Source organism: Equus asinus, chromosome 2 (genome assembly GCF_041296235.1).
Source record: "Equus asinus isolate D_3611 breed Donkey chromosome 2, EquAss-T2T_v2, whole genome shotgun sequence".
NCBI classification, from domain to species: Eukaryota; Metazoa; Chordata; class Mammalia; order Perissodactyla; family Equidae; genus Equus; species Equus asinus.
In genome coordinates, this window is record NC_091791.1 from 82,925,892 (window position 1) to 83,070,070 (window position 144,179).

General features: G+C 46.3%; 6 long non-coding RNA genes across 10 annotated transcripts; 4 read left to right on the plus strand and 2 right to left on the minus strand.

Moving 5' to 3' along the window:
- Positions 1-5,241: 5,241 nt before the first annotated feature.
- On the minus strand, positions 5,242-82,670 carry LOC139041329 (uncharacterized). 3 transcript variants are annotated; one of them, XR_011496266.1, is made up of 3 exons: positions 79,208-82,670; positions 70,156-70,334; positions 5,242-6,437 (listed from the first exon to the last, which is right to left on the minus strand). It is a non-coding gene; the product is annotated as an uncharacterized lncRNA (long non-coding RNA). The 3 variants fall into 3 exon arrangements; XR_011496264.1 differs by lacking the exon at positions 5,242-6,437 and adding an exon at positions 18,081-18,212 and having other exon boundaries at positions 79,208-82,666; XR_011496265.1 differs by lacking the exon at positions 5,242-6,437 and adding an exon at positions 54,930-55,057.
- On the plus strand, positions 23,587-33,785 carry LOC139041327 (uncharacterized). 2 transcript variants are annotated; one of them, XR_011496261.1, is made up of 4 exons: positions 23,587-24,247; positions 26,730-26,804; positions 27,894-27,989; positions 29,682-33,785. It is a non-coding gene; the product is annotated as an uncharacterized lncRNA (long non-coding RNA). The 2 variants fall into 2 exon arrangements; XR_011496260.1 differs by having other exon boundaries at positions 24,246-24,341.
- Positions 33,890-49,128, plus strand: LOC139041330 (uncharacterized). The gene is made up of 3 exons (XR_011496267.1): positions 33,890-39,922; positions 48,457-48,647; positions 49,006-49,128. It is a non-coding gene; the product is annotated as an uncharacterized lncRNA (long non-coding RNA).
- LOC139041328 (uncharacterized) lies at positions 70,358-78,291 on the plus strand. Of its 2 annotated transcripts, none has more exons than XR_011496262.1 (3): positions 70,358-75,188; positions 75,474-75,557; positions 76,904-78,291. It is a non-coding gene; the product is annotated as an uncharacterized lncRNA (long non-coding RNA). The 2 variants fall into 2 exon arrangements; XR_011496263.1 differs by lacking the exon at positions 76,904-78,291 and adding an exon at positions 75,805-76,544.
- Positions 82,671-94,557: 11,887 nt separating the features above from the next.
- LOC139046223 (uncharacterized) lies at positions 94,558-99,953 on the plus strand. Its single transcript, XR_011505983.1, has 3 exons — positions 94,558-94,807; positions 96,168-96,232; positions 98,743-99,953. It is a non-coding gene; the product is annotated as an uncharacterized lncRNA (long non-coding RNA).
- A 32,709-nt stretch (positions 99,954-132,662) lies between these two features.
- Positions 132,663-136,984, minus strand: LOC123280894 (uncharacterized). Its single transcript, XR_011496270.1, has 4 exons — positions 136,850-136,984; positions 135,898-136,028; positions 133,978-134,083; positions 132,663-133,522 (listed from the first exon to the last, which is right to left on the minus strand). It is a non-coding gene; the product is annotated as an uncharacterized lncRNA (long non-coding RNA).
- Between the last annotated feature and the right edge of the window lie 7,195 nt (positions 136,985-144,179).

Below are 144,179 nucleotides of genomic sequence, written 5' to 3' on the forward strand. Positions count from 1 at the left end.
TTGGTTAATGACAGTGAGGCCTGGATGGGACCCTGAAGGCCGTCTTGGAACAGCTTCCCAAGGGGCACCCACGAGCCCACAAGCTGGGTGTACTGCTCTGTGATGGGGCAGAAACCCCTGTGCAGCACAGGCACAGCCAGTCCCTCCCTCCTGGTCCATCAGCAAGTGCTGTCAATCCAGCTCCGCTATTCATCTGACTGTGCCCTCTCCCCCTTACAAGTGCCACTACCCAAGGGCAGGTCCCTGTGGCATCTCTCCTTCCCTGCACTTGGCCATCTCTAATCTGCTCTCTACATAGCAGCAGCAGTGATGTCTTAGAGGAAGAAGGAGAAGAAAGAGAAGGACGAGGAGGAGGAGGAGAAGAGGAGGTTATGTTAGGTCATCCCTCCCCATTCTTCATTAAAACCCTTCAATAGCCCTGCCTTGTACTTAGAATAAAATCCAAACGTGGAGTAAATCTCTGCATGACCAGACTCTGCCCCACCTCCAGCTCCCTATTCTCCATGTCCCTCTATGCTCACACCACTCCTGCAATGCTTGTCTTCTTTCAGTTCCTTGAACACTGGCCAACCTCCTTGCTGCCACAGGACCTTTGTACATACTCTGCCTGCTGCCAGGAATATTTGTTTCCTGAATCTTCTCAAGGCTCCTTCATTTCCTTTAGGTCTCAGCCTGACTGTCCCCTTCTCAGGGGGAAGACAGTTCTTAGCTGATGGAGCCCCTGGAGGGCTAGCAAGAGGCTTTGCACATACAGGGCCAGTTATAATCAAGCAGTTTGGGATTTCTGGGTGAAAGGGGCCATGTGGGTTCAAAATGTTCCTGTTAAACTTGTCAAGGTGGTAAACCTTACAATACTGCTTCAAAGTTCTTTTTTGGTGACTATGCAGTTCTGTGTCCATTAGGGCTTGGAAGGCAGCAACCAAGGCTGCCAGTGAACAAGGGCCAGTGCCAGGCTACGGGTGCGCCAGCGCCCTGCTTGGGCCTGGCCTGCAGTAGGCGCATACTCACGGTGGCTCTACTCTTGTCCTAAAGCTCCTGCTGGCCTCTGGTTTGTTACTGGAACCAGCACGGATGATTCACTTTAAATAGATCCCAAGCAAACCTCACCATTTGTTTTTCTTGAAATGGTCTTGAGAGGTGCTTTCCAAGAAACAAGGCAAAAAATGAATTCACAGTGGTGATTTGGAGCCTGTCTGGAGCAGGCGGCCTGAGCCGAGGGGGAGTCGACCGTGCCTTCCCAACAGCAAAAACTTTCCTTGCTGCCTGGTGTGTGCGACCGCGAGGAAACGAGCCACAGCCTGGGAACCAGGAGTGCTTTGCAGCTTCTCCAGTGGGGTCTTCAGTGAGGGCTTAGGGGAGCTCACGGGGTGGGGGATAAGGGGGAGGGGGTGTTTGTTTCCTGGGGCAGCTGTAACAAATCACCGGAAACTGGGGAGCTCAAAGCAACAGAAATGTATTCCTGCATAGTTCTGGAGGCTGGCAGTTTGACATTAACGTGTCACAGGGCCACGGTCCTTCCATAAACTCTAGGAGAGGGTCCTTCTTCGCCTCTTCCAGCTTCTGGAGCTGGCTGGAATCCTTGGCACTCCTCGGCTTGCAGCCCCATCACTCCAGTCTCTGCCTTTGTCGACACATGGCTTTCCTCCTTCTATCTCAGTGTCTAAGTCTCACTCTCTTCATAGAGACACCAGACACTGGGTTTAGGGCCCACTCCAGCCCCATAGGACCTCATCTCAACTTCATTACGTCGGCAAAGACCCCATTTCCAAGCAGAGTCACATTCACAGGTACTGGGATTAGGGCTTCAAGACATCTTTTTTGGGGGACACAATTCAACCCACAACAGGAGGGGTCCCGTTGCTCCTATGCAGATAGTCACATCACACGTGCATTTCACAAACATGCTGAACTGATGAGAAAACATCACCTCCAATCGGAGTTGCTGTGATGTCAAAGAATAGGACACATAATTTACAAAAACATCTTGAGGTTTGGAGTAAAAGACTGCTGCAATTTAGGAAGCCTCCTTCGTTCAAATATTCCCAAATACATGTTACATAGGTCACTGTGGTAGGGTTAATAATGGGCCCCCAAAGATGTCCATGTCCCCGGAACCTGTGAATATGTTACTTTACATGGTAAAAGGGACTTTGCAGATGTAATTAAGGATTCTGAAATGAGGAGATTATCCTGGATTATCTGAGTGGGTCCAGTGTCATCACAGAGTCCTTATAAAAGGGAGGCAGGAGGGTCAGAGTCAGAGGAGATCTGACAATGGAAACAGAGGTCAGAGACTGAGGGTTTGAAGATGCTACACTGCTGGCTTGGAAGATGGAAGAAGGGGTAAGGAGCCAAGGAGTGTGGGCAGCCTTGAGAAACTGGAGAAAGACAAGGAAACACATTCTCCCCTCAGAGCCTCCAGTGGGAACCAGCCCTGGTGACACCTTGATCTTAGCCCAGTGAGACTGATATTTCACTTCTGACAAATGAACTGATCTTGTTTTAAAACACTAAATTGGTGGTAATTTGCTCTCACATAATAAGCTCTCAATTTGTTCATCCTGCAAATAGTTATTAAGTATCTTTCACATGCAACATACTATTCTAGATGTTAGTCAGTAGAAACAATAGACAGATGGATAGTTTGTTACATTAATACAAGACACTGATCTGGGCTATGTGGCTGTATTAGCTTCCTATTGCTACTATGACAAATTGAGAGCTTATTACATACTTGGTAGTAGGCTAGATTCTTTGGATACACCACTGCCCTCATCTCTATGAGTACAGAGGAGAATTGCATAGTAAACAAATAATTTTACAAATAAAGTGTACAGTCATTTGTCGCCTAATGATGGGGATTTGTTCTGACAAATGCATCATAATGTGATTTCATCATTGTGTGAACATTGTAGAGTGTACTGAAGAGGAATAAAATTGCCACCCCAAAATGTGTCTCCTTAACACGAGGATTATTTTAGGCTGATTATTTTAAAGAAACAAAAGACTCAAAAAGTTTTTCTTGTTACCTCCTCCTTAACAGCCTAAAAGAATTCAGATTAAAAAAATCTGTCTCAGGAAGTGAGCTCTCACCTTACGCAACATGAACTAGATGATAGACAGGGAGGAACCTGGAGATGCCTGTTTGTTGTCCTCCCCTGTTCTTCTGTTTCTGTGGCCAAACACTTGTTTCCCAAACATTTGCTCCTTTCCACCTGCCTGTGAATTGCCGTCCTTCCCTTTGAAGTCCTTGACTCTCCCCACCCCCAACGTCTTCTTTTGTCTTTAGCTGAGGATGGTATTTAAGATGAGGGCTTCAGCCATTTTGGCGAGTTACTCAGTTTTCCTGGGTTTCTCCTATATATACACATTATTAAACTTCTGTTTTTCTCCTGTTAATCTGTCTCATGTGAATTTAATTCCTAGGCCAGCCAGAAAAACCTAGGAGGGTAGAGGAAAATTTCTTCCACCCCTACCGTACTTACACAAATCTTGATGGTATAGCCTACTACACACCTAGGCTATATGGTACCAATCTTAAGGGACCACAGTTGTATATGCAGTCTGTCGTTGACCAAAACATCGTTATGCAGCACACAGCTATACATAGTTCATGTGATGAGTGCTATGACAGAAAACTCCAGGGAATGATGACAGAGGAGAGCAAGGGGGACCTAACTTAGATTCTGGAGTCAGGCAAAGCCATCAGGGAATACACAGCTGAAATGAGGACTGGACATACCTTCTCTCATTTCCAGTTTCAAAGACAGAAACTTTCTCCGCACAAGGAGGGGACCTGATTTGAGCTCTCGTAGTGTCCACCATTTTTTAATGGTCTGAGGTTCTCATTTATTCATGGAAAAACTGTAGTGTAGGCTAAGCCTGGCTCCGAGCTGGAGGTGGTGACGGATTGTCATCTTTGTTCTGCTGTTAATGCATTAAGTGCCCTTTGGTGAATCTCCTGCCCTCCCGCACGCCATTTGCTCTCCAGCTGGTGAACGATGATCTCACCGTGCTCCTCGGGGATGAAGGGAAATGAGGAGGGCAGGAGAAGGGGGCACCACTGCCCTCTTTCCACAGCCTTCATGGGGACGCGGGCCGTGCCGTGTGCTCGCTCCCGGGGCTGCTGGTGCTTCCTGAAGCAGAGCTGGAGCCAAGGGGTAGGTTAAGGTTCGCTGGGCACCTCTGTGCCAGGGAAGGGAACAGGAGCTGGGAAGGCGACACTCAACAAAGCAGAATCCTCGCACCTGAGCAGTTGGTGACATGTGGGAGAGCCAAATGCAAGCACTCAGAATACACAACAGGAGTGTTATAATAGAGGATGAAGGGAGGCACGAGGAGCTCTGCCTGCGGAGTTCCAGGGAACACAGAGGAGGTCTGGAAGGATGCTGGCTTTGGTACATGAAGTTGGGGGCACATTCCGGGCCTGGGCAGCAAGGGTGAAGGTTCCTCACACTTCAGGGTCCTGTATGGTTGGGGACACAGCTTCCTGCCTCCTCCCTTTTCTCCTCACATCAACAAGGGCAGGAGCTACCGTTTGCACTTTCCATGTGCCCGGCTGTGTGTTAGAAGCCCGACACACAACATCTCCTCCATCCTCGCAACAACACCATCACATGATTATCATCACTCCCATCTTTTCAGATGAGTCTCAGAGAGGTGCAATAACTCATCCGACCTCACACAGCCCAGACCTGAGTGCAGTCTACTTACGTTTAAACCCGGGCTCATACCACCGTGTTGATGGTGGATTTGTGGGAAAGGCGCAGGCCAAGATTCCTCCTTCTGCCGCCACCCAACATGTGCACACCTGCTGTTTTCTGGAGGTGCGTTTCCTGGCTCAGAAGGGAGCCAAGCCCTGGTGAGTTCAGGACGTGCCCCAGATGCAATTTTGTGCCCTGGGGTCACAGGACATAGACTGTACATCCTGGGATGGTCTGCCATTTTAGGGGGCACCCAGGAAAGTTTCTGAGGTTAAGCCGGCCCCTGCTGACCACAGGGAGCTCTCCCGCTTCCACTGCTGCAGAGGAGGGTTTGTCGTGGAGCCAGATGCACTCTCTCTGGATGTGCTCCTTGAAGCCTCCTTTGGGAGGAAAACCACTTGAGCGTGGCAAGCAGGAGGGCCTGGGTTGCCAGAATATTCTGCAGGCTGCCACTTGCCACCTGCCAACCAGAAACCCTGCACTCCCCCTTCCCGTCCCGCCCCCCCTCCCCCCCCCAGCTCAGTCTTATCAAGCGGAATCTTGTAGGAACTGCTGGTACCTCAGCAACTGTGCCGTGCGGAAAACACCCTAGTCAAACAAAGGCTTTCCAGAGCTTTCCTGTAGAGGGAAGAGTTAGCCCCCGGCTACAGCCTCACACAGCACTTCTTGCTCAATTTACATGGGAGCCAAACGCCCTCCTACTGGAGGCCCTCCCACATCCTTTGGGTGAATCATTCCCCCAGGGCACCCATTTGAGGGAAGACCTGGGCCCCACAGGTGAAATGGCAGCTGAGAAGTGAAGGGGTGGAGGTATGCTTTGGAGCAGGGCCAAGGAATGTGGGGGTGGGCCCCACCCCAGCCTGTACTTCTCCATCACCCTGAGCAACCTCCTTCTGGCACCAGGCAGGAAGTTCCCCTGAGGAGGCTGAGAGGAAGACAGTTGTGTTCAGGAAGGGCCAGAGTGCACGGGTGCACTTCCCAATCAACTAGGGAGGTGAGGCCCAACCAGGAGTTTCCCTGGCCTTTGCTTAAGATTAGTTGGGTTTCTAGGTTGGCCTGGAGAGGCCCATATGGCCTCTTTCCTTGTGGCCCTTCATTCCGTCGTGGGCCAGCTTACCTCAGTGTAGCACTGTGGTCAATGTGATGAAGCCCTGAGGTGGAGACACTCAACTCTTAGCACCATGAAAAATCCTCAAGAGTTTGTGTTCCTAATGCTGCTGGCACTACAGGGTTAGCATATCTGACATCAGGATGTACCAGTGTGTGCTCATTTTTTGTTGTATTTATGATTGTCTGGAATCTAGAGCATATTCTGTGTGCGTGAGGGTGGAGGTGTTGGGCAGGCAACAGACTTCCCCTAGAACTTCCTAGAACTCACTATATACTCTGACATCAGGTGTCTATCAGTTCACCACCCCCCCCCTCCCCCACCGTGCAGGACGATGAGCTCCATGAGGAGAGGAGCAAAGTCTTGTTTTCCTTTGGATCTTCAGCTTCCAAGATACTGTAAGTATCAACGCACATTGTTGACTGCAGGATGGATGAATTATAGTCAAGTTGTTGAACAGAGTGGTGTGGGGGGCTCCACACTTGGGTCCCATCCCGTGGCAGGAAGAGTACATTGGTAATGATAATCAATCTGGAGCTCAACCGGGTCAAGAGGGCTTTGAGATCTACTAGAGGATCTTGATGTGCTGGGTTAGAGTTGTGCATTTCAGGTGGCTCCATTTTCATCTGAAATAGCAATAACAACAGCGATGAATTACCACATGTCAGGCCCTGCGCTGGCTATTTCATGCACTATTTCTAATCTTCATAAGGACGTTGTGGGGGGTGGGAATTATCATCTTCATTTCACAGATGTGGAAATTGACACTCAGAGAGATTAGGTGTCCTGCTCAAGGCTAAAAGTGGTGGAGCCATTCATTCAATTCATTTATTCATCCAGTATTTACTGTGTGCCCACATACGTCAGGGTCCAAGCACCATTGCAGACACTGAGAGAATAGCAGGGAACAAACCAGACAAGAATTCCTGCTCTCATGGAGCTTCAGCTTTAGTGGAGAGAAACAGAACAGCAAACACAATAATCAACAGAAGATACTGTAAGTGAGAGGTCAGTCAGTACTAAGGAGAAAAACAATATAGAGAAGAGGGAGGGGAGGGCTGGTAGGGAGTGTGAAGCAGCTGCTGCAATTCTGGGCGGCAAGGAAGCCCTCACCAAGAGTGTGATATCTGAATACAGACCTGGAAGAGGCGGGAGAACCCGCAGAGAGCCCAGGGAAGAGGGTCCCAGACAGAGGGAACTGCGAATTCCAAGGCCCTGAGGCAGGAGCGTGCCCAGCGTGTTCTAGAAATAGCAAGGCCAGTGCTGCTTGCTGTGGGGAAGGGGTGGGTCGGGGGAGATGAGATAAAGTCAGAGTAAGGGTGTGTATGTGGGGGGCAGATCACAAGGGGCGCCGATCATGCTATCCTGAGGATCTTACTGTCACTCTGAGGGAGAGAGGAGCCATGAGAGGATTTTGAGCAGAGAAGGGACATGATCTGATTTAGGTCTTAGCAGCATCTTTCTGGTTGCTAGGCTGAGAACAAACTGAGGGGACAAGGATGGAGGCAGGGAGACTGGTTAGGAGGCTCCTGAAATAACCCCGGTGGGGGGGGGGGGGCTTGGATCAGGGCAGTAGCAGCGTCGAGTTCCGTATATATCGTGAAAATAAAGCCAACGGGATCTGCTGACAGGTTGCGTGTGAGGTGTTAGAGAAAGAGTTGTCCTGAGCAACTGGGAAAATGATGTTGCCTTTCCGATGGGGACTGTTGGGGGAAGCCATATTTGGAGAGCAAATCAGGAGTTCTGTTTGGACATGTTACGCTGGAGATGCCAATCAGACATTCAAGTGGAAACGACAGCACATAGTTGGATCTCCGAGTCTGGAGCTGAGGGGAGAGATCTGGGCAGGAGATAGGACTTTGCCATCATCAGTGTGAGCAAGGTACTCAAAATCATGACATGGGATGAGATCACTGAAGCAGGAGGAAAACCAGGCAGGTGTGCTACAGCCAAGTGAAGGAGGAGGAGGAGGAGGGAGAGGAAGCGTTTTGGGAGGAGGGAGTAACTAGCTGGGTCAACTGCTTCTAGGAGATCACATAACATGAGGACTGAGATTCAGCCCCGCTCCTCGCAGCCCAAAGCTTCTGCGCACTGCTCGCTCCCTCAGTACTTGACTTGACGGATGACAGAGGCTGAAAAACTCCTTGCCCCAGGCCACAGTCTATTTACTCAGCATTCAGTTTCACTCGACCACTCCAGCGCAGCCCACCCACCACCGTGCTCCCTTCAAGTCTCCAACAGGTGTGCTTCCCTCCCCGCAGCAGGTGGGTTCTTGAAAATGGAATGGCAAAGGAATTATTCTAGAGTGTATTATATTGCGATTGCTCTAGAGGACCTCGCTATTTAAAGGAAGATGATTGCGAACCTCCTTCTTTTTAAGAGAGTTGTCACCATCTAATTTCTGTTTTATAAATTAGGGTTTACAGACAGTGAGTGGATATACCTGCCCTGGGGTTCGACCTATATTAGGAAATCACTGTGCAGCACACCAAATGGTACTGGAGAAGAAATCCCAAAATAAACTGGCCTGAACAAGAGGTGGGTTCAGTGGAAGTGATGGACAGGAGGAGGGAATCCGGGCCAGCCTTGGCTATAGATTGGCCATGTGATCTTAGGTCAATCACCCTACGGATGACCCTTAGGTCATTCTCACTACGCTTGCCTCACAGAGGAAGGACCAAGTTCAGATGTTGTAAAAGCATTTTGTAAAGTGGAAAATCTGCGTGTAAATGCTGTTGAGTGCTTAGCACAGTGCCTGGAACATAGTAGGGTGCAGTAATTGGAAGCTAGTCTCAGTTATTACTGTGCATTTTATATAAAAATATAAAAAGTGAGGTAAATCTGAAATGCGTTGGGGACTGAGTGGGGGCACGGTGAGCGCATTCTCTGAGTCTGGGCTTGTCCTCCATCAGAGTGACTTGCTGTTGGTCCAGCTCCTGTTCTACAGAGGCTTAGGTTTGCTGTGTACGATGCCTACAAATATGAGTTTCTCCCTTGCCTACCAGCGGAGCTCCAATTAGGGTTTCTACTTCACTGCACCTTTCATCCAAGGATGCTAAGGGAATTTACCGCTACACCAGTGACACAAAGAATTCATCCAGCATCAACATTGCCCATCATCATTAGCATCATTGTGGCCATTAGGACATGTTGGCAAGGCAATGATTGGCACCACTGATGGGCAGCACCATTAGCCTTCTAAGTGATTTTTCATACTGGACAGTTCTGGAACAAAAAGCATCAGCCCCTGAGGAACTCATTTCATCAGATCTACCTCAGGCTGCCCCTCCTTCATCCCCGGGTAGCTGTGGCAGCCATGAGGGTACCAGTGTGTGGGGTGATGCCTGGCTCAGAAAGAAATATGGATGAAGTCCCTGGATATTCTTGATTCAAGATTACTGCTTGTGCCCATATCCATTCTCACCTTCTTCCACCATAACTGAGAGTGTGGCTGGGCACATGGCTGTCTAGTTAAAGACTACATTTGCTAGTATCCCTTACAGCACGGCAGGGTCATATGACTAATTTTTGTAAGCAGAGTTTGTGCTAAAGTGGGGGGGTGCAATTTTGGGGCCTTTAAGGGGAGAGGTTTGTGCCTATCGTTCTTCTTCCTTTTTCCTCCCTCCTACTCATTGGAATGTGAATTTAGTGGTGAACTATCTTGGACTAAATAGATGAGGGCAATGGACTCGAAATGACAGAGCAATAAGATGGAAGGCATCTGGGTCTTGACATAAAAGCCCTAGATAGCTTACACGTAAACTGATAAAGGAGAGAGAAATAAAGTTCTATCTTATATAAACCCTATTATTTTGAGGTTCTATTAGAACTGAGGAAACTACATTCCAACTAATACTTTCTTTAGGCTCTTCGACTGACTTAGTAGATTATAGGTCGCATGAGGACAGAGAACATGGTTTGCTCACCACTGAGTCATTAGGGCTGCACATAATATGTGCTCAATAAATATTTGTTGAAAGTATGAATGAGTTACTGTTTTACTCTGGCATCCTGACTTCTGCTTTCCAAAGAGTGGCTGGCTCTTGACCCATTGCTTACTTGGACTATGATGGCCTCTGTCATGGGCCAAGTACGGAATGTCCCCAGGAAATTAAAAATGCGGGGAAGAGAGTTCCTGTCCAGCTGAAGGACGCTTTGGGAATGTGAGCCTCAAATCAGGCTAGAAGATGTCATCTTCCTATCTGCTGAATAAAAGACTCACATGACTTCCCAGCTCCATGGAGATGATGCCTTCATCCATATATAGTTGATAGTCAGAGAATTCCAGCAGAGGTGCGAGGTCCATCAGTTAGACCTGGAGCTATGAGGATAAAAGAATCCACTAGGACCTTATGGATTTTTCAGATCAATGACTCTCCTGGGGAACGACAATCCAGAGTTCTGGCCTATCTTGGCCTCCTATGCTTTTTGATGCACTGAATGAGAGTGTCCACCAATTGCCTGCCCTGCAGCATCTCCTTGCCTTGAGCCTTTACTCTTAACTGGGGTAGCCCATGAACACTGGCGACATACCCTGATTCCTGAATTGCTGGAACCATGAGTAACCTTTCTAGTCTCTACAGATTAACCCAGTCTGTGCCGATAGCCCTTAACTTCTCATCTTAGGACCATGGGACCCATGTGATCTGCATGAATCCTGCCTCCCCTCCATGAGACACTTCATCTGTCAGATCTCAGCTCCCATGTCACTTCCTCACATTATCTGACTATTCAAGTCTGGAAAAGTCCTTCAAAGTGCTCCCCAGCACTCTTGCTAATAGACAGTGAAATCCAAGTGACCGTATCTGTGTCTTGGTCACTTGTCTTGGTGTCTGGCTCCTTGGGATTTCTCACTAAATATTTGTTGAGTGAAGGAGGAGATGAGTAAGCGAATGGCTCTTCTTGCCTAGCATGACCTTAACTCTAGCCTTGTTGCTTAGCCAAGCCATGGCCTTGAGCCCCAGAAAGGTTCCCGGCCCTTATTCTTGGTAAAAATACTTTTAGACTCCCTGCCCTAAATCCATACCCTCATGGCCATCATAGCTACCCAAAGTTTTCGTGCTGGCAAATCCCTTCTCCTAGCGTATTGCCATTTTGGTGCAATTGCTGGCACAGCCTGCCTATTCCTAGGTACATGTCATTTCTACGTGAGGAGTCTAAGAGGGAGCATATTATGAGGATGAGAGTAAGGCCAGATCATGGTGATCTGAACAGATGTGAATCTCTGGGTGTGTGACATCTGCCTCTGGCATAGACAAATGAGAGATGATGATGATGATGATGATGATGAATTTTTTAGGAAGATTAGCCCTGAGCTAACATCTGCCATCAGTCCTCCTCCTTTTGCTGAGGAAGACTGGTCCTGAACTAACATCTGTGCCCATCTTCTTCTGCTTTATATGTGGGATGCCACCACAGCATGGCTTGATAAGCAGCGAGTAGGTCTGCACCTGGGATCCAAACCAGCAAACCCCAGGCCACTATCCAAACAGTTATGCCACCGGGCTGGCCTGAGAGATGATTATTTTTTGATTAAACTTTTCATTTTGGGTTAATTGTAGATTCACATGCATTTGTAAGAAATACTTCAGAGAGATCTGTGTAACTTTTACTGTTTCCCCCAGTGGTAACATCTCTAAAACTAGGGTACAATATCACAATCAAGATGTCGATACAGATATGGTCAAGATATGGGACATCCATCACTACAAAGGTCTCTCATGTTGGTCTTTTATAGCCACATCCACTTCTTTTTACTTCCCCCACCCTTAACTCCTGACAATTGCTAATCCAATCTCCATTTCTATAATTTTGTCATTTCAAGTATTTTATATAGGGGCCGGCCCGGTGGTGCAGCAGTTAAGTTCACACATTCCACTTCGGCGGCCCTGGGTTCACCAGTTCGGATCCCAGGTGTGGACATGGCTCTGTTTGGCACCCATGCTGAGGCAGGTATCCCACATATAAAAAAAAAAGTAGAGGAAGACGGGCATGGATGTTAGCTCAGGGCCAGTCTTCTTCAGCAAAAAGAGGAGGATTGGCAGCAGATATTAGCTCAGGACTAACCTTCCTCAGAAAAAGAAAAAAGAAAAAAAAGAGTTTTAGTGGGGCCTGCCCAGTGGCGCAGCAGTTAATTTTGCACATTCTGCTTCGGCAGCCTGGGGTTCACTAGTTCGGGTCCTGGGTGTGGACATGGCACCGTTTGGCAAGCCATGCTGTGGTAGGCATCCCACATATAAAGTAGAAGAAGATGGGCAGGGATGTTAGCTTAGGGCCAGTCTTCCTAAGCAAAAAGAGGAGGATGGGCAGCAGATGTTAGCTCAGGGCTAATCTTCCTCAAAAAAAAAAAAAAAGAATTTTATGTAAATTGAATCATACAGTGTGTAACCTTAACTTTTTCCAATCAGTATAATTATTTGGAGATTCATCCAGGTTGTTGCCTGTATCGATAGTTTGTTCCCTTTTATTGCTGAGTAGTATTCCGTGGTATGGAGGTTCCAGTTTGTTTAACCACTCACCTGTTGATGGACACCTGGACTGTTTCCAGTTTGGGGTTATTACGAATAAAGCTGCTATAAACATTCATGTACAGGTTTTTTGTGTGAACATAAGTTTTCATTTTTCTGAGGTAAATTCCCGGGAGTACATTGCTGAGTCATATGGTAGTTGCATGTTTAGTTTTATAAGAAACTATCAAACTGTTTTCCAGAGTGACTATACCATTTTAAATTCCCATTAGAAATGTATGAGTGATCCCGTTTCTCTGCATCCTTGCCAGCATTTGGTGTTGTCACTGTTTGTTACTTTAGCCCTTCTGGTAGGAATGTAGTGATATCTTAATGTGGTTTTAATTTGTATTTTCCTAATGGCCCACAATTTTGAAAATCCTTTTATGTGCTTATGAGATATGAAATGTTTTTCATATTTCTTGAGAAACATTGTCTAATTGATTTTTTTTTACCATTGAGTTTTAAGAGTTCTGTATATATTCTAGATACAAGTCCTTTATCAAGTAGACGGTTTGCAAATATTTTCTCCCAGCTTGTAGTGTAACTTCTCATCCGCTTAATAGGATCTTTTACAGAGCAAAAGTTTTTAATTTAATAAAGTCCAATGTATCAATTTTTCCTTTCGCTGATTGTGCTTTTGGTATCAAGTCTAAGGACTCTTTGCCTAGCCCAAGATCTCAAGTACTTTCTCTCTCTTTTCTCTTCTATAACTTTTATAGTTTTATGTATAAATTCATGACACATTTTGAATTAATTTTTGTAAAAGTTGTGAGACTTTAGATTGAGGTTCTTTTTTTTTTCACCTATGGATATCACTCTCTCAGGACCACTTGTTGAAAAGGCAATCTTTCCTCCATTGAATTGCTTTTGCACTTTTATTCAAAATCAATTAGACGTATTTGTGTGGATCTATTTCTGGATTCACTGTTCTTTTCCATTGATCTATGTGTCTATCCCTTCACTAATACCACACAGCCCTGATTACGGTAGCTTTACGATCAATCTCAAAATTGGGTAGACTGGTTCCTCCTACTTCATTATTCCTTTTCAAAATCATTTTAGCTATTCTAATTTCTTTGTCATTCCATATAAACTTTGTAGTAATCTTGTCTATATGTAAAAAGAACTTGTTGAGATTTTGATAGGAACTGAGTTAACCTGTATATGAATTTGAGGAGAATTGACATTTTTACTGTGTTGAACCTTACTGTGTGCAATCCATGAATATGGTATATCTCTCTGGTTATTTAGATCTTTGTTTTTTTCATCAGCCTTTTAAGCATACAAGTTTCCTAATGAATGAGTGTTGAATTTTGTCAAATTTGGGGGAGGACAGTAATTCTTTGGTTATTCCAAACTCCTTAGTGAAATCAGTCAGTCAATGGGCATGCTATTTATTGAGCACCCACTGTATGTTCAGTGCTGTGCTAGGCCCTGCAAGACATATAGGAGCTTAAAAATTGACCCATGCCTTCAATCACTAAGGGGACACAATTTCCATTCCACAACTTAGCATATACTGTCAGTCTGCAGAGGATCCAAGATAAAGGAGGCCAGTAATGACATGGCCAGAGGTGGCACTTAGACTGGCCTCTTGGAATGAGTACAACATAGATATACAAGAGAGAAAGTAGGAGAGAGAACTGGAGAAATCTAAGTGACCCAAAATTCTATTTTCTAACAAGGACGATGGTAAGTCAATAATTAGCAGGATACAGCTAACTTTTGATTTATGGAGATGGATTATCTCTGTTCTGTGGATTATCCCTTACAAATGCTTAATCCTGGACTGCCTCCCTTTCCTCATCCAGTGGACCATTTGGGCTTTCTTTCCTGCCATCAGTCAGCATGTTCAGGGAATGCAAACAACTATTACTACTAGCTAAAGAGAAACAAAATTAGGAGGGCAATCTGTTGTCCCTAAATTGTATCATCTATTCCAGACTAAATATGAGTGATATTTGTATTATCTTTCATTTGTAGACATCCACACCACTTCTCCTCCTCTTAAGGATAAACAAGAATCTGTGTGACCATCATATACACATCACGTTTATTAAGCTATCCCTCTAACAAGTTAGCTAAACTCTTGGGGACTAAGAGTAATGCTCAGAGATCATGGACTCCATGACATCTGGTTCTTTGGACCCTTCCATATTTTTATGTGTTTGCTCTAACATAAAGTAATAATGTAATAGTGCTCTCAATGGCAAAATTGAAAATCCTGGCACATTACCCACAGGTCATGCTTTGGGTTGTCTTTCTACAGACTTGATGGATTTGCATGGATCTGGTCCTTCTATCTCACTTTGTCCTGCTGTTGGCCAGTGGCTCATCTTTGAGGCAGATGGCCAGGGTTAAGGGTGGAATCTGAGGCCATGAGGCAGAGCAAAATTAACTGCTCCCTTCACATGGGGATTGAACCCCTGACCTTCACCTCATTAGCACAGTACTCCAACACAGCAACTGCTAACCTCAATTTTACAGCACCCCAGGGTGTTTCCATTTATCTCAAGAGGGAGCTGCAGAATTCCCCAAACAAAATTAATTTTAATTCACTTTAATTTAAACATTAAAGATGGGCTATGCGGCAATTCTTCGTAGCAGTGGAGGAGGATGGCTGATGTTAAAAAATCCAGCCGCCACAATGTGCTGCTACCCAACTGCCCTGAAACACCCTCTCTAACCCACTGAGCCAAGCGGTTTGGGAAGGAAGGAGTCTGTATGTAAGTAGCAGACATGGAAGGCTTTTAAATTATGGGGAAAAACAGCCCAGCCCCACCAGACATCTGCATTTCATAGGGTCTGTTTCATGTGGTCAGCTGGGCGCACTCTAACTTTGCTCAGGCCCAATGGGCACGGTTTAGCTCTGGTCCAGCCAGGCCCTCCCTTTTTCTTCCTGGGGACTGTGATGCTTTGCACAGTCTTAGGAATTTGCTGCAGGAACCATTTGAGATTTATTAAGATAATAAATTGGGCTTTGTTGCCAGGGCTTTTTCCTGGGTCAATACACAAGATTTATCACCTCCACACCAGCCCAGGGAGCATGCAGCTCAAAGGGTTCCGGTGCACTCTGGCCACCAGCTTATTTTGGAGGGAAGCAGGGTCACAGCAGGACCTTTGCAGGGGAGGCCAGCAGCCAAGTGTAACGCAGGGGAAGGAACAGGAGGAATCAGTTATTTAATGAACGTCTTCAACACTCTTCACTGTAGTTTACTGATAACAGCCACATACATTTATTGTAGGATAGTAAGTATAGTTCCTTACACTGGTAGTGCACTTTATAATTGATAAAGGACTTTCACATACATTATCTCATTTGTTCTCTACAGCACCTGTCAAGAATTACTATCTTCATTTTATTGATGAGCAAACAGACTCAGAAAAATTAAGTGACTTGCCCAAGGTCACACAGCCAGTAAATCGTGGCTGCGATACCAACTCCCATGACTTCTCACACCCTGTGCCCTCCTCATGATACAGCTATCTCAGTTTATCATCAACATCCATTTGCTTCTGGCAAGGAAGGGTCTAGTATCTCCATTTTACGGAACAACAAATTGACACAAAGATGAAATTAAACTTTTTGGCTTCTGCCTCTCTTTTTCTGGTGGCATTATATCCCTTTCTTGTCGAAGGGCAAGGAATTCTTTTGCAGACTGATTTCTGCTCTCAGAGTCTGGAATCTCCACTGTTATCGCCAGTGCCATGATAACCACTTGGTTCCAATATGCCCTCTGCATCCGATGAGGACTTAGACCGGCTACTTCCGGGTAGGAAGGAGGTCAGCTGTGAGCAGTTCCTTCACATCTACTTCAAACTGCTCTTTCAACTCCATGGTCTCAAGCAGTTGCTGGCCAAACACTCTTCTTCCCAGTCCTTCAAGGATGGGCATTTTGGTCTATATATTTTTGCAGTCACATTCTGTGAAATTCTTCTAACACAGTGAGCTCAGAGCAGACTTTCCCAATTGGGCCTTTAGTCACACCCTTTCCCCCAAAATGACTAACTTCCCCAAGGCCCATTCCAGATGCCTGGCCACCCTGTGCCTCTCCACGTGGAAGACAGCTTGGCCTCTTCTGAACACTTCTATGTTCATTACCCAGGCTTTGATTGGAACTTACTGGAAGCTATCGTTTTTTAGCTGCCAGTATCTATATCCTCCTCCTAGGTTGAAGGAATTCACTGTGGGGCACAGAGCAGCTGGAGCAAGAGCATATGACACAGCATGGCCAAACCTGCATGAGTGAGAGATGACCCCACTAGGATGCAAGCTCCAGGAGGGCAGAGAATTCTGTCTTTTTGGTTCATGCCTGAATCCCCAGTTCCAGAACAGTGCCTGCCTCCTACTAAATTATTTATTCAGTGAATGAACTAATGATGCAGAGATGACGAGATTAGAACTGAGAGTGGCCAGCTGTGGTGGAGGCAGCCCAGCAATCACTCTGTGTCCATTGGTGGCATAAGGTTATTTCTGCTTCCTGACTCCCTGGGTTTACACCTATTTACTAAGCCTGGTCCTCTAGCCTTCCCAATAATTCCATTTTCTGCTTAAATTATCCAGAGTTGGTTTCTAAGGCATGCAACCAAGAAAGCTGACTGATATAAATGGGATAGGGTGGATTAACCATGTATGTATGTTTTATGGGCTAACTTAGACCATAAACTTCTGAAGGCTGTGGAAGGTACCATATCTCGTTGCATTTTTCATAACATCTAGAATGACGCCTTGCATGTAGTGAGTGCTCAAGGCGTGTTTACAATGGTGTTGAGGATGATCTCCTATTGCTTTAAAGGCCAGGCATCCAAGACACTGGTGCTCGGAGGCCTGTCCTCTGTATGTGTGCATGCATACACACTTACACACACACACACACACACACATTCTCCTTTGTGAGGCACCATTTGCAAGAGGCCATTTGGGTAATGCAGTAGGACCACTGAAACCGGAAGAAATTCAAGGCCATGGGCCAGCTACACCATGGAAACCCCACACCCAGCCAAACGTTCTCATTGGCAAACCAAACCCAAAAGCTGTCACCAAATTCTGCTCCCTGACAGTCCCAGCCCGACAATGCACTGAGAGACAAAAGAATAGAAACCCAAGTGAAGATCGCCCACGTGTCTTTTCGGGCAACAGCACATTGCACAGAGGGTCAGCACAGACACTGGTGGAGAGGAACATTCTCCTGGCAGAACTCCATCTCCAAATTAGGCACCACTTCAGAGGCTCTCAGCCTCATACCTTATGGGATTTATGTTTTTAAAGATCCAACATTTGTTCTTAATTATTCTTAATAAAAGTCTTTCTTAATGTAGCACCACTCATTCATGCACTCACTCATCTATTCATTCATTCAATTAAACCTTTGTCATCCAGGCTCCTGGCCTTTTCCCTGGCCCCATTTGACGATAAAACTCTGGAAAGTAGGTAAACCATTTCACCTGTGCAGAGTAAAGATGAAGAAACCCAATTAGACGGAGATTTCTCCCATGGCTGATTAATATGGAACTCGAACTAAGACTCAGACATTCTAACTCCTAATTCTGAGCAGTAGCCCCTGAATAAATGATTACTGAGAAATAGTGACTAGAAAAAGTACTCTTACCTGACATTTTGTGGTGTTTTGGGGCAAAGTTAGTGATAGTGTTTGTGACTCTCAAAATACTGTTTTGGAATTTTGTAGTGATTTTACAGGATGGCTTTGGGTTACCCGATTGTGTCACCAATCATCCCAAAATTCTCGAAAGAAATCCGTTTTATTCAGAGTTACACATTATGTCATTTAGCCAGATCCCCCCAGGTAGGGGTGTGAAGCTGGGGTGGACAGCATTGTCTCAGCATCATGGGAATGCAGGTAGGGTCCACGGCTCCAAATTGAGGCTCAGGGTCTGAAGAAAAGAAAGAGCTAGATAACTTGGGGTGGACAGAGGTTGGAACAACCACAGGAGAGCTTGTTGAATAGAAAAAGAGAAACTTGGATAAAAATTTTAAAAGGGAAGGGATGCCAAGTGGGAGGAGTTGCCAGAGGTTTCTGGGAATTTGAAGGAACCACCAGTTTGGAGGATGGTTTTCCCCATTTGAGTGATTATCAGAACCACCCGGGTTTTTTTTTTTTAAACTACAGATTCCTAGGCCTCCCTCTTTAAAGATTCTATTCCGTGAGTCTGGGCTCAGGCCCAGGAATCTGTATTTTTAGCAGCACCCCAGGTGATTGTTATAATCTGGAAAGATTTGGGCAAACTCTGGGTTTGAAGATGCTGCCTCTCAAAGTGAAGACGTAGCTTGCGAAGTTGGCCTAAGAGAGGGACTCTGCGTCAAAAAGGCAGGAATGAAAACGGCAACATTTAAGAAAAGGTGAATTGGCAAAAAGTTGTAGTCCATATTTAATGATTTCCCATGACTTTCAGAAAAGAGCTGAGTCCGCAGACCCCCGCTGGCATCCAGGATGAGTGGAGTCCGTGTGCTCCTTGGGATGCATCACAACATGCACATTATCACCAAGGGGCTCCATTGCGCCATTCCATAAGAACTCGCTGTCACCCAAGCTCCCAGGCTGGAATTTCCTTGGACACCCTCCCTCTTTCATGAAAGCCTCAGCTTTAGGACTTCCTCTGATCAGATGACCTCATTTCCCTTCTCTGGGCCTCCTGAAGGCCTGGCTCTGGCACTCCATGGGGAGGCTAGAGGCCTGGACTGTCTGGGACAACAGAAGCTTAATCTCCACCCCCATTCTAATCACACCCCCAAGCAGCTGATCTTTCTGTGAGGGTGAGGACCTGGGGCCTGTGAACAGTTTGGGGCTGGAATCCCAGGAGGCCTTGAAAAATCCCGGGTTTGCTGCTGACTGGTGTGCCCAGGAAAGGACTGGCTGCTGTTGCAGGCAGCCACCCAGGATGGTCCCAGAAGTAAACAGTGAAATGGCTGAGATCCTCAATAGTGATAACAAAGCAGCTACTGTTGATTAGGCTCGCCCTGTGCCGTTCTTTTCATGAGCATTATTTCATTCATATCTCAGAATAATCCTCTGAGGTAGTTATTATTATACCCATTTTACAGAGGAGGACAGAAACTTAATGTGGTTGAGTAACTTGCCCCTGTCTCACAGACAGCAAGTAAATAAATTTTCTAGGATTGGAGTATAATGTCCATAAAGAAAGCTGTAGTGTGCTGCCTAACGGATTATCACAAATGTACACACATCTGTGCAACCATCACCTTAAGGCGAGAATATTACCAGCACCAGAGAAATCCCTTCATGGTCTCTCCAATAATCACCTCTTCCCTGATGGTAATCATTTTTGTCACCAAAGATTAGATTGCTTGTTGTGAATTTTATAAAAATGGAATCGTACATGGGTCAGCCCTGGTGGCCTCACGGTTAAGTTCAGTGCACTCTGCTTCGGCGGCCCTGGTTCAGTTCCTGGGCGCACATCTACACCCCTCTGTTAGTGGTCATGCTGTACTGGCGGCCCACATACTAAAAAACAGAGGAAGATTGGCATGGATGTTAGCTCAGGGTGAGTCTTCCTCAGCAACAACAAAAAAAGGAATTGTACGTTATGCTTTCTTTTATCTGGCTTTTTTTCCCCACTCAGTTTTTTTGTCTGTCAGACTGAGCTAATGGTATTAAGGATACAAGTAGCTTTTTCATTTTTAGTGCTGTAAAAATTTCCACAGTATGGATATACCACAATTTATTTATACATTTATCTGCTGCTGGTCATTTGGGTAGATTTTAATTTGGTGCTTTTACAAATAATACTGCTTGGAATGTCTTTCAGTGTATACATTTTTGGGTGGTATACACCAAGGAATGAAATTGCTGGGTCATAGCGTACACATACACTCAGGTTTAGTAGATACTGCTGAAGAGTTTTGCAAAGTGGCTATACCAATTCATACTCCCAGGAAATAGTTATGAGAGTCTGGGCAGATCCACATCCTCAGCAACACCTGATGTCGTTGGTCTTTTTTATTTTTGCCATTCTGGTGAATGTATTTTAGTTTGCATTTCCCTGATGACTAATGAAATTGAGCACTTTTTCAAATGTTGTTGGTCATTTGGATATCTCTTGGCCTGTTTGGATCTTTTGTCCATCTTTCTATTGAATTGACTGTCTTTCTTCGTGATATATAGGAGTTCTTTATGTTTTCTGGATATGAGTCCTGTGTCGGTTATTTGGATTGCAAATATCTTCTTCTCTGTGGCTTCCCTTCTCTTAACGTTATTATTTTTTTTATGAACAGAAGGTACAAATTTTAATGTAGTTCAGTTTATCAATGTTTTCTTTTTGGATTCTGCTTTTTGTTTCTGTTATATAAAAATACTGTTGACTCATTTATTGGTAATTTTTATCTAACCACCTTGCTTGATTTACTTATTAATTCCGATAGTTTTTCTATACATTAGTTTTTATTTTCTACATATGCAATCATGTAGTGTGTAGATAATGTCAGTTTTGCTTCTTTCTTTTCAATTCTTAAAATTTTATTTCTTTGTCTTGCTTTATTGCAAAGGCTAAGACCTCCAGAACGATAATGAATAGAAGAGGAGACAGGGAAAATCCTTCTTTTAGTCTCAATACTGAAAGAAAGGTATCAATATTTGAACTTTAAGTATAATATTTACTAGAGGTAATTTTATAGATACTCCATCATAGTAAGGTATTCCCTTTCTATTCCTAGTTTCCTAAGAGAGTTCTTTTTTTCCTTTTATTATCACTAGGGATTTAATTTTATCAAATACTTTTTGTGAATTCATTGAGTTGATTGATGATTTTCTTCTTTATTCTGTTTCTGTGGTAGACTACATTGATTGATTTTTGACTCTTGAGACAATCTTGCATTCCTGGAATAAACGCCACCTTGGTTGTGATATATTATCTTTTTTATGTTGTGATGTACATCCTATTTATAGAGGCCTGGACTGTATCCTGTTTGATAATATTGTGTTTAGGATTCAGCATCCACGTTAAGGAGGAAGAAACGGCCTGTAATTTTTGTTCCCAGTCAGGTTTTGATATTAAGGTAACATAGTTCTCAAAAATGAGTCGAGAGGTCACTTGCTTTCTATTCTTTGCAAGGGTTTGTGTAGGATTGATGTTATTTCATCCTTAAATATTTGGAAGAATTTGCTGGTGAAGACTTCTGGTCCTGGAGTTATCTTTGCGGCAAGATTTATTCATTATGGATTTCATTTATTTTGATAGATATAAGACCATAAATTGGTTCAAAACAGCCTCTTACCTTATTTAATAGCTGTACGCTATACGATTATGTCTTCTTTTTCATTCCTGATGTTAATTATTTATACCAAATCCTTTTTTAAAGAAATCAGTCTGGTCAGGAGCTTATCAATTTTATTAGTCTTTTTAAAGGACAATTTTTGGCTCAGTTGGTTTGGTTTGTTGTATTATTGTTTCCTACTTTACTGATTCCTGCTGTTTATTATTTCCATCCTGGGATTATCTTAAGGTTTAATTTGCTATTCTTTTACTAAAATCTAAATATGGAAACTTCTTTCATTGCGTCTTTAGCCCTTCTTCTTTTCTAATGACACATTTAAGGCTATAAATTTCTCTTAAGCATGCTTTGGCTGCATCTCATAAGTTTTGATATGTTTTAATTTTATTACCTTTTCATTCAAATATTTTCTAATTTCCATCGTGATTTCTATGTTGACTCATGGGTTGTTTAGAAATGTGTTGCTTCATTTTACGTCACATAAATCCAGTCAAGGACTGAGCTCTTTAAAAATCATTCAGGCTTTCTGCAGGCTGATCTCTTCCTGAATCCACCCTTTTGGGGGGAATCTCAACTGAAAGCTGGAGGTATTTAAGCTCACCTTTCCTCCGTGCTGGACCCTGAATTCCCTTTTTGTCACCCCAGCCCCGTAAGACTCCTGGAAGCCCTGCTCAACTTCTCAGTTTCTCATCTTGTCCATATCCATGTCTTGTCCATATCATTCTGTGTTCTTGGCAGGAAGGTAGTCTGTGGAGAGCCAGTCTTCCGTGACCACCAGGGAAAAAGCCCTGGAGGCAGGATTTACACACAGGTCTGTGCAGCCGGCACCCCAGAGCTGAAGCTGGCTCGTGGCAGGTGGAGCCCTTGGGGTGGGGACAAAATGTGGAGTTCAAAGGAACGTTAAGCCATCCTTGCCACCCAACTCTCTCCTTTGTCTTCTTCATTATTCTTGATCTAGTCCTTTGGATTAAGCATTGCCATTTATCTAACCTCAGTTTTAAAATGTGCTAAACACAAATTTTTTAATTTCTTAGTAAAATTAGTCTTTTGGGATCACTTACTTTCTGATGGTAGTTCACAGCACCTCTGCAACCCCTGCTACCTCTTTCTTAAGGTCTGAAACCAATATGTGGGGCAAACAAAAGCAGAGTGAAACAGTCCTGTAATTCTCTCTCTCCCTCAGTAGACTTGGCTAGTCCCTGAGACGAATCCTCTGCAGGGTTCACAAGGAGCTGTCCTTGAGGTTCTCCCACAGTGGCTTCTTTTCCGTCAATGTGAATGCCATAACTGGCCACATCTCCCTTTTTCCTTTGGCTGCCAGGAAGTCAAGCATGTAGAGCTAAATTTACAGCTCAACTCTAGCAACTACATCAGTGCATAGGGACTCAGCACGACTTTTCCTTCTTAGCTGGACTTCTCCCTCTTATTTCTCTTTTCCCTAGTTCTGGATTTTCTTAATTTTTATATTTTTTTACCATTTTGTTGTCTTTCTCTGTGTGTCTTTATATGAAACTTGAGTTACTTCAATTCTGTCAATCTATATAACCACTTAGAGTTTTTATTTGTGTTTAAAAATTTCCAAGTATGGAGATATTTGAAAGACAACAAAATGGATCCTGGAGAAACAGAGATATGGGTAAATACTGCAATTTCTAGAATTTTTTGCAAAATTGGGTTTTCATGAATCTTTGCCATATGTATTCTGTTGTTTAAGATTTTTCAGAACTTAATATCTATTACTTTATGTGAAAGACTTTTCAAAATTAAAACTGAGAAACAGTGTTCTTTGATTAACCAGGAGCAAAGGTAGATGGACAAATCTGGCTGTACTGTCCTTTGAGCAGGAAAATATGAAGATCAATTTTACAAAGTCATGGACAAATTAAAGAAGTTAAGCGTCGAAAACAGAACTGTAGTAGACCAATATGTAAAAGTAAGTGCGTTTCCTTTTTTTCAAAAAATACATTAATGTAACTAAAAGTACTAATTCATTACATTTTTTTGTACCGTAATATTATGGGTTTCTTTTGATGGTCATGACCATCTATAGAAAGGTCAGAAAAAGAAAAATTTCACTCTCTACTTTTCTTTTCTATCCATTATTATTGTTGTTGCACTTTTGATTATTACTAAAAAATAGGAGTAAGGGAGATGAAATATCTCCTCTGGGGGTCGGTCCACGAGGATGCTAGTGGGCACCTGGTAGATGGTGAAAAAGTATCTGTTAAGCTGAGTTCTGGCATCTTCGTGTCCTTTCCCTGCAACAGACGTCCTCATTTTGCTTTCTCAAGAATAAGCCAGTTCTTTGCAAACCTTTCCTCAGGGCCGATGCTTTTATGTTTCATCTGCCCTGGCCTTTGTTACTGAGTTCAGTCTCCTGCTCAAGTCCCCCACAGGGCCGGGCCAGCACCGGCTCTGTGCTAGCAGCTTTCTGTTTGTGATGTCCCAGCCAAGGAGCTCCAGTCAGCTGCCTGGGCCGCATTCTCAGCCCACCTCCTTCTTACTGTGTGGTCTTAAAGCAGGTCACTTCACCTCTCAGTATCTCTCTCTGTAAAACCTGGATAATACTACTTCCCAAATAAAGACAGGGTTTTCTTTAAGCCCTTTGAGCTCCTCAGAAGGAGTGCACCACAGAAATGCCCATGCTGCAATGGGACGGGCGCTGCCGCCATGTGATCAGGTAATGTGAGATGCGGCTCATTCTGCTTTGTCTGGAATGAATGCGAGCCCTGCCACAAAGCACTGGGAACTCTCGATGACATTGAAACCCCGCGGTAAGCTTGGATTGCCTTACATTCTAATAAAGCACACCAGAAAGGAGCAGTAGTTTTGACTAACCCAGTCCTCACTTAACACTCTCATTTGCTTTCTTCTGCTGAGTACAAGACATGTAAGTAAGCCATGACCCAGTTACAGGTGGAAGCAGCACAACCATCACTTCCAGCCCACTGAGTTGGGGGAAGGGCAGGCTTCTCTGCCACATGCAGAGGACTGCCGAGGAGGAGGCAGGCCCAGACTGGGCAGGGCTGGACCTATCGCTGTGCAGAGAGGGGAAAAATCAATGGCTACCATATACTGAGTTCCTACTAGGTGCAAGAACTATACTAGGTATGTCTTTCTGTTCTACATCCTCAAGACAACTGTATTAAATTCTATTAATATTCTAAAAACAAAAACAAACAAAAAACACCACTAAACTTTATACATTTTTCACCATAATGAAAGCCTACCCCGTTGGATCCACAAGCCTAAGCCCGAAATTTTGGCCTGGGGCCTCCCCACTGATCCGAGGCTTTAAGACCACACAGCTTGGGTCTGCAAACGGCAAAGGGGAGGTCTCCTTTTCTCCTTCTGATCCAGAGCTGGCCCTGCAGCTACATGCAGACTCCTTCCTTATGAGGCCCTGGCCAGGTCTCACTTAACTTGACAAACTTTTACCCAGAACCCTCTGGTCCTAGTTTGACTAATGAAATCAAAATCCCAGTGGGTTCATTCCTCTGGCTGCTGTATCATGGCCAGTCAATGGTAAGGTCTTGGTTGTGTTTTCCTTTGAGTGGGTTAGGAGCTGTGGGTGGGGTGGGGAAGGGGTCTTAGGGAACTCTGGAATCAGAGAAGATGAAGGCAAGTGTCTTTGACCTGGGGTCCTCCAGGCACCTTAAGCCACGTATGTGTCGTGTGCATGGAGAGAAGAGGCTGCGGAATAGATTGCTGAAGGATTTCCCTTGATAAGAGAAGGTGTGTGTGGGGGGGGTGGTCTGTGGAACTGGCTGCTTGGGCCACAGCCTCCAGTGGCCCCCTAGAGGCAGGGGCTTCTGGAGACCCCAGATGAGAAGACTTCTCTGCTCCCTGGCGAGGCATCTATTGTGTTGATTGCTGGGAAACATGCTTTGTTGAACTGACACTTTATTGCTGTGCGTGCGTGCGTGCTTGTGTGTGTACGTGTGCGTGATGTGTTGTTAGGGAAACCATGGAGAGAAGAGAAGCAAAGGCTTTGGATGGGGCTGCACCCCCTCGGAGTCTGGTGCTGAGTGCTGATTTCTTGGCCCTCCGGAAGAGGTTGCCTGTCATCCAGGGGACTGTTGTTCCCAGAAAGCCCTGGGCTGACTTGCTCCTGTGGGAGCTGGTGTTTAGGGAAGGGTGAAAGCAGCTGGTTTATGGTTTATCAAACAAGGTGAGCTGCAGAATCCATCACATCCCAAACATTTCTTGTCAAGCACCCTTTCATCTAGATTTCGAATGCATCTGTTTCAAAAGCAATTCGTTTAAACAGCTTATCCCCCTTACTCCTAACCCACGGGAAGCTGTAACTCACAGGCAGCAAAGAGGACTCTGAGATTTCTTCACCAAGGCTGCTGTGAGGCGGACACTGGGTGATACCGCGCGCCACCCAGGATGTGGTAGACCAGAAGTCAGGAGAGGGGCTGGTGCCCTGCAAGGAACCCCAGTGGGCAGGTATGCAGCTCTGCAATCCACTGACCTGGGTCTCAAGGCGGATAATTTTGCAACTTCTTATTCTTAACTGAGCAGCATTGTTTGTTACTTGGGACAAGTCATTAAAGTGCAGGGACAAGGACTGTGTCCTGTATTATCTTAACATCTCTTAGAATGCTGCGGGGCCTCCCTCAGTCAATGCTTCTTGAATGAGTGCTTGAATGAATGAATGAGCTCATTGTGTTGACCATAGCAAATTTAGTAGTTTCCTGCCAACTCCACAACTTCCAAAAGGAGCCCCTTGGAGGTTCCTTGCAAAGAACTTGGTACTAGGGACATGCTTATAATGTCTCCCGCTATCATCCTAAGTCTTGTCTTCCATTATCCAGACTCTAGGAGTTCTGTGAAAGAGGGAAAAAAACCCCAAAAAAACTCAGGGAAAAAAAACCCCTTGTAGGAAGATTCTGCTGCTGCTAGACATTAGGAAAACCACTGGTCTAATTAATTTGCTATGGCGACTTTTCCATCCATAGGACTGGCGCTGCCTGTGTAGTTCAGTCTGTGAAGGCTCCCTTTCAAGTAGACCAGCTGCTCAGCATTCCGGGCGTACAATGTGGAGGGCAGATGTGGCATCCTCTTGATACACACTTGTTGGTGGGGAGCAAAATCCAATGGCAACCCCCCCCCCCAAAAAAACCCTAACTAACGTCTTCTTTTTTTTAACTTTCCAGATCTGAGTACCCATCTGGAGACTTCATTAGGATCGTAAGACATCTGGGGACCAGCAATGGAAGAAACTCGCTTATGTTGAGTGCCTATTATATGCTTGCATTGTGCTAAGCTCTTTCCCATATGTCATCTCATATAATCCGCCACGAAAACCCTGCCAGAGTGGAATTATTATTTCCATTTTACAAATGAGAAAACAGAAACTCAGAGAGGCAGAGTTACTTGCCCAAGGTCACATAGATGGGAAGTGGTGGTTCCTGAATTTTAATCAAGATGGTGGCATCACAAGGGGTGGTTTGGAAAGCTTTCCATGCAGCCATCGTCTCCAGCAGCCCCCTGCCCTCCAACCCCCTCCCCTCCAAATAAATACACAATCTAAGTCAGGGGACAAAATGAAGCTTCAGTATATGTTCCCTTACCACCTCGGTTTCAATGAGATTGCTGTCTACACAGACATCCTGCAGTCCACACTAAACCAAAATTTGTCTGGCTCCGAAGACCATGTTCTTCCCAACACAATCAGGATGCTTGCTCTCTTAGCCTCCTACCAAGAAGACCTTTGTTTTCTTAAAAACTTTACCCAGAAGAGCCAATCAGTCAGTGTAGGATTCCCCTAATGGAGCCTGGCACCATAGGTTCCAAAATGTCACCAGCCTGCCCGAAGTCACCAGCCCATTAAATGCCCTGCACTTCCCAGGGTACACTGATGCATTGCATCCTGGTGGGTAGGCATCATTGGCATGAAGAAGCATGGGGCTAACGATGTGGATTAGAGTTTCAGTTTACTTTGAAACATCCATTGGCCAAGGTCCAGTTCATTTTGGGTTCCAACTAATTTTTTTCAGCCTCTAAATGTAGAGACCAGGAGCGTTTAGCATGGCTGTCCGGACACAGGCTATTCCCCGAGTGCTACTGTACCCTCCACCCTGGAAGTGAGAAACAGACCGAAGGTTGAGGTCACCCAGGGTCTCATATTCCAGACGGGAATTAGTTTTCAGAGACTAAATGTTCACCAGTGAACATCTTGTCATGGGCCAGCTGGAAAAGATAAAAACAAGCTAAGATTCCAGGAATCCAGAATTGTAAATAGGTATAAGCACCTTCTATCTCTTCCCTCCTTCCCTCAGAAGGTTATACCTAATACTACTAATAATTTACATTCACAGATCTCCTTATAATTGCAAAGCATTTCACACACAGGACTCTGGAGAAGAACTGGAGACCTCAGAATGTTAAGGACTTTACCCAAAGTCACGGGGCTGGTAAGTCATAGCAATGACAGGCTCAGATCTGCAGATTTTGTGCCTCTCTCCATCAGATCCGAAGTCATTTATTTCAGTGCCTGTGTTCTCCCTAAAAGGGCAAAGGGCAAGTGTGACTTTTGATGAGCCTAGGTGGTTTCACTGTCCTGGCAGGTTGCCTTAGCCTGATAAGACCTGGGGCTTCAGAGTTTAGCTCAACACTTTTTCGCAGCTACACAGCCATCCCATGCAGGCACCACCCCTGGTCCCAGGAGTGGACACAGCCTCTAGGGTAGAGGTGTCTTCTTCTGGTGAGCCACATGCCAGGTCATCTGAAGCTGCTTGGTTGGCCACCATGAGATGGAGCTGACGGAGGCAGAGAAGAGAGAGATAGTGTCCGGGCTGAGCGATGATCTCTGTCAGTTTCCGACTGACCAACATCCTCTGGCATCCATCAGGCCAACAGGAGGCTGAGAAGGTGGAAGTCCCGGAGGTGGCATTCCCAGCCAGTAGGAAGCTCCCAGGAGTTGAGTAGGCTGCGTGCTGGATGGGGCAGGGTTCTTCACCCTTTCCCACACTTTGGTCCTGCCCAGGTCAGCTCGGGGGCTGCTGTGAGGCACGGGGGCAGTCAGCCAACTCAGGGCGACTGCAGGCAGCTACCCCCCCCACCATGGACAGAAGCTACCTGGCACCCCAAGGATGTGGGCCCCAATTCCTGCACTTCGTGCTGATGGGCAGATGCCCCTGGAGGGCGGCAGCCCCTCGGGGCCTCTCCCCTGCCTACCCTTTATCCCGGGAGCTCTGCCCAGTAGACAAGCACCCCTTCCTCCTTCAGCCAATGAGCTGCTCTTCTGATTTCAAAATCCTTGACTTCCATTGCCCGACATAGAGTGGGTTCAAATATTAAGTGGATAAATGGACAAATACCTCATGTCACACCCATAAAGTTCTGTGGGGTGGGCATTCTTATCCTTACTTTTCTGGGGATGAGCGATGTGCTCCTGGTCTTGGGGCCTGCAAGTTGCAGAGCTGGGACCCAAAAGAAGGCTTCTGCTTTCTGCACCCTGAGGGGGCCCCTCATCGACCCAGGCATCAGTTCAAGGCATTGTTGGGGTCCGCAAGGACCCAAAGGCGCCCCTGTGTGCACTGCCCCTGAGGAGCCCTTTGCCTCAAGTCAAGATACGCAGCAGATTCTGAGAGGCTGGGAAACAGCCCAGGAATGGTGGGAGTTCCAGGGAATGCTCCCAGTGTCTTCCCTGTGGGTAAACGCGGCCTCTCCTGGTCTGGGCTGCGACACAATGTCACCTGCTGAAGGGGCGACTTGTTGGAGCAGTGGATTGCAGCCCTGGCTGCATGCCAGAGGAAGCCCACTGAGGGGGCCTGGGAAATGCCCCTGGGCCTTTGCTCAGAGCTGCTCCAGGGGTCATAGCCCGGCTCTCAGGAAGTGCCCTGCTCTTTAGAGGGAGGTTTCACTTCCGGCCAGCAGCCCTCCTCAGCGCTGGCTTCCTTTCCCTGCTCCTTGCCAGGCCTTCCCCCAGGTCGTCTCAGAGCCCTCTCAGCCCTGACCATACCTCCTCCTTCACAGCCCCAGGCCCCCTAGCCTTCCAATCCTTCCAGAAACCCCGTCTGTCTGCATCGGGGTCTCCTACACTCTTGGACGTGGGATTGGTAAAATGTGCTCCTTCCTGACGTGGTTTCCTCTTTCATTTGCAGTTGAAAACCGTGACCACGAAAGCCTTCCACAACCCGCTGTAATCGGCACTTGCATAATGGGGCTGGGGACAGCGTTTGGGGGAAACGGGGTGGGGGGGCGGCTGTGTTTTTCCAAGACTTGTGAGATTCATTTTGGTGAAGCAAGAAAGTCTGACCGAGTCCTCTCAGACTTGGAGAGAGGAAGGCGTTTCCCGGGAGGGGGGCCAACTCATAAACCTGCCCTTTCTCCTTCGCCTTGTGCTGCTCACGGCCCTTTCCTCTCTGCCTAAGGGGGAGTTTTGACATCTGTAGATTTCTCTTTCTTTGCTTTGCGAGATGGCCTGTATTTATCCAACTTAGCAATAAGGTTAAACACACAGACCCTGGAGTCGGATCCCGGTGGCATCACTTACTGGCTTTGTGACCTTGGGCACGTTTTCGAACCTGACTCGACTTCCCCATTGTAAAATGTGGGACAAGCATAGTACTTACCTCGTAGGGTTGTTATAAGGGTTAGATGAGCTCATACACAGAAAGCTTTTAAAACAGTGCCCAGCTCCATACTTGCTATTGCTACTGTCTGCTACGCTTCTCTTTCTGGGTCTCCACTTTGCACAATTATTTGTCAACATCTGAGATTGTCAAATTCTCAGTGGCCAGTCAGGCTGATTCCCCTGCGTTGTGTGTGTACTGGGCCTGTCTCCCTTTCTGGAACTGAGCAACACCTCCCCAGTCTGTCCACTACAGAGGTCAATGTAGTACCTTAGCTGCTCCTGGTAGAGAGGCCTTAGGCAGAGACAGAGAACCGAGACCCTCGCAGCCACGTGCGTTTGCGATTGCTCGCAGGAGTGGGTGCCGTCACTTGTCGTTTAGTGCAGGCCCAGATTATGGCTCCCTTCAGCCATCCTGTCGTCTCCTGCCTGGGTGAAAGGTCAGTGTGCTGAGCACCCTCGAGCAGGAAGTGACTTGGTTTCCCATGGGAGACCCAGAGCTCGCCGGCTTCCCCAGCCTCCTAGCCACTGGGTGCCAGCACTGCTGCCGAATCAATCCAGGGAGCTCACTGCCCAGCAAAGCACAACAAACCCTGCAGGCCTGGGTGGCCTGTCCCTTTTGAAAATAACCAAACCTGCATGCGTGTTTGGCCAGGTGATTCAAATGACGTTAGGTAGCCAAAGCAACTGAAATGTGTCAAAAGTGACTCAGTCAACACAGCCGGCTGGTGTTAAGCTATAAAACATGGGGCCAGGTTATGTGCCAGGAGCATTTCATTTCATTCAAGCAGAGTAGGTGGGAAGGACCTCCGGCACATGCCCCCCGGGGCGCCCTGGCGGCAGGCAGTGGCGGCAGCCGGCCTCTCGCGGGTCCCAGCTGTGCCAGAGCTGACCTTCTTCCACGAAGTGGCCGCCCCTCTTCTGGGCACTCCGGCTCTGCACTGTGACTCACTCTGCACTGTCTGGCACACTGCTTCTCCAGTAGCGCGAGGGGACAAGAGAGAGGCTTGAGGAGACACGGATGCCGCAGACACAGTGTGCCATCTCTCAGGACCTGTGTGCCTGGGACACACATGCTGGCCCTGAGGCCACGTGGTGCCCCACTCCTAGACCTAACAGCGCTCTCTTGAGTAATGCTTCACGCTGTCAGTCCATTTGCCCTCTGGACTCTGGGAATTGTGTGAGGAGCATGAGTGGTCAACAAGGCTCCTGGCCTGCAGGGGACCTCCTCATTAAGAAGGCCATTTTGATGATGCTGTTAATGCTAGCTGTAATGATATGAAAAGCAACAGTAATGGTAGCCACCACTGCAGAGGTCCTGTGGAGTACCAGCTGTCGTGCTGTCCTGTTCTAACAGCACAATCGTCTCTTCTCAGCATCCCCGTGATGCAAGGCCTGCCGTTTATCTCCACTTCACAGTTGAGGTAACTGAAGCTCAGCTAAGCTAAGCGCCTTGTCAGAGGTACAAAGTAAGTAAGTAGCTGAGCTGTGATTCAACCCCAGGCCTGTCCGATGCCAGAGAGCATCCTTTCTCCACTACGACAGAAGGCCTCCTCTCCTCTCATGGTGCTCAAGGTTCTGGGGAGAACCAGACAGATTTCTGGGAGAGTCGCAAGAAGGTGACTGTTCTAGTTCCGTAATGGGAGAATCAGCTCCGTCACAGGGACAGGCGTCATGACTCAGATGTCAGAACTAAGGGTTTCCTACAACTTTGACATGAGGGTGCTTCTCCGCTCCTGCTTGCTGCCCTCCTTGGAGAAGAACAATCTTTTCTCCCCCATAGCCACTATTTTTCAAACATCACTTTTAATTTGGGGCACCCTCTCTCTGGGAGATTGCAAAAATTAAATCGTTTTTAAGCAACCAAACAACACTTCTGGGGTTTGTAATAGACTTGTGAAATTTGCGGAACTTGGCGGTTGAGGTTCTCTCAGTCCTGCTTCCCGGGGCCCTGAGGAGCTTTAGGCTGGCTCTTCCTTCTCTCTGGTTTAGAGCTTGTCTTGCCAACTGGGGCCCAGCCATTGCATCTTGAGCTAAGGAGGCTAGGACTTTATAAACAATCAATCAGGAGCTCCGGGAGGCAGCCCCCAATCTGGGCTTCTGGCCCTGCCCCTCCGTCATTGCAGGAAAGTCACACAGGCCTTAGGTGGGTGGGTGGTCCTTGTTTGAGGCCAGCCTTGTTCATTTCCACAGGGCTAGGCTGCTGAGGAGGGCACAAACGGTAGCCAACTTCCCCTTGTAGTGGTTCGCTCTCTGACCTTCCATCTAGTGACTCCAGGGCCCCCTGGAGGGTAGGACCTCACTCCAACTTATGGCGCTCTATTTCCTCTCCTCTGTGAAGTCCCCTCCACTCATGGAAAACAGCAGCAAGACGATTTCCTTGCATCAGCTGTCCCTGGGCTTGTCTTGTCATGGTCTAAGCTGAGCACGAAGGGTGGTTGTGTTTCTGGCTCCTCCAAACTCTTAGCTGGACACTCAGCTTCACAAGCCAGGACTCAGATGGCGTCAAGGCCAGAAGGATGAGCAGAACTGTCTAGTTCACCCTGCCCCGCTTACCTCTTCATAGTAAAGAACCCGGAATCTGGGTCAGAAGGTTGGATGCTAACCCTGTCTCTATCCTGCACCAGCCGTAGATATGTTCTGTACCTTTTCCTCACCTGTGTAGCAAAGCATGTAATAGTATCTACCTCATAGAACTGAAGACACGTGAAGTGCTAAGAACCATGCCTAGCAGACAGTACATGTACATTATAGCAATCACATTATTATAGACGAGAAACTGTGTCATACTCAGGGAGACTAACAGACCCCAAGAATCCCACAGACCGTCACAGAATAATAGCCCCGGAAGATATCCACATCCTGATTCCAGATCCTGGGAAGGTGTTAAATTACATGGTGAAGGGGAATGACGGTTGCAGAAGGAATTAAGGCTGCTAATCAGCTGACGTTAAGATAGGGAGGTCATCCTGGAGTTTCCAAGTGGATTCAGTGTAATCACACGGGTCCTTAAATGTGGAAGGAGGCAGAAGGAGGAGAGTCAGAGAAGATGTGACTCCAGAAGAAAGGCACCGAGAGAGCAACCTTGGTGGAGTAAGGAGACCATGAGCCAAGGACCGTAGGTGACCTCTAAAAGCTGAAAGAGCAAGGACACGCATTCTCCCTAGAGCTTTCAGAAGGAACCCAGCCCTGCCGCCCCTCAATTTTAGCCCAGGAAGACCTGTATCAGACTTCTATCCTACAGAACTGTCAGATGATAAATGTGTGTTGTTTAAGCTGCCAAGTTTGTGATAATTTGTTACAGCAGCATAAGGGGACTAATACACAGAGTTCTCCTTTTTATGTCCCCTGTGCTGCCTCTGTGACTGACCTCAGATGCTTAGAACCCCCCTACAGTCCCGTACAATGCCGTTCTGAGGAGTACACATTTCTTGAGCAACCCTTCCAAGAATATGTGATGTTACCAGCTCTCTGATATCTCTGGAGCTGTTTACTACAAGTCCAGGATTTTCCTCCATCAGCGGATTCTTTAGGTTCTCTTAGGAATGGGAGGCAGCTAGCATTTGTGACAATAGAAGTATTGTGTAATACTTGGGCTGCTTCTGTGGCTTACACAGCTCCCAACCGGGTCAGGGGTCTTACCAGAAGATTGGACTAACAACGCTGAAGGCTGGGCTTCCATTTCCCAAATGACTCCATCTCTTTAAGAAAACTGTCAATAACAATAAAAACATTGGAGCAAAACGGATTCTTGGATGAATCCACTGCCCTCCCATATCACCCGCTGGTAACATCAGAGGCCCATGTTCTAGAAAGACTTCCCTCCCCATAGAGGACGCTGAAGTCTCCCACTGGGTGCTGGGCCATGAGGCCAAGTTGGTTGCCTCCCCCTGGGGGCTGACCGTCTTCAGAGGCTCTGAGCGCCTGGGGAGCCCGCGCAGCCCTCCTTGGGCCTCCTTCCTTTACCAAACAAGGTTAGGACTTACAACTTCTTTCACGGAAACATCTGGCTCATTTCCCTCAAGTCTTTCTTCTTCTTCTTTTTTTTTAATCTTTCATCTAAAGTCATTTCACTTCAGTTCAACTCTGCATCTTTTTTCCCTCTGCATTCTTCTGGCCTTTGGAGACAGCGAAGCAGAAGAGTAAGAACTCATCACCCACAGCTAACGACTTGGGTTAGAAGTGAAAGCGCTGGCAGGGACCTGACTTCTTTATTTCTCTTTGGCCACAGAGCCACAAGGCTGGGTCCCCAGCGGGCCGCCCGAGGACATCTTGTTGCACCATCTGCTTGTCCCCACCACCTCTACCTACCGCGGGGCTCTGGTTGTTGTTGTTGCTGATTTTTTTTTAAAAAATTTGTTGGTTTTATAAATTCGCTAGCTCTGTACTTTTTAGACTCAGCTTGCTAGCAGAAAAGCAAAGCCAGGGCAAGGAGAACAAACAGAGAGGGCTGGCAGAAGACTGGGCCACACGTAGCAAGGCCACTGAGCGCGGGCGGGGAGGGGTGCCGGCCAAGCGCCTCAAGACGCATCTGAAAACTTCTCATGGCCTTAGGGTTTAAAATACCCACACTTCCTGCTCCTCGGAGAGGGTATGCACAGAATGCAAGTGACTCACCAGTGGTGGTTTTCAAATGTGTCTGTCATAAGGAGGTTTCATCAAACGCTCATCCTGTCTCAGATGTTATTTTTTCCACTCTCAGCTATGCCGTGCTGTAAAAGCGGAATGCTTAAAACCAGTGTTTGTTTTGAGTGCAGAAAGTGAAGGACGAATTAATTGAGCTGCAGCAAGTAAAAACCCAACTCTTAAGAAAAAAAACAATGTGTAAACAATGTGGAGATTGAGTTTCAAAGCCCTTGTTTTCAAAAAGTTTAATTATATTTCAACTAAGGCCAAACTGTCAAAACACGGGAGGGTGATCTGCCTGCTTTGAAAATGCATTAGCCTCCTTATGTAAAAGCCCATAATGGATATCAGAGACGAAACCGGAGCTGAGCGCGGAAAGAGGACGGCCTCTCAGAACGGCTCCTGTGGGCGCTTCCCTATCTACCATGTGCGACTCTTCAGATGTCGGTTCGTGAAGTGGGAAATTGGAGAGGAGAACAAAGGGAAGGCACTGAACGAGAGGGGTTAATTAAGACATCAGCCTGGATACGGAACGTGTGGGCCCAGCGCGTGGTTCATCGTCATTTACATAAGAGGAGACCTGGTGGACAGCCTCCCAATCTGAACAGCAGCGTCATAAGTGACAGTAGGCGGCACCTTCTTCCTCCCAAAAAGCTTGTCTGCCACCTGTGCTGCCCTCGGGGCTGAGGGTCCCTGTCTAGGCTGGTTTCTAGGTCACCTCTCTTCTCCCAGACCCGCCACCTCCTCCAGAAAAGGATCCTGGGTGGTTTGCCCTCCTATCTCAGCTCCCATTCCTGCCTCTCCTTTGGTGATCTTCTGGAACTTTCTAGTTCCCAGTGCAGAGATTCTTAATCTTACTCTTTTGATGTCTGAGAGTTCTTTATCTTCCTAAACCATTCTCAGATCAAACTAAACTTGAGCTAAGTGAAAGTTAATGGTGCAAGCCATATACCACACATTTGGTAGGGAGAGGTACGCATCAAAGCAGACCAGGACAGGACAGGCAGACCAGGAATTACTGCTCTAAGATTTGGGTTCCCAAAGGTGGCCACCATCCTTCCTCCTCCTCCTTCTGTCAAGCCACTGGCCTCTGGGCAGGCCAGGTTCATCTAGCAGGCCCTTGGCCTCCACCTATCTCTGTCGTTTTCCCCTTGGATGCTGATGTTTTGAAGCAAGCCCAGGTACCTGCAATGTGGATGCCCTTAGGACTTAAAATCCTCTTTCCTCTTTCTTCTTCTATCTTGTGTCACTAGACAACCGTCATTCTCTTTCTTCCTTCTTCCTGGTTTTGCTGCTCTCCCCCAGATGTGGTACATTCCACGTAACCCACTGTGGGGGAGGGTGGACTTGTTGGTTTATGGTCTGGGACTCTGTTGACCTCAGAAAAGAGTTGCCAGATAAAATACAGGATGCCCGCTTAATGTGAATTTCAGATCAACAACAAATCATTTTTAGCGCAAATATGTCCTAAATGTTACGCTAAAAAAAAAGTATGTCCCATGCAATATTTAGGACATAGTTACACTAAAAAATTGTGTGTTGTTGATCTCAAATTCACATTTAACTGGGCATCCTGTATTTTCATTTGCTAAATCTGGCAGCCCTTCTGGAGCCCCTTGTGTTCTAAATGAATGTGGGCTCCACAAGCCATGTGAGGGAGTGGGTTCTAATCCGGATCAGAGCCTGGTGGGGCTGTGTGCTCCCTGCAAGGCCCCAGTGAGTGCAACCCACTTGTCGAGTCCTCCCTTGTCCTGTTCTGCGTGCGGGGGTGCTGTGTCCACACCTCTGTCGGTCACAGCACTGGAGTTATTAGTCATGGTTCTGGTCCTAAGAGCCTTGTCTGGCTGAGGCCGTGTTTGATCATCTGTGGGCTTGGCATCCAGCAGGTGCTCAGTACGTGCAGGCAGAACTGGTGGCATGGGAAAGAGAAGGTGATACGAGGCTCCACAGGCCATGCCTGGACAGTGGAGCCAGAACTTTGACGACACCCAAATGAGTGTGGAGCCAGTGGAAGCCACCACGCAGCTCACATAATGAGAGCTTTCTCCTTTCTTATTCCAGACAGTTGGAATAAGAAAAAACTTGAAAAAACTCGCTTTTGGGAAGCAGCAGAGGGTGCGGGAAACTCAGAAAGCGGCCGCGAATGGAAAACAGGAAAGGAGCGCCTCTAATTAGAAGCAGCCAGCTCCCGGCCCCATCTGCGGCCCTCGGAATCCAGCTGGGAAGGGAAGGCCGCTCCCTGGCTGGCCGGCCGGCCGGCGCTGTGGGCAGGCAGCCTGGGCAGGCCCCGTGGAGGAGCGCTCGCGGCCCCCTGAAGAGGAGGGTCGGGGTTTTGTCAGGCCCTCTCCGCAAGACGCCTTCACCCTCACACCTCTGCCAGGTTCCTTCCTCCCCACCAGAGCCGACGCTGGGCTCTGAGCGGGGTGCCCAGATGCACTGAGTGTGCCTCAGCTCAGAACTGCACAGAGACACCGTCTGTCTCTTTCATCACAGACCGGAAAGCCCCCTTTCAAGTTCTCCAAGAAATGGTCTCAGCACTAGGCATTTACTGTTGAGCGCCACGGTTGGACTCTGCGTTTCCAAGATATTCGGGTATTAACATATACATTAGAACACAGCCATGTTGTGCGATGGGTCAGCAGTATTGTGTTTATTTTATAGATCCAAGAGAAGGCCCAGAGATGGTGAACAACTGGCTCACAGTCACACAGCAAGTCATTCATTCATATAATATACGAGTGTTAGGTACAATCACGGTATTAGAGAAAGGAAGATGAAAGAGATACTGTTCTTGGTAAAATTGTAAGGAAAGCAGACACATCTCAAACCAACAGGAAGACGGTGGGGAAAGGGACAGGATAGTGGCATGCGAGAAGTATGAATCACACCAAGAGCGGGAGAGAGTAATTTTGCTGGGCAGGGGGGCATGAGGGAGGATGGTGAGCCATGGCACTGAGGTTACAGGCCAAAGCAGGTGTGTCTGGTGCCGCGGTGACGCCTCCGGGTCATGGCTCTGAGACATCAGGCAAATCGTGGTGGTCCAAGGGCCAGCTGGCCTGTGGCCATGTGGTATGGACAGAGGAGCAGAGGGCAAGCAGCAAGGAGGCCCGAGCCTAGTGTGGCCTCTGACATCAGCAAAATTCGGACAGGTCATCTTACCTCTCAGGACCCTCACCTGGGTTTCTCATCTGAAACGGAAGGGGACTGGGTTTGGTGATTTCTGAGATCTCTTTTCATTCTAACATTCCAGAATTCACTGTGAAGCCCCAAGCTCTAGACCACAGACCGCTGCATTGACTCAACCTTTCACCACTTTAGGCTCAGCGTGGGCCGTGGAGACGAGCATTCAATGACTCGTCTGGTATTTCCTGAGTCCCTACTGTGTGCAGGGTTGCCGTGCACATAGAAAACAAGTGCTCTTCTTGGGGCTGCATTCTTGCTGGTCCCTGCACACTCGCTCACCGTCTCTTCTCCTCCCTGAAGTGCGCACGAAAGGATGTCTGGGTGGCTGCAGACAGAGAGCCTCAGCAAGTCCTCGCTTTGATCTCAGCAAAGTTGCTGCAGCTCTGGCGTGCTCAGCTCCTCCTCTGTGCGTGGGAGCCGATTTTGACACAGAACAGCATAAGCACTACGCTGCTGAAGAGATTTTTCCAAAGGCTCAGTCAGGGACTTAGGGCAACACCGGTAGGGACAGGCTCCCCCACCGGACAGTCAACCCCCTGCCTGTGGGCGACAGAAAGTGCACGTGGCACCCAGAATGGGCCCTTTTCATGGGGAGCGCTCAGGGAGGAGTAGTGACCTGGGCTTTGCTACGCTGATGTTTGATGTGAAAGACTCAAAGGAAAATTTAGCCCTTTAGGGAAAAGGCATTCATTAGACCCAGGAGCACAGGAAAGGCCCAGAGGGAGGCAGGGGAGGCCAGTGGCAGTGGTGAGGCTATACTCTCCCAGAGCCTGGGGCTTTCACTTCCTCCTTGGGTGCATTAAAATGCTAGATCACAAGCCAATTCCTCACCATGGGAAGAGATGGCTAGGGGACTACGCATCCCGCTCACCTGGACAGTCCGATCCCCGCTGTTGTCCTGGCGTAACTATGGAGAGCTCCCCCTTTCATCCTCAAAACCGCCTTGTTTGAACAATATATTGTATGATCATCCTTGAAAAACTGAACTAAATAGAAAGCCCAAGTGACTACAATGTTCTGAGACGAATGCCCGGCTTCTGCCATGTGACCAAGCACTGGCCCCCTGGCTGCAGCAGCTTCTTTCCCAGAAGCTCAAAGCGCTCCTCAGTTAGGACCATTTGTCATCAGGTCTTACCACTTCCCAGGGCCAGGTTTACACTCAAGTTTTGGCCCTGCAACAGAGATATTTTCAAACTCAAAATCACCAGGCGGCACTTTGACAGCTGTTTCTGATCCTGCCTCTCCAGTCACTGCCCCCTCCACCCCTCCTCAAGCATCCATCCATTCCGTGCCGTATCTTGTGACCTTAGGGCTCTGAAGAAGGCACTTGATTAGGAAAGTGCTGCGCAGAGCTGTCCTGGAAAAATTGCATTCAAAGGGAGGTCAGCGGGCCCTCAGGAGGCGGCCTGATCTGGTGGAGACGACACGGGACCTAGAGCTCCAGTCCTGCTGCACTGGCTGGATGACTGAAGGTCTGGGTTTCTTGTGAGTTAAATGGGCATAAGGTTGGTGAGAGGACTAAACAAAGAAAAGAGTTGCTAATGGTAAAACTTAAGACATGGCGACGACAGACTAGTTAGCGGCGGAGCTCTTTGTGCGCCTGAGGCCGCCCTAAAGAATTAAAAGTCATCTCTCTGTGCACTCCTGACTCTCTCACGAGATTGGCTCTGATCCCGCAAGTCAAGAGTAACTGAGCACAGGCTCTGGGGATCCCATAGCATCGAATCTGCTCGTGTGTCATGGGAGTAGATTTCAGCACTTTCTGCTGTCCCTCGTCCGCGGAACTGGACTGGCCTGGAGACAGAGATGTGCTAATGCACCTCAGGATGGGACGCACCTTCTTCCCGCAGAATTCTAAGAGTGGTGCCTGGAGCTAGTCCATGCCCTAAGAACACAGCAGCCACCAAAACCTCTCCCTGCCCACAGGGAGCGTGCATGCTGGAAGGAGGGATGGACACACAGGTAATGTGCCACAGTCAGGCAGTGCTGAGTGTGTGAAAGGGAGGGAAGGAGATTAGGAGGCTGGGAGATGGAGCTGCTGTCTTAGATGGGACTGTTGGGGGAGCCCTCTCGGCTGGGGTGGCATTGGAACAAGCCGTGTGATGCTTTTCGAGAAGCACCTTCCAGGGTAAAGGCCCTGAGGCCGGACCTGATGGATGTTTGAGGAAGAGTCAAGGCCAGTGGTGCAGATGTGCGGGTGTGGGCGAGAGTAGCAGGATGGGGGTGCAGATGATGGGCCGTCTCATACGCCACAGTGATGACTTCGGGGGTTTGTGGGGGGTTTCTAATTCTGATGAGAAGCCTTTGGAAGGTTTGATCAAAGAAGTGAAGTAACCTGACTGACGTTTCAGATGGATTCCTCTGGTGGCTGTATGAAGACTAGATGGTAGAAGGGCAAAAGTGAAGACATTTTAGGAGGCAATTGCAAGAGTCAGGGTGAGAGGTAATGGGGGCCCGGCTCCAGTAGGAACAGCAGAGGTGGTGAGAAGCGATTTGGTTCTGGCTGTATTTTAAGGGTAGAGCTTATAGGATTTGCTGTTGAGTTGGACGTGGAGAGTGAGAGAAGAAGGGAGTCATTGATGATGCCAAGGGTTTTAGCCCTGGGTGCATGGAGACTCCATTTCCGGAGAGGGGAGCACTGGGAAGGAATAGGCATGGGGGAAATTAAGACTTTGGTTTTGGGTACTTTGACTTTGAGATGCTAACTAGACACCCAAGTGGGTGTCTATATTTTATAACAGGTATGATATTAAAAATAGTCAACAGTTCCTTAAAAAATTAAACATAGAATTACCATATGACCCAGTAATTCTACTTCTGGGCATACACCCAAAAGAATGGAAAGCAGACTCAAACAGATATTTGTATACACATGTTCATAGCAGCATTATTCACAATAGCCAAGGGGTGGAAACAACCCAAGGGCCCATCAATGGATGAATGGATAAACAAAATGGCAAGATAGACAATGGAATATTATTAAGCCTTAAAAAGGAAGGGAATTATGACATATGTTACTACATGGATGAACCTTGAAGACATTATGCTAAGTGAAATAAGCCAGTCACAGGACAAATATTGTATGATTCCGCTAGTATGAGGCACCTGGAGGAGTCAAATTCAGAGACAGAAAGTAGAACAGTGGTTACCAGGAGCTAGGGAATGGGTAATGGGAAGTTAGTGTTCAATGGGGACAGAGTTTCAGTTTGGGAAGATGAACAAGTTCTGGGGATGGATGTTGGTGATGGTCACACAACAATGTGAATGTACTCAATGCCAATCAACTATACTCTTAAAAATGGTTAAAATGGTAATTTTTATGTTGTGTATATCTCACCACAATAAAAAAGAATGCAACCATCACCGTGGCAGGGTGCTGGCTGATCAGAATGGGCGCTGGCTGTAAAGAGCAGCTCCGACGGCAACAGATGCCCCACCAACGCTAGCCCTGGAGAGCGAGTGCAGAGTTCGATCAGAGGCCTGGGGCCTTGTGCAAACCCAGAGTGACAGGCTGGGCACTGGTCAGATCACCTTGGGAGAGGATGCAGGTAGAGGGGGCCAAAGGGTAAAGGAGGCGCTCCATCCTCTCCGTGACCGAAGCTCAAGAACACGAGGCTCTAAAACAAAGCCGCTGGACGGCAAGTCTGAGACGCCACTCTCCTCCAACTGGACGTCCACAATGAAGCACGTTGATTTCCACACCGTGTGCTGCTGCTTTAGCTAAACACGCAAACTGCGGTTTGCAGTCTCCTCAGTACGGGTGAAGTTATGACCAGCTGTTCTGGTGTTGAAATGGCTTCCAGGGATATTCCTCCCGCCTCTGTGCTGGCTCATGTGGTGTCATCACATGGAGGCACAGGGCCTGAGGTCACATCATAGTATAAATAGATCCTGTGGCCTCCACGTCCAGGACCAGGTCAACAGGGAAGCAGAGGCAGAATTTGCAATGTGTGGAGCCGGAATCTGGTCTGTGGAGAGTTCTTTCCAGTTATCAGATGTGTAAAATTAGAAGGAGAAAATTCTGTTTTCATTGACACCTAGTCAAAAGGGAAGTTCTCTCCTGCCAGGAATATGCCCACTAATGCAGCAAATGCGATTATGAACCTACAGGGCTGACTTACGGAGGCAAGAGGACGCCAGGGGTCCTGTGGCTGATTGAAACACGGTGGCTGTGGAGCCCGCAGAGGATTGTGGTTGTGTGGCGGGTGTGGGTGTGAGGGTCTCTGTGCTGAAACACATCATCCTAACATACAGATATGCTGTATATTTTTTTGTGTGTGTGTACATATATATATATATAATAGTATAAATATGTATGTGTGTGCACTATACAATATATATACATATATTTGCCATATGTATAAATTAGGATATGTGTGTGTGTGTATATTTTATTCCCTTGAAGAAGTCAAGGGAAGCTCAACGGAATTTGGGATTCTTCGGTCAATCCAGGAACAGGAAGGGTTTTCCATGCCCCTGTGAAGGTTTCAGGAACAGTTTGATCTTTCCTAGGCGTCAGGAAGGGACTTACAAGTAAGGGCAAGAGGGAGTCACCCTTGTTGACTGCCCCACTGACAGCCCTTTGCCTGCTCCAAGAAGGTCTGGGGAACAGCGAGAGTGGGAGATGGGAATGGGGTCTGCTCAGAGCTCTGTGAACGGGGTCATGGGAACGAGGAGCAGGCAGCACCCCGAAAACACATCCACTCAAAGCCAGACCTGCTGACACGTTCAAGAGAATTGCACCCACCTGAGGGCTAAAAGTGAGTCAGGAAGCCACAGGAAATGGGGAGGGGCATGTATGCAGGGACACAATCACATCTGAGCTCCAGAATCCAAAACCTCTCCTAGTAGATGGGAGAAGACTGGAATGATTCTGGCTTTCGAAAACTGTAAATCTGCACAAGTGTTGGTTTGGCTGACAGGCTGGAAAATTCTTAGGGTTAAAATTCAAATAAGAATAATAGTATTGGAGTCATGAGTATAGTTTTTATTTAAATTATGCTCCCAGATCTCTGTGAAGTCAATCCAAAACATAATTAATACTGTTTGGGGCTTTTTTTACTACAGAGGATAAGTTTTGATTGCAAGGCTACACACACACACACACACACTCCCCTATGCATGCACACATAATACAATGTGTACACATGTACTTGCCACGAGGAAGTAATGGGAAAGATGAAAGCTATCCCCAAGTTGACCGTAAATGTCGAGTGAAGGAAGCTGGTGGCTGTGCTCCAGGTGTGGGGAGCCTCTGAGCAGGCTGCGCCGCAGTGCCCTGGCCCCAAGGAACATGCAGAGCCCCCAGCCATGCCTCTCCATGGCCTTAGGAACCGGCACGCCTCCTCCTCCCCTGCCTCCAAGTTCCACAGTCAAGCTCCAGCCCTGTAGAGTCCTTCTCTCCCTCCTCTCTCTCTCTTTCTCACCAATCCTCCCAGACCTGAGCCCGCGCTCCTGTTGATTTTGAAAAATGGGTACCCAGCATCTATGCCTGCTTCTCATTTGAAAGGAAGGAAGGCACTTGGGAGAGAAGCCTGCTAAGATCTGGGGTGGTCATGGGATAGAAGCAGGGCTCCAAAAGTGACGTGGATGAGGGAGGGAGAGAGAGAGCATGGCCATGGTCCGAGCGCTGCACGTCATGTCCTCCGGGAGTCCTGGAGAGCTGCAGGCCCCAGGAAGTGAGAGGGGGTTTGCTTTTGGGAGTGATTGCCTTCCATAGGCTTCTCGAGGCCAGCGGCCTCTCTGTCTACACTGCTCTGTCTAGCCCCAGGGAACAGACTTGGCCAGGATTACGTTTCTGATGATGCAAACGCATGCAGCTGGACTGGACTCAGGGCGGAGCCTCAGGGAGGAGGGTGGAGGGGCCCAATGACCCTGGAATATCATCTGGGGCCTTAGTGTCCTGTAGCAGTCTCTCCCTGGGCCTGGGATTCCTACTCTGAGCCTGGACAACCTTTTTCCCTCAGCTCTAGCTCCATCCTTGGCGAGTTTCTGTACATCACCCTCAGCAGATTAGAACCAAAAGTGGGTCACCACCCCACCCCCAGACCAACTCCTCAGGCACCCAATCAATAGCTGAAGAGGGGCCATGGGAGGCGTCCCTGCAGGAGAGCAAGCTCTTAGAACATGACTTGTGGTTAGACGGGTGGTGTTTTTCTCATTCCTCTCGGGATCCGTTTTCAGGACTCATGAGCAGACAGCCTACAGTTAACCTAGTGGGCCCTTAGAAGTGGTGCCTTCACATTTGGCCCTGGCACACTTTTTCTGAAGCTTTTTAAGATGAAAAGCATGGCTTTCGGCCCTGAGGGCCTTTGCAGCTGCCATCCCGCTTCTCCACGCTGGGAAGTCTAGCTTCTCCCAGCTGCATGGGCCGGGCGCCTCTGTGGGCTGACAGCATTTCCAGGATGAGTGAGGGAACACTGAGTCCAGAGGCTTGTAGCACCTTCAAAGTGGGGTCAGAGGCCCTGGATGTCATCTCTCCAGAGGCTTCCCAACTTTTCCTGGCCACAGAATCCTTCCTACCGTGAAATGCAATGAGGAACTCTAGCACCTAAAGCAGATGGAAGGGGAACTGGTCTCCCCGAAGATGGGAGAGGGCCCTCAGAGGTGGAGGGTGAACCCACGCCCAGACACGGCTCCCGAGGTGACTCTGGGGAACCCCAGGGCTCTTTGGAATATGGTTTGCTAAATGCTTATGTCCCTACTGTCGGAGTTCCCCCAAACCAGCTGGAAAGGCCTGCAGGCTCAGTCCATCATTAGAAAGAACCATCTTACTGGTCCAGAGGAGCGTCCAAAAAACCAAACCACCACCACTGCCCCTCCTGTCACAGCTCTTCTCCTAAGGTCACCTTTCAGTCTGCCAGAAGCCTCCCAACCTGGAACTGCCTCACCTGGCCCACCTCCCAAGGTCTTAGCCTCATTCTGCTCCTCGTGGCTGACATGGCAAGTCCCCTCCTCCTGGGTCATCCCAGTCTCCAGGGACCAGCCAAGCACCAGGGTGGCTGTCAGTGTGATATAGAACTTCCCGCTACCAGTGAAGAGGCTGAGGCTAGAGAGCCCCGGATGCTGCTGGAATGAGTGCGAAGCTGTGCCATCCAGCCCAATGAAACCCGTCCAGGGCTGAAGACTGCTACTTTTGAGGCAACTCCTTGCACTGCTGAGTTAATTCGTTGTCCTTCCCCGCAGCGCCTGAGGTCGATGGAGCCTCAGGAGTTACCTTCCAACTCAAAATCGAAATTATTTTAGAAGACAGTTTCATTAAAATTTTTTACCTCTTTACAGCACATGTGTTCCGTCAACAGCTAGATGCACTTAGCACACAGATAGCAATGTTCGTTAGTTATAAAAGGAAGGTGCCAGAGTGTGGTCATGGCTAATCCCCCCCATCCATGATTCACAACATTGCAGCAGTGATTGCAGCATCCAGGGGGTCAAAATTGCCATTGTGGTCCACTGCCCAGAGAAGGAATGGAAATATCAAGGAGGAGAGAAGGAAGGCGAGAGTGTAGGATAAAGACACAGTGCTTTCTGATCACCTGCTGTATGCTGGCATGTTCCACTCCTTTTGTGACCTGTTTGATTCACAAAGCCATTCTGAGGAACCAGATGAGGAGATAGGCACAAAGTGGTAAGTTTCTCAAGGTCACACAGCAGAGCCATGTCCTTCAGGAGTGGCAAAGCGGGGAATGAAGGAGGCAGACAGGAAAGATGGAAGAGCGAGAAAACCTAGAAGCATTTGCTGGAAACATTTCAGGGAGGCCATCTTGCTCCAGTCTGAGGAGCATCATCAAATCCACAGCCCTTCTGGTGAAGAAAGCTGCTGTGATGGGCCGGTTCACGAATGGAGCCGCGTGTGAGGGGCCTGTCCTGCTGAGTGGTTTGAGGTTCTCGACCCTTCGCTGACACCACTAGTTTCCTTTTGCTGTGCGTTTTTGTACCTCTGTGTCTTCCAGGCTCACTCTGCCATGGAAGAGGCTTTCTCTCCTGTTCCTTAGGACTGAAGGCGGGAAAGACATGGAACCTTCCAGAAAATGATATTTTTGTGTACAGTGGAGAGGATGCAAGCAGGAGTTTTGGAATCAGACTCAGTTAAGTCCCGGCTCTGCCACTGACTGGCTGTGTGACTTCAAGCAAGTTACTTAACTTCTCCAAGCTTCAGTTCTCTCAGTTATAAAAGGGGGACCATAACAGTATCTCTCTCATAGGGCTGTTTTAAGGACAAGATGAAATAATACATGTAAAATACTTAGCACCAGCTCTGGCATGAAGTAAATGTTCCATGTCTCTTGGCTTTTGTTATTTTTAGTATGTCCCAATTAAACACTCTTGGTCCAAGGAGCGCCGTGTCAATAAAAGTTTCTAGAAAAGCAGCCCTAGTTTGGGATTATTTGGTCAAACGTGCCAAGTTCTGTTATGGTGAGTGTGAGGCCAGTCTCTATGTAAAGTCAATGAGATGGGGGCAGGGGGAGGGGGGAAAGAGCTGGTTTGAGGAAAGCAGTGGGGCTGGCCCCAAGAGGAATCAGTGCCTAAGTGGCACCATCTACAGGTGCTAAGGGCCCCAATCAGGTAGCCTCACTTGGGGCTCTGTCCTTCTCTTCCTACCAATGGGAGCTTTACTCCCTGCCCAAGACGGTGCCTCAAATTCCATTGAGATACATTTGTTTAGGGTCTCAAAGTGTTTTGGGGGCTTCAAGAAGGTCTGGAAGGAGTGATGCCTTAAGCCATTGTAACTCTCATCAGATAGCCAACATGCAGTTGCCGCCATCCTACAAAACATCTCATCCAGTAGTTGGGGGGTAGGAAAGGGCTGGAGAGAGGGCTGGTCTACAGGCCTATTTAACCAAGAGGGGCATGAATTCTGTCCATCTGCCCACTTTCCCAGAGTTCGCCCCAAAGGTCAGCAATCACCAGGGGAAGATCTCTACAGCCCTCAGCCCTGTGCAGAGGAGCGTCCTCAGTGCACACCTCCCTTTGGTTATGGTTCCCATGTAGAGAAATTATTGTCTACTCAGTGGCTTTCAGGTAGAGAAAGTGTATGCAGTGCGAAGGATGTGAAAATGGAGGGCCTGAAGTTGTGGGTCATGTTTTGTGGTTAATTTCTCCCACATATACAAACAGTGAGCAAATGTTTATAAACAGGAACTCTTCATTTCAGTGATGAAAGCCTCTGATCCTCGCCCACTCTGATTGTTTGCACACATATACACGTGCATGCGCACACTCACACATCCTGTTTTTCTCTCACGTACACAGCTGCGTGGAGCACGGAGCTGGAAAGGTGTTGAGAGTCATTGATCAGCCTCATCTTCCCATCCGCACCAAACTCTCCCTCGTTAAGGCCCATCCACCCAGATGAAGCGCTGGAGAAATAAACTGTTGGGTCGGCCTGTCGTTTAGGTAGAAAATGCCAAGGGAAGCACTGGGAAAGGAGGGTCTCCAGCAGAAGTGAATGGACGGATTGCGGGGTTGGGGTAGGGGCAGTCCCTTATGGGCTCAGCTGCCCTTCTCCACTCCTGGATTTGAGTCCCCTGGGAGGACAGTGGGGCTGGTGCCTGGGTGACACTCACATGAGCAGCGCTGCCCCAAGCTTGCCCAGGCAGTGTCAACCTTGAATTGGGGGAAGCAAAGTGGTTCAAAGTGGGATTTGAGGACTTTTCATTTCTCATCTACATAGAGAGAAACTGCTGCTGAGCATCTTTCTTGTCTTCCTGTCCGAGCCTCTTAGCTTTTCTTGCTTTCCTTTGTCTTTCCCCCTTTCTCTGCGGGAAGGGTAGGCTGGTACTCACCAGACACATCCAAGCGCGTCTCTCTTCCCAAACTAGCTCTGCCCCTCCTGTATCTTTCTCGTATACTTAAGTGGCGTTTTCTTAGGGAACTGCCCAGATTTGCAAACACACTCCATATCCTGGACGCACACATCTTTCTTGGCTACATTACGGCTTTGCGTTCCTGGAGTGTCCGAGACGAGATTTTCCAGAGCGTCTTTGGACCCACACTGTGCTCCTCATTTTTGACCTTTGTCCCCAAGTGTTTTACCTCCAGTGGCTGGGATTTGTATCCTTTTTGCAAATAGGCATCTCTAGCCTAGGAGAATTTGTGGGTTTGTCAAGTGGCTTTGAGTAGTGTCTGTGACTGTCCTGCTACTGGATTTGCAGAAGATAAACAGAAAAGGAAAGAGATCCCTCCTTTATATTAAAAACAAGTAAGATTTTCAATTTCTAATTTAAGACATCTTTCCTCTCTTTGAAAATAAATGTACAACTGTCTTGACAACCCTCCAAGCCAAAAATATATGGTCCCGATGTTTCTCCTCTATTAGGCTCCTTCCCAAAGCAAGGATCCCTAACCTGGAACCAGCGAGCCCTTGAACAGAAGTCAGTGTTTGTGAGTGGGCTGTGTGCATTTCATGTGAATATCAAAGAGCTTCTGGGCTCAACAAAGATGAAGACTCGCTGCCCTGGGTCATCCTTGACACCTTCTCTCTTTTATCCCCCCAGACAATCCATCCACAAAGTTCTCTCCATACAGTGATCCTCAGACTCCGTCTCCTGCTCCGTTTGTCTGTGTGAAACCTGCTCCATCATCTCTCATCCGGAGACACCCAGCCGACTTCCCTGTTCCCAATCTCTCTCCCCGAGGCAGTCCATTCTGCTCATCGCTGCTGGAATGTTGGTGCTCAAACGCCCAGGTCTGTGCAGTTTCTCCACCTCCAACTCCCGACTATGATCTTTCAGGCAATGGCCTCTCTTGCCAGCAATCCCAGCCTACTCGCCACTCCTCTCTCAAACTTCTTATTGAAGTGGAAAGACCAAACTGCCTTGGATTTTAATCCTGGTTCTGCCACACAATAACTGTGTGGCCTTTGACAAATTACTTAACCTCTCTGAGACTTGACTTTTTCATCTGAGAGGGATGACATGTCTCTATCACTGGGTTTTGGATGAGGATCAAATGAGATAGTACATGTGATAAACCTGGCACGTTGCTCACCAATTACTTCAACAATGTTTCTCCCCTTCCATTCCTTCCACACCCCTATCACCCAGTGCTGGGCTTTGCAGAGTGGCCTCTCCGTAAATGCCTTTGCCTGATGATTTCCTATGACTCAGTCAAAGTCACCTGCAGCTGGTTGTCCAAGCTCGTGGATTTGGGGTGAGTACTGGGAGGGTGACCGTGAGGGCACGGGGATCTGAGGGGAGGGAAGCGTTTAAGAGGTGGGGCGGGGCCGACAGTTCATTTAGGAGAGGTACTCTAGGGCGGGGTCCCAGCCTCACCCTCCTTCTGAGCATCTGCTGAGATGACCCAGAAGGCTCCATCTGGACCCTAGAGAGAAGCCCAAGGAAGGTCTAGACAGCAGGCAGTGGGCCCTTCGCATTAATTGTCCAGGCTGATGAGCAGCCTTTTGTCACAGGGTCACTTGAGGTCAGAGTTGTCCCAGACTGTGTCTAGACTGTGTTCAGGTACCTGACCAGGAGAAGGGCCTCTTGATCTCCTCGGTCACCCCATGTCCCCTCGCTTCCCTCCCACTTGGTGTTTTTATTCCTGTTTTGGACCAGAAATAGATATCGTGTTTGCCAGCCAATTTGTGAAAATAACAGAACCATTATCCCCCACAGAGTAACTTCTTAAAACATGAGTCAATTTTTTTCTCTATAAATTGTCTGTTGACAACTTTTCCTGTGTCTGCAAGGTGCTTTGAGCTCCTCAGAAGAAAGATGTTACCTCAACACAAAGTATTATTATTTTTGTTGTTATCGTTATTTCATAACAAGGACCCCTTTAAGATGGCAATAAGAGCGGAAAGCAATTATTTCGTTTGCTTTGGTTACATCTGGGTCTCATGATAGAAGGTGCAATGCCCAGGAAAGGAAGTCACAGGAGGAAAATAAAAGTACAATGTATCTGTGGGTTTTATAGCCTTCGCAGATGTTAATTCGTTAATCCCCCAGGGTTAATTAATCCCCAGGTTAAAGAGATAACTACTGTTGTCCATGGTTTTAAAGACATGGAGAAGTTGGCAGACCTGGAGTTACCAGAAGGAAGAACCCTAACCTGCAGGAGTTATTTGAAACCCCTTAGGGATGTGCCCCAAATGCCCTTTCTGGTCACACAACAGGATCATTGACAGCCGACATAATACACTGGCCATCAGCTGATGGAAAGGCAAGAGTACCCGTGTCCCTTCCAGCCCCTTCTGCAAGGAGGGCCTCCTCCCACACTCTCCTCCCAAAACTCGGACAGTCGTGGTGCCCCTAGACACTTAATAGGCACCTCGTGGTCAAGTTGAGAATGTCACGTGGAAACTACCAGAACTAAACAAGGTAACAGCCGCCCTACTAACCCAGCAGGCACCCATCTCATATGTTGCGAGAAAGCTCACGTCTCCCAAGGTTGGGCTTTGGGTTCTTGGCAGTCATGGATCTCTGTCTGGACCCAGTCCTGCTCCCCCAGGCCTGCCAGAATCTGTGACTGGTGGGCCACCAGGGTCGGTCATTCTTACACAGCGGTGTGGCAGAGAAATGGGCTATCCTGGAAGGACAGCGGGGTTGGGAGCCAGGTGGACCTCGGCTTAAGTCCTGAGTCACCTCTTACGAACTTTGCGATTTGGGGCAAAGTATTTTCCAAGGCTGTTTCCTCATCAGCAGAATGGGAACAACGATATCTTCCCTGTAGGAAAATATTATTGCTAACACACATGTAGCACCAGCCACAGTAGGGGAGGTGGCGGGAGTGGCTCCTGCTGGCAGGTGAGGGCTGACTGTGTGTTCAGTCATGTCAGGTTGGTGCTTAAAACTGGCCATGGCGAGAGTATTTCCTCCACGGAAATCAGCAAATGCTACACAGAGGGCTGATTTTTTTCCTGATAGCTTATCTTTGCCGGGAGCCTGTTTATCGGCACATCACTGCATAGTAGGCAACCAATAAATGTAGCTATTATTAGTAAACTCAGGTAAAGCCCATGTTGATTCAACATGTAGAAATAGAATACATCCATTATATGGAACACAAAATCACTGCTTGTTTTACAAGAAAAGTGAAATCACATCTGCCCCAAATTGATCCCACGGAAAGATGAATGGGTGGCTTCTCTTGGTACATGGAGCTTGTCATTTAGATCTATTGCTTTTGCTTATTGAACTTGGGAACATATTTTGTGTTGCTTCTAGTAACTCTCGTAATTGTTTGGCTTATAAGAATGTGCTGGCTAAAACCCAAACCGACAGGAAAAAAGAGAGTTTTGGAAATAATTTTCACTATTTCCAAGCTGGAGAAACTGCTTGTCAATCAACAAACATCCAACATTGGGCTTGATTCTACAACTGATATAAAAAATATGCAAAATGATTCTCGACTTCATGAAACTCACAGTCTGCACGGGGTTGGGAGGGGGGAGGCACCCATATTTGCAGTAATATAAAAAATAACTTTTGAAATATATAACATGTTACAATATGCTTTTGCACAGAAGAAATCTAGGCACAGGGAAGGGAAGTAAATTTTTTCAGGTTACACAACTAGTCAGAAGCAAAGCTGGTATTGAACTCGGACTGTGGAGCCAAAAGTCCTTCCAGAAATAATTAGGGAACAAGAGACGACATTATATGCTGACACAGAAATGAGCTAAATTTTATATCTAGATACTCAGAGAATGGACAAACTATGACAAGAGCCTAATTATTTGGTCATGGGCAACAAATGCAGGAAGATCAGAAGAACTGAAAGGGCAGGAATCACTGTGGATGAACCATTAATGGGGGAAGCCCTGTGGAAAAATGGCATTTTTCCTGTATCTTCACAGATAGTTACACATTTTCATGCTATTTTGCTAAACAATGAACACAACCGGGTCTACGTGTGTTTGCCCCAGATGCAAACAGCCATCTGAGGAGACTGCCGAAAGAACAAGGTGGAAGGAGGGAGCCCTACAGAGGAGGGGGCAGAACAACAGTCGAGAAGGCCTCCTCTCTGTGTTTGGACAATCCTAAAACATTCGGGAAGAGACGATCAAACCAATATTTTGGTAATATAGACCCAGTCTAGTTTTCTTATTATACACGTCTTTCTTGCTTTTCTCTTTCTTCCCCACCTTCCTCCTTGGTCTAATTTTTTTTTTTTAACTTCGGCAGGCTTATCTGACTGTGTCCAACCCAAACACGACTCCCAATAATAAATATTGGAGCAATGATGGTAAAGCCACTTCTTGGCTGGGGGGAAGCCATACTTCATTTCATACATCATTTACTACTGTGCTAGGCAGCAATGCCACAAAGCCAGGAAAGATTTAGAAAGTTAAGAAGGAAGGGAAAAAAACCTCCGACAACATCACTACTCCATCTCCATTATCTTGTAAAGTTTATTGATGCACAACGAGAGGCAATTTATAATGGTACCCGTGGCTGTTCTGATTTACACAAGGAAGGGCAAAATGGTGCTAAACAGTGTTTCTATAGCATTTTGTATTTGTCACAGGCTTTATTGGAAATGTAGCGATTTCTCTCTGTGACCCAAGTCTGGGTTTTCTAGAGCCCAGTTCTGAGTTGAAAGCAGATATCACACACATATGCCCTGGATGTCCAAGGAGGCCCCCGAGATGATTTGGGGTCTCCATGGCAGAAAAGTCATACAAACTTGCCAATCAGCTTCGGCAGCCGCTATCTGTCTTTGAGCACAAGCAAGCAGGAAAGGAAGAGACCGGGGATCCTGTCGGCAGCAGGAGGAAGGAGATGCAAGGGACAAAAGAGGTGGCTCCTTCTCCCCACTGGATCAGCTATCAGTGATGCTGAAGAGTCCCTGCAAATCTTTCCCACCCCTTCCTCCCCCAGGACATGCATGTTCTCCTAACATCCCCCATCTCCCCCAACTTCACTCCCTCCTCCCCACATCAAGTGTCACAAGTCCATGTTGGTGATCACACCCATGTTGTCCGGGTCCCAGAGTCCTCTCTGTGCAGACTTTCAACCATCTATGGTACAGTTTCCTGACACCCTGCCGCCCGCAGCCCTGCCCCAGCCAGCACGGAGGTCTGAGGTGCGCAAACCAGAGTGTTGGGCATGTGGAGGAGGTACTCCAGACACACGAAAACCTTAACCTCCCCGCTCCTTGCTGAGAGCTTGGTGACCTCAGGAATGGCTAAAGTACTTAGAGTGCCCATGGTTACTTGTCCCAAAGAGGAAAGGGAAAAACCCAGAAGCCAGGAAGGCTGGTCCCTGGGCAGTGCAGTGAGGGTAGTGTGCTGGAGCCAGACCACCGTCACTTCTCCCATGGCCTCTCGGCTCCTGGGGGTGCTTCAGAGCAGGTTCCATGGGTCTGGTCTCCAGGATTCCGCGGGCTTCCTGCCCCTCCCCCACCTCCAACTCTCTCAGGACTGGCCTCAGAGCAGCCAGCAGGCCCACCTGGGCCCCTCCCAGGACCTATTTCAGAAAGGTCGCTTTTATCTCTTTCCTCCAGTAGCTCCTCAGGCTGCCAGGAAGTCTCTGAGCAAATTCTTGTTGTTTGAGTCCCGCATACCTGTGACAGGTGACCTGTCCTAGGGAATCGCTTCCCCTAACTCTTCCTGTGAATTCAGAAGGCAACATTCCTTTCCCACCCCTCCCCTCGGGCCCTGCCCAGTCTAATTGTTCTCCTAGGAGCCAAAAGCACACTGCAGGATCTCTCAGCAGAAGCCTTTGTCTTTGGATGACTTGAGTTTGACACCTGTGTGACCCCTCTGACAGGTTACTCAAGCCCTCCATTTCTCATCTGTAAACTGAGGTAAGAAGACTAGCTATCCAGTGGCGTGCTCGTAAATGTTGAACAACCAGCTCTGGAGAAACCAACCAAACAAAAAGACATTTCTGCTTTTATAGCGTTTGCCAATTTCCACGGTGTCAATACTTCCATGATGGCCAATTTCAAGCTGGTACCACGATGCCAAGGATGCTACCCAGATGTTTGAACTAGGTAATGCGGAGGCAGTGTTTGCAATGTTGAGTGCAGTGCCTGGAACACAGTAGGTGCACTTCCCATAGCTGTGGCGCACACCAGCCGGGGCTCTCAGCTTGCAAGCCTCTTGCCCTTCAGAATGCAGCAAGTGGATCCCCTCTTCTGGGGGAAGCAAATTGCAAATGATTTTTAAGTACTGTGAGGCTCTCTTTTCTGGCTTCTGATAAATTGCTCTGAGCACCTTCCTGGAAATAACCCAGGGCCAGTGCATACGCCTCAGGGTGGTGTTGGAAAGGAAATCCTTGGAAGCATCTGCTGAATCCCACCTTGAGAGCCACACTAGGCTGCCGTGGCCACACCACAGCAGTTGCACCAACACACAACATACAGAACATCATTTTACTTTCAGCTTGTTCCTAATGCGTTTGTTCCTTCCCTAAGCAACAGCCATGCTGCTGGTCACATCCAACAAAGGAACAAAGTCACATTGTTCAAAGCAAACAACTCCAGTATCAGTTGGAACAAATACACAATCACCCTCCCAGACCTCAATCTCCAAACCCAGCTGGACAAGGCAGAGTGAAAAGGCTCAAGGCCACAAGGCAGGAAAACACACCTTTATCTGCTTTCAAAAGGCCTTTATCAAGTGCCGTTTTCATGTGGGTTTGTTCCCCCCTGACTGTTACTAATATCCTTTTAGAAACCTGAAAATAGCATGTCTTTCCTTACTGATGGGTTCTGTTCCAGTGACTTTGATTGATTTATTTTTTCCCTCACCACCCTCTGTGTTTAGAGGAGGACAAAAAAGATTTCTTTCGCTTCTCAGTTCATTCTTTAAGGTCCCTGTAGTAAGACTATCGTTTCACCTTTGTAAACTCAGTCGGCCCATCTGTTGGACTCGATGATTATTTTAGATTCTTCTACCATTAGATAGCCTCTGATTCTGTGAGCAATTACCCCTCTTCCAGCCTCCCGTCCCAAGGCAGCCAGGGCTCCTTAGCAGAAGCATTTACTGTATGGAAATTTACCACCTGCAATTTACTACCGCAGACAGGCGTGCCCCACAGTTCACAGCCTCTGGCTTCTTGATGCTGGGCACTCAGAGAATCTTCTAGAGAACTGCTCCTGTGAGTCATTGGCCAGCTGAGGGTCAGGAACACACAGGATCCAGCCTCCCTGCAAAGGTGGACAGTTGGAGGGACTGAGTACCCCACCAGGTAGCAGAGGTTGGAATGAAAACGAAACTAGGCTGGCCTTTAGCCAGTCCTGAATGTGTAGTGTTGCCTTTTGTACACATTTTTAAAAAAATGACTCTATTTAGAAAAGTTACTGGTTACTTGGCAAGCCCCAAGTTAGGAACTGCTCACAGACGCATGGGAGACTGCTAAGCACAGGAGGACAGGAAAGCATTAGGGAAGCCCGATGAATTAGTCACTAAGGGAGCCAGACCCAGGGAGAGACAACCCTGCCTGGAGGGACAGGAGGGGCAGGTCCTTAAAGACTCCAAGGAAGAGGAGGAATGAACAGGTTTCTCCAGGCACAGAAGAGGGAGGGAGGGAATTTTAGGCAGAGGGAACAGCTTGGGCAAAGCGGCAAAGACGTGAAGTGCCCCCAAACCTGTGTGTGTACGTGGCCCTGGCTTGGCGTGTGTCTACACTTCCTGAACAGAGGGTGAAAGAACTCTTTGTTTTGGGCTAATGTATCTACTAGAAAATTATTGAAGTGCTTTCTGGGGTTCTAGGTCTATGACCAGGGCTGTGGTCAATACAAAAGGAGCATAAGATGTCCCACCAGCTGCACACTCTTCCTTCCCTTTATCATCCTCGAGATTCTTCTCAAATCCCTGCATTAAACACCACGATGGCCTGAAGGGAAGGTGCCTTCCTCCGAAACTTCAATGCAATTATTGTCTATATAATTAAATTCTACTATTAATGATGACTTGCTATGTTTCTCCCATTGTTATTTTGAACTGTTATTTCCATTGTAAAGTACTATTTAGTTCTCTATTCATTTTTAAACCAACTTAATTGCGCTAAATCTACCTACAACAAAACTCATAGAATTAAAGTGTATACAGTTTGATGACACCTCTACGCGTAACCACCACCCCAAGAGGATGAAACATCCCACCACTTCAGAAGGTTCCAGTGCGCCCTTTGCCGCCATCAGTACTCCACCACCCACTCAGAGAGCCCAGACAAACACTGATCAGACATCTAGCATCATAGCTTAGTGTTTCCTCTTCTAGAACAGCATACAAATGGAAGCAAAGGATCTTTTGTGTCTGGTTTCTTTTGCTCAACGTAATTTTTCTGAGACTCATCAATGCTGATTGTATCAGTCTCATCAATTTTTATTGCTGAGTAATGTATCTCACGAATACAATAATTTTCTTTTTCATCCTTTCCCCTATTTGCATACATTTGGGTTGTTTTCTCCATGCGTTTTTTGTCTTGACTTCCTAACTAGCTTGTGAGCTTCAGGACAGGATGTGCCTCACAGACTCTGTCCCCACCCCCTGAAGCACCTTATCCAGGGCCACGTCAGAGTGGATCCTCAAATGTGTTGGTTAATTGAATTATATTCGTGGATGAGATGTGGTCCCTGCCTGTTAAGACCATATAATCTAATCATGGAGGCAGCTACAAACAGAAATCAATGACTCCAAGGCAACACACTGGTCCATTCATTCAGCCACTGTTTAGAGTAAAGAGAAGACAAGCCCGTGAATATCCCAAACATAAGGCAGGAAGTGAAATGTAAAAGAAATTCGGAAGAGGAGCCACAGAAACCCTGAGAGCGATGGGGCGTCTTTGCTGAGAAGCTCAAGGAAATCCTCAAGGAGGAGCAGGTACACAGGCCTCAGACGTTCGGCAGGGTTTGGACCTTGGGAGGTCACCATGGACCAGTCCAACAGGGTCCAACAGGGTCAAAGAGCTGGAAATGCAGGCGTAGAAAAGGGAAGGCATTCCTGGCAGTGGAAGGAAGGTGACCCAAGTCACAGAGGAAGCACTGGGCATGTAGAGAAGCAGCCGGTTGGTAGGTTTGAGCAGAGTGTGGGAAACGGCCGGCGTGACTAGGGGTTGGAAGACAAGACAGGCTTAAATTACAGAATGCCAAGCGAGGAAACCCATGAGCAGGTTCAAACACACGTTACATGCACATCAAACTCTCATGTGATGATTGTGATGCTATTGTAATAATTTAGCACGTACCCTCTGCAAGGCAAAACCCCTCCATCTCTGAATCATTACATCCATGTTACAGGGGAACAACAGAAACTCAGGGCGGGGGGAGTCATTTGACTAGGTCCCACCAAAGGTGAATATCAGAGTCAGGATTCAACCCCAATTTCTGATAACTGTGGTCTCTTTATGTACAGCAGGTGGTAAATGCGTGTGAGGTGTAAATGACCCAGAGTGTAAAGGTCAGACAGAGTCTTTTTTGTGAAAGTCATACAAATAGAGTTTGGTTGTTTGTTTTTAAGGGAGGAAAATGCAGTGAAATTATTATCATCAATAACACTACCTACTTTGAGGACTTTATACTTTTCCAGTGATTTCATCTTCATTATGTCATTAGACCCTCGTGGTAATCCAGACAGTTCGGCAAGTCAGATATTATTACTATTATTATTATTATTATTGTTATTATTACCAGTGTTATTCCAGATTGTTCACGGGAAGAAACCAAGACCCAACGGAGTTAAGAACCTTTCCAAAGGAACTTTAGCTGATCAGCCAGGACTGAAATCTGCATCTCTTGAATGAATTTCTGCAACTAGTTATTGGAAAATTAGAAGGAAGGATTCTACTGGATAGAAGTGTCTAGAAGACCAGTGTTGCCAAACCAAGTCAGCTTGTCTCAAGCTCTCTCCCACTCCATCCCCAGCACACTACTGGCCTATGGGGAATTTGAGAGGGGGCTTAGAATACGTCAAGATAGGGATCCAAGTCAGAGTTTTTACTATGAACACGTGAGTCACATTTTACTTCTGTAACAAAAAGAGGTTGAAGATGTAGATGACTAAGCTTTCTGCCAGTGTAGACATTTGTCCTTCTCTGATCCTCAGGGCCATGGTCAGAAAGGGAGTTGTCTGCACTAAGAGCTGGGAGAGACCCTTAAGTCATTTCTGCAGGGGTGTAGGACTTGCAGCTCTGGGCGTCTGCTGGACCGAGGACTGGCCCTCCACACTGGCCTCCCCACTGCCCACTTGTTCTCCTGGCCTAAAGCTTCTTTCTGCTGCCTGATGTGGCGAGCTCTCAGCCTGGGCTGGGTCCTGAACCGATGGGCCTGGGCGGGCTGTGTCCTGTGACCCGGGGCCTAGCTGGAAACAAAGAGGACTTCAAGAGGGGGTGACCTGGAGGAGTTTACCTGCGTTGTCATTTTGCCTCGGGTGAACAACCAGGAACCAGAGAGAATGAGTAAATGACCAATGTGAGAAACCACTGCCTGTAAAACGGCGTTTCTGAAGAACCATCTGGAGGGGGCAGAGGCTCCCACCCTGGGCGGGGTCTCTCTTCCAGACCCCGCTGCCTAATTTGGAATCTCCCACAAAGTTCGTTTGCTTTTGTGTGCACATGATCTCTAAGACAGTTTGCTAAACTACTGGAAGACATCATCTACTGCTACCTCCGTCTATTCACCACCTGCCTCTTCCTTAATCCGTGACAGCCTGACTTCCATCAGAACAATCACCCAATCTCCCGATACTGGATGCTCCAAATAGAAACAATCGTCCTCCCCACTTTGCATCGTCACGTTCCTCTTGAAACATACACATGTTGTGAAGGGACTCTAGAAATAACTCTTTGCTCAATAAAATTCTCTATGCATGCATTAATTTTTGTCCTTCTCAACAGCAGCCAGGCAGTTAGCAAATAACTACTGCCCTTGGTCATTGCTGGGAGGATAAAGTACTATTCAAAAAGGGGCCAGCTGCTTGATGATTACACCCTCTATGTTGAGGGTGTAGAGAGGCTGGTCTGTCATTGCCCTCTGCCTCATAGGAAGACACTAATAACAATCTTCAGCCATGATAACTGTCTGGCCCATTTTCTCCTGGACCAAGTTTGCATAAGTTCTAAGCCTGAAAGTCAAAGAGAAACAGAATCTTACATATAAACATGACTTTTCCATCACTTGAAAAAAGCATCCTCTCTCTCTCTCGTAAACACAGCAGCTTTGCTTAGAGCAATCTTGAGCTCTGAGCTGTGAAGAATTGCTGTAGGTAGGAAGAAACGTTAGCTCTGGAATTCAATTAACTATCAGCACGGCTGTTGGAGTCAGGATGAGTCACTCCTCTTCAGCAAACGGGCACGGGGGCTGTGAGCCTCCAAAATTAATGGTGATTGATAAGCTGCTGGAGGACCAGGACTCGAAGCCTCCCAGAGCCTTCCCTCACCCACACGCATTTTTACATGAAAATATAATAAAGAGATAGGCAGAGAGAATGTACGAGTACATGGGAGATGCTGTCAAGAATTTGCTGTATCCTCTTCTTTTATATTGTGAAGTTTATTGGATTCTAAGCTACTAAAGAGCAGGGACTGTGTTTTATATTTCTTCTCTCTCAGTTCATGTCCAAATTAATGCTTAAGAGGAGAAGAAAGGATGCTATCTGGTACCCCGAGAGGTAGGTAGTATTTTTAGTGACATCCTCTAGATAAGGGGAAGTAACTTGCTAAGAAGAGAAGGAACTGGAGCTCGGTCCCCAGAAGGGCTGCTGGGAGCACCTGCTCTAACCACTGCCCAGGCCACCTCTTGAGGGGACTTTGTGTCACTTCTCTGTTTAACATGGGAAGTAAACGTGGGCCTGAACAAGGCAAAGGCACGTTTGTCCATTCTGTACGCTATGTGTGTGCAATCTAGACACAATGTACAATCGTTCCTACCACCTGCAGTAGGAAGACACGGCTTCACCCTGTGCCTCGCTCACTTGAAAGGTTCAGGCCACGGCAGACTGGTTTCTTGTGGGTGTCATTTGTTAGTTTCTCCAGCTCCAACATTCATTTTCCAGACCCCTCTGTCCTTCACTTCAATTTTGTATTTGCAGAAATGATTCAAAGAGAAAAGAAATATTTTCATGAAGAAGGATACAAAAACGAACAAAAAACTGGTTGAATTTAAAATTTCTTCAAGATTTGAGGATAAACATTAGAACATGAGAATAAAAATTCAATGTGAATTTGTCCAGGACGCTTAGAAGTGACATGGTGGAAATGTCACATGCTTGTGAGAACCGAGTCAGGGTGGCCAGAGAGGCAGATGGACGACATTCAAGGAGAGAAAAGGATGAAATAAGATACTCTAAACACATGGGAAATACCAGCTATGAAAGCACTGGCCCTTTTAGTCACACATTTTATAAACTTCAGGTGATAAGAGACAACAAGAGTAAGAAGAATGGGCTCAGCTCATATTCTCATTCAAACTAGAGTCTGGCTATCACGGCTAGAAGTTGCCGAAATTTTAGGTTGGGTCCATTCTCTGTTAGAACTCCCCAGTACATCCCTGGATCACTCGCTTTTGCTTTCTTTCCCTTTGTCTTTGCTTTCTCTCCCTGTTCTCCTACAAAACCAAACATACTTGCTCTCCCAGCTTCACAAAGAGAAAATGATTCCAAGAGGAAATCACTTCACAGCAAGTGAGCCCTGGGAAGAATTCAAGACTGAGGAGCCCTTGTAATGAGATTAAGGGGAAAATGCTTTTGTGCATCCAACTCAGCCCCGTCCTCAGTGCTCAAGAGGAGCCAAAACAAACACGGGCATTGTTTTGGGAAGGAAAAGGTTAACAAGCTATGAAAACAAAATTAGAGATATTTCAAACCATGACCCTGAGCAGAGTGAGTAGGATGCAGTCTGCCAGGGCAGCAGCATTCCCCTCCTCGCTGACATTTCTCCTGCAGCGTGGGGGGAGCAGCCAGGGCTATGATGTTCCAAACAGACGATGAGGGAGCCTCACTCTCCATGGCGGACGTGCTGCATCCATTGGGCAGAGGCATGCAAATCTGGGTCCAGGGGAAAAAGACACGCGGCTCCTTGGCCCCTTGTTACAAATGAGCTTAGAAAAAATTCTTTGTGGATCCTGTAGAACTTGGAGCACATGCTTCCGTCCACCCGCTGGCAAAGGCACTAGTCTGCACATGGAAATTCTGAGCTTGTTTCCAGACTTGGGTCTCATAAGGATCCCAAGGACAAGACGTGTGCCTCAGTTTCCTCATTCAGTCACTTAATGTTTATTGTGAACATGCTACGCAGCAGGCTTAGGGCCTCCTGCTGTGGATATAAAGTCGAAAGGTCACATCCTTGTCTTTAAGGGATTCAGTCTGCTGAAGAAACAGGTATGCAGATAGACAGTTATCATTGTAGTATAGGAAGCGTATATATGTAATGCTTATCAAATGCAGCAGTTTTCATTGGTTTCTGAATATGGTAGTAATGTCAGTGGGCGTTTGATATTCAAGTGGAAGGTTTTATGTTTATGTGTGTGTGTGTGTGTGTGTGTGTGTGGTCTGACACTCATCACCCTCCATCAGCAGTGCCCCCTGGTTCTTTAGGAGCCTGCAAACCCACTTCCATGTTCTAAGCTGGCTCACAGTGATGAAGGCTGTCACTCTTCAGTACAGGGAAGCTACTGTGATGATGTGTGTGAAAGGGCCAAGACAAAGTAATAGGAGTGTTTCCTTACCATTCTTCCTCCAAAAAAGATTTCCAGTGCCCCAAGGGCCTGGGCTGTCTTTGTTTATCTCAATGCACACAGACTCCAGCACTTAATCATAAATGCTGTTGGCAATAATGATGAAAGCTTTCATGAAAAGAATCAAGGGCCCAAGAGGAAGAAAGAGATGAGAGTGTCAAGGTGTCTGCAGTGGGTTCCATGACAAGGCACTGAGTTTTCTCCAATAAGGCTTGAGTCTTGCCTGTCGCATTGACATCTCATCTCTGCCTTGCCAAGAAGCACTATTCCTGGCATTTTATATGAACTTTTTGAACTTTGCTCAGATTGAGAGGGTGCCACTTTTCTCAACGTCTCCATGATTATTTTATACTCGAAACTTCACAGCCCTGGCTGGTGACTTCCCAAGATCTGAATGGATGAGATGCATTTCCATACATCAAAAAGTGAAGATATCAAAGGCACGTGGAGCAGCTCAAGCTCACATAGGAAATGCACTGCAGGCGGTGACTTCTCTGAATGGGAGTTAAGACCATGCGATGATGGCCTTGTCCTTCTGCTGAGACTTGCAGTGATGAGCCCAGAAATTTGGTGACACTTTAAAACAAATTTGGTGTGGAGCAGGTAGAAGAACCACTCTGCTGCCCATTCCTTCTTAATTCAGGGGAAGAATTACCAATACTCCACCTTTTGGCCCTCTGATTAACTTCCAGTTAACGATTAGGTCGCAAGAATTTTGTTAACCTAATGTGAAGTTAATCAGGCTTTTTATTTCCAGATCTATACATGAGATTTGAATTCTCTGTTCAGAAAAGTACTCACTTCAAATTCAGTTTATTTCTCAGGCACAAAGTTTCTTTGAATGTATTCAGTCAGTTCCTGATTATCTGAAACAAAAATTACTAATCCTAGACCAGGTTCCTCTCAGGCTTCTGGGTTACTTCCCTCCTGTCTCCCTGCTCACTCAGGTCAGGAATGTCCACTGTACTGACTACTGTGGCACTTACCCCATGAGGCATCTTAAGGGAAACAAGAAGTGGGTATCTGTTTTTGTTCCCCTGATGAGTGAAGCTAACACCTGAAATCTTAAAAGTTATATGTATTTATAGATGTTCTAAAATATTTCCCACATTCAAAGTACACCCAAAGGCCTTCTTGACATCTCTGCAAAGCTAATAGACATCTCAACCTCAACATGTCTAAAACTGAGCTTCTCACCCCCCTAGCCCCCCTTCCACCCACACCTGCTCCACCCACAGCCTTCCCATCTCAGCTGGTTCAGGCCCCAAACCTTGAAGTCATCCTTGACTTCTCTCTTTCTCTTATACTCTATGTCTGGACTGTCAGGAAATCCCACTTACTTCCTCAAAATATATCCAGAATCTGGCCACTGCTCATCAGCTCTGTGGCTGTAACCCTGAGCTACCACCATCTCACCCTGAATTATGGTAGTGGCCTCCAATAGGTGTCCTTGCTTCCATCCTTGACCCCTACACTCTACCCTCAGCACACCAACCAGAGCGATCCTTTGGAAACATAAGGCCAGTAGTGCTACACCTGCTCAGAACCCTGTAGAGGCTTCTGGCCCACCCAGGAATAGCCCAAATCATCACACCTGCCTCCACTGTCTTCCCAGCCTCGTCTCCTACCACCAGCCATAGCAGCCTGCTTCCTATTCCTCCAACAAGCCAGACAGGCTCCCACTGTGGGGCCATTGCCCTACTCCTTCTGTCTGGAACTCTCTCCCTTTGACAGGGCACTGGCTAAGTCTCTCACCGAGTGCTAGCTCTGATCTCACCTGCTCAGTGGGCCCACTCTGACCTCTGTTGAACTTGCTTGCATCACCAGACCCACCTGCCCAGCCCCAGCTCTCCTTGGCCCTCTTGTCCTGCTCTGTCTTCTGTGTTTGTTTGTTTGTTTATATTTCTTTTATTTTTTCCATAGCACTCGCCCTCACCGGCCACGAGGTCCAGGATCTTTATGGATGTATCTCTAGCACCCAAAGCAGTGCCTGCCATAGTAGGTACGCAATAAATACTTGTCAAATGGATCAATGACTCAGGGAGTCAGTGCGTAGTGTTGAAAAAAGCATGGATTTGAAACCAGACAGTTGGTCGAAGTCCTGCCATTACCAGCTATGGGCCCTTGGGCAAATCACTTTAACTTTGTGACCAGTTATATGAAGTCATGACTATAAAGCATCTAAGATAGTGCCTGATGTATCTAAACACCCAATAAATGGTGGTTAGTGGTTATTACTGTTGTATATGCCAGTATCTGCTGTAACAGGGCAATAACCTTCAAGGATAATCTATCTAAGCCCAGCTTCTCAAGTCGGACCATAAACTAAGGACTGGGTGAATGGTCTCTGGCACCTGCCATGCTTCCTTCTTGCCTATCCTCGTTGTTCCTCTGTTTAGCAAGAGGGAGGTGGTGAGAAGGTATGTAATTGCCAAGGCAATAATTTGCTCAGTGACATTGAGCTCCAACCCACACCACGTAAACTGCAGCTCTGCGAGCAGGTCAGAGGCTGGCAGACAGAGGCAGGCTCCTTCTATCTCTCCTTCCCCCTCCGGCTGGTTCAAACTGGCTTCTTCATCATCATTATGACTCTAGGAGGCAGCAAGGGGCAGAAGAATGGCGTGGCTTTTGGAGTCAGACACAATGGGGTCTAATCTCGGCTCTACCACTTGCTCGGTGAGTGGCTTCAGGCTTGTCCTCCTCTGAACCTCACTTTTTCTCATCTGTAAAGTGGGGATAATAGTACCCTCCTCAATGGGATTCACGTGAGAAGTAAATGAAATGCAGGGCGCCTGGCGCTCGCTGGGTGTTCAATATATGATGAACTGATGGCACGAGAGAACAGTCCCACCCATGCGATAACCAGCACTTGCAGCATTTTTTTCAGCAGGAAATTGCTGAGTAATTGAATACCTTCTCATGAAGTAGTGAGGTAACTATCCTTAGAAGTATTCAAGAAGAAATCCGACAGCCACTGAGTAGATTGGATGGCCAGGCTCTCATTTAGGCCTCTTCATGTCTAAGATCTGTGACTACAATGAGGTTGCCCTCGTCTTCCCACCCCTGCCCCCCATAGACTGGACAAGGCTCTTGGCAGTGTGGAAACAGAGCTCCTTGTTCTGAAGGCACAGAACAAAGGAAAGTGCTCAGAGGGCTCACACCAAAGTATAAATGTGATAGACCCGGGGAATTTAGTCGATCCACATTATAGATGCAAAGTTAAATACAGCAATATTGAATATGCAAGTATAATAAAGCATGTTTGGAGAAAACATCCTACAGCCTCCTGCTTTCGGCTTAGAGGGGCACTCTGAATGATGGAAAGATGTAAGTATGGAAAAGAAAATGGGGAAAGTGTCTTCCATTTTGGAAAGTGTGAGAGTTTTGGACCCGCTCCACGACTGCTGAATATGCAGGGGTAGAGCCAGGGGGCAGGGGTAAAAAATGCATCTGTACAAAGAATGCTTCCAGAAATACGGAAAGCCCAGCCCCAAACTCACACTGCTGTTTTTCGTGCTGTTTCCCTGCGATTCTTTGCACCCCCTCCCAAAGTGGTCCATAACCAGAGTGTGTTGCCATGGCAACAGTCTCAGTAGGGGAGCCACTCAGCATTACCCAGTAATTCACATCTGTGCTTGTTTCTCTCCCTCTCTCCCCTCTCCCCTCTCTTTTTATCTGTAAATGGAAAGCAGCTCATGAGTGACGCCACCTTGAAGCTGGCAGTTCCAGGAAGAAGGAAAGAAGAAAATTTCTTTCTGGGGGATATTCCGCCCCCCCCCCCCCCCCAGAGGTCTTTTTTTCCCTCTCCACAGGTCACACTCTCTCACCCAGGGGTGGACGGAGCTGCCTCAGAGAAGCCCACAACTGGGGGTGTGTGAGCCTCCAGAGAAGCCTGGGAACCAGCCATAGCACTTGACCTTTGCTGCTGCAGGAGAGGGTCTTCAAAGGTTAAGGAATGAGCCTGCAGACTTTTACAAGCGCCCTTTGATTCCAGGTGGGTCAGGCAGGTGAACGGAGGCTAGGCGAGGGGAAACCTAGCACTTCTGACCCCCACCGCTGAGCGTCCATCTTTCCTGTAGGCCCCTGACTTCTTCCTCTTCCCTCTCCTCTTGTTCTTTTTTCTTCCTTTCCTTGTTTTTAAATTCTCTCGCTGCCTTCCATTCCAAGGCCCAAAGCAATGGATGACTGAACAGGCCAGGTCAAGGATGGGGCCCGTTCAAAGTTGATTTGAGGAAAGCCAACTGGAGGAGCAATGGTTCTGTCCCTTTGCTCCCACCTCCTGCTCTGCTTTCGCTGAATTCTGTGAAGTCACAAACAACAGTTTGGGGTCAACTCTCTCACCTCTTCCTCACCACTCTTCCTTCCTCTAAGATTAACTATCCATTCATTCTCGTCTGTGCCTAATGGAGCACGATAAGAGAGCACAGCAACTCCGAAAGAGTGGATCCCTGTAGAAAAGTTATTTGTAAATGGCACCAAAATCTGAATAGGATGGGGTTATCATTGGGGTGGCATTTCTTTTAGGGGAATCGCTTGTTGGTATGGTCTAGAGCATGGATTATTTCACTTCTCTGTTTTTTTCTTTCTCTGTTTTTGCTTTTTAAAAAATGGTATTTCTTTATTTCTCAAATAAGCAATCTATTCATATTATCAGGATTTAAAATATTCCAAAGAATTTATTGTGAAATGTCTCCCTCCCACTCCTGTCCCCCGGATACCATTCCCCTTCCAAGAGCCAACCAATATTATCAGTTTGTAACAGAGATAGTTAATGTGTTCACGAGCAAATTCGTATTTTATTTTCTCTTCTCTTTTACTGTTGATTCCTAAAAAGTATGGTTGCAGGATTTAGAAGGTCTTACCCGGTGAACGTACCCTGACCTGTTTTGTATCCAACTTATTTTACTAATGAGGTCTGTACTTTGTTCAAGTATTCGTATATGGACTAAGTAAATAAATTCTTAGGTAATCACAGACCTCCTTTTTTTTTTAATTTTAAGAATCACCTTCCTCCCCCGTCACTTCCCAGAATGACAGAGAAGGGACACAGAGAGACAGGCTGTGTTTGTCCCTTTCTGCCTGGCAAGGAGCAGGTGTTCCAGAATATTTGTCAGATGAAGATGGCAGGAAGGTTGGAAAAACGACAATCAGAAGCCTAGAGCCGGCTCACGTTGGAGAATCAGGATCCGTCTGACAAATTCCACTGGAAAGAGCCCTGGCTGCCTTTCTGGGAGGAGCTGGGGTGCCTTGGGCCTCTCGTCCTCCTTCAGGAAGGAAAGGACAAGCAGGAGAGGAGGACCAGCCGTCTCCAGGCGGCATTTGAGATCAGGGGTGGGGAGGGAGAAGAGAGTCGATCAGACTGCTTATTTGGCTCTAAGTGACTCTGTCCGTATTTCAGTCAAAGCTGCTCAAAATGGCTCATGTGGGCAGACAGGGCCTGAGTCAGCCAGTCAATAACATTCATCGAATGTTCCCTGGGTACAGAGCTGGGAGCTGTGGAACTGGAAACGAGAACTACATGGTTCAGTCCTTCCACTGAGGAGCTGAAAATCTGGGGGAAACAGAAAAGACAGATATGCCTGAAAAAGACCCAAAAGCCTATTAACACACAAATACAGAAACCAGGACAAATGAACACACAGGGTTTGAGACTGACCATGGTCCAGGCCAGGCCTGAGACAAGCTTACTTTCCAGGTTCTCTTCTGGAAAGGGGTGCAAAGACTCTCTGACATATTCCCACCTGTCCATGCTACATGGGCAATCATTTGATGGAGGTGCTGTAAGGGAGATGATTCAGCCTGTGCGGAGATACCCCTGGGATGCAATCTTGCTCTGCACCGCTAGATGCGTTATCTGGACGTGTTTCTAAAGCTCTCTGAAGCTCAATTACTTCTCACCCCATGCTTACAATTGCTGTGAGATCAGAGGATACAAAATGCCTGCCCAGTGCTGGCATAGGGTGGAAACTCAGAGAGTGGCAATATTTATTATTGTCCTAGCAATCATTCTAGAGTCGCACCATCTTGAAATCCATAGGGACAAGCATCTCGCTCTTCTATTGCCTCTCTCTTTAGCGAGTGAGTCTCTTCCCTTCTTCCTAGTCTCACCTCTGAACCCAGTCTGTTGGTTTTTGGTCAGCAGGGCTGCCCACTTGTCAGGCCAGGCCAGATGAGATGTGCCCACGTGGATGGTGTCCAGTGGTGGTACCATCGGGCCAAGTCAAATAGGAAGGTCCTTACTGTACGTTCTGTGCCTGGAGCCACTGGGCTGAGAGACAGCACCAAGAGGAGAAGCCAGGAGACGGAGCCAAAGGTCAGAAGCCAGGAAGAAGCCAGGGTCTGAGTGTGGAGCTGGCCCGGCCAGTGGCGGGTAGGACAGGGGTAGTGGGGAGGACTGAGGACCAGAAAGTCAAGGGATGACTGTGTGGTGCATTCCGGGTTAAGGGAGGGAAGCTGTTGGCGAAGTGTTTCTTCCCTGTGAGATCATTTAAAGATAGAAATGACTAAGGGGTTCTCAATGACTGGGTCTATCTTTGAAGACAACGTTTGATAACTAGGATGAAGCTGTTGTGTCAGTTTTGCTACCATTGCCGTGACGGTCACCCTGTCTGGCCATCATCACCCCTCCCCTGAATTACCACCGCAGCCTCTTAACTTGCCTTTTGGCCTCGCCCCCACAGCCTCATGTCAACTCTGCAGCTCGAGGGGTCCATTTGAAACGTAAGTTGGATCTTATCCCTCTTTACAACCTTCCAATGGCCCCCATCTTCTCAGTGTGAAAGCCTCAGTCCTTACAATGACCTACAAGGCCCTTGGCAAGCTGGACCTGGTCACCACCCCCATATCATCTTCTACTTTCCACTCCCAACCCCTCCAGCCCCAGTGGCCTCCTTGCTGGTCCTCAGACACTCCGGGTGCTCTCCTGCTCAGGGCTGCGCGCTGGCTGCGCCCTTGGTCCTCAATGCTTGTCCCCCAGAGATCCACACAGCTCACTCCTCGCCTCCTCGAAGTCTTTGCTCAATGTCGCCTTTACCAGGAAGCCCAGTCTGACCCCCCTGCTCCCCCTCCCTCCAGCCCAGCGCTCCACCCTCTTCACTCTGCTCCATTTTTTCCCCGTAGTAATTGTCATCTTTTAACAAACTACAGTCATGCGTTGCTTAACGATAGGGATATTTTTCTGAGAAATGTGTTGTTAGGTGATTTTGTTGTGTGGATATCACAGTGCACTTACACACACTTAGATGGTACAGGCTCCTACACACCTAGGCTGTATGGTACCAATCTTACGGGACTGCTGTCCTATATGTGTCCCACCGTTGACGGAAATGACATTATGCAGCGTATAACTGTATTTACTTTTTTAAAAAAAACTGGTTACGCCTTTGTGTGTCTTCTTTTCTAGAACATCAGCTCCATAGGGCAGGGGCTTTGGTTTACTTTGTGCACTGATGTATCTCAGGCACCTAGAACAGTACTTGGCACATAAGAGGCACTTCATAAATATTTGTTGAATGAATGAGTATTATTTTATTGCTATGACTACCACACTGCCATGAAGACATTTTGATTGCCTACAACGTGCCAAACTCTGTGCTGGGAGCTTAAACAAGTTAGTTCACACATAGCACTGTGGGGCAATTATTATCCTGATTTTACATATGAGGAAGCTGAGGCTCAGGGAAATTCAGCCACTTGACCTGGACCACTGAGTTAGAAGGTGGCTAAGATGGGGCCGAAACCCTGGTTGTCCCGGCTTCAGGACCTGTGGTCTTTCCATTAGAACATCTCTGTGTTCCACTGGATTTAGTCAAGCTCTGTGGTAGAAGAGCTCGCAAGGATGGCATGAGGGGGAAGGCACTGCCTGCATCAATGATGGGGTTCCCTCGTGAACCACAAACAAAAAGCATGGGACATTCCCAAGTGTCATGTTGGAGCCCCTCGTGGCAGCAACGGTCCCCGTGGAGGACACTGTCAGCGCCCTTTCCCTCTCCTTTGATGGGATCCCAGAGTGCACTTCCTACCCAGTCGTCCTGCCCCATGTCAGACTCCTCTGTAGACATCTCCTCCACACAACAATCAAAATGGTATCTAACAATTATAAACCAGACCCATCCTGCCCTTCTTAAAGCCCGCTACTGGTTGGTTTCTCTTCCTGTTCAGAACATATATTGAAAGTCCTACAGGCTCCCCACCTGCTCCCCGCTCACTCTTGTTCTTTCGCACACACGCCAGGCTCTCTCCTGCCCGGAGGCCTTGAACCAGCTGTTCTCTCCTCCCGGAATGCTGACCCCCGCCCCAACCTTGCAGAGCTGCCTTCTTCTTCCGTCTAAGCTTAAGGTCACCTCTCCAGAGAGGCCTTCGCTGACTACCCAGGTGCCCTCTGATATCCTGTTCTGGTTTTCTGCAGAACAGTTACCACTGTGCGGTATTTCCTAGTTTCTGTGTGTGGTTATTTCTTGATTCTCGGTCCTGCCCACTACACTGGGGGCTCCGTGGGAACAGGCCCTTCATGTTCTCTGCTGTCTCTCCAAGGCAGGTGGAGGGCCCGGCAGGGGATGGGTGCTGGTTCATACCTGTTAAGTGAAGGATGCCTCCCTACTTGAGGAGCTGCTGCCCCAGGCCCTCTGGGCACAGGGGGAGAGTTGCGGTCCCAGGGAGGTTATCCTTGGTGGCCTGGAGCAGGACAGCATCACGTCCACCATGTCCCGTATCCCAGGGCACAGTCAAAGAAGACAGATTTCCACAAGGAAGCCTGGAAATGGGAGAAAAAGCCTGTGGGATCAGGAACAAGAAAGATGCAAGAACACAGTGGTAGGGACAAGCCAGGGTGAAGAGGAGAGCAAAGTGGGAGGGCCCACGAGGGACATCCCCAACCAGGCCCTGGGCCTGTGCTGCCAGCCTCCTGCACGTGGCTGGGTGGGCTGGTGGCTTAGAGTCCAGGTGAGGGTCCCTTCCTGTCCCAACACCTTCAACACACACATAGCCTCTGCCATCTTAAGAGGCAGAGACGGAATGTTTTTCCATTAGAAATTTGAAATTACCATCTACAGTGCTGTTCTTCTAACTTTGGGATTGTTGATTCTAATTCCCAACTGAGTAAATATTTTTGTGAGTTCTAATGAATCACGTAGACGTACATATATACAAATAGACCAGTTCTTGCGTTTATTCATCAATGAGAATGCTGGAAAGAGCGATGGTTAGATTTTCATTATTTGCCGCCAGCAAAGGCCTCAAACCTGGGTCCCTGTAAAAGCGTGACTCAGCACCGGTCTCCCCACTCGCTCTTGTTCTTTTCGTCTTTTTTCCGCTCCTGCTGGTTTTACCGCGTTCCCCTTTGATGGTGAAAGAATCGGATCAATGAGGACGTCAGAGGACTGACCTGGCAGGGTCTTCTTGTCTTCCTCATTCCCAGTGTCAGAGCTGAGTCTGCTGTGAGAAGCTGGAGGATGGACGGATTTGTTTCTGTTGGTTCCTTTTGGGTTTTTTTTTCCAAGTTTTTATTTTATTTTAGGAAGATTAGCCCTGAGCTAACATCTGCCGCCAATCCTCCTCTTTTTGCTGAGGAAGCCTGGCCCTGGGCTAACATCTGTGCCCATCTTCCTCTACTTTATATGTGGGACGCCTGCCACAGCATGGCTTGACAAGTGGTGTGTAGGTCCACACTTGGGATCCGAGCTGGCGAACCCTCAGCTGCCGAACTGGAACGTGCAAACTTACACTCTGCGCCACCAGGCTGGCCTCTCCTTTTGTTTTATCTTCACGTTTCTGGCTGTTTGGTTTAGAACATCAGGAACGGTGTGCAGCGACAAGATGTCCTTCCCTCGATGGAGAACATAGCTTTGAGCGCATTTTGGAAATTGTAGAGCACTCGCATTGCAAGGGGTTTGGTTGGTGGTGGTTCCTTCCTCCAGGCAGCTGCCTGGGTCTGTGCTGTTCCGGTCTCGCTCTGCATTTACAGAGATCCCAGGCTCTCCTGAGCATCCGCTCCAGGAGAAGCACCTCTGGGGTTTCTCCTGCCCTTGCTGGGAAGGAAGCCTCTGTGCTCCCTGAGGCTATGCACAGCCCTCTCTGGGACCTGCGGTTTGGTGAGCCTACCCCATCAGGAAGGCTGCCCTGGAGGGAGAAGACATGCCCAAGTTTGTCTCTGAGTGACAAACCCTCGGCTGGGAAGCCCACTCTCTCTGGTCTGCAGAAGGCCACGGCACAGGATGGGCTTTCCTATCTCTAAGTTGGATCCAGTTCCCAGACCTCACTTAGCTAATCCACAAATTTCCATAAATGGCCTCCAGTGGGACCTAAAATGCAGCTGTAGCTTGCTCTGGGAGTTGGCGTGGACTACCTCTGGGTTTGGGTGAGCCGAGGAGACCCCCTCCTGCCCACCAACTGCTGCCTCAGGAGGGCTGAGTCCGCCCTGGAGCCAGGCAGAGCAAGGTTGCCATGGACTGCTGTGCAGGGCGGGAGTGCAATAAATGTCTCCGGGGGCACCGTTGACAAGGAGACAGCCCTGCCCAACCATACTTGGTGGGTCTGGGCAGGAATACCCACCTGGAGACTAGGCACCATTCTCCTTAATCACAGGCCATTCTTACTAATCAGAATTCTCCCAAAGAATCAAGGCAGGCTGTCTCCATCACTTTTCTTTCTTTCTTCCTTTTTTGGTGAGGAAGATTGGCTCTGAGCTAACATCTATTGCTAGTCTTCCTCTTTTTTGCTTGAGGAAGATTGTCGCAGAGCTAATATCTGTGCCAATCTTCCTATATTTTGTATGTGGGACGCTGCCACAGCGTGGCTTAATGAGCAGTATGTGGGTCTGTGCCCGGGATCCAAACCTGCAAATCCTGGGCCGCCGAAGCAGAGGGCATGAACTTTAACCACTATGCCACTGGGCTGGCCCAGCTGTCACTTTTCTTGACCTCCCTAAGATCACATTCCTCTGCAGGTGGACTTGCACATAAGTAATGTACAATAAGAGTGCATGAGTTGGACAAAATCCAGGCGGCCAAAGCCAGCCTGTGACTTTCGCCGGAGCCGCTTCACCTGCCTGACATAAACTCCAGCAGATACAACACAGACGCTGAGGAAATAGGAGCCCAGCCCAGCAGGGACAAGGCACGGGGGCAGGGTGTGTGTTTCTCAGCTTGCCCATCCTAATCTGCGGAAGGGAGTTCCTGGGGCAGGCAGGGGAGGAGCTGGGGGCTGAATAGACTGCTTGTATTCCTTTCGCTGGGTACTTCCTGCAGTTTTATGTTATCTCCTGCAGTTAAGAGGAGATGTAGATAATCCACATGTTTGCCTTTTCCTGATTTTATACAGTATCACTTGGCTAAAAATCTACACCAGCCACAAGGATACGTTCTGGCTGAATGTTAGAGACTTTTCTCATTATCTTTAAAAACAAAAAACCAAAAACCAGCCTCTCCACTGTTATGGCACATAAAGTGATGCAAATGCGCATGCCACTACAATAAAAGCCACAGTTAGAGAATTAAATGCTCCAGTTTGGGGCCATAAGTAAGCAGCATGACTGAGTGGGTCATTTTCTGGTCTGTTGCAGGCCTCTTCCTCTCTGGGGTGGAAGATGGCCGGGTGAGCTGTTCCATCACAGCTGCTCCGGTGGGGCCACGTGGCCCTGAGACCACCTGCGTTTTCAGCCATCTTTAAAGCTAAGCTCGATTTGTCTGAGGAGCTGGAATTTGGTGCCCACTGCAGGGACTTCCCTGAGTCCAGACTGTGCAGCTAAGGTCACAAGGTCGCATTCCTTCTCGCAGTGTTCAGCCCAGCAAGAAGATATTTTTGGTACTTCCAACAAGGACTTGCGTCCTGCCAGGTTCTACAGAGGACACAGGGGAACCCTGCAATGCAGCCTCGGCCCTCAAAGAGCTCACACTGGGTGGAAAGCAAGACACACAGAGGCCACACATTTGCGAACCAGCACTTATGGAGCTGCTCATTTGTCCTTACGTAGCTTGATTATAACTCTGCACATGTGTGGAACACATGGAAACTGAGCCCTCGGTGCCTGGCCTCGAGAGACCAGCCCACTCACTGGCAGAGCTAATAAGCGCTTTCCATCCTTCAAATGCTGATGGCATCTGCCATCTTCACTATCCATTCAGCACTGCCATACAGCTATGTCTCCCATAGCTCTCACTTGATTGTGGAATCGTCAAATGCTTTAGAGATGTCATCTACCAAAACGGGGAAATTGAGATAATCAGAGAAGTATGTGACTTGCCCAAGGTCACCAGGTTCCCTCTTCATCCAGGGGCTGGAGAGGCCAGCCCTCAGCTGGAGGGAAGAGCCTCCAGGCCCTGGTACCTTAGTGACCCCTTCAACTGGGCCTCTCCAGCCTCTTGGCCCTTCCCTGCAGACAAGTGAGGGAAACATCCCTTTGTCCTTCAGGTCCTGTCTCAGGTTGATCACAAACAGGCAGATGGAAGTGCTGTGTGTGACGTCAGCATGGATTTATGCACCAGGACTCTCTGTGGCAGGAAAGAACATTCCTGGTTTTAATAGATGCCTTCTTGTGTAAATATAAAAGGACCAGGAAGCAATCTGAGAGTCAGTGCCCGGCTTATGGTCACATAAGGTATTTCTGCTGGCAATCTGGGTTGGGCTTCTTCAGGGAAGCAGCTGGGGCCTGGTCCCCTATTGGTCTTCACTTGGGCCCACCTCAGAGGTGGCCCCAGTCAGGGCCTGTAGGAGGACTCGAGACCCACCCCTGCCACCCACCTCTGTGGCCCTGGACCTGTCAACCTGAATGGCTAGTCTTCATCTCGAGGTGGCACTGACAGCAGCTGCCCCCGCAGCCTTCTGGGATGTTGCAAGGGTCACATACCAGGACAGAGGTGCGTATGGCCTGACCCACAAACGTGATGGAGCTCTTCCCCTCTCTGTCTTGCAGTGAAGGCCTTGTTGCACCAGTAGAACAAGCTAGAGAGATAAATCAATGAACCTGTTGACTAATCCCAGAGGTGTCTAGGTGGCATAGTTTTAAATACCCAAAGATCCATTTATGTGTGCGTCAGCTGGTCCACCTCGGGACCACCCGTACCAGGGCGATGCAGGAAGATGCAAGATGCAGTATGTCATATCATGAACGTTCAAACGTTAGTGAAAACCCAAGTCTCTTAAAAATCATTGAAACCAGTTTCCTAAGTGGCAGTTTTTCTGCTCATCTCTGTTAGAAGTAGTCCGAGCATGCTTCTCAGGGCCCAGCTGATTTTGCAAACTTCCCAACACGGATCTGGGGACCGATGGCGCAACTACCTCTCACCACCTGGATCAGTCTTCAAACTCTCCAAACCCAGGGAGGTGGAGCTGTAAAAGCCATTTAAGCAAATGGCCACTGGCTTTCCCTCCCTGTGCGGATGGCCCATGCTAAACGCCCAGGGTCCTCGGACTTCAGGGAGAGCTGTCTGCGGGGGAAGGCAGCGTGTGGATGGGGGTTCTGGGTGCTGGGGCTGTTGGCGCCTCCCCAGGGTCCTCTTTGTGCCCTCTCTGGTTTAGGCTTGAGCTCCGGGTAATGGAGAAGGATCCTGCGTCTGCTAAAGCAGCAGCAACACTGTGGAGCCCGCGTCTGAAGTTAGAGCATTCGATTAAGGTGAGCATCCTAGCATCCTTCACTTAGGCCCTTGACTCCCTGAAATCCGGGGCAGAGCCTTATCTGAAGTTCCAACACTTGACTTTCACTAACATACAAAGGCTTCTCTCCAGCTACAAGGCTGGTGAGGAGTTTCGTTTGTCTGTCTACAAAGAGATGTATTTTAAATGCTTTCTCTTTATGGCTGCAAAGTCTTGTGATGACTGAAGGCAAAGACGGAATCTCTCTGTATATTGATTCCTAGTGCCGGCTTAATGTCTGTGTGTAATTATTTTTACCATGCAGGTGAAGCAAGAAATTAAACTGGGCTTCTCAAGGAGGGTGAAAAACCAGCACCAGAAATGGGAGATCACAGGAGAACACGAGCAGGTAAGCTGTTTGCAAATACTGTGGCTGCTTTCAGTCTCTGTTGCTGCTGCAAGTGCATCGACCACCCCACGCCCAGGCACACCCCCGCACAGATCTGCTTTTGCTTTCTCTTGGTTTCTCAGGAAAGAAAAATCCCCCAGGATCCTCCTTTTCTGTCTGCCTGACAAACCTAATAGGAAACCTACATTAATCTGTAAGCGAGGGTAATGGTTTTTCTGCTGTTTCATACGTGCCATGTCAAATTCAGGGGTCCTGAGGAAAGAGGAGCCCTGGAAGAACAAGATTCCCCTCTGCGGGGCCAGGTGACCTGCGTGCTCCAGGCTGGAGGAGGCGCACAGGAGCTGTCCCTTCCCCAAGGAAACAGCCTGTTCCTCTGCCTCGCCCTTCTCTACTTACAGACTCTAGGAGAGGAGGCAGGACCTCTGGAAACAAGACCCAGGACTCAGATTTCCACCCTTGTCTGAGGTGGGAAGGGCAGGTTCAGACATTCCGGCCAGAGGTTGGTTTTCCACGCAGAATCTGGGGACACATGCTGAGCACATAAGCGGAGGCCGTGGGGTTTCATAGGCTCAGATATACTGTGACGCCAGGTCTCTGATGCGCCAAAAAGGACACAAAGCCGTCTGACTCAGTGTTGCTTCTAGAAAGTCACCAGTGAGCATTTCCCTCCCTTGAGTCAGCTCAGGAGCCAGGGATGTGGCTCTGCCAGGCCCCGGGTGGAGCGGTGTCAGCTCCCTGCGGAGCCTTCCTCACTCAGGGTGGCTGCTCTGGCGACGCCGGAGCTCCCGGCTCTGAGGTGAGAGACCTGCTTGCCCCTGGTTTTGAGTCGCCACTTAGGGAGAGGGGACAACAACGTGCAGTTTCATCCCAAACCCCAAACGCCCATTCTGTACCTAATTTTTCAGAAACCGGGGTTTCCATGGCCATGTCCTCAGTACCAGTAACAGCCGGGACACGTGGGGGCAGGGGGGCCATGGGGTTCTGGGGGCAGTGAAGTGTGGGGCTTCTGCCCAGCCGGGATGGGCGAGGAGACTGGCAGTGCTCTGCCTGGGGAACCTCCCCAAAGAGGTCAATGACTTCCTGCCAGTGGAGCCTCAGGCCTCCTGGGAAAGGCAGCGAGCCTGGGACGAAGGCAGCAGGCGCAGGAACCGAGGCTGCTGGGACCCATGTCCTGCTTGCCAACTTTTCCCTCCACGACCTGGAGCTGTTTCCTTCCTGGCACCTCCGCTTCTATCCGTGGACATGAGAGGCGATCACACAGGCCCTTGAAAGGCAGAGGAGGCCCCTTTCCGCGGGCCGGTTGTGGTCCGCGTGAAGCTAACAATCGGCTGGTTTGTTCTACGCAGGCCTTGTTAGAACAGCCTCTGCTTTGGCCTTTCCGTCTTCCAACGGAATGGGCCAGGAAACAGCCAAGTCAGCCCCTGCCGTGGCAGCTTCTAGAACCAGAAGAGGCCTTTCTGAGAATCTTGCTGAACCCTAAGGATGAGGAGTGTCAGATTCTGCAGTGGGGGAAGCTGGCAACCCAGCCTCCACTTCTAAGTAACCTTTGCCTCGGACACCCACCAGCTATCTGCCTGGAGACTTGCCTTTGATCACGACTTGTCACCTCCCAGGAGGTGTTCCACTTTCCAAGCAGGTGAAAAACGAACCCGATTAAAAATAGTAGACTGAACTCTTCACAGAGTCCTCTTATAAAGCGAAACTACCGGTGCTTCTCCAAGTGGCAAAAAGGACGGCCTAGTCCCTCGGGTTCCAGGACTCCGTGAGCCAGTCAGGCTCCCGCTGTGCCGAAAACCCCAGAGTGCTCCTCTGCTGCACCCCAGAACCCCAGCACAGCCTGGAACCCCGGGACCATCACTTGGCTGTGCTCCAGCAGCCAGCAGAGCCCTTTGGCCATGGCCACGGGCCAGCCCTTGCTCACTGGTTCACCTTGGTGACCAGGGGCCGATGTGACCGTCCACGCCCTCTCCCCTCCTTCCTGCTCCCTTTAGGGCTTTATGGACTGGGAGTTTCTGGAGCTTTCTCAAAACCGTGGACTCATTCCCAGTGGAAATCATGACATTTTCCGTTTCACATTACGCACTCCACAATGCCTCAGGAAAACAGAGAGAGAGGGAGAGAGAAGGAAAACAAGGCCTGGGAGCCAGCCCCCTCTCTCCGTAAACAGCTCGGGCCAGGCCGTGTCTCTGCCACGGTCCTCTCTGTTTATCCTGGAGTCACCTCCCCGCGCTTGACAGCTAGAGCTCCAGCGTTTTCTTCTTTAGTCAACGGCCTGATGAATAGGTTAACTGCCTTTTCTCTCTGCTCATGTGGCACATCTGGATAAAGGCGTGCCTCTCTGCTTGGTCGTGTTTTTTTTAAACTTTACTTTCGACTGCCATGGTAACTGCTGCATGTTTGGCAAAGGGAAAGAGGAAAAAAAAAAGGCTCGGAGAGAAGAAAAGGAGCTCTCAGCGCGGGGCTGGCGGCCGGCCAGGGTAATCATGCCGCAGAGCTGAAATGAGGCCTCTGGCGGGCAGCCAAGTTACAAAGAACAAAGCTGTCAGTTCCTAATGTTGGCGGCAAAGCTTGTTTGGCACCCTTATATGGTTTCCCAGAACTCCCTGCCTTGGCCGCCTTCCATTCCCTTCAGGGCAGCAAACAGGATTAGCACAGCCCGAGTTGTTTTTCTCTTCTCTCCTCCAACTGTTCCAATGACATCATCCCTGCCGCATTCATTTGCCAGCAGGGTGGTTTTTTCTCTCTCTCCACCTCCCTCCCTCCCGCTCTCCCTCCATCTCTCTCTCTCTGTCTCTCAAAACACACACACACACACACACACACACACACACACCCCTCCACTCCTACTTCCTTCCTGTAGCCGCCCCCTCTCCTCTGACTTTCCTTAAACGCAACGTTTTAGGTCATTCTTCTTGTCCAGCATCTCTTGTTAAATTAAAAACGCCCTGGTGCTTGTACATTTAGCTGAATCAAGCCAGACGTTGTATTTTATTTTTATAACTGAATTCCTGTGAGATAAAAATCTCATTTTCCTTAGCAGGCTGTAATCAGCGCTCACAGGGCTGTGGTTTCCAACTGCCGCATCTCGAGCTTCCTTACGAAGCTCCGCTGAGAAATGGACTTGGCTCCTGTTCAGGTTTAAAGGGCCCGAAGCTGGCCACACGTTGCTTGTTCTCACACACACGCGCGCACATACACATAGACGAGGTGCACACAGAGACCATCATGCACGCGCACACATCCACACGCACCCACAGCTACACAAAAGGCATGAATATAACCACCAAGACAGACGGACGCACAATCAGTACACACTGTCATTCTTTCCCTTTCAAGAAGAAAAAGAGGTGAATCGGTAGAAGCCAAAAGCTGCTTCCGAAAAGACTGGTTTAAACCAGCAGGCAGGGGAGCGTTATGCAACTAATGGCTGGGTTCATGAAAGGAATGGAGGTTCGCTGACTGCACAAATGTGCCCCCGCCCTGCCCCCACCCCCACCCCATCTCACTCTGATTCATGAACTAGTTTTCAGATTCATGAATCACTCGGGAGCCAGCAAGAGAAAAATGAGTAGTATTGATCTCATTTCAATTGAAAGTGGCTCATTATGGCCATGCTGGCTGCGGACAGCTTTCCACCACCAGGCACTCACCAGCATCGGAGGTCTGTAGGCAGGCGCCCCCACCTGCGGGCGGGGCAGGAATCCTTGGGTGAAGGCTTCTGCAGAGGGTTCCCCTTCTTATTATTAAGTGAGCATAATAAGATCTACTGGTACCAGGGTCTGTGGCTGGACTCCACTGTCCTTGGGCAGGTCTGCTGCCTTCTTTTAGTGTTCTCCATCTATTTTTTTCTTTTCATTTTCAATACAATCTTTTAAGAAGTGTCTCTGTGCAAATTCTTTTCTGGATTTCTGGTGACTTTTCAAGGACTTCCTAAAATAGAAATTCACCTTCTACTAGGTAAATTCAACTGCAAATCCAACCAGGATGTCTTGGGTTTGTTTCTTTGTTTTAAGGCAAACCAGTAGCTTTTACCCTTTTCACCCCCTTCACTGTCTTCAGCAAACGAGTGGAGGATATGGACCCTCTAGATTTCGGCCAATCTGATTTATGTACCGGAAGATTATCCACCCACTGGATGACTGCCATCGCATGGATAGGGGACTCTAGGATTCTATAAAACCCTTCTTTTCCTTCCCAAATGAAGTGGTGCTCCTCTCACTGAACATCCAGCAAGTGGACACTGAGCCCTGGTCCAGTGGCACCACACAGACAGACGCCTTAGGTCAGGGGCTGCCCACCAAGGCCACACTTCTCTCCAACTGCCTTTCCCCTCTCCTCTTGAGTTTCGACTCAACCATCTCCCCTCTTGACATGGGCCCCCCAACCCCAACCCAGTCCAACATGTTAGATTGGTCCTCAGGGCTAGGCAAGCTTTCTCTCTTCTTTACACCATTGCGGTCTGGGTTATTGTGTGTAAGTAGATCACGACAGGCCATTGGCCTTGATTTGCCCCTTGGAAATGGTACTTTGTGTGGTTTCTGCTCCCAGGTCTCCTCACCCACCCCTACCTTCCTGGCCTTGGGAGAGTTAAAACAATTAACTGGATATATGCTTTTCAGAAACCCCACGAAAGTTGGCAGCTATCACTGGAAAAGGATTCGATCCTAATCTGCATAATTTGGGATCCAAGAGTTTAGAAACGAGATTCTTATCCGTTGACTTCAGACACACAGTCGCGCCATCAGATGCATTTCACTTGGCTGGGCTTCGACGACATGACCTTCCTCCCTTCCACTCCTCCAGTGCCCAGAGAAATTGGGAGCGGCCCAAAGAAGGGGGAAAGATGTGTCTGTGTGAATTTCAATGAGAAACTGGTTCAGAGGCAAAAAGAGCTGCTTCGCGTTCTGTGAGGTCTGTGTGAAGGTGCCTTTCAGCTCTGAGCTGCCCAGGCATTCTTGGGCTGAACCTGCAGCCCACGGGAGTCCCGGGCATGCCGGGGCACCATGGGTTAAAATCACTCCCACGAATTTGCTGGCTGGCCTTGGAGCAAATGGGGATAGTGGGTTGGCTCATGTTTTGCATTAACTCGTTTGCTTTTTTTCCACTGCAGCCTCACATTCTGTGATAAACCTGAGTTGCTAGGAAAGCTTTATGTAACACCCACCGGCCCCAGCTTCTCAGAGCAGCAAGTGTTCTGTTTCCAGAGTTCCCCATAAACCTGGCAGCACATCAAAACCTCTGTTTCATAACAGACCAGAAATAGGATTTTCTAATAACATTCCGAGGACTGGACTTATGGTGCGGGGGTCTGGACTTTTATGAATTGTTAATGGTTAACTAAACAGAGACCCCCACGACACCCAACCTGCTATCTCTGGGGTCCAGGAGGGAAGGGAAGTTGGAAGAATGTGGTTTCTACATCCATGATCTGTTGGGTAGTGACCCAGGGCTCCTTTTAGAGAATTTGCTAAATAATCTCAAACATATTGAGGATCTTACTCATGTTTTAAAAAAAGAAAAAGAAAAAACTACCTTCCTCCTGCTTCTTCCTTCATTCATGGAGAATGTGGTTTCCTTTTATTTTGTTGCCAAACACGCTGACAGTTACGGATTTAACCCCTACCTTTCCTCTGGGAAAGGATGGCTGTCTTCAACAGACACACCTAGTTTAGGGGATCCAAGCATCCTCATGCAATAGACAAACCACACATTTAAAATGCAGCTCCATGAATCATGGGCTGAGAGAACGATTATAGAGAGGAAGAAAGGAGCATGTCAGCCTCGCCCTCCTCCCTCACTCCTGTGTGTTACCTCCCCAGGAGGCCACCCCGCCTAGATGGGTCCTGGATTAGGTTATGACAGGCAAGGGAGTTCTCCAAAAGGCCATTTGCAGCCTATTTAGACACCACTCAGGAAACTTCTTCCTGTGTTCCATTTCATCAGCTGTGCCTTCTTTCCTTCCGGTTCTGCCTGCCCTCCTTATGCAGTTAGCACATGGGCAACACTTGAAAACAAAAGAAGCCCTAGGTGGAGTGTGACTGTTGAGGGCAGGGCTCAGAGTTGGCCAGGCTCACCTTTGGGGAGAACCTGATGTCACTCGTGCCATTGCTGCATCCAGCCATAAGGAGCCGCCATAAGAAGATGCTACTCCACGCGCTCCCCGTCATCCCTTCCTGCATCCCTGCCATTTCCCTGCTCTTCTTCCCCGGATGATCTCTCAGGGCTCACCTGAACCCCCCAGGGGGGAGCATATCTCAATGACTGGACCTAAGCTTTGGCTCAGCCGGAACTGTGCTGCCGATTGCCCTCAGCGCCCTTCGCTCTGTGCTCCTGTGTGGTTTTGCTGTTTTAAACTTAATTGTTGTCTTTCTCTCCCTGATCTTCTCAAATAATTCCTGCATTGTAAATCTCTTCTACCCTCTCATGTTGGAATATTGGCCCCTAAATGTACCAACCTGGGGCTTTCCAGAACCATTCACATTTGGTTATTTCTTCCACCACCACTGACATGATTTTTCCGCTAATGTTTGTAACACCTTCCTGTTTAGGTTCATGTGAGTTTAATTACCTGCTATTTACCCTTCCTTCTGGATCGTTAGTAAAAATGATAACAAAAAGTCTCGTCTCCCATCATGGCTGTCCCTCTGCAGAGCTGGCCTTAGGGGAGCCGCACCAGGTCTCCTGAGCCTGCCCATCAGCTCTCAATAGGAAACGGCTCCAAGGAAACTGCCGTCACAGTGGGCTTCCCTCACCAGGCTGAGATTTAATATCCTTGAGATCCATTTAGTGTCTGGACACCTGGTTGCTATGGAAATGGTTGTCATAAAAACACACCGATCTGCAGAGAGATATAAAACCGATCCCGTGGTACACAAGCGGACACATTAGCTCAGAGAAACGGTGTGCTGCTTATCGCTTCCCTTTGTTGACACAGCGCCTCTGCCTTTCAAATTCAACCTGGGTGACCTTCTCAGAAGCAGGCCAGCGCACATCCATTTTCAGTTAATATTTCGTAGGAGACAATCAGGGCTTCACCAAATGCCAGATGCCCCCTGTCTTCCTGTTCCAAGCTGAGTCAGCCTAGGAGAAGAGGACATTCTTCTTTGGCACAGTTTGTTCTTTGCTCACTGTCATTGATCCATCAGCACAACAGAGCAGGCAGAATAAAAACACTGACCCTGACAACGCTTCAGATCAGGTGGCTGGGAATGAGTAACAGGTGTGAGCAGGGAGGCCTCAGAGGCACTGCAAGGTTTGGAGGGGCCAAAGCTGGAGGGGCCCCCAGAGACCAATCTGGGATGTAGTGTAGGCCTGTATCTGTTGTCCGCCAGCTCAGGACTGGGTGATTCAGCCAGAGATGCTCATAAGGCGTGTGGGGGCTTTGACTAACCACCTTGACTTCCTTGTCATCTAAATTCTCAAAACCTGCATTCAGTTATCGCCTTCTGCAGGTTAATTTCTCCCTTGGTCTGGTCTATGTGCAGAAACCAGTAAAACAGTTCACTCCTCTCCTTGACTGAAGCTCTAGTGGGGTAAAGGGGCAGGCACAGAATTATTTTGCAATACACAAAGGATAGTGGGAGTCCTGAAATTTGTTTTGGGGTAGGGGGTGAAAGAATGATTTTGTGGTCATATTTTTAGCTCTGCCATTGGCTGAGTGTATCTCAGAGCAGGAAGACAGCTGGAAAAACCAGGCAACAGCAGTGGTGACGTTATGAATGCAGACAAGGTCCACTTCCAAAATGGCTCCCAGTGCTAGTGGCTGCAGCTAAAACGTGAGACAACTCCCCTCTTCTGCACTGGCACGCCTGCATCAACACCTGAGACCCAGGTCACCTTCTGTGCTTGCTCTTATTTTGGAAGATGTCTGAATTCTAGAAAATGGGTCATAACTTAGCCATTGACTTGGTATTTGATCTTCAACAATTCCTTTGATTACTCAATGCCTCTGTTTCCGTCTTTTTTATTGGGAAATGTGTTTCTGTTTTTATTTAGTGCCCAAAAACATTTTAACATCTTTTGCTTTAGTCAATCCTATCACATTGCTACTGAGAGAGGAGGCCAGACTAATGCGTACGACCCTGAGAACTATTAATGCATTCATCATGAAAGATATTAATATGAGACGTGATATAATAAGACACCTGCTCTTAGTACCTCCTATATGCTACTGGGTGATATTAAGAAAAAAAGCCACTGTGGTGTTGCAAATTCTTTAGCTACTTCCACCGCATACCGTGGCGTGGGTATTATTTCAGCCTCTCGTTTGCATGTCTTCTGTTTCTCTAAATACTCCCTTAATCCCTCTTATCAATAGTTTATTGACAACATCTTCATTATTTCCCAATTGTCTTTCCCCTTTATCTTTATTTTTCTCTTTTAAGATAAATTTTCTTTCAAAGCAGTTGAAAAGCTCAGCTAATATGGAATCAGTTAGGTTTCAGCTCCCTCCTCATTCATTAAGTGGGCCTGCTTTTTCTTTTTCCACACTCCTCCCCCTGAACAAAAAAAAAAAAAAAAAGCAAACATGTTTATAAAAACACACCCTATTCCCTTAGTTCCTTTGGCTGGCATTAAATCATTCTGCCTTTTTTTTTCTCCCACCCTCATGTTTTTCCTGAAAACTTTAACTTTGTTCTGGTGTGTTCTTTCTCATTTTCCTCCCCCTGTGTCTCCATTTCTTGAACAAGTTCAAGAGAGAGCTGCTCTTTTGAGTTTTTTTCCCCCCTGGCCTGACTGAAAGCACATGGAACGCTTCTTTCTTGCTATTTTTTCGTCCTGTTTGCATGGGCCCCGTAGTCTTGGCCCTGCAATTATGGCGTCTTTCATGTTATCTTTCTCCCAAGGCAGCGGCTCACATCCTGGCAAACCAGACAATGGCAGTGTGTGTCTTTACTTAGTTTTTATACCTTTTGTTTCAGAATGCAGGATTTCCTTATGGTTTGTTTGGGCTTTTCAAAAACCTTATTTACTGATCCAGAGTGGTGCCAGACCGAAGAATACAGGCCAAGTTTATATGTGCCTGAAAATATACCATCATGTCCAGGCCCACTTGATGTTTTGGGCCAACTTAGAGGCTGATTTGATTGTTCTGTATTCTGTCCTGCAGCGTGCCAGAAAAGTGGCTGCTAAAGCAGGCCAAAACCTCAGCTCACTGAGCCTCTTGTATAGAGAGAACAGGGCTAGAAATTCAGACCAGGATAACGTCTGAAATAGGAAGGACGACGATTACATTTTTAAATTATGGTCTTGTCTGTACGTTGTGAGTCAACTCTAACATTTATTTGTTTAAATTAAGCTCCCTTACCTTAATTAGAAGTTGGGATATGAGGTTTTAAAATTTATCCAATTATGTCTAAACCTCGCATTCCTATATTTTGTACCAAGGCTCTATCTTTATACAATATTTTCAATACAATCCAATGTTTTCAAAAACGAACACTTAAATCAAGCCATGAGGTCTTTTTAAGAGAAAGAATGTGTGCTCTTCATGATAGAACCGGAAACAGGGCCCTAAAGCATGAGTTCATTGCAGATTTTACTTAGTTATCTCTAACCAATGTAGGCCAACATGATCATTTTATTTTCCTTGATGCCAATGTGATGTCATTGCCAAGGAACACTGTCCCAAGCATAAGACAGATTCATCAAGAATGTGCACACGAATGTGCACACACAGAAACAAAGGGTAGGCTTGTTCCAGTGCCCTAATCACAGAGCTACGGGGATATGCCCTAGGGAAGATGAAGTGTTGATGCTTTCTTCATGGTGTGGAGCCAGCCCTCCGTCCAAGAGCAATTAGGAAGCTTCGATCTGGAAGATTCGAGAGGACATGAAAAGCCTGGATCCAAGTAACTTTTCCAATAAGTCTGACTCTGTGCTCTAGATTCAAACTTGATGCTTACTCCTTTGTTTTAAGACAGTGTCTCTAGAGGTTTCTCCTTAAAACTTCCTCTCCTTGAAATATTACATCCTCTGCCTGAAATGACCATCTCCGCCATCCCATTAGCCTTTACAGCCCATTGTTCAAGGTTTGAATCAAATGCCACCTTCTCCTGGAGACCTTCCTCAATTCTCACTTAAAACTTACTTTATTTTTTTCTAGGTGCCCAGAGTACAACATTTCTCTATTAAAGCTTTATCCCTTCTGCTACTTTATAACTGTCTGGGGGCAAAGTAAATGGTAAGCTCCTTGAGAGCAAGGATGATGTCTTTTTTCCTCCAGATCATGGCTTGTGCTAAAGACGCCTCCGTCCAGCATTTACCGTTTGGATTTTGGTGTCTCTGTCCAGGTGTCTCTCTGGAACCACAGATGGAAAGCCCTTCGGGCGCATGGACTTAGTCTTGTTTATCTTTAGCTCTCTACTGCTGAGAAGATTGTCTGTCCCATTGAAGGTGTGCTCATGCCTGTTCCGTGCTTGAAGCTGCACAACCTGTAGACAGAAGAGCTAAGCATCCATACACTTTTGATTATACGTATCTTTCCTGCTGTATCTACTTTTTTCCCTTATTCATTTTTGATGCAATGAAAGCTGGCTTCTTCCCTTACCTATAAGTGTTCCATTGGAATTTTTCTTGCTCTGATTACCACAGACCTCCTAAATGTCTGTACTCCAAAGGGCGTTTTTCAGGATATAGCTTATTCAGTCCTTCTGAAATATTTGACACTGGGAATGGCTCCCTCATGTTGAAACTTTCTCCTCCCCTTGGTGTCCATGGGGCGACCCTCTTCCGCTTTTCTTCCTTTCACAAAACCTTGTGTGTCCAGTTGACGATGGTGCCCTGAGCCTCCTGGGTCCTCTTCTTCAACTGCGTGTGCTCCCTCAGCAACCTTAACCCAACCTTTGTTCCCACCACCATCTCTATTTGAATGATCTCCAATTTTCTTCTCTAGCAAAGACCTCTTCACAGTGCCTTGGGTTCTTAGTCCCCAAAACATACCAGATGTCTCTACATTGAAAACCCACAGCACGCTTAAACTCAGTATATCTTCATCTTCCCACCAAAATTTGTACACACCCTCAACTCCTTGTCATCCTTCTTATATCCTGAGAGTGTCTGTAACTATTTTGCTCACCACTTTGCCTCCCATTCACCTCCACACTGCCACTGAGCATATCTTTCTAAAATACATGATCTAAGAAACGTGATCATGGCACTCCCAAGTCTCCATGTGCACACAGACTGAGCCTGGCACCAACACATAAGACCATCTGAACTCGGGCTCTGAGCTCCAGCCTCAACAAACTGTTCACAGTTCCCACAGGCCTCCAGCCTTCACACATGCCCGCCCCTCCTGGTCTACCTGGTAATTTCTACTGATTCTGCAAGACTCATCTCAGCAGCCTGTCTGCCCATAAAGCCTTTCTTGACTCTCTCCCCCAGACCTGTTGACTCCTTCCTTTCTGCTTCCCATCCCCCTTGGACATTGCTCCCCTACAGTGCTTCCTACATTGTTTTGTAGCCCTCTGATTTCCTGTCTTTCTTCTCAAGTAGGTTATGAACCACTCAAAGGCACAGTCACCTGCAGTTCCCATTTTAGATGCCACCTTCTGTCATTCATCTCTCCTTAACAATCAGGACCATTTTGAGGCATGGCCAAAGGAAAGAGGAGAGTCTTGAGGCCTGGAAGCCTTGCTATTATCTTGTCCATTGGAGTAAGAAACGTAATTCGGCTGAATTCATCATTGAGTTCCTTGGTGTTGGCTTTGAAGTTGCTCGAAAAGAAAAATGTAATCTTCTATGTTAATGTACTTTTTAAAGTCCTTCCAATTATTAGACTGGAAGCTCCTTCATCTTTCCTTCATGCTTGATTGGAGGCAAGAGATGAGGAACCCAGAGAATAAAGTTCCCCTAATGCCTTCATTATATTTATACACACTACAGAGCCCTAAGTCCAAATCTTTAAAGGCCCACGCATAAGCTCACCCAAATGCACCACTTATCCCCCGTGTTCTTGCTGTGTTGCTCAGCCACTCTGGCGGCCAACGCTGTGACTCTGCCCATGTTCCTGGTCTGAGGATTTCCAACACTCCATTCAGGTTTCCCTTTTTGTTCTCATTACCATGTAGGAGCAAGTGTGACTGCCTCCATTTTACACATGTAGAATCGGGAAATGGCCAGCCTAAAGCAGGCCAAAGACCACACTCCAGGAGAACAAAGGCAATGGGAATCTAACAGGTAGCAGGTCACCTACAAACCCTAACTCTTATGCCACATAATAGGGCTGTCCCAGTCGCTAATGCTGAGTATTGACGCAATATAACGAAGTGGTTTGTAGCATGTGCTGGGGCATTTCCATACCTTAGCCGTGGCCCCCCATGGCTCGACTTTCCAAGACTGCTGCTCCTGAGCCAGTGACTGATGAGCGCCGAGGCTGCACAGAGGATCAAATAGAGGCCTGAGAAGTGTGGCTGCACAGACACTCCTGCAGCAGACACCACCGCCACCTTACTTGAAGGCAGAGCTGCCCTACTTGGTATTTTAAAGAAACCTATAATCTATTCTCCCTGGTTTTTAAGGATCCTCGGTGCATTTTCTAACATGGCAGCTATTTCCATTATATTTCATTCTTGATTCCTCATTTTTAAATGCACCTTGTGGGTTTAAGGGCTGATAAGAAAGAAATAGGGCTGGGCGTGGTGAGAAGGACTGCTCCAGATGAGAGGCACTGCGGTAAATCTTTGAAGTAAAATTATCTTTGTGAACTAAATGGTACCTCACTTTTATTCAAGTGAAAAACTGGGCAATTGACTGTGATTGAAAAGGATCACTTTTCTATACTTCAAACGCACTGAAACAGGGTTTTTTTGCAATAACCTAGGGAACGTATGCAAATTGAAACTATATTGTTTAGTCTAAAGAAGTGAAGACTGACTGAATAATTGATCTACAAGTATGTAAAGTGTTACGTTGTGGTTGTACACCATTATTGACTGTTAAATAGTTCACAAAATTAAAATGGACTTAAGGTCTGCAGGAAATAGAGGTTAGATAAGAGAAGATAACAGAAGAGCAAAAATCTTTTTTTTTTCTTTTGAGGAAGATTAGCCCTGAGCTAACTACTCAACGGCCAATCCTCCTCTTTTTGAGCTAACATCCATGCCCACCTTCCTCTACTTTATATGTGGGGCGCCTACCACAGCATGGCTTTTGCTAAGTGGTGCCATGTCTGCACCCAGGATCTGAACCGGCAAACCCCAGGCCACTGGGAATCGGAACATGTGAACTTAACTGCTGAGCCACCGAGCCAGCCCCGAAAATCTTAAAAATCCCTAATGACTAGCGGATTTTCAAAGATTTTTTTGGAGGTAGGGAGAAGATATTAGGGAAAAAAAATAGATTGGAAACTCCCTTGTGGCTGTTTGGTAATACTCGAGGGTCTGGCCTACAGTGCAGAGGTTCTGAGAGGGTGGTCTTGGGAAGCTTTTGTTATTTGCCTCTTTTGAGATGCCGCACTGCTCTGTCCCTGGCTACGGAGGCTCACATGGCTTCTTGATCTGCTCGGAAGGCCTCATGTCTAATTTCCCAGTCTGCACCCTGCAGGAACCAGTGGAAATTAATCCGTGATGGATTATTCTACCCACATATCACCTTTCCTAGAAAAGATGATGCTGCCCGGGGCCTTGAGGTATTGAGAACATACTCTTTTCTTCAGAGAACCCCACTCCTTCCCTGTAAAGGGGGAAATCACAACAGAGTGTGCCCTGCAGCCTGATGGCAGCTGTGTGAGAGGGGAGAAAAGCAGGACAGCTGTGGGGGGCAGGGTGAAGAGTTACACTCTTCCTCCACGTGCTTCATTGAGAGGATTTCAGAGTGGGGTTCTTGGGGTGCTCAGCCTTGACATGGGGCAACTGTCTGTGATACATCTCGGAAGGTTCTAGAAGTGCCCACCGAGATCGTACACGCAGGGACAACCTCGCTGGCTCTGCTTGCGGCAAGAAGGCTAAGGGAAACTCACTCCCTGCTGCCAACACCAAGCGCTGCCTCTTGAAATGGACTGCCCTCTCTACTCCCAAACCCCTTGTGGCCCCTGTCTCTGCTAAGCTAGACCCAGGCAAGAGACAGGCCCGGAGCAGTGCTGTGAGGTGGTGCTCCATAGCGATGTGCCTATGAAACTCCGTGTGGTCCTGATGACCTAGTTCATGCCCTCGATATGCCTGAGAAAGTCACAGGAGCTTTCTGAAGAGCCAAATCACCTGGCCTTTATTTTTGTACCTCTGTCTAAGCTGTTCCTGACTCTGACTGCCGACGGGAATCACTTAGGGAGCTTTTAAATAATACCTGTGCCTACTCCCCACCCCAACCAATTAAACCAGAGTCTCCAGGGAGGAAGCTGGCAACGGTGCTTTTTAAAAAGCTCCCCAGATGATTTTAATGTGCGTCCTGGGCTGAGAACCACTGGATCAATGGCCACAACTCTGGGAGAAGAGATGTGCCAATGTTTGGGCAAATTTTCATAAGAGTAAGGAGCCCTACTCTGTGCAGGTTCTGTGCCTGGGCCATCCATTGCATGAAGCACAGGCACCTTGACACCTTAATGAGGGATTCAGACAGGTAAAGCATCATTTCCAGCCCAGCTGGTCGCGTTATGGGGCATGTGCAGGGAGCAAAGCGCAGGGACTGCTCTCTGGGAGAGCTGTGAAAAGTTGCCTGCCAAGGTCAAAGCCTGAGTGGTTTGTGTCATGAGTGGGACTTTGGCAGAGAGAGATGGGGAGACAGGCCATTTCAGCAGGAAGGACAGTGTGCTGGCATGGAGCAGCACAATTTGTCAGGGGACTGGAATGTCAGCTCCAGGAGAGCAGGGGCTTTGGGTCGTCTCTGTTCTTTCTTGAGAGCGTAGACCTGAGCTGCACACCATCAGGTGCAGAACACATATTAGTGGAATGAATGAATGAATGAATGAACACACGAGCATTGCCTTCTCAAGGGAGTGGAGGATGCCATGGAGACCAGCAAGAGCCCCGTCCTGGATGGAATTCTGTGCCATGTTAGTTAGACTTTACCCATGAGCTAGTCATTCTCAACTTGTTCAAGAATGAAGACCCATATTTAATGAGAAAAAGAATTCTCTCAGACCTTTACACAGTAGTAGCAGTGCTGCTGGTACCATTGATTGAGAAAAGGCATATAGACTAAGAAATTACTACAAATCCCATGATTTTTTATATGAATTTTCATTTTCATCACCACAGCACACACAAATAATATATTTCTCCACAACATTGAGATTAAGAAATGTTTACCTTTATTTTTCTAAAGCAAATCATGATTGTGTGAGCTCCTTCTCATAAAGGTAGCTCAGAGAGTCTTTCTCAGTCAGTTGTCTGGCTTGGAACTTGTCAAGAACTGCAGGTCTACCGTGGTCCAGCCTGTGCTGGTCCCCCCGTGTAATTACAAATCATTCGTTTGTAATTAACCCAACTCCTAACTATCGATTAAACCCACCCCAGCCAAAGAGATAAAACTTTGACATTGACTGTTAAAAATGGATTATCTCAACTTCGTTCTTTTCCTAGTCTTCCACATGACCATGATTCATTACAGCCAGTCTTTAAATCAGTTTGAAAATGGAAGGAGAAAAATCTATGAAGCCCAGCAGGCACTTCGTGTAGGCACAATGTATTGGATGTGCTATGGCCTGGCTTCCGGAGACAGCTCTGTGGTCACTGGTTTCCTGGTAAACAACAGCATCTTGCCTTTGTCAAATGCTGTTCTCACTCCACAGCTGAGCTGAGCTGTGGTGTGACCGTGAACAAAATGCAATGTCAAGTTGTTTTTAAAATGTGTCTTCAATCGTTCATCTGAAAGGTATTTCTCTGATTCAATTAATCAGTCACTCAGGAGATAATTATTTGCCTTGTTTGTACAAGACACTGTGTTATGTCAGAAAAAATAAAATAGAAGGAGGTATGGTAGACAGTTTTTGAGCTAAAAAAGTGAAACAATGTCTAACAAACATTTGTCACACTCACGGATGTGATATTGCGATGAGAGCATCCTGGGGCATCTTGGAGGTGAGGTTGCCACAGGGACAAGATGAGTGGTCCCTGCCTGCCTCTGTGAGGGCATATTTTGCTGAGATCATCCCAGGTCACACTGTCACAGCAGCCGCAGTAATAACTTCAGCCTCGCTGCTCTCATTGACTGCAGAGCCACGCATCTCATCAAGTCGTCCCCCCTCCGCTGCCCCCGCCGTGGCCTCGGAGGCTCCACCAGGACTCTCACATGTGTTCACACACATTCTCCCCAGAGCCCTCTTGTCGATGCTGCTTGCTCACAAAGCCACCCAGGGGCTGCGCTCCCCACCACGCCTGTCTTCAGTGACCTCGGGTGAATCCTGTTGTGTAGGGTGAGGACCCTCTTCAGGGCTCCTCAAACCTGCCCCTTGGAGGGACCCCAGTGGCCCTCAGTCCCTGGCCTGCAGCTTTGCTACGTCCTGCTCAGACATTGGACAGCCTCTTCCCAGCCCTGCGTGTCACACTTGTCACCTGACACCAGACTGCTACTCATGCCTAGTGGTGTTGGCTTTTGCACACAGCCACCTCAGCATGGGCCTGCTCTGGAGTAGACCCTGTTGGTCCCTGCACTTCCCCAGGCTCTGAGGAGATTTCCAGGGGCCAACGGTTACCATCACATGAGTGATCTGATGCAAATAGGTGACTGGGGTGGGAGGCAGGGAGAGCAGGCTCTGAGGTCCCAGTTTGGGCTCAGGCTGACCCCATACATGAGACTGGGGCTGTGACTAGCAGGACAACGAGTGCTGGGCAGGTGGCAGTAAGAGCAAAAATGAATACTCGTTGACCCTTATGCTGTGTCGAGATCTGCAATAACCGTTCAGAGGAGGGACTGAGGCCCCAGGTGGGTGGAGGTTTTAACAGAAGCAGGTTGAGCCCTGCAGCCTGAGGCTGGAGCCTCTGCAGCCCCCTGAACCCTGCATGGATGGGTGGTCTCCAAGCAGCAGCACAGGGAGCCTGGGCCACTTCAGGGCTCAGGTGGTGAAAGGAACTCACTTCAGGCCCTTTTGCTTGGTCTTTGTTGCCGTGAGGGTGACCCTCACCATCAGCCCTTGCCATGGCCATTGGGCTGATGACACCAATCCCAGTGAGTCAGCCCCTGGGGACAACTTGGAGGCTCCTCAGGAGCAGATGGAACGTCCTCTGAGATCCTCACTGCCCACAGGACAGGACCCAGTTCCTCAGCTCACCCCTCAGGTCCAGGCTGCCGAGCCTTCCCTTGCATCGCTGCCTCATCTTCCACTGCTCTCCCCTCCGTGACTGCTCATGGTCCGTCTGACTTTACGTGGGTGCAATCTTCCTCACTTCTGTTTACTTTGTTCTTCACCACTTGGCAAACTCCTGGTCAACCATCAGACCAAGATGAACTGCCCTCTAGTATGTGAACTTTCCTGAGACACAGTCAACCTGTTTGGCGGCTGCTTCTGTGTTCCCCTCAGTCCACTCTCCACACAGGAAGGGAGCGATCATGTAAAACCGTATTTCAGGGTATGTCACCGCTTCTGTTCCCAATAAGTTTAGAATGAAGTCCACACACCTCAGGGCCCACGGGCCTGAACCACTTGGCCCACCGCTGACTCACTTCACATGACCCTCCTCTTTGTTCTAGCACCACTGGCCCGCTGGCAGTTCCTGGAACTGCCTCAGGTCTTCCTCCTGGCCTCAGGTCCTTTGCACAGGCTATTTCCTCGCTTTCCCTGGGATTCTCACTACCAGTCTTCCAGGCCTCAGCTTAAATGTCACCTCCTCACAAAGGCCTTCCATGCCACCCCGTCTAAAAGAGGTTCCTACCATTGTCTCGTTACAGCACTTAGCACTATTAGTCATTGTTCTGTTGCCTTCGTTTACTTCAGTTCTTCCCACCTCCTTACCAGATCGTGAGCATGACGAGGACAGGGATCACGTGTGTCACAGCAGAATATATGTTGAATACATGTGTGGAGCATCAGTTACATAGTTATCACTATTTTAATGAGCTGGTTTCCTCAGCTGCACCGCAGAGCCCTTGCACCTGGGACACTGTGTTGAGTCTTTGTGACTTCCATAGACACATATTTTTTAACCTGGCCCCAAATCCAAATATTTGCAGAATTGAAGAGAACTTGACCCATTGTTAGAATTAACTGCAAAGAGGAAGTCCTTCGTACCTGAGCACTTCAAACTGAACCTCTGGAGTGAACCCAAAGCAAGCCCGAGGCCAGGATTCAAGGGCACTTCCTTGATGTTGCAAGTGGCTTAACACCACCATAACCTGCCCAGGGCGGACTTGGAGAGAACACACTGAGCCCAAGGGAGAGGTACTGCCTTCCTCTGGGATTTCCCTCTGTCTCTTGCTCTCTGCCTTCCCCTCAGCTGGGGCTGCCCTGGGGCTGGGACAGGGCTGCTGGCCTTCCACAAAGCTACAGCCTGGCTCTGGGAAGGAACTGATGGCCTCCTGGTTCTGCTCTCCTCTCCTGCCCCGTGTTTGGTGAATCCTCGCCAGCAAAGGAGGGTTGCTGGTAACTGGTAACGAGAAGGGCATTTCAAATGGGTTATTAAAACAGACAAACAAACGAAAACACACCCGAGACATAAATGCTTCCAAAAAACCGAGATGGTGCACTGCAGGACGGGGGTCACGGGCTCAGCTCAGCTCTCCGGGGAGGTCTCATGATGCTGACAGCTGGGCCCCAGGCCCCACTTCGCATTGTTACCAGGCATAACCAGTTTTGGGTTTAAGCTCTGCAAAACCTGGGGAAGAGCCTCCTACATTGTCCACAAAATCTCCAAGATTTGGAGAAATTGAAATTAGTGCCTCTCATTTGTGAAGAGCCAAAGCCCCAAAGACAAGATCTACCCACCCACTGAAAAATCTCCTGCCCTCTCGTGTTCTCATAGGGCTTCCTCTTGGAGTTTATAACAGTTCAATCCCCCTGCCAGGCCCAGTGGGGGTCTGGGCTGAAAATGATGCTCTCAAGCTAACATGGAAGGGAGGACTCGCTCAGTTACCCAGGACCCAGAAGCCATGGGGCCAGTGATCACAACTTCCACCCCAAAATGATTTCCTTGGGTTTACAGAGGTCTCCTCTTGGGGGATATTTAAAGGAAAGAGTGGAGGGATGGCTCCGATTCTGTTGGCGGAGGGAGATGGAAGCCCGCCTTCGTATACTCATTCCATTGACCAGCAACACAGGAAGCACTTGCACATTGCATGGGGCAGGGACACTAGCCTGCTTCCTAGCTCCAAGTCAAAAGGTAAGTACTTCTCGTTCTGTTCCAGCCTTGTTCATGACTCTTCCCCTTAGTGGAGCCAGTCAGCCCTCAGTATCACTGTGAAATACACGATGTAGGCCTCTCATTCCCCTTTTCCTTCCCCCACACCTCTTTTGTGCCCCCTCCCTCAAGGCCCTAATACTCTCTTGCAACTCAGGCTATTCACAGCCTCCTTGACACCCAACTGTGTATCCAGACCCTCCCCAGACGTACCTTTTTGCATTCCCCCATCAAAACACAACACTTCTAGGCCCTATTTCCGCTTGCTACTGAGAAAGAAGTTTGATGGCTGATTGCACCTTCTCCTTTCTCTGCGTAGTAATCAAGTAAGGACCGACGCAACTTAAAGTGCTATCCTGCCCCGGGGTATTTTGAGTGATAACCAAGAATTCCTAAAGGGACATTGCCCAGGCTGGTACCCCTAGCAGTGATTTTCTGTTTGTCTTCTCATCACTGGAGTCTGTAACACAATTCAGACTTTGGTATAAGCAGCTTGTCATATTTTGGCCTGTCTTCATGTGGGTTATTTCTAGAGTCTCCATCTAGGTTTTCAAGTCGAAATCCACTCCGTGCTGGCACAGGGCTAGGACATTGCTTACCTCTCAGGAATGACTCTCTAATGCACACGAAGTCAGCAAGGGAAACAAACTCATGAAATACTTGGAAGTTTGAGTTGGGAGGACCTTAAGGAACCTAGTTCGGCTGCCTTATTGTATAGCCAAGAAAATTGAGTTCTGAGAAGCATGAAACAGTGAACCATTATTCATTCAAGAACAAATATTTATTCAGTGTCTAATCTGGTTGCTGTAATAGGAATATAAAGATGAATCAGCCATGGACCTTGCTCTCCAGGAACTTAGGGTTTGATGTGTGAAGGAGATAAAATATGAATGAGCATCAATAACTATACTATGTGATATGAAGCTGTGAACACCGTTAAGGTGCTAAATAGCCTATAATCAAGTGCTAAAAATGAATAGGTTGAACTTCAAATGCTGTGAGTGGCCAGGAAGGGAAGAGCTGAGGGCAGGTGGCAATAGAGGGGAAATTTCCTCGTAAATCTATGTCAAACAAAACTAGATGATGAAGCCAGTCCCGTGCCCTGCTCTTTACTTGGTTAGTGAAGGCTCGCAGTCCTGATTTAGCTCCATGTTTACGGTGAGTGTACTATGTGCCCTCTCATGACTAAGAGAGACCTGGAGGGAAGCTAAGAGAGTAAATGTACCAGATTGCCACCTTGAGAACTTCCAGCTCAGATGGACTCTAAAGAAGATAGCAACTTAAAAAATGGAAAAGGGATCTCTTTGTTTCTTTTAATATCCTCTCTTTCCACCAAGTACAGGTATACCTTGAAGATATTGCAAGTTCAGTTCCACACCATCACAATAAGGCAAATATCGCAATAAAGTAAGTTCCATGAAGTTTTTGGCTTCCCAGTGCATATAGAAGTTATTTTTACACTATGCTGTAGTCTACTACGTGTGCAATAGCATTATGTCTAGAAGTACAATGCAGGTACCTTGATTAAAAAATACTTTATTGCTAAAAAACACTAACCATCATCTGAGCCTTCAGCGAGTCATAATCTTTTTGCTGGTGGAGTGTCTTGTAAAAAACACAGAATCTGAGAGGCTGGCCCCGTGGCCTAGTGGTTAAGTTCAGTGCACTCCACTTCAGCGGCCTGGGTTCGGTTCCCAGGCACAGACCGACACCACTCGTCAGCAGCCATGCTGTGGCAGCGACCCAAAATAAAGGAAGATTGGCACAGATGTTAGCTCAACGGCAATCTTCCTCGAGCAAAAAGAGGAAGATTTGCAACAGATTCTAGCTCAGGGCGAATCTTCCTCAGCAAAAAAATCCAAAAACAAAACCAGTAGCTGTGAAGTACGATAAAGTGAAGCACAATAAAAAGAGGTATGCGTGTGCCTATTATTATTTTTCAGTTGTAAGTTGGGTTTTTCTCCCCATCTTATTCATATTAAATTAACACTTGCAGAATGTGCCAGGTTGATATGAATAACTTTTAAAGGCACAGCCCTGATCTCAAGAGATGAAGAATGCCTGGTACTCAGTACTTCTTGAAGACTTGCCTAGATAACCTGAGAGAAAAAGGCAATCAGCGATGAACAGGGCTGGGCTCATTCACAACTCACTCAATTCTTGTATTTGGTGCCTTTGAGATGGCAAAAGAAGTCAAAGCCAGAATCCTTGGCCTTCAAAGCAATGACTATCTAAGGGAGAGAAAATGTCCATGCTTGAAACATGCAGAGAAAATTGACTCCTAAGTGCAAGATAGCGTGGTTTGCATCACACACAGACACACACACACACACAGACACAGAGTCCTGAGAGCAGGCTTGTGTTTTGTGGCCCAATAACTCCACCACTTTACCCAGCTTCTCATCCATCCTGAAAACTTTTCCTCTGCCAAAGAGGATGAAGTTCATGGGTCTTTAGAGGCTGCCCTGCCAGCTAACCCCTCCCCTATTCCTCCTCTGAGACCTTCAGCTCTCTGTGATCACCTTTCTACTTTGAACCTTCAATTCTGTCCCCTTGTTGGCTCCTTTTCCATGTCCTTCAAACCTTCCAAAGACCTCCTACTCTAAAAAACCTTCTCGTCAAACCAGTGCTCCATCTCACACCTTCCCTTCACCATCAATTTCATTTTCTAGAAAGGCTACATCCGCTACCTCCACTATCCCTTCTTCTGCTTGTTCCTTCACCTCTGCAGTTCAGCTCCTGCCACAAGCACCCCACTGAACGGCTCTCTCATGTGCTTGTCTGCTCTTGAGATGTAGATGATCTCCAAGTTTTGGTCTAGAGATGCTCTGTTCACTTTCTGTGGATGATCCTTTGCACCCCCTGGCTGATGCCTCCCAGCTGCAGGTCTCCAGTCCTGACCCAAATCCCGGGGTAGAGAGACTATATTTCCAACTACCTGCCAAGCAACGAGTCTGCCTGATCGTCCTTCGGAAAACTTGAAACTCAACATGCCCCGAATGGACTCATCTTCCTCCCCAAGCCTTCTTCTCCCCTAATCAGTATGGTAGTTTATATCATCATCTTGCATCTACCAGGCAGCCTCCAAGCTAGAACCTCAGGATTGTTTTAGATGCCTCCTTCTCCTTCATGTCTCCTATCCAATTGCTTCCTAATCATCTCTTAAATCTGTTCCTCTTGTCTTTCTATCCCTGATCCTTTAACTCCAGCTCGCCCACCCACATACTTTGTCCCAGCTGCCCCTGAAAGCCGTGAACAATAGCTACTTTAGGCAAGAGCCCCAGCCCCCTCTTCATTGTTCTCAGCTCTCTGTTCCTGATTCCTGCCCTCTGCCCCCACTTGATTTTCCATTTCTGGCCCCTCTGGCTTCAATGGCTTTAGATTTCCATGCGATTTTCCACAATGATTCTTGACCTGGCTTATACCTCTGGTTTTCAGTATAACATCATACCTCTTGTTTCTTGGAGAAACATCTTAGTTCATTCCTACTCCTTTGAACCCCACTAGCCAAGCCAGCCCAAGGCACCTACCTCAGTGCTTCCATAGCAATGTTGTTATTTATGTGCTTGTTTCTTTCATTGGACTGTAAGTTCCATGAGGACAAGGATAGACATTATTTACTTGCCTTCGAATTCCATTACGGGCACAGTATAGGATTATTAAAATGGAAAGGGTGTGGTATAGACAGGAAAGTTTTAGAAATGATTCAGGGTAATACATGCCCTGTAGAAATAGAGGGAGGGGGGGACTGTTGTAGACAGAGTCAGTACAGGAAACTGGATCCCAAGCTGAATACAGACGTTGTAATTACGTGCCTTAAAAACAGGAAAGTGCTAGTTACTCTGATGAAGCCTATCTTTTAATTCCTCCCAGTGCCCTGAATTCCTCACTTACTCTGTTACCTTTTCTTAACCCAGCTGGGATGACTGCTGCCTGTAACAGCAAGAAGAGCTGTCCAGAATGTCATGAGGAGCATGGTCCAGCCAACATGAAGTCATGGCCAACAACCTCCCTGCGTGTTAAGGCCAAGAGCTTGGGAGGCCCTCTTCCCTGTTTACTTGGACCAAAGGGACCTTGAAGCTGTGCTTGGCCCTAGAGTAGCTCCGGAATCAGAAGCGTTCATCATTCCTATGAGCACATATCCAGGGAGTGTATGATCATGACTTCTCCCCAGAGCCAGCTCTCCAGCCAAGTGTGAATAGCCCTTGTATAATCCTGGCTGATGCTCAAGGGCCTTGTTAGCTTTTTCCAAAGAAGTATCCTGGGCCTTCTCCTCGGTTTCTCCATTTATTGTTTCCTGTCATGCTATCATGTGATGAGAATACTGCTGTCCTTAAGGCTGTGTCCCTTTGGTACCATGAGCTCAAGTTCTGTTCTTTCCTCCTGGCCTTGCCTCTGTCCAACCTCCTTGGCTGAGAGATTAATGGACCGCTCTGCAGCATCAGCCTGGATTGTGGGTTTTCCCAAGATCCTCCTCTAAGCTGTTCATCACAGACACATGGAATTGCGTATGCAGCTCATGCCCCATTATCTGTTCTGTGAAGGGCACTCTTCAGATCCAGCTCACGCTGAAAGAAAACCCAGTCCATAAGAAGGCGTTGGATCATGCTAGCAATCTTCTCAGATTCATTTTGGCAGCCTGGCCCCTCTCATTCTCCTCTTGCCAGTCTCATCTTCCTTTTGGCCACTCACCCTTACCTCATTGCTCTCCCAGCTGCTATGGGCCCCAGATGTTCCAGAGTTGCTCCTAGAGGTGACTTGCTATTCTTTGTGAGGTTGTGCGGTAAGGAGAAACTTGGCCAACCACACCATGAGCAGGCTAACAAAATGGCGCCCAAGGGAAAGCACGTCTTGACCCCCAGCCCTCTTCAGCATGGGTTTGTCCATTCCAAAATGCTTGTGTCCTCAGGATTTCACTGACTTCTTAAACTTGCCACAGCGGTATTTATAGCCCAAGCAACCTCACAGTTGCTCAATGGTCTTATTCATGGTCAGCTTGTAAGCTATCACAAAAACCCTCTTCTGGTTTCCTTGGTTCCTGGAAAGCCTTGGTGAACTCTGTGCAACAGTAATTTGGGCATATAATAGCATATTAATATGCATGTTCAGGCTTAGGGAACCGAAAATTCAAGACATGATATGGTCACTCACCCTTTTGGATTTCCAAATACAAAAGAAGGCACTGAACTGAAAGAACATACAAAGGGAAACAATGGAACAAACAAGTAAGTAAACAAAGGAAAACATTCTAAGATTCTAGAAAGCTTCTATTTCTATCTATTGATCCCACCCATATATATGTCTTCTCTTCTTGCCTGATCCAATCTTGTCTCCAGCAATACATAGAGGATAGATGGATAGATAGATCCAAGAGAGACACTGTACAGTATCACTCTCCTTGGAGTAGTTCATCAGATTGTGGAGAAGAGCCTGGATTTACCACATATACTGAACTTGCTATGCAATGGCCTGGAATTTGTACCATCTCTGTTGGTACAACCACCAACTGTAGCCTTGTGTAAATCATGGCATACGTTAGTCCCTTGACAAGTATTTCCAGGTGTAATTTATATACAAAGACATTAATGTGGAAGCGGGCTTACTGATATTTTTAAATGATTAAAGGCCTTGCTCACCTTGAAGAAATGCTAGTCTAGTCCCTTGGGCTTTAAGCTGCCTGCTTGGTCTGGTTGGGCCAGAGTATCACTTGCTATTTCTGTTTGGTGCTGCTCAGCCGACCCTTCCCTCCCTCTTGCTTCCACGTTGCCTTCTAACTTGCAGCCCGAGTCAAAGAGGGACTCCCCTGAGAATCAGCCTTATGTCATTTGTACATGGCTGGGCCTGGAAATCTTGACAAAGCACTTTCTATAAACCATTGTGAAGGAGGGCAAAAATAACAACAGTAAATAACACCTCTGAGTCATCCATTAACCTCTGATGATGCTGCCGCCGTGTCAGCTGTCACATGTTAATAGTGTCACCTAGAATCCCTGATGGGGCCATGCAAGCTTGTGTGTGTTCCCTCAGCAGTGCTGAGGAACACTCCCCCCTTTAGGGCCCATATGTCCTGTTCTGTGTGGCCTGGCCTGCTTCTCTCAGAAGTGCTCTGAGCAAAGCCAATTTTATTCTCGTTACTGTTGCCGCTAAGTTTCCAGGTCCTGTGCTTCCCTTTGGTCTTTGCTGCAAATCACGGCGTTTGCTCTTTGGTGATGCACTGCTTTGATAGCTTGCTTTCAGGTGAGACCTCAGTGCTCTGGTTTCTAAAGTCTCTGGGTTTGGTTTGTCTTGGGAACCCTCCACCCCCCAGGGCCACAAGGCTCAACCCACCAGGGAAGTGTCTGCTTAACTGAATGGGCGATTTCTCGGGCCTGTACCTCCCTCTTCCAAGCTGCCCTTGTTCTTGCTTAGCGAGACATTCAAGGCTAGTTGTGACATTGTTCTGTCTCTATGGACTTGCCCTGAACAGCCATGGCGATAAGTGCACACCGGTGACTCACTTGTAAATGGTGGCCAAGTCTTCGTCTTCAGGGGGCCTGTCATTTTAGTGAACTGAGGAGAACCAGCCGAACCAAACTTAAGCTCATTTGTAAGCTCCATTCAAAACCACCACTACATTTCGGAGTATAGTTTGATCATTTAGCTTCTTGACTTTCCGAAGCTCTCAAGTCTATCTTGAAGCATAAATGGGGAAGGAAGTGGGGCTGCCTCATGCCTCTCTGGACTTCCATCCACTTCTCCTATGGTTCCTCAACCTCTGGGTTCAGAGGTCCCCAAAGCGTTTCTTCTCTCATTTTATTAATTATGAGTCATACACTATTTGGTCATCTAGCATAAGCCTGGCCCTGTGTCAGCTGCTGAGGCTCCTGTCATGGTTAAGATCACCCTCACCAGGAGCCTACTGTACTGGGAGAGACAGACACACCTTGAAGGTAAGTTGTCAGGTATGAGTGAAGTCTGCAGGCCCCTAAGGAGGAGGGTGGGTAAGTCTTCACAAGGCAGTGACATTTGGTGTGGGTCTTAAAGCAGGATTAGCAGTTTAGAAGGAAGGTGCAAGGCCGTGGAGCCCTGAGGGCTCTGATGTGTATAGGGCATGGTATGGAGGTCAGGGAGTCCAACCCGTGAATGGGCCTGGCCAGCAGTGAGGTACTTTGAGGCTATCAGAAGGTGCATGCTAAGGAATTCAGACATTGTCCTAGAGATGCCAGAGTCATTGAAGGTGCTTAAGCAGAGGTAGGTATGAAGGATGGATCAGAGAGGCCAAGTCTTTGCAGAGAGACGAGTTGTGATGGTCTTGGTCACAGATGGTGAGGAGGCTGGCTTTGAGGCTGTGGGTACACAGAGGAAGGTGAAATTTCCATGACAGAATCAACCAAATCTGGTCACCTGTTGATTATAGGGAGAGAAAATGAGGGAAGCATTGACAATCACAATGAAGTTTTGAACTTGAGAGACTAGAATCATGAGGCAAGGCAGGACAAGGACGGAAGCAGGGGAATGATGGGGTCAAAATCAGACTGTAATGGCTTTGGGAATATGGTCACTGACAAAGAGGAGGCAGTGAGTGTAGACAAGACCTTGATGAAGTTTAGTGATGAGAGGAAAGGAGCAGGTCTCTGACAGTCCTAAAAGATTTTTCTAAAATAGGGGAAAGAACATACAGTCGTATGCCACATAACAAGGTTTCAGTCAACAACAGACTGCATATACGACAGTAGTCCCATAAGATTAGTCCCATAGAGCCCAGGTGTGTAGTGGGCTATACCATCTAGGTTTGTGTAAGTCCACTCTGTGACGTTCTCACAATGACAAAATCCCCTAACAATGCATTTCTCAAAACATATCCCTGTTGTTGAGTGACGTGTGACCGTATATGTACACAGAGGGGAAGACACAGTGGAGAACGAGAGATTGTAGAGTGTAGTGGAGCTGCCATTGATTGAGTGGGCACAACGAGCAGACCCTGCACCACATGCTGAACACACACATCACATTTCAGCATCACACCAGCCCAACAAGGTAGGTGTAATTATACCCACTTACAAGTGAAGGAATTGAGACTGCCTGATGGATGCCCCAGGCAGGGGGACTTGTTGAGCAGTTGAAGCAGAAAGATGGAGTGGTGAGGAAGGGAATAAAATGGGGTTCAGAGGGGAGCTAATAGAACGGGCCTGAGGAATGTCTAAATTTTAGATTTGAGGTTTGGAGCAGTTCTGGCTGGTGACAATGACCATACACAAGGATCTTGGGCTCGATGGTTCATTCACATGTTCGTTACAGTTACCCAGGATGAGCCAGCTACCAAAAGCCCTCCATGGATTGTGGCTGCAGGGGACAGTAACGCCAATGTCTGCTCCCTCTTTCTCTGCTTTTTCCTCAGGCGTCTCTGAACCTCATATTCAGAGTTGTGTGTTTTCTACAGAGCATGGTGTGTGCAAGAAACACCCTGGGTTCCCTTTACCTCTGCTATTTAACTCTGTGGTTGGGAGAGTCAGTCTTGCTTTCTGCCCATCTTTTTGAAGCATATATGAGCTACAAATAGATACAGCCCACATTTTCCCTCAAAGATTTATTCTTTGTTTTCTCCAAGTTACCAAGTTGAACTCTAAGCTGATGTTTAATTTATCTGTGGTAATGAGGTAATGAGGGATGGGGATAGCCTTGCATAATTGGAATCTGAGAATAAGCCAAAAGCTTATTTTAGCCAAAATTCCTATATCCTTTCCCACCCAGTCTTTATGCCCATATTGCTAACAAATAGCGAATTGGCTAATCTGAGTTTCTCTGGGTCTTTATGTGGTATGTCTGACCTTGTATAATTGGTTGTAACTGAGTGTTTCAGTCAGTCCTACACACCAGAGCCCACTTTCAGGGTCCTGCAAGATGCAGGCGTCTTGTGCTTGGGTGGCCGTTTTAACAGATCACAGAAAATGAAATCTCTTGCATCTACTGCTCACATATCTTTCTGCTGATGTTGGAAAAAAACACCTCAGTCTACAACTAGCTTCTGATGAAATTAGTGAATGGATAAAGAAATTAATGAATGAATGAACTTCTAAGCCATCCATAAATGGCATTTCTGGACAATTCATCCAATGTGGAGGACAACTACTATATAGATTTCTGTGAAGATGTGTGAACTCTCTACTCTCAATTTCTCTTTCTCTCTTTCTTTTTTATTTTTATTTTTTTGCTGAGGAAGACTAGCCCTGAGCTAAAATCTGTTGCTAATCTTCCTCTTTTTTTGCTTGAGAAAGATTAGCCCTGAGCTAACATCTGTGCCAATCTTCCTCCACTTTATATGTGGGTCACCACCACAGCATGGCTGATGAGTAGTGTAGGTCCATGCCTGGGATCAGAACCCATGAGCCTGGGTTGCCAAAGTGGAATGTGCCAAACTTAACCACTAGACCACAGTGCTTGTCCCTCAATTTTTCTTCTATTTATTATTTGATAATCAAAGACCCAAAATAGCCCAATATATGAGATGTTTTGGATGATTAACCAGAACCAAGATGAAATTTACAGAGATTACATCTAAAGTTATACACTTACAGTTTTATTTTCAACACCCTCCCAAGTATAGTGCATAGAACGGGAACAATGTGATGCTGAATCACAGTGTGAAAGGAGACTATCATACAGTCAATTAAATTTATCCATAAGGAAAATTAAGCCCAATGAGGTTCAAAGACTTGCCTAAAGTCTAAGTCGAGGATTGTCTGTTCAGAACCAAAATCTATTCTAAGAATCTTAAATGTGAAAGAGGGTTTATGACAGAGAAACCTCATAGAAACTAATCAAAAGAAGTTTTGTGGAAACTGTCAAGGCGTTGGTTAAGTTCTCTTACTCAGCTTCCATGGGGCCTTTTAGACTCCTCTCTGCTTCCAGGAGCCTTCTTCGCACCCTCTGCAGACTGGCTCCCCGGACCTCTCGTACCCATCCCAAAAGGCAGAGGCACTTCCACGTCTCCATGGCCTTCCAGCCAGGTTCCCCACAGCTAATGGGCCCGGGCATGGTTCTCCTTGGCCCAGCTTAGATCAGAGGCCCACTTCTGGCCCATGACTGTGGTAGGGGGTGGGGCTGTACCTGACAGCAGCTGATTCTCCAAGGGGGGGTGGTCAGGTTGGGAGGACACGATCAGCCACTCTAGTGCCCCCAGCACGGCACAGGCAGGTTAGAGCCTGGCTGTCCAAGACCAGGCCAGTGGTCTGTCGATGACTGGAAGCGTTGGGTAGACTCAAACACAACTGGAGTTAAAAGTGAGATGTGCTTCAAAGGCAAGTCCTATCATAAGCAGGAAAGGATGTGGGAGGCCTGCGCTATTCCTCCCTGGTCGGGCACCATCCAAAGGTGTGTGACTGACACCTGGGTTTTGAGAATAACCCAGAGACAACTTAGAGCACAGCCAGCAAAAGTGACAGTGGTGGTGAAGGGATTCCAAATTATGTCAAAGAAGAAATAATTGGAGGGACTTGACATATTTCACCTGGAGAAAGAAAGATTTAGAAGAGTTGTGATTTTTTTTGTGCAAATATTTGAAGGGTTAACTTCATTCTTTAAGGGATTCTACTTTTGCGTACGTCTACAGAAGTCCAAAACTAATACCAACGGGTAAAAATCAAAAGGAGGTAGACTTTGGCTTCAAACTAGGGTCAACATTTTTTTTTTTTTTAAAGTTGGCACCTGGGCTAACAACTGTTGCCAATCTTTTTTTTTTTTTCTGCTTTATCTCCCCAAACCCTCCCCCGCCATACACAGTTGTATATCTTAGTTGCAGGTCCTTCTAGTTGTGGGATAGGGTCAACACTTTTTCCAAGAAAATTTTCTAGAAATAGACTGCCCTGTCATGTTCAAGAAGAGATGGGATGATCACTGTAGAGCTGATATATGAATTAAGAGGTTTCTAAAGTCTATTCTTCTGGAATTCTATGCCCCTGCTGCAGCTACACCTGGTTGGCTGGATTGAATGCTATGACAGGAGCAAAGGCCACAGTATGTGGTCAACTGAGGTACCAGCAGATGCCAAGTGGCTGTACCACTGGGGAAGAGCAGGTCACCCTGATCTCACGTCGGATCCCTTCTATCTCAGATCTGTTTGAGACAAAGCTCCTTTAGCTGAGATGCTCTGGGTCATTCAGGCCTCCCTCCCACCTGCAAGGTCACCATCTGCTGGAGCGCCCAGTGGGGCTGCAGTTTGCGCATCCACTGCCAAATGGCATTGAGAGGAATGCTTCAGACATACCTCATTAGGTTGCAAAGATCAGAGTATCTCAGATTCTAGAAAGACTAAGGGAAATATGTAAAGGTATGCATTTTAAGGATATAGAGAGGTTTTCAGAAACTCAAGAAAAGCTGAGCACCAGGAACCAGGAAGGGCAGGATGTCAAGACAGCGGGGTGGGGGTGGGGGGACTTCAGCAGCAAGAGTTCACGCCCTTGATGTGAGCACTCTGCTGGTCCTGCGATGCGGCTCTTCTCCTCAGGGCTGCTGACTCTCCCCTGCGTCTCTTCACTCAAAATCCCGAAAGTCCTCTGATTGCTGTCCAGTTGGCAACTTGGCTGACGGACTCTCCTGTCTACCTCCAGAATAATAACAGGTAGCCGGGAGGCCTGATTATCCAGGGGCCGTCCTTAGAGCAAGTTAGGCTAGAAAGAGAAGTTGGGCTTGGGAAAAGTGAACCAAATTATCCAATACAGAGATAACCCAGGGTCAGTGTGCACTCAACTAGTCCACACTAATTTGCGGTTTTAACTCCTTTTCTCTTCCTCCACTGTGCCTTTCTCTGCATATCTACCAAGTTATATTGCTCTCCATTGATTCCGCAATCCCAAAATACCACATCACTATTCCGCTAGGCCCGGGACCTGTGTACAGTTCCAAATAGTTTAGGCAAGGAGATTGACTACCCAGCTTTGATTACTCATTCTAATTAACTCACTCATTAGAGCACGCAACAAATAATTATGGGGTGCTTAATTACCAGCGTGGCTCGCTACCAGAAACAGAGAGGAGTAACCTATGGTTTATATCCTCAGGCAGCTTGCAGTCTATCTGGGAAACCAAGACACACACCCTTAAGCAAATAAATACAATCTAAGGTAATTCCTATTATCTCAGAGCTATGTGGGTTTAACCAGCCTTGTGCTAAAAGGAACCAGGCCCAACTCTTTCAGCATGGCATGCCAGCTGAGCAGAATCCAGTGTCTTCATTCAGTACCTACAGAATCACTGTCTGTCTGCAGCATTTAGCTACAGAATCTTTGAAGACTCCTGCAATTTATTATGCTGAGTCCAATTAATCAACACGCGGCATAAAGATGGAGCTCCGGGAAAGTTAGCGTGCAATCTGGGTGACGGTGCTGAGCAAGGACAGAGTCTTCCCATGCTCTCCATGCTGCCTGCTGTTCCTAAGGAACGGCGTTAGCATCCTCGTCTAGGACAGGACTCAACGTAAGACTGTCGAAGAGAGTCCTTGTCCACAGAACATGGCAGCTTCAGGGCTGAGACTAGCGTGAATCCTCAGAACTGTGGAAACAAGGAGCTCTCAGGGGGAACATTTCTAACTGAAAAATTTATAGTTCTTATTTGTTGATGTTTCCATTTTTTTCTTTATTTCTACTTTTAGAAATGGGATTACAAAGGGCACTTGTCCTGAACAGAACTCTTGCTGTCCCCCACTGTTACTGCCCATCCCTTCCTCCTCTAGCCATGGCCGGCCAGCTCCACCACCGCGCCTGCCTGCTGCCTTTTACGAAGGGGCCAGCTTACTAAATGGCATCTTCCTGCCCCTGCCCTTGGCCCGGACAGAATCAATCAACACGCACTAGTGGAGGCCTGCTCTGAGGAGGGCCCTCGGCTGAAGGATATGGGAGAGTCAAAGCGAAAACAGCCCTGCCCTCCAGGAGCTCACCACCCAGGGCGAGAAGTCCGACCTAGAGAACATCTCTAACGCAAGGCTGGGCTTGGATTGGAATTACATTGAATATATTAACTTGGGGGAGAATCAATATCTTCCAAAGAAGAAAAAAGTAGGAGACCTAATGGAAAAGTGAGCCGTGGATGTGAAGACATAATTCACACGAGGGGAAACCCAAACCTGACGTAACGCTCTGTCACAGAAGAAATCAAAGAAATAGCAATAAAGACACAGTGAGACACCATTCTGCATCCATCATATTGGGGGAAAAAGATTGAATAATGCCAGATGTTGTTGGGGGTTGAATAAGTAGAAACTTCTATGAGATGCTTATAGGTGTATAAATGGGGCAAAACTCCAGAGAGCCGTCTGGTGGTATTTAGTGAGACTTACACATGGACACAGAATCCAGATAAACTCTGATTATAACCGGGTTTGCCTGAGGATATTTATCCCAGTGTTATTTGTGGTCGTGATGAGTTGGAGGAGTAGAAGGAGGATTGATACGGGCATTTGAGGGAATACTATGCAGCCGTCAGAATAACAAAACAGATGTCCACTCAGCACGGGTAAAGCTTCGTAAGAGACATTGATTAACAACAGTAGGGAACAGATTGAGATATATACCACAGTGCCATTTATATAAATTCGAAACACGTGCACAAAATGACCACCTCCCCAGCACCTACAACAGTGCACAGTACAGGGAAGGCCCCCATACCGTTGTTGCTGTTGTTAAGTATATGTTCTAAACACCACTATACGGTTTTCAATGATACAAACAAAACAAGATCTATAACACTATATTGATGTAAATTAGGAATAAATAGGCGTAGATACAGAAATCATATATTTTTAAGGATATATGCAAATCTAAAGACATATTTAAGGGCATGATTCTTCTGGATATAATCACTCAATATTAGGATGGAGCTCCCTGGGGTGAAGTACAATTAATTGATAGAGCTCTGTTGTGCCTGAGGTCAAATGCCCTCAGGAGCACCCACTCTCTGTTCTCTGGTGTTATATTCACAAGCAGCATCCTGAGAGTTTCTTAAATAGCTAAGAAACTGGTTGCCAGAAAAGGCAGAGGGCTTCCCCAAAAGAAACTGCATGAATACTCCATTTATTAGAAAGTATCTCAGCATCTCTGAGCAATAAAAATTAATATATTGGCATCAGGCTCTTGCTGTCTGAGTTATTAAGATCAGTACCCCAAAGGTTAACTGTTCCTCTATCTCCCTAAATCAATGGTTTGGTTAAGTATAGATTTAGGTTCAGCTTTTTGTGTGTTTGAAGGAATGCTTCATAGGTAGTTCTGCACACACACTTCCTCTTGTTTCACACCAGGGGCACATCATGTCTTCTTGTCTCACTTTCAGTGATCCTGAGATCGGTCAGTGGGTTCAGGCGGTGTCTGGACTGATTTCTCGTTACAGAAGTCTCCATCTGCTTTTCACCTAGCGGTTTCAGCATCTGTGGATAACCACAGGACTTCTCAAAGTTTGCAAGATGATTTTGCAAATCTGTAATTCCTTCTGCATACACTAGCTGGAATTCATCTACGAGGAAGGATTTTTCCTTATCAACTATTTCAAAACTCTGAAATATATAATTTGTAAAAACTGAAAGTCGCTATAAGTGCTTGACTTTTCTCCTTCCTTATCAATTTTCAGAAGAGTAACAAAAGTTACTACTAGGAACTTCTAGTGGAGACCAATTTTTTTTATCATAATAAGCTCATGAATTTTTATATATTTGATGAGTTTGAATCAATTGACATCATTATTCTCCTTTTTGCTCTCTCTTTAGGATCTTTTCCTTCAAACAGCTTATATTCAATAAACTGCACATATTTAAACTGTACAATCTGACAAGTTTGGGCATATGTGTACAGTCATGAAACCACAATGGAGATAGTGAACATGTCCATCCCAATGTAAAATTTCCTTGTACCATTTTGTAAGCTCTTCTTCCTGCTCCACCCCCACATAATATCCCCAGGCAACCACTGATCTCCTTTATGTTGGAATTTTCTAGAAATTTATATTAATGGAATCATACAGTATGTACTTTTTGTGTCTCACTTCTTTTACTTAGTATAACTGTTTTGAGATTCATCATGTTGTTGCACGTATCGATACTTTTAATGGTCAAGTAGTATAATATTGTACGGCTATGTCAGACTTTGTTTCGCCATTCACCTGTTGATGGACACTTGGGTTGTTTCCAGTTTTGGGGCTACTACAAATAAGGCAACTAAGAACATTTGTATACAAGTCTTTGTTTAGACATAGAATTTGATATCTCTTGGATGAGTACCTAGTGGTGGAATGTCCACATCAGACAGTAGGTGCATATTTAATTTCTTTACAACTGCCAGACTGTTTTCCACGATTCCGTTTTATATTCCCACCAGCAGAGTATGAGAGTTCCAGTTCCTCCACATCCTCTCCAATATTTAATATGGTCAGACTTTATAATTTTAGCTATTTTAATAGGTATGTATACGTATTTCTTTGTGGTTTTAATTTGCATTTCCCTAATTGATGATATTAAACATCTCGTCATGTACTTATTTGTCATTCATATATCATCTTTGGTAATGTATCCACAGCTCTTGCCCATTTTTTTTATTGAGCTGTTTTTTTTGTATTATTGAGTTTTGAGAATTCTTTATGTAATCTGGATGCAAGTCCTTTATCAAATACATGCTTTGCAAATATTTTCTCCCTGTGTGAGGCTGGTCTGTTCATTTTCTTAACAGTGTCTTTGGAAGAACAGAATACTTTTAGTTTTGATGAAGATCAGTTTATCAATTTTTTTCTTTTGCAAATTATGTTTTTAGTGCTGTATCTAAGAAATCTTTACCTAAACTGAGGTTACGAAGATTTTTTTGTCTATATTTCTTCTAGAAGATTTATATTCTATGGTTTACATTTAAGTGTATGATTCACTTTAAGTTAATTTTTGTATATAATTCGAGGTATGAATCAAAACTCGTTTTGAGATGTGAGGGAGATCTGGCTGTGACATTTGTCACCCCATTGATTAGCAGGGTTGACTCAGCTGATCTGGCTGGCTAGGTGGCTGGCCTTTCCTCCCTCATCTCTCCATGTGCATCCCTCTCAAAGCTGCAACTCGGTCAGAGAGGATGACCTTCTCTGATAGAGCAGGACGTTGTTCTGTCATGGGTATGCAAGTAGCTGTGTTTCTCTGCCAGAACCTCAGACAAGCTTTCAAGGTCCGTTTGTAGGAGACCATAGGGTAGTTAAGCTTCCAAGACTCCAGACACATCTAAATGAGGTGCTGCATGTGGCAGTCTGCCTTTCTTTTTTTAAAAAAACTCATTTTATTTGCATATGTATATCCAACTCAATTGTTCCAGCACCATTTGTTGAAAAGACTATCCTTTCACTACTGAATTGCCTTTGTACCCTAGCTGAAAATCAGTAGTCTGAGTGCGTGTATGCCTATTTTAGGATTAGCTAATTGGCTATTTTTATATCAATAACACACTGTCTTGATTACGGTAGCTTTATCATAAGTCTTGAAATTAGGTAGTGTTAATCTTACTACTTTGTTCTTCTTTTTCAAAGTTGTTTTGGGTGTTGTAGGTTCTTTGCATTTCCATATATATTCCAGAATCAGCTTGTCAGTCTCTATAAAAGAACCTGCTGGGATCTTGATTGGGATGGTGTTGAATCTATGGATCAATTTGAGGGAAAATGGTATCTATACAATACTGAGTTTTCTGACCCATGAACATCTCTCCATTTATTTACATCTTCTTTAAATTCTCTCACCGTGTTTTGTAGTTTTCAACGTTCAGGGCTTGAATATCTTTTGTCAGACTAAGTATTTCATATTGCTGATGCTACTGTAAGTGGTATTTTTTGAAATGTCCATTTCTGATATTTCATTGCTAGTATATAGAAATACAACTGATTTTTGTATATTGATCTTATATCAGTTGCAGAAGCTTTTTGTGAAATCCATCACATTTTCTACATAGATAATCATGTCACAAAGAACAAAGACAGTTTGACTTCTCTCTTTGCAATCTGGATTCCTTTTATTTATTTTTCTTACCTGATTGCACTGGCAAGGATTTCTAGTAAAATGTTGAGTAGAAGTTGTGAAAGCAGACATCCCTAACTTGCTTTCTTAGGAGGAAAGCATTCAATCTTTCACTAAGTATGATGTTAGCTATAGGTGTTTCACAAATGTTCTCTGTCAGAGTGAGGGAATTTCCTTTTATTCTTAGTTTGCTCAGTTTCTTTTTTTTAAAATCAAGAATAGATGTTAGATTTTAAAATATTTTTTCTGTGTCTACTGACGTGATAATATGGTTTTTCATTTTAAGTCAGCTAATGTGGTGAATTACATTTGATTGATTTTCTAATATTAAACCAACCCTGCATTCCTGGGACAAAATCCACATAGTACTCAGATGTTATCCTTTTTATGTATTGTTGTATTTGATTTGCCAAAATTTGGTTTAGAATTTTTCTTTTTATGTTCATGAGGCATATTTATATGTGGTTTTCATTTTCTTTCTTTCTTTTTTTTGTTTGTTTTTGGTTTAGGTCTCAGAATATGTTGATCTCAGGATAAGTTGAAAAGCATACCTTCCTCTTCAATTTTCTGGAAGAGTTTTTGTAAAATTGGTGTTATTTCTTCTTAAATGTTTTTCAGCTCATATCTACTTGTGATGAATACTTTCACTTTTTGTATGTTTGAAAAAAGTCTTTCTATTTTCACTTCTTTTTTGAAAGATATTTTAGTGGGTATAGAATTCTAGGTTGACGGTGTTTTTTTCTCTCAGCACTTTAAAGATGTTGCTACATTTCTCTTCACTTGCACTGTTTCGTATGAGAAGTCGCTGTCATCCTTATATTTGTTCCTGTGTATATTATGTGTCTTTTTTCCTCTGGCAGCTTTTAAGGTTTTCTCTTATCACTTGTCTTGAGTATTTTTATTATTATATGCCTTGGTGTAGTTTTCTTCATAATTTTTGTGCTTGAGGTTTACTGAACTTTTTGGATTTGTGGGTTTATAGTTTTCATCATATTTGGAGGAAATTTTTTATATTGAGTTCATAATAGTTTACATCAGTGTGAGACTTCAGTTGTACAATATTTCTTGACTGTCACCACATAAGTGCTCCCCTTCACCCCCTGAGCCCACCCCCAACCACCCTTCCCCTGGTAACCACTGAACTGTTCTCTTTGTCCATGTATTTGTTTATATTCCACATATGAGTGAAATCCTCTGGTGTTTGCCTTTCTCAGACTGGCTTATTTTACTTAGCATAATTCCCTCCAGGTCCTTCCATGTTATTGCAAATGGGATGAATTTGTCTTTATTTTATGGCTGAGTAGTATTTCATTGTGTATATACACCACATCTTATTTATCCAATCATCAGTCCATGGGCACTTGGATTGTTTCCATGTCTTGGCTATTGTGAATAGTGCTGCAATGAACATAGGGGTGCATATGCTACTGTGGATTGTTGACTTCAAATTCTTCAGGTATATACCCAGCAGTGGGATAGCTGGGTGATATGGTAGTTCTATTTTCAGTTTTTTGAGGAATCTCCATACTGTTTTCTGTAATGGCTTCATCAGTTTGCATTCCCACCAGCAGTGTATGAGGGTTCCCTTTACTCCACATCCTCTCAAACATTTGCTATTTTTAGTCTTAGTGATTACAGGTATTTTAACAGGCATAAGGTGGTATTTTAGTGTAGTTTTGATTTGCATTTCCCTGATGATTAGTGATGTTGAACATCTTTTCATGTGTTTATTGGCCATTTGTATATCTTCTTTGGAAAAATGTCTGTTCATCTCCTCTGCCTACTTTTTGATCAGGTTGTTTGCTTTCTTATTGTTTATTTGTGTGAGTTCCTTATATATTATGGAGATTACTCCCTTGTCAGATATATGATTTGCAAAAATTTTCTCCCAATTGGTGGGTTGTCTCTTTGTTTTGATTCAAGTTTCTTTTGCCTTGCAGAAGCTCTTTAGTCTGATGAATTCCCACTTGTTTATTTTTTCTTTTGTTTCCCTTGTCTGAGAAGACGTGGTATTTGAAAAGATCCTTTTTAGTTCAATGTCAAAGAGTGTACTACCAATATTATCTTCCAAGAATTTTATAGCTTCAGGACATATCTTCAAGTCTTTGATTCATTTAGAATTTTTTTGTGTGTATGGCATGAGATAGTGGTGTACCTTCATTCTTTTGAATGTGGCTGTCCAGTTTTCCCAACACCATTTATTGAAGAGACTATCTTTTCTCCATTGTATGTGCTTGGCACCTTTGTCGAAGATTAGCTGTCTGTATATGTGTGATTTTATTTCTGGACTTTCAGTTCTGTTTCATTGATCTGTGTATCTGTTTTTGTACCAGTACCATGCCGTTTTGATCACTATGGCTCTGTAGTACATTTTGAAGTCAGGGATTGTGGTGACTCCAGCATTGTTCTTTTTTCTCAGGATTGCCTTAGCAATTCAGGGTCTTTGGCTGCCTCATATGAATTTTAGGATTCTTTGCTCTATTTCCGTGAAGAACGTCATTGGGATTCTGATTGGGATTGCACTGAATCTGTAGATTGCTTTGGGTAGTATGGACATTTTAACTATGTTTATTCTTCTAATCCATGTGCATGGAATCTCTTTCCATCTCTTTATGTCATTATCAATTTCTTTCAGTAATGTCTTATAGTTTTCATTGTATAAGTCCTTCACCTCCTTCGTTAAATTTATTCCCAGGTGCTTTATTCTTTTAGTTATGATTGCAAACCAAATTGTATTCTTGAGTTCTCTTTCTGTAAGTTCTTTATTGGAGTATAGAAAAGCAACTGATTGTTGTAAGTTTATTCTGTACCCTGCAATTTACTGTAATCGTTAATTATTTCTATTAGTTTTCCTGTGGATTTTTGGGGTTTTCTATATATAAGATCATGTCATCTACAAAAAGTGAGAGCTTCACTTCTTCATTCCCTATTTGGATTCCTATTATTCCTTTCCCTTGTCTAATTGCTCTGGCTGAAACCTCCAGTACTATATTGAATAAGAGTGGTGATAGTGGGCATCCTTGTCTTGTTCCTGGTCTCAGGGGGATGGCGTTCAGTTTTTGCCCTTTGAGTATGATGTTGGCTGTGGGTTTATCATATATGGCCTTTATTATGTTGAGGTAATTTCCTGCTATATATTTGGGGGAAAATTTGACCACTGTTCTTCAACTGTTTTTCTGTCCCCATGCTCTTTTGGGGACTCTTATTACATATATGTTAAAATCTTGAAGTTGTCCCACAGCTCAAGGATGCTCTTAGTATTTTTAAAAATCCTTTTTTTTGAAGCCAGGAATGAAACAAAAAGACAACTCACCAACTGGGAGAAAATATTTGTAAATCATATATACTACCAGGGGTTAATCTCCAAAATATATAAAGAACTAATAAAATTCAACAACAATAAAACAAACAAGCTGATCAACAACTGGGGGGGAGGATATGAACAGACATTTTTCCAAAGAAGATATACAGATGGCCAACAGGCACACGAAAAGATGTTCAACATCACTAATCAGCAGGGAAATGCAAATCAAAGCTACACTGAGATATCCCCTTACACCCATTAGAATGGCTATAATCACCAAGACAAGAAAACAAATGGAGAGGATGTGGAGAAAAGCAAACCTTCATACACTGCTGGTGGCTGGTGGTAATGCAAACTGATGCAGCCACTATGGAAAACAGTATGGAGATTTCTCAAAAAATTAAAAATAGAAATACCCTACAACACAGCTATCCCACTACTGGGTAATTATCCAAAGAACTTGAAATCAACAATTTAAAGAGACTTATGCATCCCTATGTTCATTGCAGCATTTTTCACAAAAGCCAAGACATGGAAACAACCCAAGTGCCCATTGACTGATGATTGGATAAAGAAGATGTGTGGTATTTATATACAATGGAATACTATTTAGCCATAAAAAAGACAAAATCATTCCATTTGAAACAACATGGATGAAACTTGAGGGTATTATGTTAAGCAAAATAAGCCAGACAGGGAAAGACAAACACCATATGATTTCACTCATACGTGGAAGATAAACAAACACGTAGACAAAGAGAACAGATTAGTGGTTACAATAGGGGGAAGGGGTTAGGGGTGGGCATAAGGAGTAAGGGGCACATATATATGGTGAATGACAAGTAATAACATACACCTGAAATTTCACAATGTTATAAACTGTTATGACCTCAATAAAATTTAAAAAATTCTTTTTCTGTTTTCATTTTGGATAGTTTATATTGCTTATGCCTTCAAGTTCACAAATCTCTTCTTGTATAATGTCTAATCTGCTGTTAATACTATCATCCCATTCAGTGTACTTTTGATCTCACACATTGTGGCTTTTATCTTTAGAAATTGAATTTTAAAAATTATGTTTCATGTCTTCCTTAGTGTTTTGAATAAATGGGATTCAGTTATAATAACTGCTTCTATATCCTCGTCTGCTTATTTTAGCATCTATGTCTGTTCTGGGTTGGTTGCTAATTATAATTTCTCACTAACTAGAACCAGGGCTCTTTAAAAGAAATGGCTGATTACGGGTATGGGGCATGAAATGTCGCAGATGATCCTGCGATATCCTCTAGTGCCAGAAAAAAATGAAAGTAATCAAAGATCCATTGCTACTGAGTCTTTATTTTTGCTAAGCCGTTTCTCCTAAGAGATAAAAACAAATCAGGAGTGCATGCTAATATTTCCAATTCAAGTTTAACATTATAGGGCTTTTATTTAAATTCTTTAATTTTATCTTTGTACGTCTTTTGTTATGCTGTTTAAAAGTATCCATAGCCTTTAGATATGCATACGGAAGTATGTAGAGTGAAATTACATGATGTCTGGGATTTTATGTAAAATACTTTAGCAAAGATAAAAAAGCAAATTAAGAAAAAAGAAATCTAAATGTAATGTCGCAAAATCTTGATTGAATCTATAGAATCTGATTGATAGGTATATGGGGGACTTATAATATTGTATTCTACATGTGTGTGAATGTGAAAGTTCTAGAGAAAAAGAGAAGTCCTCTCGCCTAATAAGACTGGCAACCCCAGGGCTGGCCCTGTGGCTGAGTGGTTAAGTTTGCGCGCTCCACTGCAGGTGGCCCAGTGCTTAGTAGGTTTGAATCCTGGGTGTGGACGTGGCACTGCTCATCTAGCCACACTGAGGCAGCGTCCCACATGCCACAACTAGAAGGACCCACAACGAAGAATACACAACTATGAACCGGGGGGCTTTGAGGAGAACAAAAAAAAAAAATTTAAAAATCTTAAAAAAAAAAAAAGGTTGGCAACCCCCCCATCTTCTGACTCCTCTTTCCCTCTCCAGGCAGTTGCAACATTAGCTTGTGCTCACTGTTTTGGTATTTACATTCATTTTCATCTTTTACTCCAGGATTTTCCTTACTTTCTTAGAACTCAAATGACTAATTTAAAAGCATCTTACAGGTTTTCAGCATTTCTAAGTGTTTTACAGTAGGAGAGATTTCAAGAAATCTAATCCACTCTACTTTTGGAAATGGAGGTTTTCAGCTGTGCCTTCAAAATAGTTTTAATTATTTTTTAATAAATAGGGAGGCAGCCTATAAAGTGACTATCTCTTTATCAAAAACTATCTTAGAAGTACATGTTATTGGTGCCTAAAGAGTATAAATGAATGATACTAACCCCTCTCCTCACTCTCAGAAAAAAGATCATTCAAAGTACATTTCCTACCTTAAGAATCTTTGTATAAACAGACTAACAGCCATTTTTTACTTTTGGCATTACCAAGCATTTTGTTCCAATTTTCCCTCAAGAGTAGCGAATGTACAGCACTGAGCCAAGTAGGGAAGACAACATCGCCCTAAACTGCACAGAGTCTGGGAGGTTGCAAAGCATCATCTCATTTAACCCTCACAACACAGCAGATATTGCCATCTTGTATTTACAGATGGAGACACTGAAGCCCAGGGCGACGAAAGAATACAGCAAGACTCACACACTCAATACCAGGGCCAGGATTGGAGCCCTCGGGGTTAAACCACCCCATAGCATCTGCCCTCCAAAAAGCTGTCTCTCATAATGGTTATTGGCGTATGCTTTTTCAGTGTAAAGCAGCTAAGCCTTAAAAGAAAAAAAAAAGGACCAATAATTTCAAAATCCATAGAAGGGAGTGGACCTTCTTACTTTAGACTAAAAGAAAAAAAAAAAAAAGTGGTAGTGGTAGTGGGTGGTAGAAAAAATAAATCCGAAAGAAAGAGACCACCTTCTCCAGGTTTAAGGAGACAGAAATCTATACCCTCTCCTGTGCTTTTAGGAAAACATGCTACACCCATATTCTGCAGACAGACGTGAATGCTCTTAAGGGGCGCTCCTCTGCTGCTGGCTGGCCAGCCTTTGCCTGCTCTGTCATTTTCATGCGAACATTTAAATCTGGGGCTGGGTAGATGTTAGTGGCTGGGTCAAAAAGACAGTTTTGGTATGAACTATTTATATTTAATTGGCCTCTGTGTTTGTCTGTGTAGTTTTGCCAAGCATTTTAATAGTTTTCATTGAGTATTCTTTATTCTTTTTTGGGAAAAAAGCTATTTAGGGTGGGAATGGGAGGAGGTCAAGGCCTGAAATGCTTCTGTCTCCCCTAAAGACTATGGGCAGCCTTCCCGAAGTAGATACAGAGGGGAACACTGACTTCTGACTTGCAAATAGTTTGGGATATTTTTCTTGCAGTTCACCACTGTTATTCTTTGCCTTTTGAACTCTCTGATTTAAATTCCGGTTTAGTCCTGATTTAGCAGAATAATCAAAGTGTTGGATTGGAGGGAGATTGTTGATTCCTAGCACATGACAGAGTGAGATGGAGGCAATGTAATTTCATTTGCAATCTAACTTTTTTCTTTGGTAAGGAAGATTGGCCCTGAGCTAACATCTATTGCCAGTCCTCCTCTTTTTTTTTGGTGAGGAAGATTGTCCCTCAGATAACATCTGTGCCAATCTTCCTCCATTTTCTTAGTGGGATGCCACCACAGCTTGGTTTGATGAGCAAGGTGTAGGTCTGCACCTGGGATCTGAACCCTTGAACCCCAGGCCCCTGGAGCAGAGTGCGTGAACTGAACCACTATGCCACTTGGCCGGCCCACAATCTAACTTTTAAATACCACGTTTACTTGAATAATTTTACCCAATTTTGTTTTATTTTTTTGAGGAAGATTAGCCCTGAGCTAACATCTGCCACCAATCCTCCTCTGTTTGCTGAGGAAGACTGGCCCTGAGCTAACATCTGTGCCCATCTTCCTCTACTTTGTATGTGGGATGCCTGCCACAGCATGGCTTGACAAGCTGTGGGTCGGTCCACGTCCGGGATCTAAACCAGCAAACCCTGAGCCACTGAAGCAGAGTGTGCAAACTTACCTGCTATGCTGCCTGGCCAGACCCCTTATTCAATATTTTTAAAAGTCTTTACTTTTATTACTAGAAAGTAAAATGCAGGCTATTGACACAAAAAGGAAAGTGCAAAAAAATGTATAGAAAGAAACAAAAACCACCCATAATTTTACTTTCTACCCTGCCAAAAATATATATCTATTAATTTTAAGTGTATTCATTCCCAGTTTTTTCTATGCATTTTTATTTCTCTTCAAAATTTGGATTTTATTATATTTATATATAAAATATATTTTTATATATTATGTACTTATATATAAATATAAAACAAAATTGTATATATAAATTTTAGAACTTGCTTTTTATTAGTATTATATATTATATAGCAGATATTTATAATATAATGTATAATAATATATCACAATATATTATTAAAATATGATTATGTATTATACAACAAGCATTTCCCTGTTATTGCCTCTCTTGCAAAACATAATCTTTAAAAATGTTCATGTTATTCAAAAGTATAGGTGTGTCACAATCTGCTGGACAGATCCCTATTGTTTACTTTTTCCACTTACTTTGGTACATTAACAAAGCTCTGATGTGCGTTCTAAGCTGGCACCTTCGTCAACAGGTTTGATTATATCTTTACCATAATTTCCTAGGAAAGAAATTGCTGAAACAAGATAGGCGCAATTTTAAGTTTCTCAGTCTGTATTTAAATCTTTTTTCCAAAAACAGCTTACCAAGTTCTACCTTCACAAGTCGTGCATGAGAGGGCTTGGCTCCCAAGACCCTCCCCAGCATTGCTCCCGTTCCTCTGTTTAACCCTTGCCTCGCCCACAGGAGATGAGGAGCCCCCAAGCTCCGTGAGCTCCAGGTAATGCTGCCCCTCACCTGGTGTCCACCCCTCTCCTGACAGGACTGAAGGGGGTCAACACTACGCGTTTCTTCCATATTTTCATCCACAGGAGCCTGGAGGAACTGCAGAGCATTTAGGATTCGACGTGCTCTGGAGGGATCCTCTCCCATCCTGCCCCTCTCCAGTCAACACTCCACCACCACAGTCAGCCTTGCTGACCTACAGTACCACCCCCATCCTGAGCCCCCAGGTCATCTCCCGTCAACAAGACTCATCCCCACACAGCTCATTTAACTTGACCCACCCCGTACTCCTCCCCACCTCCAAAGACTTTCCACTGTGGCCTCTAGAACTCATGATTGGCCATCAGCTAAATCTGCTGTGTCCTCAATCCCTTGCTTGGTCGTTCCTGTCAACTTCTTGCTGTAACTGGAACCCAGCTCTCCTCTGACGACGCTGCTTTGCCTGCAGCCTCTTGACATCATAGCTCATTTTCTCCCACACTTCTTGAACTACTTCTACCAAAGTGGTATATCATTGCTGCCTTTTCCTATCAATGCTTCCAGACCATTTTCCCTGCCTCCTCTCTAAATGCCCCCAGCTTTGAAAATCATGTCGCAGAAAATGTGCTACCCGCCTTGCTTCAATCATCTACTTCTCCCCACACCACTTCTCTTCATTTATGAAAGATTTTTGGCCTATAGCTCACATAGAGCTCACACACCCTCTCACCAACTATACTTATGTCATGATCTTGGTGACGTCAATATTCACTTGGCTGATATTTCCAATACTCTGGCCTCTCACTTCTTTGATCTCTTCTCCAATGATGTTGTTCTCCACCTCACCACAATACATTTCATGCAGCTATCTACTCACGTGGTTCTCTCCTAATTGTTGTCATTCCCAATAATTGCATCTCCTCCATAATCTCAACGTCAAGCATCCTATTTTCCAGCCATCACCTCTTACTTGCTAACTCACTCTCCAGTATTCCATCTACACCCATTCTCTGTCTCCAACAGGACCCCAAATGCATTGATTCTACCCTACGCCCAAGCCAAAAACCTTGGAGTCACCCTTGACTCTTCTTTCTCATTCTGTCTATCTATTTCCTACGTAATCTGCTTGGTTCTACTTTGAAAATGCAGATGAACCTGACCACTTCTTCCTTTCTCCCAAGTGCCCATCCAGTCCTAGCCACCATCACCTCCGCCTGGATTACTGCAGCGGCCTCTTTACTGCTCTCAGCGCCCCCACCCTCAATCCATTCTCAACACGGCAGCCAGAGAGCCTCTTAAAGTGTAAGTTAGATCCTGTCTCACTTCTGTTCCAAACCCTTAACTGGATTCTCATGCAGAGTAAAAGCAAAAGTTTCTTTATTTTTTTTAATTAATAGACTTTATTTCATAGAGCAGGAAACTGAAGTTTTCTTACAAAGCCCTATGGGATCACCCTCCAGCCACTCTCATCCACTCCTCCCACTTCATCTTCTACCTTTCCACACCTTGCTCACTCCACGCCCCCCCCACCCCCCACCCTGCCTCCCTGCCCTCCCGGATATTCTGTGAAGACGCTGTTCTCTTGCCACAGGGTCTTGGCTTGTTCCTCTGCCTGGAGTACTCAGCCCTCCACTGCAGATCACCACCTCCCGCTTCTCAGGTCTCTTCTCAAACGCCACCTCATGGGAGAGGCCTTCAAAAATCCCTCCATATCAACTACCAACCTCCGCCACCGGCCTCATATCCCTGTCTCCCTCACCCTGCTTTTTTTTAAAAACAATTTTGTTTAGAGCACTTTTAGGTTCAGGGCAAAACTGAGCAGAAAGTACAGAGTTCCTATATGCCCCCTCACCCTGCACCCCCCCCCAGCCTCCTCCACCATCAAGATGCCTTTCCAGAGTGGGACTTCTGCTACAATCAATGAACCTACCCTTTGTTTCCAGTAGGAATGCTCACCACCTGACAAACTACTTATCCAGCTACTTGTTCATTGTCTTTTGTGTTCCTCACTAAAATGTAAGCTTCCTGAGGGCAGGCCATTGGCTGTTTTCTTTGACTCTGGAATCTCCAGGCATGCTGACCTGGTAGTCATTCAAGAAATACTTGTTGACTGAATGAAGAAAAACTTTGGTAAGAAAAAAAAACAAAAACCAAAAGGAAAAAACTTTGGCATTTTATAGTTTTGATTTGCATTTTTGGGTTATTAATGGGATCAAACACCTTTACATGTGTTAGTTGGTCATTTGTATTTTTTTCCAATTGTGCATCTGCTTTTACCTGTTTTTCCCTGGGTTGAATTTTCCATATTGATTGTTAAAGATATTAATCCTCACTGTCACATTTGTTACAACCATTTGCCAGTTTGGTTTTTTGCCCTTAATTTTGTTTATACCTTTTAGGCTTTTTACTTCAAGCTTTAAGTGTTATGTAGTTAAGTATATGAGTGTTTTAAAAATATGCCTTCTTTCCCATTATGTTTATATTTAGAATGGCCTTTCCCATCTCAATATCAGTTAAATATTCACTGGTATTTTCTTCTAATTCACTCACTCAGTAAATATTAGGTATCTTTGGAGCCAGACTTTATTCTAGAAGCTGGGACCAAAACAGCAAGCAGTATGGACCAAACAGCTTATTCCCATGGACCTCACATTCTGCTATTTTATTACTTAACATTTTATGTTTAACACTTATGGTTCACTTGTAGCTTTTTAAATATAAAGTATGAAGTAAGAGTCTAACTTTGTACTTCTCTCTTTTCTTTTGGTGAGAAAGATTCACCCTGAGCTAACATCCATTGCCAACCTTCCTCTTTTTTTTTTTTTTCTTGCTTGAGGAAGATTGGCCCTGAGCTAACATCTGTGGCAATCTTCCTCTACTTTGTATGTGGGATGCCTCCACAACATGGCTGATGGGTGGAGTAGGTCCATGCCTGGGATCCAAATCTGTGAACCCTGGGCAACCTAAGCAGAGTGCATGGAACTTTAACCACTTGGCCAGCCCCTGTACTTCTCTTTTTTAAATTAAACCTTAATTGAGGTATAACATTCATATAGAAAAGTGTACAAATCATAAATGTATAGCTTGTTGGGTGTACTGAGCACAGCCTTGTGTCTATCACCCAGATCATGAAACAGACTTGACCAGACCCCAGGAGGCACTGCGTGTGCCCCTTCGTCCCTGACCTCTCTCCAGACGTATCCACCCTCTTGACTTTGATCATCATAGATTAGGTTTGCCTGTTTCCGAACCTGATATAAATGAAAACTGTTGTCCTGACTTCTTTCCTGACCGATGCTCGTGAGAGTCATCCATGCTGTTGAGGTACATTTCTTTGCAATAATTTGTTATATTTGCATTTTTATAATATTTCACATTTCATTTCAGAATCATGATACAGATCTTCATTTAATCAAATCTTTTACACGTGTTAGAAAATTTAGGAAGTATATTTTTGATAGGATTGTAACTTGGTGATTTATGGCTTTGGCTGCTATTGAGAATAGATATACTTTTCAGCACATTTTTAAACTGATTGTTGCTGATAAAATACCAGGTGATTAAAGACATGTATAATTGTCGTCTCACATACAAAATACTTTAGTCAGCTTGTCTTCGATTAGTTGCCAGACAAGCATGTTTTTGTGTGTTTGTTGATCACATTAATTTTTATTCTCCTAATTGTTTCTTCTTATCCTTATTTTGCCTTGTTAATTTTAACGATTCTTTATATTTTAAGGAGGTCTTTAGAATACATCGTGCAAATATTTTAGCAGTTTATCTTTTCTCTTAACTTGATTATATTTTTGACACCATATTCTTGGCGTTTACTTAAAATGTGTACAAAGGCAAATCTCTCATTTGTTTTTTGTGTGTGACACGTTCTTCCCGTTTCATTTTAGAAAACCTTTTTATCAAATGATTTATCCTCTCTCTCAGTGTTTTTTGCACGGTGTCTCTATCGTACGTATTTCTGGACCTTCTATTTTATTTCATTGGCTAGACATAGAATTGCACAGTTCGAGTTGTTATGGCTCTATTAAACCTTTTGAATTCTGTCAACACAAGTCACTTGCCTTTATTCCACTTTCCAAAAAATTCTGTCTGTTCTCATTTTTTCCTGCAAACGAACATTTGTCATTTTGTTGAATTCCAAAAAAATAAAATCCTTTGGATTTTTTGTTGGCGTTACACTAAATATATAAATTATGTCAGAAGAATTTATGTCTTCCTATTATCTGTCTTCCCATCTAGGAAATTATATATCTCTTTATTTGTCCAAATATTCGTTTTTGTCCCTCATTAAAATTTTTATTTTTCTTCGTATGAATCCTGCACTTTTATTGTTGCGTTTATTTCTAGGGTTTTTATCTCGCTTTGCTGTTTTCAATCTAATTATTCTTTTAAATATATTGTTAATTGGTTATTAATGGTATATAGGAAAAGTATTGATTTTTTTTATATTACTATAATAATGGTCGCTAAACATCACAGGGTGAAGCAAGGAAAGGCAGGGCAGCCTGGCAGTTAGGAGGAAGGATTCTGGAGTCGGATTCCACCCACTCAAATCCCACTTGTGTCACGCACCAGCTGTGTGATGTTGGGCAGTGACTCAGTGACTCAGTTTTCTCACGCATGTAATGGGGTGATAAGAACACCTGCCTCCTAGGATGCAGGTAAAGTGATTAGCACAATGCCTGGGACAAAGTACGAGCTCAATAAATGTTAGCTACTTTGTAGTTATTTAACGTCAGCAGTTAAATAATTTATCCGTGGTCACAGAGCTGGTAAGTGGCAGAGTCAGGCTTCAGATGTCCGTCCTGAGCCCTGTCCTTGGTTATCAAGCTTTATTGCCCCTCAAATATATATTTGATGAACAATTTCTTTTTAAAATTTTACTCAGGTTTCTTTAGATAGACAGTCATATAATTTGCAATACTTTTTCCTCTTTTTTGATATTTTTACTTATTTTCTCTCTATGTTTTATAACGGAACTTTCTAGGAAAATGTTTAAGAATAATGAAAGTAATAAACATCCTTATCAGTTTCCCAGTTTTAATGGGAATATCCTTATTATTTTATTGTTAACTGTGATGTTGGTTATTTGGTTATAGATTGGTTTTATTGGGAATGAATGTTGAATTTTACCAAATGCCTTTTTAGTATCTGTTGAGATTATCATTTTTTTCTCAAATGTGTCTGTGTGATAAACTCGATTATTAGTTTCTTCACATTGAACCTTCCTTGCATTCCTGGAATAAAACTTCCTTGGTATGATATGTTATTCTTCTAATATGCTTCTGGATTTGATTTGCTAAAACATTTTTAAGTTTTTTATCTGTACTTATCAATGAGATTGGTGTGTAGTTGCTTTTTTCGTTCTAGGTTCATCAGATTTGTTAACAAGATCACACAAATTTATAAACTGATTTGGAAAGCGTTACATATTTTAATGTGTTTTGCAATGATTTATTTAGTGTGGGAATCAATTTTTTGTTCTAAGTTTGAAAAAACTCACCCATAAACTATACACCTATCTGAGCCTTCTGACTTTCTTGAAAGCAGTCCTTCAACAACTTGCTTAGTATCCTCTATAGCTATTGATTTATTACGGCACCTACTTCTTATAGACTTAATTTATATTTTCCTAGAAAATTCAGCTACATGCTGCCTATAAAGAGGCATACTAACTCATAAAAATGAAAAGACTGGAGCAATTCACCAGGCAAACACAAACCAAAAAGAAAATAAATATTACAAAATTAGTATCAGTCAAATTAAAATTTAAGGCTGCAAAAATTGATGGGTCCCAGAAGGTAATATTTTGTTGATAAAGAATATCACCTTCAGGAATGAAATCAATAACAGGCATAAATTTTAAGTCCTAAGTAACATAGACGTGAAGTGTAGAAAACAAAACTTGTTCAAAGTATAAGTATTAATTGACAGAAAAAAGTGATAGGAAATCATAAAGCATTAACTCATTTCTTAACAGATGAAGGGGCAAAACATAAATGAGGATAAGGAGGTTGAATAGCTTTCTCACATCTTCAGGTGACGAGTGGGTGAGCTGAGCTGTCTGGTCTCCCAGCCTGGACCCCAGGCTCCAGCAAGCGTCCATGTGACACAGCTCAGGTATACGATGTGAGCTCTGCCTGCCTCTTGTTGACCTCATGGAGTACATGAGAACGATAGTCCCAGCATGCACTGCCGTCAGGTGGCTTCCTCCCTGGGCCACATCCAGAGCGTTCATCACCATCAGTCTTCCCTCTCCCTGAAGCGATTTCCAGCCATTTATCTGGGAACTGAAATCTCTCGACATTAGGGAGACAGCTAGGCAGATCAAGAGTTGGGAGGGTAGTATTCAGGCTTCCTCAAAAAGCAAAACCCACTCACAGAGGCCAGGGGGCTGAGAGGGACTAGGAGATAAAGCCAAGCTTCTTCCTACCTTTTCTGGAAGTCACTTGGCTCAGCTTCAGGAAGTGAGAGAGGATATGCGCTTCTTTGTTTATAATCCAACTCTATCTCTCTTCCTTTTAATGGAATTTCCCTCCAACATCCCGCTGACTGTGCTGTGTCCCCTGACAAAGACAGCTCCTGAAACCTGCAGTATAATTCCCCCTCTGGCAAAGCTGATGAGGGCCTGAAAAGAACAGCAGGACAAGAAGGGTTGCTAAGGACCTTTCCTCTCACTTCTGTCAACAGGCTTATCCATGCCCCTCACCAGGCCCTCAGCAACCGATGCAGCTGCCAAGGCGGCCGCTATCGGTGACAGGCCTAGCAGTCTGCTCAGGAGGATTACACTGAGGAAAAAGTCTCTATTTCCTTCCAAGGTGAGGAGTTCAAGGTGGGGGAAGAAGGAGGGGAACAGAAAGGGACAGAACACATAAGTACAACATTAAATGTGGAATAATGTCGTCCTTATTGATGACCATTTCAAGGCTGTTGTCCAAACTTCGGGAAAAGAAGGGAGTGCTTTCAATGCAGTAGGAAATCTTTCTGTGGTGCTCTTGTTTATAGCAAGTAGGTGTGTTATATAAGGACCTGGCTCAACACCAGCCTCCTTCAGGAATCAGCTTTCTGGGATCCTTTAATTAAAGTACCAAGACACCATATTAAGATGAAAGACTTAGCAGATACGTGGACTGTGCCCGGCACCGCTGGTGGTCTGCCCGGAACTGGTGAAGGCACGGGAGAGTCCTGTCCCGGCTTGCACGGGATCTGGCTCTAACGGCTGCTTGGGAATTTTGGGGACAGCGTTGGGGGAGCTGGAAAGCCTGGGTGGGAGCTGTGGGCTGAGCTCCTGGTGAACCCCCATGCTCGTGAAATGTGTCTGTATCTGGATGCCTGTGGAAATACCCTGGATGAGCAGGCACCGCGGGGAGCTCCCCCGGGCAGTCACGCAGCCCACCTGCCAAGGTGGACGTGCCGTTACTCGGCCCATGTGTTCTCAGCCTCCGGACGAGGGGCTTTCCAGGGCCCTCGCTGATCCCAGGATTTACTTTGTGTGCTTTTATTTCTCTAAGTCCGCACAGGCACAGGCTTCCACACTCCGAGCTCCTGTAACTCGGATCGTATCCACAATCCTGGAACTAAAGGCCTTGAGATATCTTTTCAAAGAGAAATGTATCTATATTTATATATTCTTATATCATGTGTTTATATCCCCAAGCACGAATGTGAGCCTCCCTCCTTTTCAAAGGCTGCCTGGTGGTGGAGAACCCACCGCACCTGTATTCATGGACCACCCCACTCATGTGAGCATTGCTCTCATAAGGCCAGGCTCCAATGATGTGTGGATACTCATGAGTCACATTAACAGTAACAACCCAGATTTCACAGGCTCTGATCCCCCCAACACACTGGAGTACGGAATAGAGGATTTCAGTCCTCGGCGCCGCCTTCCAAGAATCTCTGTGGGCCCTGAAGGGTGTCTCACAGGTGCTCACTAGCAGCCCTGCCGTTGTTCTGCTGGCTTCCCCACCCCCACCCCATCCCACCCCACAGAGAACATCCAGCTCCCCCCGCCCTTGCCCAGACCCCTATGGAAGGGAAGGTAACAGTCCCCTCCCCCACCCCACGTGACTCTGGCACTCCCTCAAAGCAGAATGTTCCTGCCCCCTCCTCCCTGAGCCCTCCATGAATCAGCTCCTACAGCAATGCCTGCAGACCTTCTGGCCCGGGGATTGAGCATGAATTTACACTGCTAGGCCTGAGACAATTTCTGAGACAGATGCCACTCTGGCCTCCCCATTTCAGTGGCTCCCCCAGCTACCTATGCCTTCATCCTCCAGATGAAATCACACACAAAACGATGCTGCCTGAAGCCACGCGTGAGTTCGCCGGTCAAGTTTGTCCAGATTAGGACTCAGACAACATTCTCACCTTCTGGCTAGTCAAAAAACCCCTTGAAGGGGAAGGACAAAAACAAGCAGATGCTAGGTTAAATTAAGGAGCAGGAATAGTCTTTTGTAGCATCTTTCCTTGCATTTGGGGGCAGCTCCTTCTTCAAGGATAAGCATTAGGGACTATCACTGGGCTATCTCTTTAGTTCTGGAAATACGTGCCCGTCAATGAATCCAGAATATTGGATTGATATTCCCTACAAAAATGATCAGCAAAGAGGGGTCCATTCTGTTCTTCCAGTGATCTATAGAGTCAGATCAGATCTTATTAAATTTATCAGCCAGATGATATAGATATGAGGATCTTTCAATGACATGTGTAACAAAAATTCAAAAAAACTTATGAACGAGTTCTGTGAGCTATCTGATTGGCCCATGCACTTGGCAAGGGGAGGGGTCCTCTCCAGACAAGGCCTGGGGTTTTCCTGGAAAGAATGTGGCCTTGATTCTAATCCTGGTCACCCGTACTCTCTGAGTGGTCCTGGGCAATTCGCTCCACTTTTCTGAGTTTCTTTTTTCTTACTTAGAAACTGAAAAATCTCGCTGGATTGTGGTAAGGATGGGAGAAGACTTAACAGGCACTCTTGGAACCATTATTTCGTCTGGGAATACTTTTTGGAGAGGAACCACATGAGCCATATGCTTATCACCATCTCCACGTCTGTATCTCCTTTTCTCTCACGCACATGTGCATGAACACAGGCATGCATATGCACACACACACATGTGGATAAGACTGTGGACTCTGGACCCAGACTGCCAGGGTTTGAGTCCTGGTATCACACCCTTCTCTCTTGTGACCTTGGTCACTTAACTTATGAGTGTCCCTTTCCCCCATCTGTTAAATGGGGACTATTGTAGTTGATATGAAGATTAAATGTTATGTATTAAACCATTAGAACAATGTCTAGCATATAGAGAGCATACATGGGTTAACTATTATTCTTCTTATTATTACTATCTATTATTCACTATTCCCCTGGCAGGCAGTGGGGGAGAGGGGACTCTAATGGTAAGAAACCTGAATTTCAGTTCTCACTTCCACCCTGACCTCTGTCTGTGACCATGTATACGCTTCTGCCTTCTATTTACAAGACTGCTTTCCTTTCTAGAGCAGCTGGTACAAGTGGGTCTGCTGGGCACCTGTGACCTAATTCCCTCTCAGGCTCCCTTAAGACTCACCTCTTCTAGGCATTAAGCACCCCATTTCCCAAAGAGATTATACTCAAGCAGCACAGAAACAGTTTCTTTGCCTCAGGTGGCCCCATGGAAGGAGAGGGCCACTCTGTACTGGAGACCTCTCTCTCAATAAAGCCAGCAAAGGAAAGGGCCACTGCCCGGAGGATGCATATTTGCCTCAGTCCATCCCAACCATCCTAGCAGAGTCTCCCCCTGTGAGGAGAGTTGGGTCTGCTTGACCAAGGAAGACCAGCTGTCACCGCAGCCAGAGTAGCTCTGACTGACCTCCTGTCTGCCCCATCTGTCAGCAATCCATTAGTAATCCCATCAGTGACACTGGTCCTATCGCATCTCCGCTCAACAGGACTCCCGGGAACACCCATGGACCAAGAACGATGGCCACCCAGGCCACCTGGAAGGGTGGCCACTGCAATGACAGGCGGGCAGCACAGACGCTGAGTAACAAGTGGTGTGGAGGGTGAGCCCTGTGGGAAGACAGGAGGGAATGCTCTGGGGCAAAAAAGGGCACTATGAGGACAGAGAGGAAGACAGGAAAGATGGAGGGGTTAGACCTCCTCTCACCATTGGCTCTTCCTCGGGAGACCTGACAAAGGAAGCAGGAGGAGAAGCAAGTTTCCTCTGACTTCTCTAAAGCAAGCGTTCTCCAAAAAAGAGAATCGATGAGGCTGGTTAAAGTGGATAAACTGTCTGATGTCCATCCAGAGAGGTGTCTATTAATGGATGTAAGATGGAAAGATGAATCAATGGGATCAATTAATATTTATGAAGAGTTGAACTAGGCAGAGTGAAAAAGGCTTGTGTCCTGGACACAGAAGGGAAAGGGTTGTGTGCTATAGGATGGATTTGTTTGGATGAGGTCTCTGTTTTAATCACTGGGTAATCTTATAGAGCAAAAACATCTGACAGAGAAATAAAATCTATATCTAGAAGTTATTAACTTTACGCAAAAGTGCTGTTACTACCGATTTGTGTGGACCATTCCATCTTAAAAATAACTTTGATTTTGTTCAGTCAGTTGTGGTGGAAAAGGAGCTCCAAAGGGTAAGGAAGTTTCCTATAAAAAGAAGCCAAGATATTAAAATTACAGTTAAGAAATTTAAAGAGTTACTGATTTTCCTCCTTTAGGTGAAAGGAAATTTACAAGCAGGAGAGAAATTAAGGACAAGAACAAGTTCTGAGGATAGAGTTTCAGAGACAGGAACTCTAATTACACCAGAGCAAGAGGAGACTGCTTCAGGAAATTTCTGAAAGGTTAAATAGGAAAGCTGAGGGTCAAAATCATACTGTGACGAGAATAAAGAAAGAAGATGTGTTTGCAAGGAGCTAAGCTGGGTAATCATGAAAGGAAGGACGATGACAGAGAAGGAAACCTGAAGACCCAAATAAATAATAGAAACCTAGACCACAAAAGATGCTGAATACAGTGCACAAATATTCAGGTGTGGAAAGATAAGTCAGAAGCCGAAACACGGTTACCATTATCATGCAAAGGAATGGAACTCTCAGCAAAAATAAATGACTTAGCATGTGACCAATGCTTCTTTTCTTAGGTAGCTTGGTCTGGAGAGAAAAAGCTGATAATCACCCCCTATCAAGGGTTTTCAGCCCATTTAAGTGAGCCCTACACACAGGAGACACAGCAATGATTGTTGACCATTGTTATCTTCCAAAGAATAGAAACAAACTGGTCTTACGCAGTGGAGTTCGTTAGTACTCCCCAACACAGACTAGAAAATACTGGAAAGAAGTCTCCTGAGGACATTAGCAATGTTTGTAAACGCGTGCAGGCACGTGTTGACTATGCGATCACTCTGGACCGGAAAATGGTTCTCAGCAGATCACAGCATGATTTCTTTTTCACAGTTGAAAACATGAATATTATTATAACCAGCTAAGAGCAGGGAGACATGGTGGGCGAGACTGACAGATATTACAAGTCTTAGGAGAAGAATTAGAAATCAATCTAGCAACAAATATTTACTGTGCATCAGAGTATGCTAGGCATCATGAGAAATAATACCTCCATAGCTGATAAAGGCTTTCCAAAGTATGTCTGCAGTTAATTCGCACATTTCCGTGACGTGGGTATTGTCAGCCCTCTTCGTTAATGAGAAAAAATGAGATTCAAAGAGGTTAATTGAATTGGAGATCTCCTGATTTCTGGTTTTATATCCTTCTTGTGTACTTTCTCAGTTTCACTTCTGATTCCATCGTTTCTTAGCTGATTTACTTGAAGGAGTTATTCATTCTCTGTATTCTCAGTCGTTAAAATGGAAACACTAATACCTACTGCGTAAGGTTGTTGAAAGGATTCAATGAGGGAACATGCATAAAAATGCGGGACACGGTGCCTGGCCCATAGTAGGTCCTCAGCAAAAGTTGGTTTTCTCTCCCTTCTCTTTACAAAGCACAGTGGTAGATGGATTAAGCCGTCCAGCATGGATAGCACAACCTAGCAGGCACAGCATAGAGAGATGTCCCAACCCGGGCAAGGTCACCTGCCCACCCGTGATTTGGCGTCAGGCAGGTGAGTCCTCTTGGGCTGCAGGGGCGTTGGGTGAGGCCTGGGAGGCAGAGGGACTTGAGCAGAGCCTTGCAGGAGGAATGGGATTTGCGTAGGTAGAGAGATGGGCAAGGGTTGAACGGGTGGAGAGAGAGAACAGGGACACCAAGGCGAGAAAAGCCTGGGATGTGCGTGAAGGACCCAGAGCTGCTAACCAGTTTGCTAAGCAGTGGGCTAGTGCTGGGCAGTGAGAGGGGGCTGGGAAGTAGCTGAGGCTCTCCTGGGGGGAACGTCCATGCTCAGGCGTTTCACCTTGATCCTACAAGTGAAGGGGAGCCAGTGAAGCTGTGTCAACTTGGAGCCTCATCTATTAAGACGAATCTGGTGCCAGTGTGTAGAATGAACTGTCAGGGAAGAGGTGGAAAAACAGGGACATTTCTATTTTATACACAGAGAGAGTGCTTTTCATTACAAAATATATATAATCTACTTAATCCCGTTTTAAATGGCTTGGACATTAATTTTACTCTTGTAATCGATTACAGGGGTTTAAAACTGCTGTGTTTTTGCTTTTGTGACATATTATGGTCATATCTGAAATTCATTTGATGTTAAATCAAGAATAAGACTCTCAATTCTATTCTTGTTCCTATGGTAAAATATAATCTACTTTAAGGCAATTCACTTTGTCATAAACTTTCCAGGAACGAAACTTGATAAAAAGCAGAGACTCACCACACATGACAATATTAAATCTATACTCAACAAGCTTAAAAGAATGACTGTAAGGATGGGTAATTTGCAAGAAAAAATACAGACTTAACTATGTCAGGAAATCATACTGAAGTTTGATATCTATGATCCATTTTGAGATATGGAATCATGTTATATATTTGAAAAAAAACAAAATCCAGGGGGCTGGCCCCGTGGCGCAATGGTTAAGTGCGCACGTTCCGCTTCAGGGGCCCGGGGATTGCCGGTTCGGATCCCGGGTGCGGACATGGCACCGCTTGGCAAGCCATGCTGTGGTAGGCGTCCCACATATAAAGTAGAGGAAGATGGGCATGGATGTTAGCTCAGGGCCAGTCTTCCTCAGCAAAAAGTGGAGGAATGGCAGCAGTTAGCTCAGGGCTAATCTTCCTCAAAAAAAAAAAAAATCCAGTAAGGGCCCAAATTATGAAATGAATTTTGTTTTCAAAATACAGGCTGGAAGTCCAAGATCAAGTGCTAACAAGTCTGATTTCTCCTAAGGCCTCATTCCTTTGCTTGCAAATGGCTGCCTTCTCACTGTGTCTTCCTGTGGCCTTCCCTCCAGCACATGCACATCCTTTGTGTCTCTCCCTCCTCGTATAAGGACACTCGACCTACAGGATTAGGATAGACGTTATGACCTCATTTAACCTTAATTGCCTCCTTAATGGCCCTATCTCCAAATACAGTCACATTCTGAGTACTGGGGTTTAAGACTTCAACCTATGAAATCGGGGGAGGCGGACACAATTCAGTCCATAGGTGTTGGCCTTAAGGAGAATTAGGGATGTGGTCAGGTCATCCACCCAGATGGAGATACAGCGGACCAAGGGGGTCTGCTACAGGTGCTCACGCGCTGGGCCTTGGCCACAGTGCAAGTGCAGGTTTGAGGGCACTTGGGTGCCTGAATCCCAACACTGGGCTGCTCCAACTGTGAACAGCATTCCTCTGAACCCTGGCTGCTTACTTGGAGATATTTTTAAGTGTCCCCAGTTTTTGGAAAGGAAACTGAGCATTCCCTCTGCTCTGGCTCCCTGTTGCCGAAAAAGCATGTGATGGAAAGACCCACCCGGGGTGAGGACAGAGTGAGGGCGAGCGAGCCCTCTGGCTCTGGGCAGTTTACGTTGTGGTTGGTGGCTGTAGTGCCCGGGCTTCCCCTTGGTGATTGGAATGATCTGGAGGTTGGCGTCGTTAAGGAGAGGTTTTGTGATGACTTCAGAAAATAGAAAATTACTGTAAATAAGATGGTATTTAGCTGTTTTTAATTTTACACAGCTCATTATATCATGGTCAAATGAAAACCTTGACATTTGGGGCAGGAAGCATGTGGCAAGTGGGGGTGGGTGGACTTCAAGCAGGGCTGCGACACGGAGTGAAAGTCATTCAAGAGTTTTACAGGAGGGAGGCACACAGAAGGGGACTTCAGAAATCAACATTGGTGACTTCCTCTTCCCCACAAAGTTCTCTACTCCATAGATTTCCTACTCTGCTAGTTGATAAAGAGACAGGACCAGAAGCCTTGGAGGGTGGGAGGTGGACTCTGTGACAGACCAGGGACAAACCTGAGTGGTTATGGCAGTGTTCTAATTAGATTAGGCCAGTGGAACACACTGTCCTAACTCTGAGGCCCTTGGTCGTGGATGTCAGATGAACACAAAGCCTTGCCATCTTTCAGGCTGGACTGCACTGCTAAGGCAGAGCACTAAGCAGTTCTCTGGATGGTTCAGCAATAGGCAAGGAGTTTCCTGAGTCGCTCCACACCTAGCCTGAAAAAAGCAGTCACCCAAAAATTGAACTGTAAAAAATGTAGAGTTCTTGGTACCTAATCTACATTCGAGTTGAATGAGCTTTGAACATCATGTTTATTGCTGCAATAAAATCCCACTGGAATTCTATCCTCTACATGAACACTGTGAAACTAAAAGTACATAACAGAGAAATAGGAGTATGGTGCTGTGGCTAAGAGAATGGGCTTTGGGGTCAGGTGACCTGGGTTTGAATCCAGGCTCTGGCACAAACTGGTTGTGTGTCCTTGGACAATGAGGTAACCTCTCTGTGCATAATGATAGCATCTACCTCCTGGCGGTGTCGTGAGAAATACACACACAAGGGCTGGGGACAGTGACAGGCACATGGGACAAAGAGAACTTGTTATCATGATTACTGAACAAAGGCTCCTTTGGAAATTTCACTGGGTTATGGGAGGTGGGGGGAGAGAGAGAGGGAGACAGAGAGAGAGAGACAGAGACAGAGAGAGAGAGAGAGAGAGAGGCTGTGTGTACCTACCTACTAACGATACCAAACAAGGAAACAGCGAACCGGTTCTTATGCAACATCGCTGTAAACACCATATAATATTAAAACTCTCTTTCCAAGTGTGGGTCAGTGACTTAGTTGACAGGCCACATATTTTTTTTCTAAGTAGAATATGTTATATTTCCCTCTCTTTGAGCCTCTGTGAGCTTGAAAATCCGGAAACAACTTTACATACCATGGTCCAGTCTCACTTTCCTCTCCTCTTCATCTTGACAACTGTCCCTGGCTTAGAATAAGGAGCCACCAGACCCCAGCCTCTCTGAGTGACGCCTGCCATCACCAGAAATCTCCTCGGCCCAGCAGATTCCTCAAAACTTCTGGGAGGGTAGACCTTAGAGCAATCCTCTGGTGTATGTCTTACAGATACTTACAGATTTGAAAGACAGGCTCATTCATGATGCTGGAAAAGGGGGACTTGAAATGAAAGTAGGCAGTGAGGAGGGAACTAGAAAGTGTAAGAAAAAGAAAGAAAGGAAGAAAAGAAGGAGCGGGGAGAGAGAGAAAGAATAGAAAGGAAGCAACATTTTCAAAGTCTACGGCTAAGGAAGAAAAAAAAGGCGTGACTTGAGCCTTTTCATGTAAATATATATAAAAATATGAACATTTGTAATAACAAGGATAAACTTAACACGCAAAAAATATACAAACTAGAATGTTACACACAGCAGGATACAAAATTGTAGACATGGGATGATTACAACAGTAAAAACCGATGCAGGAGAAATCACTTGACAAAAATATTTCCCAAGTGTCAGCAGTGGGTGTGGTCTTTGAGAGGCTGGGGGACATTTTCATCTTCTTTGTCTATAACAAAAAGAATGAATAGATTTATTTAAAAGAGGTAACTGGTGGCACTGAGATGACTTCTTTCCCCTGAATAACCCATGCATCATCCTCAGCAAGGCGGCACCACCATCCTAAGAGCTGGGAAGGGGCCTGCCCTCTCTTTCATTCTTGTTCTTCTCAGTGCCAGCTTCTATCGCCTCACGCCAAGCCAAGGTCAATGGCTTCCTGCTGGATGTCTTGACCTCCTAGTGTCTTCCTACCCTGTCCTTCCTTCAGAGCGCTGCCAGACTCATCCACCTAAATTCATGACCGCTTCCTACTCTCTCCCTCCCTCCCCTTGCTCATCTATCTCCTAAGTTCTCTCACGTCCTCCCTGCCACTCCCTTGGTTCCGGGTTCATCCTCCGGGGCACTGTGTCTCCCCTGCCTCCCTCCATTGCCCTCAGGATAAAGCACAAACTCCTGTTGCCAACAATTTCATCACATGCCTTTCCCTACCTCCCACGCCATGCTCCATGTGACCAGGCTTTGTGCCTCATCCTTAAGGTCTGACAGCAACATGTGAATATTTCCACCATAGCACTTACCGTATTTTACTGAAAGTATCTGCTTCTTACCTGTCATGTCCCCCAAACAAGAACCTCTCTCAGGGCAAAGACCATGTCTGAATCATGGCTGAGCCCCTGGGACCTACCACAGTCCCTGTCACATGGTATGTTCTCAATAAATACTGTCTGATTGAATCTCATCCTCCTTACCAAAACTTTCGCACAGCTCCCCTCTGAATATACTCCAAACCCCTAGCCTAACTTTCAAGGACTTCCAAAGATGGATTCGAACCTGCCTTTGCTCCAGCCCCCCGCCATGGGCCCCAGCGCCGCCGTGCTGAGCAATGGCGTTTTCTCAAGCGTACTTGCACGTAATATCCACTCCTTTCTCACCGTGCCCAAAGCACGCTCCCGTCTTCTGGTTTCCTAACATAACTGTTTCTTTTTCAAGCCTCAGCGCCAGCCCCACCTCCTCTCAAAGCCCGCCCACTACTGCACTCACTCAGGGTCTGCAACAATCCTTCGCTGCTTCTGGAACTTCTCATGTGCGCATGTCTCACTTCCCTAATTCAATTTATGTAAGCCCCGAGCCATGGTTCACAGGCACTTGGATCCCCAAGGTGACTTGTGCACGGGAACTTCTCAGTGAGAGCTGTGCACTGGCTGACAGGTCACTGGCTGGTGTGGAGGTGACAATTACTGGCTGGGTGTGTTGTTTTGGTTACTCAGCTGTGGGTCCACTTCTCTTACAGGCCGTGCCTCGAGGGTGGGCCCCTGAACCTAAAAGGGAGAGGTTAGGTCACCTCAGCCCTTCCCCAGCTGCCCTGCCTCTGCTTCCTTATTTCCTGCCACAGGACATGGGGTGGATGGCCAGAGAGGCCCTGTCACACCTTGACAAAGGACCAGGACGGGCCGCAGTAGACAAAGGACCCCATAGTCTGCAGCCAGCGTCCCAGTCCTCAGAACCACTCACCACTCATGTCGTAGAACTCCAGGCTTTCCTGAATCTGTAGGCAGACTCTTAAAGTCTACAGGAAAGCATTAGGAAAGAGCAAATCATGTTTTAATTATAAACTTCCAATGGCTCCCCTCTGAATACCATCCAAGGCAGTAGCCTGGCATTCGAGACCTTACAAATTTTTTATCCAAATCTGTCTCTCATTAATCAAATTCCATCCAAAGCCACGCAGCCTGTACCTTTTACTCATGTAGAAAGAAATGGAAAATTCCTCACTAATGAATAAATAAATTAATCTAATTGTGATTGCTGTACATTTTATCTTCCGTGTTCTTTCGATTTACTAATAAAAGATGGTGTAAGCATTCTGGAGTGACTGTGCCCCATCCTGGTTTGTGTCACAGGGGCTCTGGCCTTAGCCAACATCAAAGAACGCAGAGCACCTGTCATGAGAGCAAACCTCCTCCATTTTCAAGAGCACAGGGTGACATCATCGACTTACCTCTCCTTCCCTCCATGGATGTGATGTCAACGGTGGCACTTCCTGGCCTTGAAGACAGGACTTGCCATGTGGAGGGGGGGGGGTGGTTGGCTGAGGACAGCTCAATAAGGCTTTTTTGGAGTGAATTGAGGGAAGTGGGGTTGGCATGGCTCAGAAGACCAGGAAGCAGTGGTATGAATAATGGGATAAGCCCCCCTCCCCCTGCATCCCCGTCTCTGGGCAGCCTGGAGGGCCGTGGGTCCTCAGGCCTTAGTTCTCACCCAGGCCTGCAATCATCTTCATTGTATGCAGATCAGGGCGGGTTCACCCTCCACCAGCGGGGACTTCAAGTGTTACAAAACTGGGGCCTGGCCTCTGGTTAACGAAGGAGGCCTGGGCTGGTGACTCAGTCTAAGTCATCTGAGAATCTGCAGTCCTTCTGCTCTGGCCCGGACCGCCTGTCTCCCAGGTGTGGATACTGCCCCGTGTCTGCTGGGACAGCCTCAAAGCCAAGAGACTTAGAAGAGTAAACTGAGTTTTTAAAACTAGACAGTGGCGAAGATGAGCCTCCTTGGGATGGGTTCTTCCTCCCCTCCCCACCTCTCTCACCCTCAACCACCAACTTTAACCTTCTTGAAACGTCCATGCTGTTTGTCATTCCCTGGGAATGCCTTATCCACTGAGCTTCTGCATTTGGGGCTGAGTGACAGGAAATCAAAGAGACTAAAAGGCCCAGGTACCTAATCTTACCTCCCTGAGTGGAGACAGGGTGTCTACGTGTGTACACGAATGGGAAGTGCATACTCAGTTATTTATCATTAAAATTGATAAGAGCAGACTCACTCCAGAGGAAATGCACACCCTGGGATTGCATTCATCAGAGACACCTAAGCTGAGGACAGCCTTCTCAGCACTGACTCTCAGTTCACTCTCTTCCCCATATTCCCCAAGATCTGGGGTGTTGTATTCGGGTTCCCAGAGAAAGGAGAAACGTTCTCAACTTGGAGTTAGTCTACCCAGTGTCCTTGCAGAGTGCTGTAGCATCCGTTTTAATGAGCAGGAAGCCCTGATGAGTGTCACGAAGCCCTCCTGGGCCACCCAAGTACTCCTGTAAAGGCAGCCACCACAACAGAGGTGTTGTCACCCATTTGTCAAGTGCCAACAGTGTGCAGGGCAGAACAGACAGTGAACATATTGCCCACCAAACGGGCTGACAATCAAAATGCCTTTGGTGTCCCTGTGGACATTTCCAATTCAGTTTACACTTTAAAAGAAAATAAATAGCCCCAGACAAGCATCTCTATTCTTCTCTCCCTTTCTCTCTCTTTGATACTAGAACAAAGGCTTCTCCCCTTCCTCTCCCTCTGATAATGGAACAAACCCTTCAAGATGTCAGTGGGGCTGCCTGGGGGCAAAGACTGCAGATCCTAACTCTGCACCCCTTGGCTGGGCTGGTCCTTGAGACTGTGTTAACTGGAGATCAGTTGTAGCCAAACCTCTCTTCCTGCCTGCCAAGGCCTGTAACTGGATCCAGCTTCATCCCGGATCCAGGTGATTCTAGCTAGATTAGACCCTGGCTGAAGACAGTTTGAGTATTTCGCTCAATAGCCTTGGGGAAACCCGCACTTTTCCACTAGGAAATGGGCGCTGCAGAAACCTGCCTCTCCCTGGGATCCCGCCCAGCACCTGGCATCCTGCAGGTTTGCCTGGGCCCCTCCCAGCCCTGGGCTAAGCCCGAGTGAGCTGGCATTGGCTGTCCAGCCTGGCCTCACCCAGGATCCCTGTTTGGCTTGGCTCTGCCAAGGAGGCAGGGAGCCTGAGGAACTAGAAGCTTAAGTTGCAGCTTCCCAAGGGCGAATTCCTGCCAGCGCCTTGAATCTGGTTTCTGAGCCAAGCATGGGTGGCTGTGTTTCTGCTGATTCCTGATCGGTGGTTGCATGCTGCATACTGGTTCTCTAATCTTACCTGGATATTCCTTTCCAGAAGGAATTCAATCAGGGGAGAGAGCTGCAGGCCCAGGCGCAGGTCTTATATGTAAACAGTCGTACTGACTGCATTGTCAGAAGATACTAAGGCCCCTTAGAGCCATGCTGAGGTCCTGTTGGCCCTCCTTCCAGGCCATGTGTTAAGATACTTCAAATAGGCAAGTGCTTGATACCAGGGTAGTTTAAATGTCAGAGGAGCAGGACATGGCATAATGATTGAGGCAGGGGCTTATAATGAGCAGGTAAGAGCCTTCCTTTCACTGTGACCTGCTTTTCCAGCTTCACCCACCATTTTTCAGATCATTCTGTGAGCGTTGGAGGGCTGTGTCTGATTATTTTTGCACACAGGTTAGACATGTATGAAAGATGGTCTGAATTTCTCACCACCTTCTCTCGAGCAAAGCTAATAGCTCAGGCTGCAGCAAGCTGCTTTCATTCCATCACCACAAGCTAGGAGGTGATGAGCTAAGAAATGCCTGCCCCATCCCAATTTTTATATTAGATTCTAGAACCTTCCAGGGACAAACCTGTTGAAGCCTGTCCCAGCATAATTATTAATACTCCCTTTTGCTCTCAAAAGTGACAGTTGGACAATGAATTATGTAGCTATCCTGTGTATGGAGGACATCACCGTCATTCTAGCCATGTTCATTTAAAGAGCCTGGCAAGGCTGGAGAAGTTGGAGCTGAGAAAGGGAAGTGACTTGTCCACACTCACGCAGTGAGTCAGCAGCCGGACAATTTAACAGAATCCAGGAGGTTTGACTAACACGCTATTCACCCCAGCCCCGCCCTGCTAAGAGGAGCAGAAAGGATGGGAATTGGTCCATCAACAGCATGCCGGTGCCAGGACGTGAGTAGAACTTTGGGGAGAAGACTGACGACAGAAAATAACTGGAAGACAAAAGGCATCCCTTAGTCTGTTGGTTGAGGAGAGAATGCCCGTGTGCCCACACGTGTGAAATGACTTTAGAAGGCTCACGAAGGGCGGGTGCAAAATAATATCGTACAACGCGACTGACCCACAGTGGGAGCTCAGTAGCTGTCGGTTGATGGGTGAGTTGATGAGTTACCAGTGCCCTCGGGGAGAAGGAAAGCATGAAGGAGCAATTGCAGGACAATCTGGGGTGACGGCAGGGAGGAGGCTGTGAGCTCCCCGCTGCTGGCAGGTGGCACAGGGCAGTTCTGGCATCGTGTGTGCAGAAGGAGCCCAGGCTACCTCCAGCTCGACCACGGGGTTGCTGAGCGAGGTGAGTGTCAAGTTGGCTTCTGGAAGAGGAAGTCTGTCCAGGAGAAAGGGGCCGGACAATGCCTGGCTGGAGCCCAGCGTGAATGAGGGGTGTGTGGGGACAGTGGGCAGACAGGCCTGCCTGGAGCAGTGGGGCTGGTGTGAGGGGAATCGCTAGAATGGAAGAAAAGAAAGAAAGAATGTCTGCCCAGCATCCTCATTTTTTTGGTTTTATGGGAAAATGGTGAAACCCTTTCTTGCAGGCAGCGATTATAGAGGGTGGGAGTGGGAGAGAAACCACAGTGATTTTTTTTCAGGACTGAAAAAATGTTTTCCCCAAACTAAACAAAGTTAGATTGAGAAATTCAACATGGTACCTTAGGGACCTGGTGGCTCATTGCTACCCCAGGCCTGCATTCCCGCAGGCGCCGGCCTAGCCTCTGACGGCCGCCTGGGGAGGAGAAGGGGACACTTCAACTTTTTAAGACCCAAACGGTTCTGCTTCTCTTTTTGCAAAATAGTTTTTGTTGCCTCCTGTAAGGATGGTCAAGTCCATTGCGTAGCACCTTGTGTGGATCTCAGCAGCACAGGTGAGTGGGTGCCCCCCTTACCTGCCTGGGGACCAGACGCCTCTGTACAGACAGCTGAGGGGCCGTGACTGCGGTGTGGTCCTCCTGTATTTAACGCCCTTGGGGCTGGTGGCTGCTGTGTTACCGAAAAGGTGATTTCCCTCGGATGCGCTTTCGCATCCTTAAAGAAACAAAGGGATCCCCTAATTACAAGACTAAACGCTGCCTTCAAAGCTGGTGCTGGAGGCCTGGGTGGTCTTGCTGGCATTAGTTCTCCAGTGATTTGATTCAATGAAGCCATTCATTTCAGGGCTTCCTATGTTTTTTTCTTTTAACTAAGAGTTAGGAGCCATTTAACCTTCTTCAGCAAATTGCAGTGATTTTTAAGTGAATAAAAAAGTCAGAGGCCCCACCTACCCTCTCCCCTATCGGAAACAATGTATCTGATGATGGGAAATACCCAGCCTGGAAAAAATATCACTACAGCTCCTCAACTGCACAGTGTGGGGTCATATTGTAATTTATGTGAGCTTCTTATTCTGAACCATCTGATTTTTGTTAACTACTGGATCTAAATCTAATCAGGTCTTGTGCCTGCAGACCCCTATAATTAGCATGATATCTTAAATTGTTTCTAAATTGAGGTGGCTGTGCTTCTGTTTCTTATCTGTGAAGCTAGAGGCCTCAGGGCCATCTGTTCCACAGGCCGCACTGGGGTGAGATTTTATCTGCTGGCTGAATGAACCCTCTCCACTCTTTCCCGGGACCCTGCTGGAGGCTGAGCAACAAAGCCTCAGGGGGAAATCTGGGTCCCTAACCAGCCCGGAGTGTGGGGGAGGTCTCCATGGACCCAGCCTCAGCACCTGAGAGGAGGGGACACCGAGCTGTGGGCCAGAGAGCCTGCAGGGGCTCCTGCTCCCAGGCCCTGGGATTTCGAGTTGCCGCAGGGTGTGGCAGAACCCAGATCCTGCTTCTGCTGGCAGTGCGTGGCGAGGACTGCTCCCAGCCTCAACGGAGGGCTTCACTGTCGCAGACAAGAATCAGGGGCTGGTCTATATCCTGCACTTTTCGGGCGTGGGAAGGAGGCGCCCTGTGCCTCTCCGGGGCTTCCCAGGCAGCTGGCATGGATCCTGGACCTTTGCGGTCACTGGTGCAAATGCCCTTGCTAGTGACCAGTAGCCGTCTCTGTCTCGGTGAGGGCTGAATCCCAGCGCCAACGTAACTTTTTTTCCAAGCAGCCTAGATTAGGCAATTGAAAAACACTGAGAGGTAAACATATCTTCAGCTCTGTCTTAGGTTCTATCATATCAATAGAGGGCACGAGCGATGATGTCACCAGAGGATCCCCCCACCCAACCCCACCAGCCAAATGGAGAAATGACATAGTGCAAAGTGCCGCACCTCCTTAAAGACCAGGGCCACGTCAATATAAAGTCCTACAGTTGTTCACCTTCACAGGGACAAATGATTTATTTCAAATTCCATTTTGTTCATTGATAGCTTTTCCTGAACAGTCTCCAAAAGCACTCTGTGAAAGTGACTTGCAGAGTGGCTGTGCCGTGTGCACTGATCCGAAAAAGGATCATGTGGGCCACAACTGCCAAACAGACATAACAGAAGTGTTCTCACAAGGCTCGGGGTGGGGAGGAGTAGGGTTGAGGACCCGGAATACCGGGCCGGGTGGGGGATGGGCAGCTCAGCTCAGCCCCCAAGGCGGAGCGTGTATCCGCTCAGAGTGAGAAGTTGTAGAAAGGGCCTTCTCGATTTTCTCCCTTTTCCCAAAGCTAAACAGTAGCTTCTACCCTAATTCTAGATCACTGTCATCATCTACCCAGAGTGGTCAGCATTAGACACTCAACAAGCATGGGTCAAGTGAAGGTAGAAAGTGTTGCTTGAAAGTGGTGAAAAGAGGAATTATTCAAAAACGGTGTTGGAACCACTGGCTAGCCATTTGGAAAAATAAATTAAACTTAAGCTGATTCTTACCTTACTCTTTACTCCCAAGAAATTCCATGTGGATAAAAACCTTAAATATAAAATTTGAAACCTTAAAATTTAAAAATCATGGATGCGCTTGAAGATCATCTCTGTTTGGGGAAGCCCTTTCTGGTCTAGAAGTCGTGGATTAAAAAATTATAAATTTCATACCATAAAAGCATACAAACTTCTGTACCACAAAAGTACCTTTAAAAAAGTGACAAAACAGGGAAAATATTTGCAGCATGTAAGAAAACACAGGGCTATTTTCCTTAAATTACAAAGAGCTAGTAGAAATCAATAAAGAAAAAGTAGAAAAACCAACATTAAAAAAGCAATAAAAAAATCGGGCAAACAATCTAAAGGGCAGTTTATGAGAAAAGTAAGACAAACATCCAGTAAGCACTTTCACTTGAATTAAAGAT